This window comes from Pagrus major, chromosome 21 (assembly GCF_040436345.1).
Source record: "Pagrus major chromosome 21, Pma_NU_1.0".
NCBI classification, from domain to species: Eukaryota; Metazoa; Chordata; class Actinopteri; order Spariformes; family Sparidae; genus Pagrus; species Pagrus major.
This window is the reverse complement of record NC_133235.1, coordinates 13,638,408-13,781,596: the sequence shown is the minus strand read 5'-3', so window position 1 is coordinate 13,781,596 and position 143,189 is coordinate 13,638,408. Positions and strand designations below refer to the sequence as shown.

General features: G+C 40.6%; 8 protein-coding genes and 3 non-coding genes across 14 annotated transcripts in view; 5 read left to right on the top strand and 6 right to left on the bottom strand.

The window, feature by feature from the left end:
• The window catches only part of zeb1a (zinc finger E-box binding homeobox 1a), a 64,485-nt gene extending 7,369 nt beyond the window's left edge, over window positions 1-57,116 (top strand). The window contains exons 2-8 of one of the 2 annotated variants that reach the window (XM_073492142.1): window positions 40,664-40,843; window positions 49,825-49,983; window positions 50,169-50,371; window positions 50,903-51,029; window positions 51,834-53,623; window positions 53,948-54,125; window positions 55,730-57,116. In XM_073492142.1, coding sequence (XP_073348243.1) covers window positions 40,664-40,843; window positions 49,825-49,983; window positions 50,169-50,371; window positions 50,903-51,029; window positions 51,834-53,623; window positions 53,948-54,125; window positions 55,730-56,964 — 3,872 coding nt within the window. In that variant the 3' untranslated portion in view covers window positions 56,965-57,116. Of the gene's footprint in view, window positions 1-40,663; window positions 40,844-49,824; window positions 49,984-50,168; window positions 50,372-50,902; window positions 51,030-51,833; window positions 53,624-53,947; window positions 54,126-55,729 lie in introns of those variants that run through there. The other variant, XM_073492143.1, reaches the window with a different exon arrangement.
• A 17,172-nt stretch (window positions 57,117-74,288) lies between these two features.
• LOC141017405 (ceramide synthase 2-like) lies at window positions 74,289-82,394 on the top strand. The gene is made up of 11 exons (XM_073492109.1): window positions 74,289-74,426; window positions 75,084-75,254; window positions 76,402-76,519; window positions 78,455-78,573; window positions 78,706-78,763; window positions 78,924-78,974; window positions 79,583-79,675; window positions 79,956-80,084; window positions 80,939-81,048; window positions 81,176-81,329; window positions 81,467-82,394. The coding sequence occupies exons 2-11, from the start codon at window positions 75,088-75,090 to the stop codon at window positions 81,683-81,685; spliced, it is 1,218 nt and encodes a 405-aa protein (XP_073348210.1). The 5' UTR covers window positions 74,289-74,426; window positions 75,084-75,087; the 3' UTR covers window positions 81,686-82,394.
• trnam-cau (transfer RNA methionine (anticodon CAU)) lies at window positions 79,129-79,200 on the bottom strand. Its single transcript has one exon. It is a non-coding gene; the product is annotated as a tRNA-Met (tRNA).
• Window positions 81,933-82,005, bottom strand: trnar-ccu (transfer RNA arginine (anticodon CCU)). Its single transcript has one exon. It is a non-coding gene; the product is annotated as a tRNA-Arg (tRNA).
• Window positions 82,395-84,368: 1,974 nt separating the features above from the next.
• Window positions 84,369-87,967, top strand: LOC141017407 (ubiquitin-ribosomal protein eL40 fusion protein-like). Of its 2 annotated transcripts, none has more exons than XM_073492113.1 (6): window positions 84,369-84,455; window positions 85,271-85,519; window positions 85,832-85,943; window positions 87,188-87,274; window positions 87,356-87,458; window positions 87,790-87,967. In XM_073492113.1, the coding sequence occupies exons 3-6, from the start codon at window positions 85,841-85,843 to the stop codon at window positions 87,881-87,883; spliced, it is 387 nt and encodes a 128-aa protein (XP_073348214.1). In that variant the 5' UTR covers window positions 84,369-84,455; window positions 85,271-85,519; window positions 85,832-85,840; the 3' UTR covers window positions 87,884-87,967. The 2 variants fall into 2 exon arrangements, with proteins under 2 accessions (XP_073348214.1, XP_073348213.1); XM_073492112.1 differs by having other exon boundaries at window positions 85,814-85,943.
• trnan-guu (transfer RNA asparagine (anticodon GUU)) lies at window positions 85,160-85,233 on the top strand. Its single transcript has one exon. It is a non-coding gene; the product is annotated as a tRNA-Asn (tRNA).
• A 2,805-nt stretch (window positions 87,968-90,772) lies between the features above and the next one.
• Window positions 90,773-107,235, bottom strand: LOC141017406 (homer protein homolog 3). The gene is made up of 11 exons (XM_073492111.1): window positions 107,154-107,235; window positions 106,970-107,018; window positions 102,295-102,451; window positions 100,296-100,427; window positions 100,066-100,170; window positions 99,278-99,286; window positions 98,104-98,237; window positions 95,206-95,362; window positions 91,807-91,914; window positions 91,633-91,713; window positions 90,773-91,033 (listed from the first exon to the last, which is right to left on the bottom strand). The coding sequence occupies exons 2-11, from the start codon at window positions 106,990-106,992 to the stop codon at window positions 90,848-90,850; spliced, it is 1,092 nt and encodes a 363-aa protein (XP_073348212.1). The 5' UTR covers window positions 106,993-107,018; window positions 107,154-107,235; the 3' UTR covers window positions 90,773-90,847.
• Window positions 107,236-109,426: 2,191 nt separating this feature from the next.
• LOC141016953 (regulator of nonsense transcripts 1-like) lies at window positions 109,427-124,242 on the bottom strand. Its single transcript, XM_073491558.1, has 24 exons — window positions 123,913-124,242; window positions 123,172-123,308; window positions 122,482-122,571; window positions 121,659-121,826; window positions 121,025-121,205; window positions 120,317-120,478; window positions 119,884-119,968; window positions 119,636-119,734; window positions 118,819-118,927; window positions 118,441-118,600; window positions 118,056-118,174; window positions 117,666-117,830; window positions 117,363-117,477; window positions 117,034-117,177; window positions 116,682-116,895; window positions 116,194-116,311; window positions 115,916-116,072; window positions 114,847-114,989; window positions 114,499-114,673; window positions 114,185-114,266; window positions 113,822-113,983; window positions 113,427-113,701; window positions 113,026-113,148; window positions 109,427-111,960 (listed from the first exon to the last, which is right to left on the bottom strand). Exons 1-23 carry the CDS (start codon window positions 124,081-124,083, stop codon window positions 113,029-113,031), a joined length of 3,351 nt encoding a protein of 1,116 aa, XP_073347659.1. The 5' UTR covers window positions 124,084-124,242; the 3' UTR covers window positions 109,427-111,960; window positions 113,026-113,028.
• Window positions 124,243-126,012: 1,770 nt separating this feature from the next.
• Window positions 126,013-129,558, bottom strand: LOC141016790 (pyroglutamyl-peptidase 1-like). Its single transcript, XM_073491335.1, has 5 exons — window positions 129,459-129,558; window positions 128,899-128,951; window positions 127,963-128,079; window positions 127,615-127,847; window positions 126,013-127,000 (listed from the first exon to the last, which is right to left on the bottom strand). Exons 1-5 carry the CDS (start codon window positions 129,487-129,489, stop codon window positions 126,787-126,789), a joined length of 648 nt encoding a protein of 215 aa, XP_073347436.1. The 5' UTR covers window positions 129,490-129,558; the 3' UTR covers window positions 126,013-126,786.
• Window positions 129,559-132,587: 3,029 nt separating this feature from the next.
• On the top strand, window positions 132,588-134,491 carry LOC141016615 (transcription factor JunD-like). The gene has a single exon (XM_073491088.1). The coding sequence runs from the start codon at window positions 132,800-132,802 to the stop codon at window positions 133,736-133,738; it is 939 nt and encodes a 312-aa protein (XP_073347189.1). The 5' UTR covers window positions 132,588-132,799; the 3' UTR covers window positions 133,739-134,491.
• Window positions 134,492-136,787: 2,296 nt separating this feature from the next.
• Window positions 136,788-142,671, bottom strand: rab3aa (RAB3A, member RAS oncogene family, a). 2 transcript variants are annotated; one of them, XM_073491096.1, is made up of 5 exons: window positions 142,579-142,671; window positions 140,570-140,794; window positions 138,791-138,909; window positions 137,797-137,921; window positions 136,788-137,348 (listed from the first exon to the last, which is right to left on the bottom strand). In XM_073491096.1, exons 2-5 carry the CDS (start codon window positions 140,792-140,794, stop codon window positions 137,158-137,160), a joined length of 660 nt encoding a protein of 219 aa, XP_073347197.1. In that variant the 5' UTR covers window positions 142,579-142,671; the 3' UTR covers window positions 136,788-137,157. The 2 variants fall into 2 exon arrangements, with proteins under 2 accessions (XP_073347197.1, XP_073347198.1); XM_073491097.1 differs by lacking the exon at window positions 142,579-142,671 and adding an exon at window positions 142,359-142,439 and having other exon boundaries at window positions 137,066-137,348.
• Window positions 142,672-143,189: the final 518 nt, after the last annotated feature.

Genomic DNA, 143,189 nt, shown 5'->3' with positions numbered 1-143,189 from the left:
GAAAGTGCTACTTTCCTCCAGGCTTTGCATAACAACATAGGCCTGCTTGTTTGGATTTACATGCATTAACATGGTGCCTGAGAGGGAGAATCAGCGCGTCCTGCTGATGCTGTTGCGTTTCAATTAGATGACGCTGGCTGATAAAGGCACCTTGACAGATCAGGCGTGGAAAGATGAGTCAATACATTCTAATAAAGGCATATGCATTAGTTTCAAAGGGGTGTAAACGATATACACTCCTGCGTCTGACTTGTTCAGCGTTTAAGCTGTTGTAACAGGTTAAATTAAATAAAGGAGTGAGAGTTTGGATCATAACAAAACAGCCACAGTCACATTCTATTCAGAAATAAGCCTCAATCAAATGACAAATGACTAAAAACATCAACCATCGCAGATATGTCTGTTGTCACGCAGGTGTGATTTGCCCCAGCAACTCATGAACGCCCCCAACAAGAGAACTATTTTTAGTGGAGGTGGAAGGGAAATGATCTGATATGAAACTGAAAGCACCTAATTATGTCATTCTGGCTTCACTGCACAGACTCAGAGGAGTCTAAATAGAGTACTAATAACTGTAAGTTGTCTGCGTGGCCAGTGATGACATCTTAGATTTTATAAAGTAACCCCCTCCTCCACTCACCCTCTCAGTCCTCCACAGAGAGGTCAGAGGTCAGTGGAGCAGCCCTGGAGCTTGTGTTACCCCAGAAAGCACAAGTGAGACAAGAATGTGGAAGTATAAGTGTGTATTCAGTGTACTCTGTGCTGTATCAAGATAACACTAAAGTAGGAAAACATACCAGAATATAGATTATTTTGCATCAAATCTTTACTTCTTTTTTACATCGCAAAGTCTTAACTGCACAGATGCCACTTTTTAAAGATAACTCTCCTCTGAAAAATGAGTTTTCATGCATTTGTCAGAACATAAACTTGTTAGAACATGTTTTATGTGTTATACCATTTAACAGGTATATCATTAGTTATCAGTTTGTGCACACCTTAATTGAAAAACATCTGCAGAACAAGAATTGTAGTAAAAACTTTGGAGACAGGTGGGCCTTCAGGCAAAGTTGGGAAAAACACATTTAGTTTGCAATGTTGTGAAATACTTATACTTCTATGTCTTGACTACAGAAATTGATCTATTTACACCAGGGCTGCCCAAATTGGGGCCAAAGTTGGCCCACCAAAAGGTTCAGTTTGGCCCACCAGATGTTTTCTTAATAAATAAATACATAATACTGTTAGCATGTTAATGACTCTTTGCAGAGTCTGTCACTTAAGGGAACTTTGGATTCTTGTACCATTTTGAATCTTAACAATAAAAAACAGTGCAAGAAGTGTCGGTGTGGTTGCCCCTTAGCCCACCATTATGTTTTGTTTTGGCCCTCCAATGGAAATAGTTTGGGCACCCTTGATTAACAAATTCAAAATTCCAATAAATTCAAATATTAACACACACAGAAGAGTTCAGAGTTCATTCAGATGGCTGTTATAGTCATTCAACATAAAAGATATGCTAAGAATGAGGAGCTAAGAAGAATGGTAGAAAAGATCCATTTCATGTATCGTCTGCTGTGTTAAATTAAAAAAAAGATTACAGCAAAACCAATTCCTCCAAACTTACAATGCCGTTTAAAATCGATGTTATGAAGATGGAGTTTGCTCGCTGCCACCTACGCTCAAAACAAAGCTGAAAATGGAACCAGAACTGAAATTTACCTCCAGCGCCACTGGTGCATAAAATCTCAGAGGAACTGCCAAACTCGTTTTTAGTACTTTTCTTTAAGGTGGCCCTAACCCATTTCCACAAGTAACCTGCTTTGCTGTTGCCTTTCATCATTCTCATTAAAACCACCTGAATATTCATGTATGCAAGAGGCTCCCCGAGCAGCTAACAGCTAAAACTTTAATCTACACTGTGGTGCTAACCAAGGCTGAGCTATGAAACGGCCTGTGGTGAAGGGATCCAGTTCATTCTGCTGCTGCTGCTGCTGACCAGCATCAATCTTGCACCATCTATGTGTGTGTATAAACTTCTACAGTATAGTGTGTGTTAAAACTCCCACGAGTACATGTGTGCATTTGCATGAGTGTTAAATCAGTTTATCCATACGTTTGTGTGATTGTGTGGCTTATGCATGTGTGCATGCAGGCCAGTGTGTGTCAAAAGAAAGAGTCCTATTCAAAGTCCTGTGTGTGGGAGAGGGGGAGCACTCTTTCACACTCAGCCGGTGGGAAACTCCTCTCCCTCTCCTTTGGTGGTGGCACAATTTGCATATCCTGCCATCCTCCATTCTCTTTTTTCTCCTGCCGCCTGAGAAGCAGAACAGAGGCCGCCGGATCCTCGAGCTCAGAGGAAAGCAGCAAAAGATCAGCCCAAAGCTGCTGCCTGCCTCCAGGCACAACACCAAGGCACAGATACGGGCGCTGTACAGTAGAGACTTAAGTTGAGCCGTAGTCCTGTGCATGTTGGTCATTGAATTGGGATGTCGCTTGCCTGTGATAGGCTACTCGTTTTGATGCGATTCCATTAAAATTGGGACACATCTCAGAGGTAAACCAAAAAGGAACAGGTGCAGTAAAGCAAAGATGAAAAGAAATGTGGCACTGAGAGGAGAGAAGGAGCTGAATATTGAAGTGGATACACAAAGGAAAACAGAGAAACTGTACAAAGTTGAAGCACAATTTCACATTACAGTATGACCTCTACTTTTGTCTCTGAAATATTGTTCTCCTTCATAAAAAGCCATCTGTGTTATTTAGTCATAGAATCAAGCCAAGGTTAAACAACTGGTGGAATAATTGATTAGTTAGTCATCCGACTTGATATTGATTAACTGTTTACAATTTTTCCTGCAAAAGTCCTAAACATTTTCTGCTTTCCTTTGTCGTATGTGACAGGAAACTGAATTTTTTTGGACTTTTTTTTTGTCATTTGAGGCTTTCTGAAGTTAAGCTGGGCATTTTTCACTAGTTTATGACAATTGATAGACTTTAGATTGATTAATCTTAAGTTGCAGTCCTCAAATCAAATGTTCTTAAAACAACTACTGTTTAGGGAATTAGCAGTCCTACTTAATTTGAACACTCCTGATGTTGGGTAAAGCATCAAAAAAGATAACGGACCCAACAAATATAAAAGTCAGTCCCTAGATTTCAGAAAATTCAAGTTCAGTCACTTGTTGGACATATGTGAAAATTACTATGATTACTGAGCTTGTCAGTTTTATGAAAAGACTCAAAGCTACTGACCCTGGTGAGATTTCTGTAGTCTATACTGTTTTGACCATGACACCGTTGAATAAGGTTTTTAATCTAAAAAGCACCACATGCTTATTAAAGTTCTACAGTATATAGTAATGGAAAATGTTTCTTTAGGCATGAACTATGGCGTATCCTTTTACCGTGCTCACATGCCTTTTTACAGGAACAAGAATGTTTTCATAGGAACATTATGTATTAAAATAACTTAAAGAACCGCAGTGGGTTATTTATTCTGATTTCACATTTCATTACTTTAGCAAACCAAAGCTTTATAAAACCACAACCCTAACCAAAGAATTCTGGGAAGCATCCAATTTATTTGTGATTGAATAAAGGTATGATATAAAACCTACTGTAGGAGCAGGGGAGGCGACCTCCCAGTGGTCCCAGGAGACATAAATCATGAGCAGTGGACAGGTGGGTTAGGAGGGGCCTGGACTTACTAAAGACCCCCCAGAGACCTCAGTGGGTAGAGCAGCAGCAGGACAGGTGGGAGTGGAGTAGAGAATTAGATTAGAAGCACAGCAGAGGGGTTTAGTCTCAGAGTCTTTTGTCTCAGATCATGGTGTGCATCAATGAGGAATCACTCAGAAATGGCAACATTTGGTGAAATATTTCATTCTTTCTTGAAACAGAAAATTAAATTGGACAGTACTGAAAATATGAGACATGTTGCACTAAGTAAAGAGGCATAATCACCTCACTGTTCAAAAAATAGTTGGCTAGAATTATTTATATACCTGCCCTGGATTGAATTCAACCATGCCCCTCTGTGGGGTTGTTACAAGGGATTTGGGGAAATGTCTGTTCTTAATAACCTCTTGTTGATACAAAGAGTAAGGCTCCCTCTTGCTTCTCATGAGCCTAAAGCTTGCTGGTGTGTTTAGCATTGAGTTGGTGTGTTCATTTCTCTTGGGTTGTGTTTCCTTGTTTTTCATATCATAGCTTTTTTAAAGTTAAGTCAGGGGAAACCATTTACCATGCCATTTAAGTTTCTCTGCATTTATTTACTTTTACGTTGTTGGGTTGGAGCAGAAAACAATTCTGTGATTCAGTTTCCCAAGGAATTTAAACATGATTATTTGCAGCTCCCACATGTCAGAGGATCTCTGCATATAGAGTAACACTGATGGGTGCATCATCCTGCTTTCCCAGGTTTAATCGCCACGAATTAGAGCTGAATCAATTTGTCAATTCATCCATCAGTCAATTGACAGAATATGTATTGAAAACTGTTGATAATTGATTATTGATATTATTGTCATTTTTCAAGCAAAAATGCAAAACATTTGATAGTTTAGGGCGTCTCAAATGTGAAGATTTGCTCATTTCCTGTGCTTGTTATCATTGTAAATTAAACATCTTGGGGTTTTGGATTCTTGGTTGGACAGAACAAGTAATTATAGTAACCTCCCAAAGAATAAATTGATTAATCAAGGAGATAACTGGTAGATTAACACTGGTTCCTGGTTCAGTTCCTGACAGCACCTTACTTCTCACTTGATTTATTACCTTAATAAACAGTTCCTTCATGAGTTAATGGTCTCAAACGCTAGTTTCAAGTCTTCTTCAATACAACATGATGTTATTTTTGTAAATTATGGACCCTTTACAGTAGAATAGACGAAAGCAGGTTATGCTTTAGGATGTGGAGACCTTGTGATTGACGAGTCACTTCCACAGCGTGTCAACGTGTTCTCAATCAGATCTAATCAGGATATCCTCTCAAGGTCCACCCTCTCGTCTAAATATGGCCATTTCTGACTCCACTTGGTGTGGAGCTGTCTACTTATTATGATGCACCACTATACTGTGGTTCTGTTTACATTCATGGAACAGGTTTCTCTTTATTTATTGGGATGTTATATTTGGTCCTAGTTGGATAGCTGCTGTCTCTCTGTTTCCCCTCTTCCACCACGCAGAGCGGATGGTGAGTGAACACGTTGAAATGGAACAGAGGATTTGATTAGAAGCTGAGTTGAGATGTGGATCCTCTCTTTGAGTCTTTTCTCCATCCTGTGTCCTGTGGGCTTGATTTGCAGTGTGTGGAGCCAGAGGGATGATATATGACGCTTATAAAAGTGAACACCGGGAGGAAAGAGGGAGACGAAGTGGAGGACACCTCTTGCTTGCAAACAAAATATGGGTGTCTATTCAAAGCCCTTAATAAGCTGTCAGAGTAGATTTGGATTTGTTTGTTGATGTCAGAGAACATTAGCAGTCATCCTTTTTTTAAATCATGCAAGCAAATTCACGGTTGGGTGAAAGAGAGAGCTGGAGAGGCTGAAAGAAAGGGAGTGTTGTTATTGAATTACAGGTGATGGCTGCTAATTGGGCCCTCCAGAGGTTGTGTGTGTATGTGTGTTGTGTGTGTGTGTGTGTGTGTGTGTGTGTGTGTGTGTGTGTGTTCGCTGTAAGCGTGTGTGTCTGGCTCTAGGGATGCACAGTTGATGAAGCTGTTAGGGTAAAGTGCGGGGCCCCAGTGCGCTCTCTGAGTGCTGTGCTTTAGAGGCTGTCCTGTCCCTGCGGAGGATCGCTAATGGAGGCCACCCAGCCCTGATGAATTACACCCAGACTGGATGGATGGAAGGACGACAGAACCGGGGATGATGCTTCTGTAATTGAGGCGGCTGCTGAGCCTGAAGAGCGTTTGGTTTTTGATGAGCTGTAGGCTTGAAGCAACACGTTTGCACCGTAGCTGTGATAACAACAGCATTACCACCCCACAGTGGCTCCTGACAGGGTGTTGGCAGGTCCTGAAAGTCATACTGCACAAGGTTTTTATCTAAATACACTCCGCTATCAGTGATTCATGTGACACAACACTGAGTCTTACTATAGCCAGGCCATGAAATGGAAAAATGTGATGTTTGACGTCAGCTCTCTGGGAAACATCCTCTAAAGTGTTTGATGTTTACTGTTGTAACATTTTGTGCTTGTTTGGAATAGAAAGAAGAAAAACTAGCAGCTAACAGGAGCAGTGATAGCCAATAATGCTGAAACTATTTATAGTTGATTACAATCAAATATGAAATAAATGATTAATAACATAGTGTAAGTATTTAAGCAAAAGTACCGAATATTCACTGATTACATCTTCTAAAATGTGAAGATTAGCTCATTATCCAATTGCCAACTGGGGCTCTCAGGACATGTTGTGCCCATTTTTCACACTTTCTCTACATTTTATTGACAAAACAAATTGTTTCCACGACAAAAAAAAAAACAAATGGCTGAACGTGCCTGATCCAGCTCATCAGGTAGAACAGGGAAATACAGAGCCTATGAAAAAGTTTAATTGTTTGACAACACTGAATCAGAGCTGATTTAAGATGGCTTTCCTTACAAACTGAGCATACAGTAAACACCCCGTCCAAGTCCCAAGTATTTAGTAGCTGCATCTTTGGCAGTGTTTGGCCTTACGTTGGTGTGGATACAGTGTGGAAAATATGCAGCCCTAATAGCCAACATGGCTGAACAAAGAATACCACCTACTGAAAGCCAACTGTTTCTCTCAAGCTGTTTGATTGTTTGATGGAGAAACATTTGACAGAGACAGGAAAGATAACAGACTGGATTTCGCCCTCCATTAATACGAATCATGACTGTGCCCTTTGCTGTGAGTTGATGAAGCTCTTCTATATAAGATTGCATCTTGTATTTCCCAGGGAAATTATGTGGCACTAATGTTTTTACAGGATTGCAAGTAAATTGACGTTCAGTTATGATGTGTGATTTCTGGTGGTTATTGTGCATCTCCTTGGGAAATGATACTCGCACCAGCACTACAGGGTTTCAGGTTTCATTTCCTTGTGTGGTTTGATTGAATAGTTTATTGCTAAAGGCAGTTTTTTTTTTTAATCTTATGTAATGGTAAATTGAATATCTGGGTTTTAGAGCAACCAATTTGAAAATATATCCTTGGGCTTTAGGAAATGGCATATTGCACTCTTTTCTGACCACACAATTAGTAGATTAATTGAGAGACTAATTAAATGATGATGAAAATATTTGTTGATGGCAGCTCTAGTGTAGTATTAACTCATGAAACTTCAAGGCATTTTGGATTAAGACAATCACCAAATCTTCCAGTATTCCTGCTGTTTTCACTGCGTTATTGTACATATATCACATCCAGTGTGCCTTCCCTCTGTAATTGTTACTCTTTTTTTCTGCTGAGCACTCAGGATCTCTGCTGTCACTGAGAATGCCACTGTGCTTATCCACTTTGGTAGATTTTTGTTGATCAAAGCAGTTTTGGCAACGGTGTTGCCGCTGCAGCGCGACTGCTGAGGTGTCAGCTGTTCAGTCTACAAGAGATGTGGACAAACGACACTGCAGGCTTTCTCATCATTTTGTTTCTGTGTTTCGTGCTGCTACCGCTCGGAGGGATTTTGGCTCCCTCTGCCTTCACTGAAGGAAACCTGTGGGGCAACACACCTTCATCTTTGAAGCCATTTGCGTCACCATACTTGTCTATATTGAGAAGCCTTGTTGTTACCAGACTGAAGTTATCAACCATAAACAATAATGTGTGTGTGTGAGGTAAAGATTGTGTGGCTTGTTTACTTTAAAGGAGGTGTGTTTGTTATGGCAGGATGTGACTGAGGGGGTCTGCTGAGTGTTCTTACAGGGTTTCCTTTAGACTGGTGGTCATTGTGAGGCCTTGTTGTGATTCGACTGATTGCAACATTTCTATCTTATTTACTTAATTTTCAACAAAAAGATGATATTTTTAAAGGAAGACTTCACCCTAAAATGGAAGTTTAGTCATTATCTACTCACCCCAATTCCGATGGAAGTCAGGTTAAGTTTCAAAGTCAACAAAACCTTTCTGGAGCTTCACAGAAAAACATTATGCAGCATTGTCCTATACAACTGAACTAGATGGGGACTTGTTTTAAATTGTAAAAAAATCAACCAGAAAACCCCTTAAAATGGCACCATACAGTTTGTCTGATGTTACTGAAGCCAGTACCTACTTTCTTGGCATTAAAATTATACAATTTTAAGATTTCGATTGTTAAATTGGATGTGTTACTCCAAATTAGCTGCTGACTTTTGGAGACCACCAGCCAGTGTAATTGATAAGAAAAAAGTTCAATTTCCTGCCCTCATCAAGTATGAAACCTAAGCAGGAGTTTGGCTGAGCTGCAGTTTTCCTTTTTGGGTTATCGGTATCAGAGAATTGGCACAGGTGCAGCTCCGAGGCTGCAGCTTTCACATCTTGACTGGGTTTCATCAACACTCTTTGTTTTCGTTTTCCCCGTCTGGTCTCATGCAGCAGGCATCTTAATGTGAGCTCAGAGATACTTGGGAGTTAATCTCACCAACCTGTAGTGAGCGTGTGGAAAGGCTCATTACAGTAGTCACCAGTCGCTCTGCCTTCAGCAGTCGAACAGAAAAGACAGAAGTCAGCCAAAGATTCTGTGAGCACCAAACTTCAATATCTTCACTACTTGTTCCATATCTGGATTTATATTAATTGTTGTCAGTTAAAAACTTAATGTTGTGGGAATATCTCCTACCCCCATGATGTTGCACAGTTAATTGAACTTTTTTATCTCATTATTGCCAAAAGAAGAGTGCTAAGTTAAGGCAGTTAACTCAAAAAATGACATAAAATGCTACTACATACTACACACCTTTCTCTACTTTTTTTTCAGACAATGACCCTCATCAAAACCAGTTAGCTCACCCATCAGTTATGTTTCATTTGCCATTCAGTGTGAAAAGGAAAGGAGGCAATGGCTTGGCACACTGTAGGAGCCAGAAAAAACAGCCTCCCTTTCTTTTTACTGAATCAAGAATCAGTTTGGATAAAAAAAAAAATGGATGTGGAATCTGATCTTGGCAAATATTCCCAACCCAGATATAATTTTTGTCTTGTATGTGAATGTTTGGCTTTATGGTAGTGAATTAAATATCCTTGAGTTTGGGGCTGCTGGCTTGATAAAACCACATCGATATCCTAACTTGGTCCATGAGAAATCAACGTCCTCTGACTTTTTTAATGATGGAATGATTAATTAAGAAAATAACTGGCAGATTGGTTGATGATCATTAGTTGCAGCCCTAATTTGACTAATGTGTGTGACTGTGCTCTTGAAATAAACTTTTTAATTTGGAAATGGAAAAAGGTGCATTTAAAGCTAATTAATCCAAAATAGGATAGATAAGTGGAAATATGTTAATGGGACATGACCTAAAATGTTCTTCACTCGTTGCCTCAACTTTTACTTCTTTCTTGGAAAAGCTGTTGAAGCCAGCCTCTCGCCAGTTTCTTTTCTCTCCCACTCAATCCATGTCAAGACTAGTCCAGTTTATTTATGTACACAGTGCCCTCATCAGATTTGTGGAGCAACACAGCACTTAAACACAACAACAGAAAACAAGCATAAACAAGCAAACTCAAGGATTTGCTGCTAGTGTATGTGTTTATGTGTTTATATGTGTGGATGGATGTGTATGTGAGAGAGTGTGTGTACTATACACCCTTCCCAGCGTAGCAGGTGTGCCTGGGCTTCAGCCCCATTACAAGTCTCATAAATACCACCTGACACCGTTACAGCAGGCAGGCTTCGATATAAAACTCTCCTCCCGTGGCGTAAGCATGGAGCCCTTCAGCGCAATTATATTATGCCACTCTTCAGGGGAGGAAAGCTACACCCCTGCCCAGAACCTCTTAACAGACCAAGCTGGTCTGAGCACACACACTCTCTCTCAAGCTGTGTCTTACGTCTCAAAATTTGAGCCCCTTCCGCATTTAAAGTGCTTTCTGACAAACTTCTTAAAAGCACTTCAAGAATTTGTACGACTTTTGTTGGCTCCTTTAAAGTTATAACGTGTTATGTCCATGATCACACACACTTGTTCATTCGAGGCCAGAACACACACAGTCACTCAGACGCACACACACACACTTTCGGAGGCATTTAGCGCGCATCAAATTTAACGGTGCTTGATGGAAAAAAAACATCATGAAGGTCAAGGTGTTGTGGAGTTTAATTCATGTGATTCCTCAAACAGTTAAAGCAAATTGGGCACATTTGTGGCCAGAAGGTGTTGTAATTATAAATATTTGTGTGGCAGACACACCTGTGCAGTGTTGTTCTGTTTAGCCACTTTGCTGCCTCGCCTGGGTGACATTTCAGTCGGCCGGCGATCTGAACATGCTTGACATTTTGCTAAACTGCATTCGGAAGGTTCGGCCTGTCCCTGTGTTTTCCTTCCCCCTCCTCCCTGCATTGTGTGACTGGGTAAACAGGCACACACAGGCACGCACACATACACACACACTCAAACACATGCGTATATCCTCACAGACTGCCTATACATCTGGGGAGTTTGCTTTGTATGCCTGCAGGTTTAGGATTATGCCTTTGCCTTTATTGCCTACAATGTGCAGAGCAGCCTTGACGTTGTTTGTTTTTGATGTTTTCCCTAAACACACCTGTAAAGAAAAAGTAGGCTAGCATCTCATTAATCCTGAAAACAGGTCAGAGTCTGTACATGGAAGGTTTCTACCGCTCTGTCTTTTCTATGCCCGGTCATTTGGAGTCACACAAAGTGGGTGGAAAAAGTGTTTTAATGCACCAAATATGGTGGTTTGATCTGTTTGGTAAAAATTCAAAAGGTTTGATCTTCTCACAAAGAGTCTTAGATGATACTTAGTCTATTAACTTACATCCAAACACTCTGCTGGTAAAGATCTTAGAAAACATCATGCCTGTAGCTGTGCCTCCTCCAACCCTCCCAGAGGTTCAGTTGAACTTTTAATCCAACGGCTGAAGGCATATGGAGATTGTTTCCCAGCTCTGGTTCTGTGCCACTCAGACATGAAGCCTTCCCTCTGCCCCGCCGGCTCTCTGGTACCCGGCCACAATCTCATCTCCCAGCTTGACGCCTCCCTCGCTGACAACTGTTCAAAGCCAGCTAGCTAGCCGCCTGGCATCCAGACGGCAGCGGCATGGTCTTCATTTAGCAAGGACAGAATTGCCATGCCAGCCGAGGCTAGGTGCCAGAGAGCTGCCCGCAGAGCTCGCCATGGCCGCTGCCAACTCCTGACATACAGTAGACGGGTAGTTTTGCACCGGCGGTGCCAAAAATACGGTGGTCTGATGAAGTAATATGATGTAAGATGGTGGGATGCTGTGAAGACTGCTGCATTTGGAGATGGAGATATCGTCAGCGGGGAAGGGAGGGGGAGGCTGCAGCTCTGTCCGCTCTCCATCTGTGTTCTGATTATGAAATTAGGCTGCTGACTGGATACAGACCCATTCATGAAGGCTTAATCTGTGAGGAAATTGGGACTTCGCAGTTACACAGGTGGGTTAGTCGAGTTAATACAGTATAATAATGATGCCATTTCATTGTTGTTTTTGGATTTCAAATCTACTAAACCAATATTGAAATGTAGAGTAATATCATTGATGCTTTTCAAGTAAAAGTTGCACATTTAAAAGTTCTATTTATTTCTATCTGTATGGTAGTCAGGTCTGGTCTGGTTTCTTAATTTGGATTTCTATTGTGCAAAAAAGCCATATTTAAAGAATCACAACTGCTAGTACTTTAAAGACAGTGAGATATTAGTGAAAGCATCTTTAGCTTCTGTAATTTTATGTATTTCTGAGTAAAATGAAAATGTGGGGTATAATTATGAGATTGATTCGAGCAAATTTTCCAGACATTTGGTTTGTATTGCAAAAGGCAGGACTTGATGGATGAAGGAAATCTGGAATTTTCAAATCATTTTGGCTGAAAATAAGAAAACTACTCAGTCAGTGGTTGTGCGTTGTGTGCGCATAATTAAACTGCATCTTATCAGCCTGTCATCTGCAAAAATGTTCAGCCAACACCAATTTGCTTTTGTAAAGCCTTTATGGCAAATGCCAATGACGTGAAAATATTATAATGCATCCCTACTTAGCACTCAACCGCACATCCACATCTACCTCCTACGAGTTGTTACATCAGGAGAAATAAATAAATCAGACTGCACAGATTACCTTTGGAAATGTAATGAAAGTTTATGTCTGCTGATATCAAAACAGAAACCTCTGACAAATAAAAATACCACAAGCTGCTACGGCCCATTTACAAACAAAGCCATTTATGGTTTTATGCGATCACAGGAGTTTGAATTTTTTTTCTGCATAAATGCTGAATGGACAAATACTTTTTTGGACATATAGTTTACATTTACTGAGAGATATTGGAACAATTAATGCAACAATAAGAACTTGAAAATGTATATTTTATGTCAGGAGCCTGTTTGATGTTGTTCAAGAGAAACCTACATCAAGTGTGTATTTAAGCTGAAGTGTATTTTTTCCTCACAGCAAACATTTTGACTGATGTCACCTCACAGCTGACCTCAGTTTGCCCAGACTACTGAGGTCAGCACTGTTATCTGAGAGCATTTTTGACATGAGACCAATAGCCTGCGTGTGCTCCGGCATGTTTACCCTAAAGCTCAGAGCAGACAGACATGAGGCTTGTCTGGTGTAGCGTTAACCTAAGCGCTTAGTTTAGCATAGCCTAGCCAAGTGAAGCATGGCAGAGATACAGAAAGTGCTCACGGCGATACACACTTCCCCCACAGGCTAGCTTGTGTTGCAGAGGCAGCTATCTGTAACAGACACACAGCAAAACACACAGATGTCATGTTTAGCACATCACAATACTCAGATTTTACTGATGCTAAGCAGCTCTTTGTAGCCGGTGAAAGTCTACAGTTCTCCGACCTATTTCCCAAGGAGTTTGCAGCCAGAGAGAGAGCGTGTGTGATATGAATACTGAGCAGGTGAGAATGGGAGGAAAATGTAGGAGAGCTGGTAAAGTATTAGATCATGACCACAGCAGTGTAGCAGTACCTGCTGGGGCATAAATCAAGCTCACATAGATTATTATTGATAAGATGGAAGTGTTTTTTTCCCGTTGAAACTCACCGTGACCAATGTAAGGAAGAGAAGAGATTAATTCTGCAGGCTGGACTTAAAAGAGGAGTTCTGTGCCAAAACGAGAAAGCCGTGCAGGAAAAAACAGGCGAAGGAAAAAAAGATGGTTTGCTGAAAAGTAAAACCAACTTCCTTTTTTTGGAAAACATGTATTTGTCAGTGATTTGCAGCAACCATTAGGGATTTTTTTTAAACCCTAACCCTTTTTTGTCCATGGAGTGGAATCATTTTAGAAATGTATGCATGGTCACATCAGTCATGTCAGGGAGTTGTTATCCATTTAAACAGCGGGCTTGTTTTCTTCAGAGAGAAAGAAAAGGTGGCAGATACATCCACTGTAGTTCATTGATCGGGTGTATGATTAGCTGAATGCTTCTACATTACCTGATTGCACATAGGATATCCTGTGTGGCACCAGTGAAAGAGAAAGCAAAGCCTAATGGATATTAAATTAGTTCTCGTCCAAACTGAAAATACATCTTGAGTTGCATTTGCAGCGTGTCTGGAAAATTAGGGTGCTGATTGAAACACGAGATGAGCTGGAGGTAAGGGAGTCCTCCTCTCTGCAGTCTGAATTTGATCGGCTTTGAAGCTTCATCTCTTCACATTATATTTTATGATAATCGTTATATTAGAAATGGTTTTTAAGGCAGGGTGACTCTCAGCGAGTAGACAGAGTGTTATGTGAGATTAAAGACTTAATAGGTGAACCTGAATGACATTTCCAGTGCGATAACCTCGACAGTCTTAAAAGGAAAGGTCAGTGAAGATGGTATCAACATGTTGAGCAGAAACCAAGCAGAAGTCAAGTAACGCCATTCTTTCGCCGACTTGTTTTCACTTTTGGGTCCAACATCTCCCATCCAACATCTTTTTTTTTTTTTTTATCCAGAGGTTTCTCTCAAGGTTTGACTGAGAGGATATTAACCTTGTTGCACCTACCAAAGATCAACCCAACCCCCACTCGCAGCATAGAGTGACAGGAGAGATGGAAGACCGAGAAAGGGGGTTGAGTCTTGTGTTAAAGGTCATAAAGCAGTACTGCACCCGCAGTACATGGAGAGCACATGGCACACGCCCCGGTCCACTGAGCAGCCTCGATCCTTTCTGTCACTCTGTTTTGTAATATTGTCCAATCTAAAGCTTGATTGATGCCTTGTTGGAAAATTCCACCTCTTGCACGTGGAGGCCACAGGTCAGGATCAACTGTATAACTCCCCCGCTGGAACAAGAGAGGATTTACAGTCAAGGACACTTAAACAGGTTGGGTCGGTGCTGCCTGCTCAGTTGAACCCAGCTGTTTGGACACCACAATGTCACTCCACTGTCCACCACACCCCTGCTGGCCATGTAAATGATTTTCTAGATGAATCATTTTATTGTTTGGTCTTTATTTTAGCTGCAATGATTATTCAATGAATACATTATTGGTCAATTTTTTCTGACACCAGCTTCTTGAATGTGAATATTTTCTGGTTCCTTTCCTACTCTATGACAGTAAACTGAATATCTATGAGTTGTCGACAGAACAAGACCTTTGCAGATGCCATATTTGTCATCGTCCTGTCATGTCAGTTTCATTTTATATGTGTTTAATGTGTTTTCTGGGTTTTAGTGGTGTCTTTGGCTCTGTTTTTGTGCTCTTCCCCAGTTTTTTCCCTCCACATCTGCATGGCATCAGTTCCTTCCCTTTTCCTAGTCTTTTTCCACTCATTACCCTCATCTGTGTTTATCTGCCTCTCTCCACCTGCACCTTGTCCCCTTGTTAGCTTAGTTTGTATTTAGCTCAAGTCTTTAGTTTAGTCTTTGTCAAGTCATCTGTTGTGTTTGCCCCGCTCCTGCCGTTGCCCTGATCCTGAATAAAACTTCATCTATTGCACTTCCTTCCTGCTGTCTACTGCATGTGGGTCCACTTTCTCCGCTCCAGCGTGACAATATTGGGCTTTGGGAAATAATGAGCGTTATTTTTTCACCATTTTCTGGCATTTTATAACCCATACAACAAATTGATTAATCAAGAAAACAATCAACGAATTAATTGAAAATAATCATTAGTTGTACCCTTGTGATTTTTCAAACACAAATCCTGATTTGTCCATACTTCTTGCCTCTCATTTGTGAGGATGGTTGCTGCTTTTCTTCTTCCTATATGATAGTAAATTGAAGATCTTTATAGATTGGACTGTCGGTTTGATAAAAAATCATCTTTAAGGGCTTTGTTTGCTATTCTCTGAAATGTTATAGATATAGCTTTGTTCTATATTTGTCAGAGAAGATAAAATCGAAACCCTTCAGAATCCCACATTGACAGATCTATCTTTTGAGTTTAGACTTGAACTTTGCTTTGTGATCTCAAAGCAAACTTCAAGTCTAACCTGTTTTTTTTAACAGAGGTTTTTCTTTCATGAAGCAGCGCTCTGCAGCCAAACTGACATTTGCTCTTTTTGTACCCAAATATATTCAGTTTACCGTCATTAAAGATGAAGAAAACACCAACCTTCTGTTTTGAGGAACTAGCACCAGTGAATTTTTGGCAATGTCTCTTGAGAAATTGATGTAAACAATTAACCCATTATCAATTATTGCAAATACATTTTCTGCCGGTCGACTTTTCAATTACATTGACTAATTGTTTCAGCTCTACTGAAAACATGTAAAGGGTAACACACGTGCTGACATCTTTTCTGTATTGTGGCTGCAGGAGTGTTTGACAGTACAGATAATTGGCTCATCTGTCATGATTCAGCAGCGTCATTATCAGAATCAGAACCGCTTAAATGACTAAGTACAATAAGAGGGGAGGTAATTTGTCTGGCAGAGGTGTATTCACAGATGACACAGTGCATGGTACACAGATAACAGCACCTCATGAACAGAGCCAGGGAACAGAGAATGACATATGGTAGACAGGAGAAAATAACTGTAATTTAAACATAAAGCATGGGTGGTTGACTCTGGAAAACCAATGCACACTGTTTGCCATTGAGCAGGTCTGCCTCTCCCCTGAGTCTCTGCTCAAACTGTATGAAAGTGGAGCAAAAAGTATCACATTTATTTAATTAAAACCCTGCTGAGAGTTACACATAATATTCACCATCTAATTACTCAGTTGTGCTGGCTCAGCTTTCGTTTTCTCATCTCTTTTTATACAACCACAAGGTATTGTGTCAGATTGCTAAACGTTTTTTTTTTTAATCCAAGGAAGGTTTACTCAGCACACAATATCGGCAGCTACAGCCTACCACACATTCACACAGATGGACACGTTCAGACCTGGAAGCTGCCCAGTGTAATCTAAGTCTTTTTTCCACTCGCTGAGAACTTGAGAGAAGTTTGAAGTTTATTAGCTGCCAAACGTAAGAAGAAGCAGCTTAGCTTCTTTCTTTTTTTTTCATGAAAGGCATGACACTGCTGTCGAAAATTGTAAAATATCAAACAGCAGATACAGTTCTTAACAGGCATATCCTGTACTCTCTTTGCTGATGATTTATCACAACCAGATACGAACTCACCCTCCACTTCAGTGATGAACTACTCTCTGAATTTTCTTCTTTTGAAACAAGGAAGCAGCGAAATGCAATTACCTGCTGACAGCCAGAGATCAACCTGACAGGCTTGATGTAGGAGATTACTTTTGTGGCTGGGAATGTGAATGCAGAGTTGAGACTCGCACACAAAAATTGGGAAAACCACCGTGCTGTGATACTACTGGGTCAAATATGACTGCTGAGCATCCAAAACTCAGTGATGACCTAGATTTGCTCCCACCAATAACTGTCACTCCTGCAGAACAACAGGAGGATCCTAAGGGACCCCTAAAACAAATAACAAATCCCCAGTTCCTCTGACGCTTTATAAAAGTGTCATCCGCTGCATGTCTCCCTGTTTGTTTTTTGTTTTGTTGATCACAAGGCGCACGGTGCAGCGTCTGTGTAAGGCAGGGAAAATATCGCGTAGGCACGTTGCACAGGAATGTAGGCTGGATAATAAGCCAGTTACAGGACTTCCTGCTCCAGATGTGCTCCAGGTCTGACAGACACCAGAGACTGTGGAGCTGTGTGTGTGTTCTTATGGTGACATTTTAAGCCTTTAGTGAACACTCATATCCTGATTGATTTGGGTTAAGTTAAAAGAGAAGAATAAATCTGTATTCATGAATCAACAAAAATAGAAAAAAGGCATGACAGTGTGATACAAACAGAATCAGCTTGTTTGGAAAGTACAACAAACTAACATGGATTTCTTTCTGTATTATTAGAGATAAGGCTGCTGGCCTGAGAGTTATTGACCAAATATGTGTATTTAAAGGCCAGTCGTGATAGATAAATAGAGCTGAAATGATTGGTTGTTTAAAGAAAATTAAAGCTAACTATTTTTAGAATCAGTTGATCATTTAATATTTATTCGTTTACAATTTTTCAAGCTGAAATGGCAACGATTTGCTGGTTCCAGCATCTTAAATCTGAGACTTCTCTCTTGCTGTTTTTCTTTATCTTATGTGACAATAAAAGTCAATATCTTTTGGATTTAGAACTGCAGGTCAGTCAAAACATAACATTTAAAGATGTAATCTTGGGTTCTTGGGAATTTTATAAGCATTTTTCTGCAATTTAGAACTTTTTTGCACCGGTATTCATTGTCTTTTTCCGCCATCATCCCCAAAAAGTGGTCTAAGGCGCTGGATCTAGGCTCCAGTCTTTTCGAAGGTGTGGGTTCAAATCCTACCGCTGCCACTATTGTTTCATAGCAAGAGTTTCCCAGGGATAAATGAGGTTTCATCTTATGTTGTTGTACATTCATGAAGTCTAAACTTCAGTAATATGATAAAGAAGACATGACAGCATGTGAGCAACCAGTCACATGTTGATTTTAACCCAACAAAAGGCGTGACTTTACGGTTCTGTTGTATACAGCGTGACATTGGTTGATCTTTCATCAAAGGCCATGATTGATGATTAGGTCATTACAGCCCAGTTAGTTATTTTTACTACATTTGCTTTGTTTTGAAGCACTTTGTGGTAGTTTGGTAGTTGAATCTTGGCCCGTGTGGTCAGAGCAGTAACCAGAAACTCTTTAGGAGGCTGCAGTCTGTATATCAACACTAGCACTGTTGCCGCTCTGGCACACAGTACGAGCCAGCCAAGTGCTATCGGCAGATGTTGTTTTTGGTCGTAGTTATCGTTGTGAAAAAATAACGCTCCCTGTTTAATATTTGAAATTTAATGTGCAGCTCAAAAATAATGTAATTTGAAGTTTGAGACAGTGTGTGGGAGTTTTTCAACACATTTTGGCAGACGACTCAGCTGCTCGGGCTGGAATACAAAATCTCATGTAATGCTGCTGTGTAAATTGTGTCTGTGCTGGTGCCACCGGGGGAAGATTCCCCTGCATCTGCTGCTGTATAAACTGATTTATATTCAAATGAATGGATCCAGGAGCTGCTCCAACTCTACGCATTGTTGCATTTCAACCAAGGTAGCTGCCCTGCTTTCTTCTCTCCTCCAGTTTGTCATGTGGTGAGAGGCCATGTGCTCAGAGTTCCTCCTCCCCCCTCAGCACAGTGACCTGTCCTCCCACCTCCCCCTCCTCCTCCCATGAGGTGGCCTCTCCATGCTTAGTCCCAGTCAGTGGTAGCGACCTTTCTGACCTCTTTAGCGCTGATTGGCGAAGCATGGCTCTTGGCTTGGCTGCACTCTCTTCTCATCGGCCCCTGGTCTTACACTGAAACGTGGCTGCTCAGCGGGGGTGCCAGAGGCTGTTGGTAACCATCAGCATGGTGGTCACCAGCTGCACTTAATGTTCATCAACTCTCCGCTAAATATGTTTTAGTGTGTGTAAATTACACTTGATTTAAGTCACTTTCTGTAGTGGCCAATTGCCACTTCTCAAACACTCATTAACTTGCTTGCTATATTAAAGCTCTCTGTTATCAGGTTCCAATGCATTGAAAACTAATTGGACTGGTAAAGTGCCACTGCCTCCATTGAGCAACAAAAAGTAACTTCCATCAAAACTACCTATGACCAACATGGAGGATGTACATACACTTATATGCAAGCTTGCAACTAATAATTATTTTCATTATTGATTAATGTCAGTAATTTTTACTTTTGTTTAATTGATTAATCGTCTGTAAAATGTCAAAAAGTTTTGAAAAATGCTCATCACATCTTCCAGTTGAACAAAGTGAAGTCTTCTTTTGTTCAACCAACAGTCCAAAACTCAAAGACTCTTCATTTACGATCATAAATTACAATGAAAAGCAGCAAATCCTGGAATAAGTCTCTCTCCCAGTGTCTGTTCAGGAAATCTTAGCCTGTTAACAGTTTTACACAATTACAGTATATTCCTCTGTGTCCAGACAACACCTTTGTAGGCTGTGCAGAGTATTTGGAAAGGCTTAACCTCATTCCCTTAAAAGAAGGTCTTATGAGTGTATCAAGTAGAACAGAAAACAGAAGGTCCGACCTCATTAATCACGTGTATTGATCTGGTTGTGCCGGTATTTGCATAACATATACAATACAATCTGTTACTCGAAAAACATAATAGATCAGATTGGAATTGCTGATTCACTACAGAAAAGACCTCCATTTCCCAAATGTTTATTTACTAATACAAATGTCTGAACTGTCCAAGCATCATAAAGCAGCATGTTGCGGTGTGGTTCAGCTCCCAGGCTGTGAGGACTCTGTATTCCCCGACCTTCTCGTGCCCTTAGTGCTCCGTTGTAGCATAATTAGCCTTTGCTTCAAAAGGGTATTTTCAGTAAACATGTAAAAGGGGATCTCCTCTCGAAAGACTGCTTTCACTGAAGAACAACTTCTACACATATCATACACACTATCTGTGTGTATTTCCTTGTATCTGTCAGTTTGGTGGACATGCCTGTGAGTAAGACTGAGAGTAGCGTAGAGGTTAAAGACCCACATCTCCATTAGCATGTTACCATGAGTGTTACCACCTTAATGCATGGATCATCTATTTCGCTCATCACAAAGTACATAAAATTCATAAAATTGGATAATGAGACAATGCCAGAAGCACAGATGTCCCTCCAAAAAAGTTCAGCAAAGGTGTACAGTAAGCAGAAATGGTGGACTGCTGCCCACAAAGTGCAAAGGGACAATTATTAGTAAGGGATAGAAGTTACAACCATGATTCCAGAAAGTTAGGACGCTCTGTAAAATGTAAATAAAACAAGAAGTCAATCATTTGCTCGTCCACACTTTTTTTTTAGTTGAGGTTGCATGTGTTCTGTTATGAATTCTTTCTGGTAAACTGTCTCTAAATTTGTCCAAATCAATGTTAACTGCACAATACTAGACCGAGAGAGGGTAAACCTTCACCTACTGGCTGCAGACTGCAAAAGTGTTGTTACAGGAAGAAGCAGGGAACAGGGAAACGAGTGTTGAGCAGCTTTCTAAGGCAAATCTGTTTACTGTGGGTCATTCTGCACATGCACTGCAGTCTATTTGGGCCCATAATGAAATCAAAGAGTCACACGCAGGTGATGTATGGATAATATATAGCCTGTCAGGAGCCTAAGCATTGTGAAAGAGTATGTGCGCACACACACACTCACACACAAACACACACACAAACACATACACACAGTTATTTAGCGAGCTGACAAGATTTAATGTCCAAGTCTTGAATCTCATGTCTGCCAAAGAGGAGACTGACATAAAAATGGAATTACAAAAAAGAAAGAGAGAAGAAAGGAAAGTGCTAGTACAGCAGTTTCTCCTGGCGCATACACACACACACACACACACACACAATCACACACACACTTCCCCCGTCTCTCCCCCTCTGTCTCTCTGAGTAACAGCTGGGCTTCTTAGGTAAATTGAATCAGTCGCTCCCCGGTCGGTCGGGCTCTTGTGTGGCCCCTGGCATAGAAACCCAAGCTATCAGATTGATTTTTGCCCTCTCGCAGTTCGCCTCCTCCCTGCTCAGCCTGGTGTTCCAGAGATGGTCTGACTAGTCGACTGGATCCAGCAGAGTTGAAAGCCGCTAACTGGCTGACGCCTGCTGGACCCACAGGAGCGTCCTCTCTCTGATTTATCTCATCTTATGCATGAATTCTGTCACCAGTAGTCTGCACTGTCAGTCTCTCTATGACTGTGGCAGTGGCTGTTACACTGTATATACGTGAGTGTCCTCTGGGAGTAGAGCTTATGTAACCTCCCAAATCTTCTATCCCCACCGGTCTGCTTCAGAGACTTGTAGAAAATGGGGTCAGTCCGGCTCCTCTTAATCGCTTATTCTCGGTGAGGCAGCCTTGAGACAGCGCACACACACACACTTCCACACATGCACTTGCACACATACACATGTATCCTTTTGAGCTATTTTCTGCCGGACTTCAGGTCCTGCCCTTAAACCTGTCCTCCATCTAAGCCTTCAGACTCAGAAGGCTATTAATGAGATATTTCACAAAATCTAGCCTCTTGTTCCCCGGGCTGTTTGTCAAACCACAGGTAAGCGGGTCAGACAGGCAGGAAGACTACATCACTGTGATTAGTCTGCTCGCCTCTTACTCATAGGTGACTGATGTTAGAGCAGCAGAGAGCTCCATCAGCTCCACTGTTTGTCCTGAGTAGTATTTTTTAAGGTGTCCTGGGACTTAAATAAGTATCAGTGCAGTAATCTACCTGCCCTCTGCTGACCCAGCCTTCATGACTCTTACATCAGAGCTCTGTATCTCTATTGATGCTGAATGATGTCTGAGGCTTTTCTGTGTTGAATCGGTTTAAAAAGTGTTAGAAAATGATAAATTGGCAGTGTTGCCCTGAATTCCCGGGCCTTTTATGTTTGAGGGTGTATAATTAGTTTTTGCTGTGTGCAAATGATGTGACATCGTGAGCTGAAAGGATTAGTCAATTAATAAGAAGCTCCTAATCAACAGATTTAATAAGTGATTCATGGTGTAAGTCATTTTTTAAGCAACAATGCCAAACAGTTAGTGGTTCCAGCTTTCTGGATGTGAAGATTTGGTGCTTTTCTTTGTCATTTTTTTTAAAAAATCAAAATGACTGATAAATTACAAAAAATCGACAGATTAAATTGCTAAAGTGATTGGTTGCAGCCATGATTAACATATGTATGCATACACTAACAGGGCTCCAGTCTTCCACCATTAAGTCCCATTTTGTGGCCATCTTTCAAAACAGTGCGACTAAATTTTATAACTAGGATTACCTGTGCAACTTGCAAATATCCCCCGAATGATTTTGTTTTTTTCATCATCATCATTTATTAATAAACCTTGTTGATTTGTTATCAATTGATGGTTTTTATAATTTCTAGTTTTAGGAGGGGCTGCAGCTTCCCTTTATGGAAAATGATTTTCTCTGAAAGCACTACCTCACTTTGTGACTTTTTCCTTTACAATAAAACAGAACATTGTTATTTCGGTAAATTGTCTATTTATTACCAAAAGATTGATAAGTAATACGGTTATGATGATAAAAATACAAATGTATTGTGTTTCTTGATGATTTAAGTGGTGCTCCTAAAATGTTCAGTAATGAGCACCAGTGCTACTTGTGGAAAAAATTAGTCTGGAGCCCTGATACACATTACGTGCATGCATATACACACATTTCATAAATTGAGTATAATTCACAGTCACTGTTTCCACCACAGACATCCAACATTATCCTCCTTTACCTCATGTTTTCTAGCAGCCTGTTCTAAATAAAAGGTATCCAACCATGAAAGTAACCAATGCCCTTAATATGATGATATACAGTATAAGGGCTCCTCCAGTGAACAGCGAGCAGTGTTTTTGCTGCTGTCGGACCTCTTTTTGTTGTAACATGGTACATTAAGCAGAAAGTCATCATTTAGAAGCTGATTTCTTTAATTAATCAGTAATATAATATTAATTTTATTTAACATATCATTTTAAACTGAATATCTTGGGATTTGTGTCAGCGGTCAGACAAAACAGGCAATTTGTAGATCAAAAAGAGTTTGTTTTTTTTGCACTTCTAGACTGAAAAATGATCAAAGAATGAAAATACAGGTATAAAGGTAATTCTGAAAATGTGATGTTGCCTGCAGCTGTCCCATTAACTATAACCTTGTCAGTCTTTGTCTGCAGCTTCACTCTACGCTGAAATCACTGGGCTTTACCTCCTGTGTGTTAATTAAGTCACAGCTCAAACAATAGCTGTACACAAGATATCATCCGTGATAGATTACTGTTTAAAGCCCTTTAATCCAGATATGTAGAGCTGGTATGGATGGCCTTTTGGCAGAGAAGATTAGTGTGTGTTCGCCTGATGTGGCAGATTAATGCATGTACTGTAGTATGAAATTAAATTACAGCTTCAGTAGGTGCTCTACTCTGCAGCCGCTGTGGTGAAGGAAGGGAAACGCCCTGCCAGAGTGGTTGTATGAGTAAGGACGAGTGTGTGTGAGTGGGAGGGAGTTTATGAGTGAGTATGACAGTACAGTGTTACGTGATTGACTGCCCGCCTGCCTCATCCTTCACACACACACACATAAACACACGTACACACACACAGTGACATGCTGCAGGCTTTCAGGTACTCATTGTTTTCAAGTGAGCACTTCTGTTTCTCATTCCATGCATTTAAAAGGACTGGCAGCAGGGAGTTTCCACCAGCAGCCTGGTGCTGTTAGTGATGTGCTTCTTGTTTCCTTGATGTGAATCAGAAGTGAGCGGATGACAAACGAGAAAGGAATCGGTCCATTAGGCCAGAAAACATTTACAGACCCTCTCTCTCTGCGACTCTGTCCCTGTCATCCTTTGTCTTGTCAAGTTGGTTTGTTTAACTAGGAGCTGATGAAGAGTGGCACAAATATCTAGATTCTGGGAGTTTTTAAAATTTTCATGCTGGGACTTTTACTGGGAGTTTTGTTACTAAATCAATGTGATTTTTGTGTTAGATTTTTCTACAAATCATGATTGCAGTGTGTTTTCATGACCTCAGAATAGAGCAGGTCCTCTTCCACGTATTCCGCCGTGTTGCACCGACACGTTTCTACAGTAGCAACAATGGACAAACCAAACACTAGCGGCCACCACAGAGGAAGGCGGAGCACGTTGGCATCGCTAGATGTTGCTAAATCCTACACTCTGGACCTTTTATATGATACACAGACATCCATACAAGAATGCTGATTAAATGAAATGGTCTAAAACTGGCAACGTTTTCATTCACATCAGGAACTCATCCACCTTATTCCTATCCTCCATGATACCTTGCACGACTTCCAGTTTGTCCTGTCACTTATCTGGAACTAGCATTTTACATGGTAACAGAATAATAATCCTCTTTCTTAGAGCTATTAGTACAGCTAATCATTAATTCATGAAGATCTAGGTTACGACATTATCGAGTGAATACTACTGACTATTATTGCTTAGCCTACTTCGCCTACCCCTTTAAAGTCCTGAAATTGCATCATCATGAGTATTATGACACTTTGTCACTTTTCGGACAGTCTGAGCTCTGGAAGTATCACCCATAATCGTTTCCTGTGACCTTCCCTTGAAACTCATGGATAAAATAATACCCAAACAAGATTCATAATGCTGTGGACACATTTTGGTTCTTGATTCATGATTCAGTTTGTTTTGAAGTAGATTGGTTTGCATTTTTGTGAGTGGTTTGTGGTGGGACAAGACTCGATGAAATGTGCGATTCATCACTGCATGCAGGAAACTAACATCAAGTTACATTATGAGATGTTGGCTCATTGCTATCAGAACTGATAACTGACCTCAACAAGCAATGTGGGTATTTGCCATGAAATGGCAGGTTCACATTCAATTCTGTCGTTTTTGTCAATGTCATAACAAAATTCTGTGTTTTCACTATCAGTTGCGGGTTAGTCAGACTGGTTGTCATCTTGGGTTGTAATGCCATGACAATTACTAGCCTCATTTTACCTGATGTAGAAAGGATCTCGATGAGTTCCACACAGTTAGATGCAAAAAGGAGAGCACTGATATCGGATCAGCACTGGCTTTCAACAGATACCCTGAGTAGAGGTATCAGAATCACTAGTGGGAAAGAAAAAGTTGGATTGGTGCATCCCTAATTTTGTATTTAAAGATAGCAAGTTGTACATTACAAGTGTTTTCCAAAAAGTTGGCTATTTTTCAGCTGTCTGCAGTTAAATGTTACTGAAATAAACAGCTTTTTCTATTCATCAGACATCCAGTTTGTCTGCTGTGTTTATAATAGAGTCCCTTCATTTTTCAGTAAAATGTTGATTCTGTATTGAGTAAGAAATTCTACCCAGTCATTACCCACAGAATTAAATCATACTGTCTGGCCTTCACCTGCACTTTGAGTCATCTCAGTGCAGGAATATTAGCTAAATTAAAAAATGGAAAATGTTCCTGTGATGCCCATTCAACACTAATGTTTGGAGTGATCTGCTTATAAACCAGAGTAGATCTAAGAGTGGAGAGTGAGCTTTAGAGGGGAAGACAGGAGGAGGGAAGGTACTAAGGTAAACAGGAAGTGACCACTCACCACTTCAACCCCCCACTTCCCTATATGTCACGTCCTGTACGTGGACTGCGCTATGCTTACTGTAAGAGCACTCAGGTTACATTTGTCAGCAAGAGAGGGAGAAAACCCACCTCCTGTCGCTGTACCAGTGTGTGTGGCTGAAGAGAGAGAGATCTGACATGTTTTATTACACACAACAGGGTTCGACTATTAGCCTCTGATTTGTTGATATGTAGGTCAAAGCTGTGTTTATACTGTATGTCTGTGTATATATATATATATGTGTGTGTGGGAGTAAAATCCTAACAGTGCTGTGTTAGCGTGTGACCCAGTTGTTGTCAGAGTGAGTTAAATCCTGCTGATCCTACACTTGTCACACACACAAACCGTGGATGGTGTGTGTGTGTTTATCAGGCAGGTAGCAGTAAGTCAGTGTGGCAGGTGAACGTCAAGGATGCATCCAGTCGGGAGATCACGTTTTACCGACTTCCAGGCTCGTTTGGAGAAACTGCAAATTGCAACTCTGCTTTCTTTGAGGAAGTTCGCTCACAAAAGGCACATTTTCTTTTGTCTTGCCAAAGAGGTCAGAGGTCAGACTGCGGGTCGCATGCCAAGAAACTGGGAAAGGCAGCGACAATAACATTGGACTTTTCAGTTGAAAACCTTAGGTTGCTGTAGCTCTAATGGTACTTTTTGGACATTTTAATGATCAGAAATATTCTCATAATTCAAGAGTTTGACTTGAAGATGAGATGTAACCATTCTGTGTGTTTGTTAACCAGTTTATTTAGTGGTTGTCTAGTTTTAGTAGGTAGTAGGGGTGTCCAGAGGCTTTACGTGCACCCTCTGCATGCCACACTACGCTCAAAAAAACACTACAGAAACACTTCAAAGACGACACAGCTAGCTTTCCAGTAGCCTGCAGCTACACCTCCAGACACTTATTCTCTGTGCACAAAGACAAGAAACTGGCACAAAGGTGACCCCAACAGCGTCAGAGATGTTTCAGAGATCCCCTATTGATTTCTTTGAGAAGAGGGTTTACTGCTGGGGAATAGTAGCAGACCTGAACTGAACTCGAATGTCTTGATCTTGAAGAAGGCCTGAGGGCTGAAACGTCATCTAATTAAAGAAAACTGCATACGGAGCCAGAGTGTGCAACATTTCACTACTTTCTAGTCTGCTATCAGCGATCAGCACCTCATTAAACACACTTTCTATGACTGACCTGAACTGAAAACATTGCCAGAGATTGTTTTTTGATTTGCTTTGGAAGAGGGTTTACTCAGGACAGATTTTAGAAACCAAATTTGTAACAAATACAACTTATATCTTTTGTTGTTTATTGTGGAATCACTGATGCGTGGTAACTTTATTTTCGGTGAATATCATTTGAACTTACCTAACTCTAACCTGCAAAATCCCCCCAGGATAAAGTCTAGATGTTGTGAAAATATTCCCCTTTCCTTTTAAAGAAGAATTGAAAATGTAAATGACAGTTGTCAGGTCATAAAAACCACCTGTAAAAATCTGGATGTGATAGTCTAACAATGGCACAGCTGTCAGTGACAAATTATATAAAAATCTGATCGAATCGTTACTTTAAAATGGCATAGTGGATTTGGAGAATCATGAAACCCCTAGTAGATAGAAGTTTATGTAGATAGCAAGTTTCCATCTTGTGGTTAAATTTTCTTCCCTTCTTTTTACATACAAATCAGATTGTGCCTTTACATATAGGTTTAAAAAGGTTGTTGGGACTCAACTATTTTCTCTGTGCCGCTCTTATATTAGCACAGGACAGGAAGTAGTGCAGTATGCATCGAATCTGCTTTCTAACGTATTGTACCAATTTTCTCTCGGGAATAAAGTATTTCTGATTCTGATTATTCTGCCCATTGAGCCTATGGTATTAAACAAAAAACAGATTTTGTTCAGATATTTAAAATCTGAAAACTTAGATTTTTGTTTTGCGAAATCTGCAGATTCTCAGCATTGAACAAACTTTTCTGTTGCCACATCTGTGCGGTGGATTTCATGAGCACGGCTGTACGTATATGAGAAGTACGAGTGCTCTGGTAATGTGTTTCAGTAAAGGATGTAAACTGGTTTCAGTTTGACTCGCGCTTATGTTAAAAAGAAACTGAAAGCTTCAGGTGAACAGAAACAAGAGAAAAGAGTCCTCCAGTTTTTCAGTATTTTCCATAACTCACATTTATACTTGGAAATTGACTCCGTCCAGTATTCTATTTTTGTAATGTACTCCTACATAGTTGACATTAAAGAGGCAGATTTTTTCCACCTGCCCTACTGTTGTGTAGTTATCAGAGTGAAGCAGTGCTGTCTTATTAAGAATAAATAAGAAAATAATGTTGCACTTCCTTCATCATGTAGCACCGAAGGCCTTTTCTCATGGTTAAGTGGCTGATTATGATTCATTGAACTTTGTTCTTCCTTATTTAAAAATCTACTTCATCTGAGGCTGAATATATTTCAATCAAAGCCGCATCATCAGTGGTTTTAATGAAGTTCCCCATTCTGGCTGCTCTGTGAAGCTTTTTATTAAAAGGACAAAAGACAAATTTATTTAACCAGCTTTCTTTAAACTGAGCAATCACTTACTGCTGTTTATACGACAGTTTCTTTCTTTGGTTTTGAGTCACGTCTTTCCACAGACCTGACACCAGAATTTAACGTAAAATGAGCCCTAATTAGAGTTCACTCTTCAAGTTGAAACCGAGCTTTGAGCAGGCTTAATGAAACAGGAGGGTTTTTATATAAAGACCTGGCCTCAAGCAGCTTTCATCCATACCTCCTCGCCCATTAGTGTTTATATGACTCACTGATGAACTCCAGTTGGTTAGACAGATGATGATGTAGCGCAGAGGTGCAGGCAAATCAGTGGTTTTTCCAGGCAGCTATAACAGAACTGAGATCAGAGCTGAGAGTGTTATGTAATACCCCTGTGTGCTGCCACCCCCTGTAGGGCATGACTCATTACACACACGCACACACAAATACAGCATGTCATGTACGTTATTAATATGATGCACATTATCACTCTCAAAATGTACTGATCGCAAACAAAATACATCAGTAGCTGTCAAACATGTTTGTGATGCAGACGTGTTTGACTGAAGAGTGAATCTAAATAGATAGACTACCTGCTGTGGATCATTATTCAGCAAATCACCCAAATCCTTCTCAGCTCTGACTCCTCCTGTGTAATGAACACAACAGTATAAAAGCACAGAATGCATTATAGAAAAACAGTACCAAATACGCTGTGTACTGTGGCAGTTAAATATGGAAGCAGAATATGGCTAATAAACATTGAATTATATTAGATAATCTGATAATCGTCTGAATTAGAATGAATCAATTAGTTGTCAGTTGTTGTTGTTAAATTAATTGGCAACTATTTTGATGATCATTTAATTGTTTTGATTATTTTTTTAAGAAAAAAAAAGCCACAATCCTCTGATTGCAGCTTCTTAAAGGTGAATACTCCATGACAGTAAACTGAATATCTTTGGGTCGTGGACAAAACAAGACATCTCGAGCTTTGGGAAACACTGACGACTTTTTGCACAATTTTTGGACATTTTATAAATGGAATGGAAGCAATATTCACTTCCATAGCTTCACACTTCAATCACACGTTTATTAATCCCTCACTCTTTTAACACACCAGACTTAAGTGGTGATGTCACTGGTTTCTCAGGTGAAGTTTCGTCCTCTGAGTCACAGCCTAGTCAGCGGTGCTTGCAGTAAATGGAGCTTTGGGGAAATTACATCAGCCTCTGTGTTGTACCACCTGTCACCTGCAAGTCACCCAATAACGTCTGGGAAGTTTGACAATGATGTAAGAGTCACTTTAAGCCTTTTAAGAGCAGTTTGTTTGCCCAAAAATAGATTCTTGTCCAAAGGTGATATTGACTTTTTGGAAACATTAAAATGCACACTGAGAAAATGATTCCTGGCACCAAAATCACATTATGAATACTATTAGCGTTGTGAATCACTTAAAAAGGGGAACTTGTAATGTCTGAACTTATCCGTCTACATCTTTCTGCCTCTTGTATGTTTAATGTAGACATGAAATTTTTATTTTGTTTGAGTGGTTAAGAGTTTTCAAATTTTACATGCATTTTAAACTAAGTCCCTCAGTTTGATGGCAGAAAGTGGTGCAGTCAAGAGATAACACTCGAGTGCCAGCTCATTCAGGGAGTATGAGTCTCCAAATATCGGATACGATACCGGACACCCAGTGTTTCCTCTTAAATTACTGTCCAGGAGTTTTATCCTCAAGTAATGTGACTAATTTGTTTAGAGGCTAATGGACTACATGATCAGCTGAAATTTGTGTGTAACTTTGATTACAATTCTTTGTAGCATCAGTTTTACTGATACTGTATCATATCATCGCTGTATGTAACAGTTTTAGCTGATAATGAAGTTTGGTGTCAATTATTTCAAAGTAGAGATCTAGTTATCTAGTCTAGTCTTAATACTCATCAAAACTTGTTGTCGACTGTTCTGATTTCTCCTCAACCAGGAGTCTATTAGGATTGACAACTTAATTAAAATGAAACCTTAGACCTCCGTTATGACATGTATGAATTTCAGGCAGCTTTTGGTTTCCTTCCCAGAGTGAAACAAATCTTTAAATATTAATCAGTCACACTTGGTGCTCATGTCAGTGTGCTAAAAGGTCTGGCATACCTTGTAAGAGAGGATCCTGGATCTCAAAGGGACTAAACTAGATTTCATGATGATTCTCTCACACAGAGAGACTTGACAGGTAGTGAGTCTCTCTGTTAACTCTTTTGGTAACCTGCCAAGGCTAGTGACAGTAAATAATAGATGAAATGCACAGAACACTTCCTGTTTTTCACCTGTTTGTTTTGTATGATCAGAGAACACTTGAATGCTTGAAATTATTGTTTTTGTTTGGCTTTAGTTTTTTCTTTTATGTGACATCACTTCTGTTTCAACCAGACTAGTTTGTCCACAGCAGTACAACGGGCCAATTAGGAACTTATTTGATAGAGAGCATGTTGCTTTTTTGTTTTTATTGCCAGTAAAAATGTACTTTAATCAGGAATCGTCCATGCCTTTCAGATAAGTGGCATTGTGATAAAAGCAGGATTGCCACAGGAACAAAAGAAATCACCATGGCTGAAAGGTTGTTCCATTTCATAGGGGGTGATTTCAATCACTACCTCTTGTAACTCTGTTCTGAGGGGCAAGTCAGCACTGAAAACGAGGGGCAGTGGTAAAAACTGGAAATTAGATTAAGCCAAAATCTCAGTGAAGTTATTATAGTCCTGGTGCAGAGTGGTGAGGTCCTTCAGATTTCCTGTAGTTCCTACTGTTGTGTGCTGAGGGCCCGACCATGCAGAGAGAGAGACAGAGAGGTCTGATGGGGTCTGATTGAGCACCTGGGCCGAGCAGGAAGCAGCTGGAGAGTCCTGATTACTCTGTGGACACACACACACGCACACACACAATTCCTCAAACACGTCAGGCTTCAGTGACTTACCAGTGTGAATTGTAACGATTCATTGTACAGTTATTAATCACACACATGCACACTGAGGTTTTCTTTCTCTCTGTCTCTGTAACAATCACACACACATATATATGAGCATACACGTGGCAGATGCTTTGTCTCTCTGGGAGGAGAAGGGGGGAGTCCCTGGCCTCTGGATTACATTGCTGGCTGTAACTGGAGGGGCTTTCCTGTCTGTGTGTGTGTGTGTGTGTGTGGAGCCGGTGCATTTATAGCTCTGCAGTGTGTGCTGGTCCGGTCGGCTGTATTAAAGTAAGGTGGGCATGGAAACCCGGTGTGGCGTGCCAGGGAATAAGTGACCACACCCCTCCTCCTCCTCCTGCCTGTGTGGATGACGCAGCCTCAGTCTTACCTCATGATGTTGACTTTTAACAGACACCTCAGGAATATGACTCAGTGCTTCATCGTTAACAACTTCCAGTCGTTCAGCGAGGCCTGTTTTTATACTGATGTAGCCATTTTTTAACCTGGAACACACTCAAAGGCTGTGACATGTGCTGTAGCATTTTAAAAGTGATAAATTATTGTGCATACAGTATAATTAACACAAACAAACTAACATAGCAGAGAAGTTTGTTAGCCTCTTAAACAGTCAAATCTGCTGGAAAAGATCACCTCTTACAGCAGGAAGTAATATAATTTATGGGAATAGCTGTGTTCTTTATGGAATCTTAGCATAACATTAGTAATTAATCTGATGACCAGGGTTTATAGTATTACACAATTGACCCTGAATGTAGCTCGGTCAACTTTCCCATTAACTGTTAAACATTGATGTGCTATGTGCTCGGCTTCTCTCATTTTCCTACTGACTGGAATGCGCGTCTTTTTTGCCATGTTCATAAAACTTAACATCATGAATATATCCGTCCATCGTGTGTTGTAATCCTTGCTGTCGACTTCTTGATCTATTAAACACTGCTGCAGCTGGCTCAATGGGGCCGGTGTCGCTGTGTTTCTTATTGTCCAGCTTGTCAGACCTAGCAACAGTAACTAAGGGGGGCGGGATCTATGGTCAGTCAATTATTCCTATTCTAATCAGTTACAACGAGCCTCAAAGGAATTAAACAAGGATGGACAAACTTTTTGTTATAAATTCACAAAATATTGTTTACTTTCATATATGACAAAGAAAAGTGTCAAATCATGCCATCCGAGAAGCTTGAAGGAGCAAATTTCCTCTTTAAAAGATAATTACTACAGAGATTAATTAAAATAACATTTATTTGGAATCTTTGTCATAGTTATATGCAGTAACATAAATAATATATAATACCGCCCACAACACAAGACAGTTATCTAATATGAGGGACAAGAAAATGTGCGACTGTCCCTTTAAGTGGGCTGACTCTGTCTGCAGCTGCTCACCGTGTTAAAGTCTGGTCACATCTAGTAGCAGACAGACAGCTTTGGTGATGTACACGCTTGTGTTTGGTGTGACACACACACACACACACAGTGGGGTAATTGTCTGTTAGGGGCTTGGCAGAGGTCCCACGCTGCACAGCTGCACTGGGTCAATACACACACATACAAACACACACACACACACACACACACACACACACACACACACACACACACACTTAGTGAACTAGCTGTGGTCTTGTCATGCTGTCTGATGTGTTGCTCACATGTTTTTCTTCAGTTAGGACTTGTCAATGGAGTTGACTCATTTTCATTCATGTACAGTATAATGAGTGTTTACTCAGCTGTAAGAGGTGATCATCAAGTCCTTAATTAGTGATTGATGGTTGTGGGTGATTCACTGTCACAGTTAGCTTGTACTGTTCAACTTAAAATTATGCAAAGCCAAGTGATTGTTGTTTTGAGCCGAACATGTGAGGTCTCATGTGTCGATCATTTGATCCACTTCTTTGGTCCAAACTGAAGTATCTCAAGAACTTTTTGAAAGGATTGCTATGAAATTTGGTGCAACATATTCATGTTCCCCTCAAGGTAAATTTTACTTCATTTATCGTTAGGTCAAAAATTTAATTTGTCCAATACTTGGTTAGTGAACGAATACTGAAGAACTGTTGCCATTCAGCCTCAGCTGCAGCTTGTGTTTGGTTCTAATCCACAAATGTATGCTTACAAGCTAAGCTAAGATGGTGAACATAATAAACATACCTGCTACACAATAGCATGTTAGCATCGACTGTAAGCTTGTTAGCATACTGATGTTACCATTAAGCTCAATACAGCCTCACAGTTCTGCTAGCATGTAATTAAAGCCAAGATAATCCTGTTCTACTGTATCTACAGACCGATAGTATATTTCCAGCTCTTCCACCCATTCCCCCTCTTCCTACTGCACAGCAGCTGACCTTTGACCTACATACCAAGCCATGTGGTCCAGCCATGGTTGTGTTGTGGTCTGTCAGACACACATGATTTCCCCTCCAGCGTCACGTGTCCTGATGTGGGTCTGGCTCACTGATGCTGACACTGAGGGAATCAGACGCTTTGCTGCTCGCGCACGAGCCTGCTACCACTGTTTCCTGACTGTTTTCCCAAGAGGAAATGTTTGTAGGCATTTTTTATTATCTCCTTTTTTACTATACTTTACAGCTGTATACAGTGCAGGGTAAAGGCAGAGGTGGCATTACGTGGGATGTTTATTTGCAGTAGTGATTTTTTAGAAGTAGCTCTCCTCTCTTTTTATTGTCCACCATGTTTATCGAGGTGACTGTTGTTTATCTCTGGTGCTGCTTCCCTGTTAAGGTCTTATTGCAAATATTTTTTTTCTTTTTAATTTCAGTATGATTACATGAAGGTCAGATCAAATTATAGTCAGATGAGGCAGACAGGATATTATGAATTCCATCCTCTGACTTGTTGCTCTCACTCTCTTAACGTTTCCCTTGTTTTAATTGAGGGGAAATTTCAGCCTGCGAGCAAAGAGCTGTTTGCAGTGCACGTTGCAGTGAATATACAGTTTTATTATTTGGTGGTGCATGTTTCTTGTTACTGGATGACTGGCTAAATGTAAAGTGTGAAAGAGCCTTTTCATGTTTGTATCCAGATGTGTTTAAAAATGATGTTAGTTTTGTCTGAAAATGTGTTTGAACAAGGTGAGAAAGGAAAAAAGGCACTACTACATCTACTGCTGAGAAACTAAAGACACGCCTAGTGATAGTTTTTATTCTTCATAGCATTTGGAATTACGGATGTTCATGATGTATCGAAGTTAAGACTTTCACTAATTAAAAACTACATCAACTGACAATAGGAGATGGGCACATATACAGTACATACATACATACATATCGAAATAAATATAAAATACTTGTATAAAAAATAGTAAATAAAAACTACAGTAGACTCCTACAGTAACGTAACCTTCTCTGATTTTGCATTGAACATAGATCATGTCAGTGGTGGTTAAGAGTTGTCTAAAGCAAAAAAATATTTGATTTGTAATTAATAATTGATAATAACACTATCAATTAAAGATATTGCTTAAAATTTGCAAAAAATTAAGGGAATCCATGGTGATTAAGAAGGTCTGCAAAACTAGCCTGCTCTCCAAGTATTTTTATTACTCCTTTGACTGTTTTATTGCCTTTTTTGTAAGCTACTTCACTTTAGTGAAGTGCAGCATCCATAAAGTTTGTTGTTTTATCAATGACATGAAATGCAGAGCCAAGTCTCCCAGCCGACAGCTGGGAAACAAACATGATTCACTTAAGAAACACAAGAAGGCAAAGCAAAAAGTAATACTTCATGACACGCTTAAGACTTGAAGTGGCACAAACCCAGACAAATCAGCAATCAGACAAAATTATTTAAATAAACATTAGTTCATAGTGAAAATGAAGGGGCCTGTGATGAAACAGATTGTTAATCAGAGAGTTGGATGACAGGAAAGGAGGAATGCTATTGTCTAGACCTCCCTCTTCCTTTCTTAGCTGGCCTCTCCTCGGTGCAGAGCTCCAGATGGAGGATTAACAGTTCACTTGACGCATTGTTGTGATGATGTGGACAGGTCTCTCTTTCTCTCTGGCTTTCTCTCTGTCGAACACACACACACACACACACACACACACACACACACACACAAGTTGTTTGAGGACTTTCGTCTCTCCTCGTCTGCTCAGGGCTGCCCCCTGTCTGCTGTTATGGCAACTGCACTCTGGCCAAGAGAGCAGAGAAAGCATGATGTTGGCAGCAATTATGAATTCCTGGATTGTTTGTTGCCAGGGTGGCTGCTGTCATCCTGTTTGCGTATCATTAATCGTTAGGATGCCTGCAGAGCATGTGTTGGACTTGAGATGAAAATGATCCTGAGAAACTGAACAAGAACAGGGCAGGCTTGCTTCTCCAAATTGTACTAAGAGGTAACATCTGACTTCAGTACCCAGAAATCCTGAAATCTAATGACATTAAACCACACAAAGCATGCTCATGTCTGCTAACCTGATCAGCCTGTAATCGAATCCAAAGGAAAAAGAGTGGAATTAGATCTAATGTTGCTGCATCCAGTAATAGTTTAATGTTGTTTAGCACAGTTTGTGTTTAATTTGGAGTTTTGTTTTGTGACTCTACATTTTTGAAAGCAACAATTTTTAAAACAACCAAGAAAATTAACCATCACTGCATTAGCTTTAGTGGTTTTTTTTTTTTTAATGAGAATATCGGACTTAGGAGACTCATTATAATGTTGTAGATGCCGAGCACATCAGTTTCATAGCATATTTATCATCTTTCTCCTTACCACCCTTTGGGATTTTGTACAAGTCCGTCAAGTATGGAAGAACAGAGAAAACTATCACAATCAAACCCTCCAAATGCAGTTCTTAAACGTTTAACCTCTCTGACCTGAGTTTTTACCCACCAGTAATCAGCCTTGTGCTATTAAGCTACCATCAGATACTGTACAACACTTTGATCGAAATCTTCAAATTCAGTGAAGGAATAAATACAGAATGTAATGGTATGATTCCTGAGCTTTTTCTCTGTACCTTTTCCTGTATTTTTTATTTTCTGGAGCTCAGCTGGTTCTGTCTTCCTCCAGCGAGCACTGTTGAGAATAACTCACCAGAACAGACTCGGGCAATTTATTTGAAAGTATAGACCTTTCTATTATTGGAATTGCCACCAGCCTGTCTTGTTAATAATGTGTTTTTGTCTGAATGAAGAGAGACACAGTTTGTTGATTTTTAGGATTTGGCCGCCTGCAGTAGAGTTGTGTTTGGACTGACTGTCTGCAGCGTAGTTATTAACTACTCCACTGATCTGCATCTGGCCAAACCACAGAGGTTCACTCAAGTTACTGTTTAGGTTTTCGGACACATTGTACTCGGGTAGGCAAAAATTGATGCTCAGCTTACCATCAAATTCAGGTCATGCAAACTGGAAGAAGTCTGCCTCAGGGTCAGATTAAGTAGCAGTAAATAGTGACTCTGACCATTTATTTCCATCAATATTTCGTCTCCTGATAACATTTCTGTCTTTATTTACCTTGGATGGTCTTCTATGATTGAAATGACGGTCCAGGCCAAAATGGTAGCCATTACACACCCTAGATTACATCCATATGAATAGGGGCTGTAATATCTGCGGCAAGATGTTTTCAGTGAGGTCAGTCCCTGAATGATAACATGTGGAACTGATCATTTGCAAGACAAATTGTGGTGCAGAGGGAAGCTGCAGTTGCAGTTTAGTGTTTTTTTAATGTTTTTATACTAGTTGGCTGTAGAGCTGAAAGAATTTGTTCCACAGAAAATGAATCAGCAGCTATTTTAATCTCAAATTTATAGTTTAAGAGGAAAAAAGACATATTTCCCCCCTAGCTATTCCAAGTAAGTAAATATTATTTTTGGAGCAGTTTACGCAGAGACAACTGGATCGCTTTCCGTTTTCCTCAAATTTGCAGCTACCAACAACACAAGACAAAACATGAGTTTATTCATTCATTCTTTGGTCTGTAATGGAGACATGAAAGCAGGTTGCCAGCCTGATTAGATCAGCATTCAGCCTTTAATTTCATTTTTGTGCACAGTAGTAGACAAAATAGCGTGGTGAAACCAAGGGTTATAGGGAACCAATCCAAACACAGAAGGTTTCATTATTCTGTAGTCATTGTAAACACATCCTCAATTGGTCTATTGCCAGTGGCTCCTAAAACGAAATATATTACTGTTCCCAAAACAACATAATTGTTGCAGTGCATCAGACCCTCGTTGTACACTCAAAGTTTGGTTAGGTTTTGAAAAGCGTCATGTATATGATGCACTTCACTGAGTTACTAAATTGAAATAACTTACAATTGAGTCTGCGTTTCAGATTAGACATGAACAGTAGTCTGCTGGGTGAAAGTCCTTTGCTTGTGAAACCCGACTATCCATCTCCCTTCCTATCCTTTCTACTACTTTCACTGACTTCCTCCTTTGTTGGTGTAATAATTAATACTACCACTAGAGGTCGTTGCAGAGCAGGAAATGTAAATATGGGTTGTTATAAGCTCCTTTCATCTTTGGGAGACTGTTTACTTTATCCCTTTTTTCTGAAATTTGTTAGAAGATCAATGAAGAAAGTAATTGGTAGATTAATTGATCATGAAAATAATCATTAAATGCAGGTGACTGTGATCGACTTGAGTTCTGTCACAGACTCATGGTGGGGACACTCCTGCTTTCACTGGCAGTATCACGATGTAGAGGATAACAAATACATATTTCTTTACTTAGCTGGGAGGCTGGCTCTGTCTGCTCCAGCCTCTCACATCGATCCAGTCGTGCATCGATCTCACCCCCTCACACACACACACACACACACACACACACACACACACACGTTTGCATTCCCAGCTCCACTTGTCTGTCTGGAGCAGTGACAGAATCGTCTCCGGATAGCACCGGCTCCAGCATCCTGGAGGGATGACGTACAGTTGGAGTCTGTGCGGTTGTGTAAAAAGTGTGTGTACTCGGGATGTGTTGTAGGTGTTGTGGTAACTAGTCTGCATGTATGTGCATGCATGCAGGGGGTGTGTGAGTGGTTAATGGCATTACTTGAAACAGCTCCCCATTTCATGCAGAGTTGCAGAACTACACACACACACACACAGAGAACTTGTACTGTGGTTTGAGACCTGTTTGTGTGTGTGTTTGTATGTGTGTGTGTGCACCTGTCACCTGTGAACAAACAACCCAAGCTTTCCTCCTCATTAGGCGTCTTCAGCACCTCCGCCAAGACGTACAGCTTCCCCGCTGAGGCGACACACACCACACTTGCGCACACTTCTGTTCCCTCACACTCAGTCACAAGTGCACACATGCTGACAGCGAAAAAGCAATTAAATACCTAAAACATAGCGCTCATCATCACCTCCATCCCTGTATACCCACATGTACCCCTCATGTACAGCTTTAGTGCTTAACACACACACATAAACACATATATATATAACACTAAATTCATTTAGACCAGTCCAGTCGGTCCATTTTTCACCCTGAGCTCCCATTAAGAAGCTGTACCCCACAGACAAACTCACTGAGTGCAGCACAGTGTAAAATAGATTTGCTTTCTGAGGCTGATAAACTAGTGATTATTTTTCCCCATGGCTGCAGTTTGCCCTTTTTTATGTCTTCTCGTACAACATAAAGAGAAAGAAGTTGTGTACCTCGAGTCAGAGATTGATGGATGTGATGAGGAGTATGTTTTGTGGTTTGGAGCAAATGATGGCAGAGGATCTGGATTACTGGTTTACTTTGTTCAGGCTCGTTGAATTGGTTGTGGTTTGGCTAGTTGATCCTGTTTTAAGAGATCTAAGAGTTACCAAGGATGAAATTTAAGTTCTCCTTCTCAACAATTGTTGGCCATTACATGTATTTAACTCTCTTTTGTGGAAAGAGCTATGGACTAGAACCAGGAACTGTGGCTTGTGTCCATTTGTTGGTTGGTTTGTCAGCAGGATTTCACAACAAAGACATTTGACATTTCTCAACAGATTTCTGCAAAACTTGGATTGAGGGTGGGTCTCAGCCCAGAATATACCCCATTGATTTTTGGTGAGGATCTGGAGAAACGGACAGATCCAAGAGTTTTTTCTCACTTTCTTTGACATTTCAAAATAGGATGTTTTTTGATATTTGTTAATTTCTTAGGGAAAAATGCATGGATCTTGATGAAATTTAGGTGGTTGATATCTGACTGAGTACAATTTAATGCAAATCCGCCCCAAAATCCTGACATACCTGACAAATGTATGTCTATTTTAGGACTGCAATTTTCTTTTCTTGTTACATTAATCTACTTTTAATATGACAAGGCGTGAGATCCAAAGTCTGTATCTCATTTAAACTGATGCAGCAGATAACGTGTACAGGTTGGCCTGCTTGGCCGATGTGGGCTAATTGAGGCTGCGCTGAGCTGCTTTTCATGGATGCACCTTTCTCTTACGGGTTAGCAGGGTCACGTTTACACTTGAACACAGGTGTGGGGGTCTCGACTTGAGGAAATCACCATAAAGTAATTATGGCTGCCATAACTGACACGTCTGACACTAAATCTGCAGTAAAGGATTGAACGTTTGCATGGCCTATGTTGTGTTTTTGCAAAAAATAGAGTTCTCATCTTATCATCCATTTTCTTTAGCATATCTTTAACTGCATTTTAGAGTGGCTTCATTTTTAATAGTAAGAACACACTTTGCCATCGAGAGCTGCAAGAATTAATCCAATAATCAATTGATTAATCGATTTGATTCATTTTTAAAAGAAAACAAGTGAAATTTCTTTGATTCTAGCTTCTTAAACAAGAACATTTTCTGGCTTCTAGTAGTCACATCATCTTGAGTTTTGGGAAACACTGATTGACATGTTTCACAATTTTCTGACATTTTGTAGACCAACAACTGATTAAAATAAAAAAATCGACAGATTATTCAATGATGAAAATAATCATGCAATTAATCGTGTTTGCACACACAAACTATCAACATTACTTGATTCTGCTCTGTTGTGCCATTCACCTTGTGTATTCTTGTAGAACTCAGTAATTTAGAGCACAGATCAAGGGGCTGGGTTTGGGTGTCTATGCCAGAAATGTATGAAGGAGTAACATAAAAGTGGGCAGCCAGACTGGACTCCTTCCTGTAGAGGCACATTGCTATGCTTTTTCCCCATGCAGCTCAGATGCTGATCACGCCAATGTCATGTTTGGCAGCCAGTGCCATAATTGCAGTTAATTGCCTTCATTCTGCTTCCTAGTTGCAAATCAGACACTGATTACGGCAGCAGGGTGCTGGCTCTGGCACTGCGAATCAGAATGAGTGCTATGATCTGTAGCTTTTAAAATCTACACTAAGTGTTACATGTTAGATCATCCTCCATCTCTGCTTCTTTTCTCTGCAGTGACAAACTTCAACAATGGCTTGGAGGCCAGTTCAGACTCGGATGACGAGGACAAGCTACACATTGTGGAGGAGGACAGCCTGCAGGAGCCTGAGGCCGCCAGCGCAGAGGGGACTAAGCCGAAGGACAGCCATGATGCCGCCACAACAGTATTACCCCACAATGGCTCCGTGAATGGAGGTGAGATGCCAACACTGAAACATACAGATGATTTGTGTATCAGTATATAATTTTTTATATTTTTGTAAAAGTCCTTGGCTTTAGATTTTATCTCTTATTATATGACATTAATCCTGGGATGGTTTGCTGAGCATGTTTGCCCTTTTCTCAACAGTTCCCCTCTTTTAGATCCACACAATAACACTATTCTCTGCTGGGAGCTTCCCAGTCCACCCACAGGCTTACACAAGCTGTCTCCACACAGCTCTGCAGGGAAATGAGTTAAACTTTTACCCAGGTGCACCTTGGTAGTAGTTGTTCAAGAGGGTTACTTTACTTGCACAGATGTTCTCAGCCTGTCTGCACGGTAAAATCAATAATACTGAACTAAAGCCTGTTTCTGTGACATACAGCCATACGGCTGGCATGTGTAATTCATCTCTATCACTGCTGTAAATAAAGCTTAAAAGGCACATTAATAATGGAGTGAGTCAGCTCAGTGTTTGGCAGCGCTGTCATCTTTATATGGACATGCGTTGGCTCTTCTGTTTCAGTAGATACATAAGAACAGGTGGTGAAATCATTCACGCAACTGTTGTCAAGTGGAACCAAATCAGGACAGAAGCAGACACTGTGGTGCTTGTTCCTTAGCTAACATACATATACAATGTAGTTTAAGTTCATAATGACAGAGCAAGATATTGTCAGGATACAAAACACATAAACGAAGCCAGAGGGGGTGCCTTGAAAAGCTGGAAGCACGAGTCAGCTGAAGATCAGTGTGGTGTGATATTTTCAAATCAACAGAGAAGTAAAGACCGATCACAAGGCAGAGAATCTGAGCAAATGAGAACATCCACAAGAAGGAAAGTGCGAGGTGTGCAGATAGAGACACAGAAGGAGGGGAAGTGAGCATGTCTGAGAGATAGATATGATTCACTGACACCTAAAATTGTGTATAATCAAGCCAGGCATGCACGTTTTTGTGTATATTATCAACTCTTGCATACTTAGTAGTAAACCTAGGTTAATCTCATGCATTCCCTAACAAGCTAACACACCTATAGTACTGCCCTAGGTCAAAACTTTACAGGCAGTGTATACTATCCTTGACTATACAGCACCATACACACCAATCATATGATAAGCTCCTTGTTTATGACTGTTTTTAACTTCGCTGTTGCTGCTGCTGAATGTGTGTTCGTTAACACAACCCTCACATGGTGCAACTTTTACACCCATGACAGACAATAATGAGCGAAAGAGATTCACAAACAGAGCAGAGGTATGTACTGTTATCTGGGTCAACTGTCTGTTTGAAAGACCCACTTTTTATTGTTTGGTTTGACAGCAGTATACGAGGCAACCTTTTACTGCTCTGCTTTACACTGCAAGCAGCACGATGCAAATACTGGAGATGCTTGGATAAGACTACAGCTCAGATGAAAGTGAGGACTAGTGAAGTGAAAATTAGAGTGAAACTTATCCAGTCAAGCATAGAACTGAAACTTGTATGATGTATAGAAAGCAATTGTTATGTTTTGTCAACTGGCTGATCCAGCACATCAATATTGAGGTTATCTTGTGTTAAGCTTTCCTATTTTGTAAAACCTGCAAGGTTTTTCTTTTTGGAAACAGGACACTTGTGTTGTGGGAGTTCTTATTGTGCCAGATCAAAGTTGACAGTTTTTAGTGAAACATGTTTTTGGTTGTCAATCCAAAACAGTAGTCCTTGATCACACTGTGAGACCATCAGCCAACTAAGAGGTTTCATGACTCAAGACAGCCAGAATCAAAATTTAGACGATTTAGTTCTCATAAGCTAACTTCTGCTATGAACCACAATTACAAACCAAACAATCAGAAACGGTATACAGTATGAAACGATGCAGAATACACTGACTGACGAAGCTGCAGTGCAAATCTGTTAACATTCACTTGGTATTCAACCTGACACAGATTGCAACCAAGATTTTATTAGATAATTTTCACTGTCGGGCATGCACTGAACCTGCATTATCACATCTGTTTCCACACAGCAGCATATTCTTTACTGTTGATGCTTTGTCTGTGTACATCTACCTGCTCTCTTTGATCAGATTAGTTCAGTCCTCTCTCAGCCTTGGGGAACACCTGCCTGCTCACACAGCCAGATGTTCTGCTCTTTCTCATCTCTTCTCTGACTTTCTGTACAACATCCTCAAGGCTAATCTGCCCACAGCTCACACACATACTCACACAAGCATTGTCTTCTCCTTATGAACTGGAACTCTGAAATTGATAAATGAATTTTAAAAAAAAATCATTAAAGACAGTTATTATAAGACTTAATAATCAGTTGTGTTGTCTTGGTGTGTGTTTGTCCCAATGTTCCCTCTTCATTTACAGATTTTGATGTTCTTTGCTGCATAAATTAACATACAGACAAGGAAAAACAAACCTACTAACACCTTTTTTAAATATGCATCTAATATCTCTACTGCAACATCTTTTGAGTAGGGCTGCAACGAACAGTTATGTTAAAGATAGATAAAACTACTGATTATTTTCTTAGTTAATGAATTGAATCATTTTTTAGTCATAGTCAGGTCTCAGTGGCAGCATGCTAAACAGGGTACTCTAAATATCCCTCTCCCCAGTAATGCTTTACTGCTCTTCCTGGGGCTTACCAGGCCAGATGAGATATGTTATATCCAGTATGTTCGGATTCCCAGACCCCCTCAGCTACTACTATGAGCTCCTTGTGGATATCTGAGCTCGTCACCCTGTCTCCAGGGCTGAGCCCAGCCACCATTGGGAGGAAACTCATTGTATCTGCAGGTGGGTGGGTGAGCAATCATCCCTTTTCCAGCAAAAAATAGACAGTGTTTTGTCTGACCAACAGTCTTAAACCCAAATATATTCCATTTACTGTCACATAAGTCAAAGAAAGGCAGCAACATTTTGCGTATGAGAAGCTTGAACAAAAGATATTTGACATAAGTTGTTTTAAAAATGACTCAAACAATTAATCGTTGTCTATTTTTGTTCATCAATCAACTTATATCAGCTCTACTTTTCACATGATTCCACCTGTAGTAAATAAGGACTGGAATGTTGACCGGGGTATTAGTGAAATAATGTTATAATGAGTTTCCTCATTAGCACTGCTGGGATTGTGTTCGACTGTGGGGAGTTGAGTCAGCTAAATCGCCTCTTGTTTGTCTGTGCTGACAGGTTTTATTTACACATCCACATGAACATGGACACAGAGCAGGTTTAGTCATGCAGGATGCATCACATCTACTGTGTTAAACACAGTTGGACCTTAAGTCACTTGTCAATCAATTTCTTGCTGTCCTTCCTCTTATTCTGCCCATTAATAGTTTCAGAAGTTTCACCAGCTGCATACAGAAATAGACTTACTTGAGGTTTTATGTTTTCATTTTGTTTTTAAATTGGCTTTCGTTTCGCTTGCAGACAGCTTGAGAAAGCTCTTTAAAGCTCTTAAACTTAAACCTCCGGATAACCCCATAGTAAGAAAGTTGGCAGGATCAGCTCAACCCGTACAAGCTCACTTTCAAAAACATGACACACCTCAGCATACAAACAGCAAAAGTACCATAAGATTTAATAAGCAAAGGCAGAACCAAGTCTGCATTCAACAGCAGAGATTGATTGGCTTGTGTTTACGCCGCTTCAATGCCCTTTTAATCCTCGATTCCCCACGAACAGCTCAGCCTACACAAGCATCTGCCTTCATCTCAACAGCAGTCAGTTACAGCCAAGCAGGAAATACTAAAACCATGGAGACGGCGAGAATGTGACACTCAGAGATATTGCTCTCAAGGCTTGTTTCATTGTTTCTGAATAAAGCCTTACATGGTGTGAGCAGTGCTGCTCTCTCTCTTTCACTTTGTTTCTCTCGCTCTCTCAGCTCGCTGCTTTCTCCTCTGTGTACTTGCTATTTTTCTTCAGTCACTGATCCTTTTTCATCTCTTTATATTATTCGACCCAGCTTGCCTTCTTTACTTTTTTGTTTTCTCACATTTTCCTCTCCTCTCTTCTCCTCATTTCTTCTTCTGCTTAAAATCCAACTACAGCGATTGTGTAAAAGCCTCTCCTCGGTGTTAGGTGGTGCTCCGACTCTGGATATTATTAGCTGTTAATTATCCACAGAGGGTTTGCTGAGCTTGTTGTTGTTCAGTAAACCTTTGACTTCTTGAACAAACTAACTTCTCTAACTTTTTAGGCCTCATCCTCCCAGTTGTTGTTGCAGGTAGGCACTTGAATGTATTATTGGCAGACTGTACTGTAGCTGTTAAGTTACAAGAAATTACAGTACAGAGATGTGGGAGATATCATTTGTTTCTATATGTAGTAACATAATATGTATTTTCCTTATAGACCTCTGTTTTAATTAGTGAGCATACTCATCCATCACGTCCCAGAGTGCTGATCAGTAGTAGATTACTTCATTTCCTATTAATTTATGTAGGAAAACTGTCTTTGAAGCTGACCTCTATAGAGGCTGAAACCAGAGCAGTGCTGGTGGAACAAGGGCAAGTGCAGCTGCAGCAACTTGCTCAGGAGTATGTCAGCAGGTCCTTCAAGGTAGAAGGAGTTCTACTGGGTATGAAAAAGTGGTATAAATCCTTTTGTGGCTCCAGAGGAAGCTATATGTTATCTGATAATTTGCCTCCAATGTCACTTAGTGGCTAAGTTGCATTGTGGGTAATGTGGGCACTGGGTTTTGAAAAGCATTACTCTTCTGTAACACTGTTGGACTCATTATGGACAGTTTAAATACAAAAGATCAAAATCGATACAGCAGATCCAGAGATATCATCTTTTTTATTCCACACATTCTTCTTCCTTTTCAAAACCTGGTACCTACATTACCCACAATGCAACTGAGTCGCCCACTGATTTATGTCACTGGAAGCAATTTATCAGATTACATGCAACTTCTTCTGGTGCCACAAAAGACTTTTTACCATTTTTTTGTCACATATGCAGTCGTACTCCTCGAGACCTGTAAACACACTTTAATATGTAAAATTGGTGGAGTTTAAACAACGATCTTAAACCTGTATTAACTAAGCTTGTGGGCTTTAGATAAGAAAGCAGTTCTTTTTGAATTAAATCTTGACTTTTGACCGTTTGCCTTGCTTGTAGAACTTTTGGTGTAAAACTGTGAGGCTGGAGTAGAGAATGCAGAGTTGAGCAGAAAGAAATTGTTCAGTTATTGCCTGAATGCTGTGTTTTTCAACCTTTGACCTTTACCCAGGTTAATCAGGTGCTTCTCGTGGTAAAAATGTAGGATAGCAAGATAACTGCGAATAATGATGACATTTTTTGTACAGAACAAACCGACAGGGCACATTTCTGGGAAAGTGCTGATTTTATAAAGATGTAGTCTGGACAGGAAAATTCAGTGAATCTCGTCAGTTCTTTTGGAGAACTTAACAGACGCTTTTACAGAAGTGCGAAGTGCACCATATTGTATTTGACTTGCGTCATTTGTTCATGGCATTATCTGTTGTTCTTCACCTGCACCTGCAGTAGAAACCGGCCTGTTCACTCCTTTAGGAAAACATTAACAAACCAGGAAGGAGTAACGTGTTCAGTGTGTGCAGAGGAGCCCCGGCGGTGCTGGAGGGAAGTCATGGAAAAGTCGTGATATGTTGCAGAGCTATAGAGCCACGTCGGGAACCCTTCAAAGGCTTTGCGTGATATTTTTGGATTGTCTGACTTTCGCTCCTTTCTTTCCTCACCGTCTGAGGTGAGAGGAGAGAGCTGGGAGAGCAGCTGGTGTTGAATTGGTCCTCTGGTGAGAGATTAGTGTCTGCTACTCCCCCTGCAGTCTGGGCCGCACTGCAGCTCCAATCCATCCTGCCTTATAAATTCACCACGGACTCACAGTGACAGGTTCTGGCAAGGTATACAAGTGCAGTGCTTTGTACGTGTGTGTGTGTAGTGGGAATAACTCTGAGTGCATGTGTGTGTGTGTGTGTGTGTGTGTGCGTGCACCCCATGATTTCCTGTTTTCATTCCAATCTGATATTCCACATGTGTGTGTTGCAGGGTCCTGGGCATCATTACTGCATGGCTTTTTGTGAGGCATTAAGAGTAATTGTAGAGTGTGGTGGGAAAATATGCAGAGAGGTGTATCAGCGAGGGGGGAGGAGGGTGAGAAGGAGGAGTGATGAGGGCAAAGGAGCAAAAAAGTTTTTTTTAGAAAAGGGAGGTGAGGGGCAGAATCAAAAAAAGGCAAGCAAGGAATTTAAAGAAAAGATGACAGAAGTTAGAAGAGAAATCGGAGAGATGAGAGAGTGTGAGGAGTTTGATAAATTGCAAAGGAGTAAGGAAAACGTAGAATGAAAGGGTGAAAAAAGTGATGGAGGGAAGGTAAAGTAGCAAGAGGTGAGAAGACAAAAGGAGTACAGGGAGGCCAGGTTAGGGGAACAAGTTAGACCAAACCTCAAACTTTGAAAAAGCTGCTTTTGTGTAAAAACAACCAACATCCATACTTGTGTTTTCAGATTGTTTTTATAGATCTCCATCCACATTTAATGCCCGAACAAAAAGAAAAACAGGAACAGAAAAACAGCTAAATCTATTCTTCTTCAGCCAAATTCGTATTTAAACAACAAAATTGTATCACAACTAAGATCTGAAAATCAATTGGCAACTATTTTAAGTCATTTTTCAAGCAAAGATGCCAAACCATGTCCCAGTTCCAGCTTTTTGCTGCTTTTCTTTGGCTTATCAGTTTGTAAACTGAATATTTGTGGGTTTTGTACTGTTGGTGTCAAAAATTCTGGCTCAATGTAGAGGCCAATACAGAGAGAAAGATGTTGGTTAGCTAGCTTACATTATGATGTGTCTGTGCAGGAGGCGTTTCAGTTGTGTTTTTCAGTCTCATGCGCTTCGTGGAATGATTAAAATAGAAGCACGGTTTGTGTCTGTTTTCTTCCGTTTTATATATTTGACAACAGTGATTGGTTGATGTACTCAGTACTGTGCTTAAACACATCATGTATAGATACAGATGGAGCACTGTAGACAAATTTGCGTGGATGTACTGTGGGAAAGACTGGAGAGAGAAAGAGAAAGGAAGAAAAAGGGAAAAGGTGAAGAGAGAGAGTGAAGAAGGCAATTAAGACACGTAAGGTGAGGGAGAGAAAGGAAGAGGTAATGAGGGAAAGAGGGGATGAGCAGAGAGCGAAAGAAGCATGGAAGGTAGACGAGTGTCTCTGAGGAGGAAAGAGAGATTTGGAAAGCTTTTGGATGAGGTCATGGGAAGCTAAGATCTGTGTGTTTAAAATGAGGCTTAACAGGGCTCGGCCTGGTCCCGCCTCTTCTTTAGGCACACACACACACACACACACACACACACAGCTGCACCTGTCCCTGACAAGGCTCAGCAGGAAGAGGCGTGGCCTTTGGCACCAGTCCTGGCTGCATTTATAAAATGCTTGATCTCCATGGCAACGCTGCTCACAGTTTCACCTCACTGCTCAGTCCTATCAGTGTTTTTTTTTTTTACGCACAGAAAGTGAGGTAACGTCTCCGTCTCTGTCATAAAGATGATTATAAAACACCAGATCTTAAAAAAGGGAACAGACGTCAAGACGGCTGCTCGTCCACCACAAGTGAAGAAATTCTGCTCAAGCCAATGAGGAACAGATACCCTGTCACTTACTTATTGCTATTGACACAGCAATCAATAAGATGTAATGAAGATTAGATTCTACCCAGATGCATTTTGGGAAATGTAGGATCAGGTGTTTTTTTAGAGATGCCTCTGCTGCCAACTTTATGAAAATGCATTACTAAATTGGTGTAACCTTTTAATACTGGCATTAACCCTTTTTTCCTTTAAACCTGAAAAATTTTAAGTCTCGATATCGAGTTAACTGTAATCCTGTAGGCTTTAATGGATGTAGGCCTGTCAAGATAATTAAGTTATCGTCTTCTCGTTCATATCTTATAATATCAACTGATCGATATATGTACATCACCTCGATATTGCCAGTTTACATGTGTGTTTGTTTACATAATAATGCCACAAACATGTTAACTCCCAGCTGCTGTATCAGATAAGCTGTATGTAGCTGTATTCACATTAGAATGATTAAATTCCTGAAATGCTATTAGGGAAAGAAAACATTACAATATCAGCAGAGCTCATTGCCGGTTCCTGTTATAAGAAAGCTTTCTGCACAGTACAGCTATTACATGAGCAATAGCTTTGGTGTTTTTCTTCTAACTTTAACCTGCTTAGTAATTCTGGACATTTTCTTGCTTGGTTTTGAAAATGTTAGCCCCTGGTTTTGTACAGAAATTGGTTTAAAGAGTAATGGAGGATGAATCTTTGGACTGGTTTTAGTTGAATGTTTCTTTTACCTTTCTCGTTTTGAATTTGGGAAATTTAAGTGTTGATTCGTGCCCTTCAGATGAGTTTTGGCCTCTTTTAAGTGTTAAGAGTTTGAAATGTTTCTCTAGCTGTCAAAAACCCCTGAACTCAAATTGACTTGACCTCAGTCATATCTGCCTACAGCCCACTGTTGATGATATGAAACTGAGCTCTGTCCTTTCAAATAACAGAGGAGGGGATGGCATTTTTTTTTTTGAATTATGGGGAGCCACCAGGATTATTAAAGACATAACCTATTAATAGTTTTTCAGAGCCATTTGGTTTGTTGTGTAAATATTCAATATCAAATATTTTGGAAAATTGTGCTCTTCATGCGTTGATTTTCTTAATATACACTGCAGACGTTGCAGAAACTAATGCTGAATTATGCTCCTCTTGGGTCAAGAGAGGAAAGTGCTCATCGACAGGTATTAAGCCCTCTGCTGCCCTCTAGCTGCTGATACAGTCAGCAGAATCCAGTAAAGAGAATAAATCTGTGCTTTCTTTTTCAAGGATTGACTGAACCTCCTGCCACGTATACATCCACTCCTCACCTGCAACAATGATCCTAAACGTTGTCCATGTTTATGTGTGTTTTTAGTGAAAGAAGAGTGTGTGTCAGAAGAGGAGGAAGAGGAGGAGGAAGTGAAGGATACGCTAGTGGAGGAGATTCTCCAGCAGGGAGACACAGCCATCATCTATCCTGAAGCTCCTGAGGATGAGCAAAGTCCAGCAGAGACAGGAGGCGCTGACGAAAACGGTAACATTTACACACAAACACACAGCGGCTTACTTATTTCAGTGCACACTGTTATTTCAAGTTAAAGCTTCACTAGAAAAGATTTTAATGTGATTAAACAACTGGAAGATAAAAAAAAACTGATGAAGGATGGCAGAATTGAATCATCACCCTACATGCTTCTCCCCCTGTTGTCTCCATCACAGGCACACCAGATTCCTTCTCCCAGCTGCACACTTGCCCCTATTGCTCCCGGGGATACAAGCGAAACGCTTCGCTGAAGGAGCACATCAAGTATCGGCACGAGACCAGCGAGGACAACTACAGTTGCTCGCACTGCAGCTACACCTTCACCTACCGCTCGCAGCTTGAGAGGCACATGAGCCACCACAGGGGCTCCAGGGACCAGGTAACACCACAGTGCAGGAGAAATTAGTTTTTAGACTTTTTAGATTGAATCATTTCTTGATAAAACAGTAACCATGAACTGTTGGGGGACTTGTGGATCTCTTGAAGAGCCCCAAAATTTTTTATACATATTTATATTTAGCTTTTTTTTATAAAGGTCTTAAATTATAAATTGCATTGGATTTGAATTCAGATTACTACAGACTAGTGTCTGTACTCTTGTGTCAGCTTTGCTTGCCTTAATGCACTGGGACTTATTACTCTTAAAAAAAATCAACATAGAGCTTTGCAATCTGCAAATCTAGCCATTAACAAAATCCTCTGTATCTGTAATCAATTTTTCTTTTAAACCTTTGACCAACAGGAAAACTGAAGAAAATGTAAACGTTAACTTAACTTAACTCTACTTCACTCCCATGCATACTAAACAGCTCATTCTAAGAATAGAAATATAAATGCTTTAAGTTATTTCTATCATCTGCACGTCTCATGCTGTAGATCCTCATTATTTTATGATTTTCATCCACCTCAGCGTCACGTTTCCCAGTCGACAGGAGGATTAGGAGGAACAGGTGGAACCCGCAAGTTCAAGTGTACCGAATGTTCCAAGGCCTTCAAGTACAAGCACCACCTGAAGGAGCACCTGCGCATTCACAGCGGTGAGCTGTCACCGTGGCAACCATCACTCTCAGTCACTCACACAAAAACAGAAAGCTCCTGACTAATTATTGTGTTTGTAGTTGATAGTCATTATTAGATCTACACCCTTAACACCAGTTCATTATAGCTGTTAGCTTTGGTCTGAGAATTTTAATTAATTTTGTCTTTGTCGTGTCTTTTTGGTTCTTTTTGACTCTGTTACATCAGTTTCTCAAAATCTTTTTGGCTCTTTTGGGTTCATTTCTTCAGAAATCACTTGATCATAAAAACAAAAGAGGAAAATGTTGAAAATTACTCTGTAAAGATATAAAATATTGGACTATAAAAACAGCACAAAGAAATAAATCACTGGCAACTAAATTGTACAGAAACTACGCACACCAGTGAATCGTTTCGTTCATTACACTATAAACCAACGTTCTTCAATGAGAAACATAATAATTATAAACACAAGCATCAGTACAAGATCTATACGTTAATTAAATGCAGTCTAAAAGTGGTGACATTTTGATTTCAATCAGGAATTGATATCAAAGGTTAAAGTAAACAAGAGTAAACAAGATTGTAAATTTGACCATAAATTGAATCCCAGCTTTTACTCTACTGGTACTTTGTAGCACTGAGTATATAAAAAAAGTACCAAACACATTACAGCCATAACCAGCTTCTGAGGGTTGATACCCAGCTCTTCTGACAGCTTAAATATACAAAGAAAAAAAATGGCAGACATGAAAATATTTGAAAAGAGCTTCTAGAGCTTCTTTTTTAACAGGTTTTGTCATTTCTCTGTGTGCCCCTCTTAGGTGAGAAACCATACGAATGCTCAAACTGCAAGAAGCGATTCTCCCACTCAGGTTCCTACAGCTCCCACATCAGCAGTAAGAAGTGTGTGGGTGCAGCACCCCCTAACGGCGTCCCTCGAATCAAATCCCCCCCACCCACCACGCAGACCTCACCGGTCGTAATTGCTCCGGCCCGTGGGATTCTTAAAGAGAAAACTGAAAGCAAACCCCTCCAGGAGCAGCTCCCCGTCACCCAGATCAAATCTGAACCTGTGGAATACGAGTGCAAGACGATGGCAGCGGCACCAGCAACTTCAGCCGGTACCAACGGAGTGGTGAACGGAGGGACGACGCAGCCAGCTGTGGTTCCTGCTGCAACCCTGCCTCAGGGTGTCGCTATGGTTGTACCAACAGTCGGACTCATGTCGCCCATTAGTATCAATCTGAATGACTTGCAAAATGTGCTCAAAGTGGCGATGGATGGAAACGTGCTCAGGCAGGTGTTGGGTACAGCTAACGGGGTGGTGGCGCAGGGGAAGCAGGGAATCGTAGTCCAGCAGCCCCAGCAGCAGATCATCAGCCTGCCGGCCTTTGTGGATCATGATGGCACCACAAAGATCATCATCAACTACAGCATCAGCCCTGCAGCCGCCACCACTGCCACTACCCAGCCTGCATCGCTTGTTGCCAAAAACAATTCCCCTCCCACTGTCCCCACTGCTGCAGCCCCCACCCCCTCCAAAACAGACAAACCCCCAACCCCAGAGGTGGCAGACCTCTCCATCGTAAAGACAGAGCCAGAATCAGTGCCCATCATGGAGACAGAGGCGGTCACACAGACAGAAATTAAAACTGTTAAGACAGACAGACACACAGCTCAGATGCCAAAAGTCAGCAGCACTAGTACATGTTTACTATGCGACGACTGTCCCGACAACCTGGAGGCGCTACACCTCCTCCAGCACCGCAAAGCAGCCAACGGGGAGGCTGTCGACTCTGCAGCTTTGGACCCCTCGTTCGCCGCTCTGCTGAGTGAGGCGGGTGTGACGCTGGAGGAGCCGCCTGTGGAGGACCTCGTCTCACTCCTCAAGACCTACTTCGCCTCCAATGCCAACCCCAGCGAGGAGGAGCTGTCCAAGATCTCTGAGTCCGTCAGTATTCCCGTGGATGTGATCAGAAAATGGTTCACCAAAATGAACTCTGGGAAAAACGTGGGCCGCAATAAAACTAAAGCGGTTTCTAAAAAGACTGAGACCACAGATCCCAGCTCAGAGGACACCTCAAATCAGAACGGAGAGACAGAGGAAGACAGTGGCCACGAAACCTCCAACAAAGCCTCATCAGAATCTGGCAGCACTTCTCCCTCAGACTCTTCACCACTAAGCCTCAACACCGGGGACCTCGTCATCATCAAAAGAGAGCCGGAAGACCCTGAGGACCCAGACTCCCAGGCAGAGCCGCTCGACCTCTCCCTTCCTAAACAAATCGCAGCAGCATTGGAAACTACAACAACCACAACCCCCACAAAGCAGCAGGAACAGCCCCTGAACCTGACCTGCCTGAGGAAGGAGCAGCTGGGGGGTCGAACCATCTACGTCACCACACCTCAGACGGGAAGAGCGGTCAACATCGTGACTGCCGCACAGCTACCCACGTTAGTGGCCATTGCTGGTCAGGGCACGGTGGGCTGTCTCAGCACCATCAACACCGCGGCGAAACGCACCATTCTCATCCCCCAGCTCACCTACACCTACGCCACCACGGCCGGCAACGCCACTGGAGCAAAGACTGTTGTACTCAACGGCCATAAGGTTGGTAGTGGTAAACATTATGTCTACCAGACAGTATTTCCATTGTGGGCTTTTAGACAATTTAATTTGATTTCCTATTATTAAGCTCTTATCTGTTCTACAAGCCACTTTGTCAGGTAACCAGCCTTTTGTTTAGAAGTCTTTCAGTATTGTTGTAAAGATTAATCATTATCAAAAGTCAGTGAAAAATGCCGTGAAGACCAAGGTAACATCTTTAATATTGTAATATTATAATTATTTGTTTGATCTAGAGTCTTGAACCCAAAGATCCACCTGACATGACATTAAATGATTTGACCACTCTTTGTTTTCTTTCATTTACAGCAGAAGAAGCCGGACAGCAGCTCTGAAAGTGTTTCCACAGTGGAGGAGCAGAATGATTCAGATGCAGCCTCACTGATAAAGAAGCGACGGCTGGAAAATGGCGTGTACCCCTGTGATCTCTGCTCCAAAGTCTTCCAGAAGGGCAGCTCCCTGCTCAGGCACAAATATGAACACACAGGTATGCCTTAAAATTCAAAGTTGGTTTAATCAGAGGAACACATTTTCTTATTTGTGTACATGGTGGTCTAAACTGGCACGTCAAAACTTTATGTGCTGAATTAACACTAATGGATTAATTCGTTTGTTTCATTGCACTACTTAAACTTTGCAACTGTTTTAAAAGATTATTGGAATACGTTTATTTTATTCAGCATTCAGTGTCCGAGTTGCCCAAAGGTACTTGTAGTTTTCAAGGCTGTGATGTTAAAAATGACCTCATCTCTCATTAAATGTGTTGTATTAGCACGTTGTAGTGTGATGGTAACTTTTATGGGACAGCTGGCCTGTAAATGTACCAGCTCAGAAAGAGTTGACATCGGTATTTATTGAGATTAGACTCTGGAGAAGTGGAAATTTTCCATGAAGCTCCAACTTGTGTCACACTGGAATGTGGTTTTATTAAAATCTGTTGGCAGTTCACTGCACTAATGTGCACAGATGTGTGGTGAATGAGCCACGACATGATTCATCTTCACACAAGCCATAGACACAAGTTCAGTGGCATTTATTCTCACACACAAAAGTAATATATAGGTTTATTACAAATCATTTATGGAGCATTTATAAAAGACTTAACAGCTGTATCTGTGTAGATGAGACAGGAAGTACTTTTCCAGCTGATGAGATTTCAAACTTTTAAAAACTCAATTGTTAAATCTGAACAACTCTGCAAACCTTTTATAACTGAATAAAGATGAAGAATCATACTTTAGGGGTGTAATCAGCATCATTTCAACATGAAATCTTAAATATGAAAATATGGGTTTATTACAGGCTTATAAACATTTACCCATCTTGGCTTGAAAACCCTTAAAACTGTTGACCCCTGTCACCTGTTGCATATGTCTACCAGACATGAACGGTTCTACCAGCCAAACCAAGAGTGATTTAAAAAAAAATTTAGCAGGGATAGGGGACTCTGATTTATTTACTGATTTATTACCTCAGTAAACAGTTTCCTGATGAGTTTATGGTCTCACTCTCTAGTTTCAAGTCTTCTCCAATACAGCATGATGTTCATTTAGTCCCATATAGAGTAAAACAGAGGGTCACTCAAAAACAGTAATCCTCATAGCGGTGGGTGATATCATGGTGGGTTTACACCTGAGTAAATGCATTTCAAAATGAAAAAGATCACAATTTCCTAAAACTCCAGATGGTGTCAAATCGTTTCTCAAGGCTAGAATTCCAGATTTTAGTTAATTCACATAACACAGCAATCAGCGAAACATATCCCCACAATTAAGAAGCTGTAACTATGTCATTTTTGATTTTTTTTTTTTAAATATAGATTATAACAGTAATTATCAAAATAGTTGCCACTTCAGTTATCTCACAGAAACCAATTGTTTCAGCTCTTAAAGTTTTCAGATAATTCATAGGGGGGACAGTATGAAAAACACATTTTTGTGCAGCAGAAATATTTTTCTGCCAACATGTCCTGTTGTCCATGTCCCCTGGTTGGAAACCACTGCACTTAAGAGATAAGCCATAAATCACTGAAAAAGTGAGATTACTCTGCAGTATAAGTCCCTGTCTGACTCTTTGTTCTATCATCTGCAGGAAAACGGCCCCATGAGTGCAACATCTGCAAGAAGGCCTTCAAACACAAACACCACCTGATCGAACACTCAAGGCTGCACTCCGGTGAGAAACCCTACCAGTGTGATAAATGCGGGAAGCGTTTCTCTCACTCTGGCTCGTACTCCCAGCACATGAACCACCGCTACTCCTACTGCAAGAAGGACGGGACAAATCCTGGACCCGGCTCAGGTTCAGGGCCACGCAGGGCTCAGTCGGAGCTCAGCAGCCCCGGCGCCGGACCGCAGTCGGACAGTCGGACTACAACGCCGCCCTCCCAACTGGACTCAGACGAGAGGGAGAGCGAGGACGAGGAGGATGATGAGGCCATTTGTATGGATGACATCCGGGTTGTGCAGGTGGACGACGGAGAGTGCGAGATATACGAGGGAAACTTTGATGACACCGACGATGAGGACGGAGAGGAGATGGTTGAGGAAGAGATGACACAAGAGGAAGAGGCGGAAAAAGAGAAGGAGGACGGGGAGTTTGCTTGTGATGTGATGGAGATCGAGCTGGGGGACGATCACATGGTGGACGAAGAGATGGAGGAAACAGCTGAGGAAAAGGAGGAAGAAGCAAGTGCAGATACAGAGGAAATGGCGAACTGTGAAGCAGATATGGACAAAAGCATCAGGGAGGGGTCAGAAAGCGCCGAACCCACAGAGGAAGACAGCGCCGAACCCACAGGGGAGAAGAGCGCCGAACCCACAGAGAAAGATAGCGCCGCACCCACAGAGGAGGGCAGCGCCGCACCCACAGAGGAGGACAGCGCCAAACCTACAGAGGAGGACAGCGCCGAACCCACAGAGGAAGACAGCGCCGAACCCACAGAGGAAGACAGCGCCGAACCCACAGAGGAAGACAGCGCTGAACCCACAGCGGAAGATAGCGCCGAACCCACAGAGGAAGACAGCGCTGAACCCACAGCGGAAGATAGCGCCGAACCCACAGAGGAGGACAGTGCCGAACCCACAGAGGAGGACAGTGCTGAACCCACAGCGGAAGATAGCGCCGAACCCACAGAGGAGGACAGCACCGAACCCACAGCGGAAGACAGCGCCGAACCCACAGAGGAGGACAGCGCCGAACCCACAGAGGAGGACAGCGCCAAACCCACAGCGGAAGACAGCGCCAAACCCACAGAGGACAGTGCCGAACCCACAGAGGAGGACAGCGCCGAACCCACAGAGGAAGTGATGACAAACACCAAATAAAAAAAGGAAAATCGCTCCCAGACAGTTCTAATGTGTCACTCATCAAAGTCGAGTTGGTTAAGACAAAACCGCAGAAAAGTCGAGAAAGTCACGGCGGTTGCCTGATCTTAACGGTCCACTACTGTGTACAAAAACCCAGGTGTGCCTGAACTTGAAAAAAGAAAAAAGAAAAACAAAACAGTGACTTTTTTTTCTTGTGGAAATGAAATATCAGTGTTAAAAATTGTTTATAGAAGTACAGATTTTAAAGCAGAACTCACCCTTCAACTTGTTAGACTTGTTACTGAGACATCCCAGGTTGTTTTATTGTTTCTTTTCATTTGGTCAGTGTTACTAATTTTGTTCTTGTTTAAAAACATTTTAACCTGTAAAGACAAGAAAGATTTCTATACCTTTTTATTGCCAATGAAGTTTCCTAAATCAGTATTTTATTGAGTTCTACGAACAAAAACCTCTGCACTACAGTATTCCTGGTTTACCTACGGATACATGCCTCATGCATTGTATGCCCTTCAGTGTTATATACGTACACTAGCTAGCGAGATGTTGTCTGTGTTAGTGTTAGTCTTTGCTAGCTAGCATTACTTTTGTTTTCAGTTTGACTGTTAGCCTTAAGGAAAACAAAGTATTCTTGGGGAGGGTTGTGGGCGGGATGGGGGAGTCCGGGATGAGAACGTGGCTTCTGAACGCCATAACCAAATTTGTCCTATCAGGGAAGGTGGAGTCACAACCTCAAAGCCAGCATCAGGCGCCCGTGTTTCGCAACCAGGCGTGGAGCCTCCGGGTGACGATTCAAAAGCAGACTCCATCCGGCCAGGCTCAGCTGTGGTTCCACAACACAGGCGCCCATTCTTACCAAGCTTTTCCTTATTTTGGTCGACTTTAGTTCTGAGTCAGTGTTTCAGTGTTATTAGCTTGTATATGAAGTCAAACTGTACGTGAAGGAGCAGGGCTGTTTCCTGCTCCACCCCGATGCCTCCAGCCTTATGCAAGACCTGTGTGCTGTTAAAAGTGCCATTGAACAGTGTTATCATTTCTTCTTCACACATGTAGCCAGTATTATGTCCTTCTGTTTCTTACACGAGACCCATATTGACTAATGTTTGTCGACCTGCTCAGAACAGCAGATATGTCACAAATAACTGAAAGATTGAAACTTCCTGTGAAATTAATTTGGAGTATTTTAGAGGCCTTTAAAAGTATTTGTACCACACATAGAAGGTGGAAAACACAGTATTACTACTAACACTTTTTTTTTATTGTTGATTAATCTGACAACTATTTTTTTTATGAATTGTTTAGTGATGGAAAATAGTGAAAAGGCCTGTTATTATCTCGCCTTCACGTCTGTTTTTACTGAAACAGCAATCTGAAACTCAAGTATATTTGGTTTACAATCATATAAAGTAGAGAAAAGCAGCAAATCATCACATAGGACAGGCTGGAAAAAAAGATTTTGGCATTTTTACTTGAAAATGCAGCTCTTCACAGTCTGTCTTTAAAGGAAAAGTTCACCCAAATTGAAGATTCTGTCATATTTTACTTATCCCCATTCCAATGGAGGGCAAGTGAAGTTTCATAGTCCACAAAACATTTCTGGAGCTTAACAGCAAAACAGCATTGCAGCATTCTCTTAAACAACTGAAGTAGCTGCAGATAAAAAAATCAAAAACAAAAAAAATAAATAAAATGGCTCCATACAGCTTGTCCAGCATAATGCAAGTCTCCAAAAGCCTCAAGATCCCAATAATGTTTGAAAAGACTTAATTTAGTCCTTTTTCCAGCTGAAATCTTCCCTGTAGCAGCTGAACTGAAAGTGTTGGCATGCAGCCCGCCTGAAGTGGGTGCACAAGCTTGACTGTGTGTCGAGGGTGAAAATAACATCTATCCAATCAATTTGGGATCTCGAGGCTTCTGGAGACTTGGTATGGAGTCATTTTATGTTTGTTGGTTTGGTTTTTCAGTTGTTTTGTTACGTTTTAAAACAAGTCCCCATCTACTTCAGTTGTTTAGAAGAACGCTGCAACGCTGTTTTGCTGTGAAGCTCCAGAAATGTTTGTGGACTACAAAACTTTACCTGACTTTCCATCAGCTTGGGTGTGAGGAGATAATTACTGAATTTTCATTTTTGGCTGAACTGTTTCTTTAAGATCTGAGAAATGTGTGAAAATCATGGAAGAATACAGTCTACACTGAGCTAACCTGTGGATATAAAATGCCTTGTAAACTTGAGATGATCAGTTTCCCGCTGATGTTAAAAGTTTAAAATTGTGAGTTCAAATGTTGTTGACTTTATGTCACAAGTTGAAGTATTAAAAGTGTTTACATAAGTGCTTAGAAACAGAGAATGTTCTGCCGAGACGGATTTAAATATTCCGAACATCAACCTTGTATGCAAAATATTTAAAAAATTAACATTGATTTCATTAAAAATGCATACAGAAGGATTTTACAGTAAAATTATACATTTTGTCTGACTTGTGCACTTGTTTTCAACGAGTAAAAGAAAAAAGAAAAATTGTGGCAAGCTGTCCCGCACTTCAGGTAACAAACGTTAGTGAATGTGGTCTCTGTTGAAGTGTTTTCAGTTGGTTTTACCGAACAGTGTTTATAGTATTAGTCTGTTTTTTTTTTTGGTTTTATTTGTGTCCTCTGTATGTTTGTTTGTTTGTTTTTTCAACAATGGCAGTATTAGAACCCTTTTCACAGATTAAACAAAACTGTACCTGTTTAGTTTTTAGAAGACTTTTTTATATTTATGTGTCTTATTTTTATATTTTCTTTTATGGTTATTTATTACACATTGTAGTGTACATTACTGTAGTTTGAATTGATACAATAATATATTTTAGTATGAAAAATAATCTCAAGACAAACAAAAAAAAACCCAAAATGTGGTTCTGGGAGCTGAAGTTTGTTTTAACAAAAAAAACATAAAAGACAAAACATGTATTCTGTAAACATGACTTCTGTTTTAAGCTAAAAAAGAAAAAAAGACAGGAATGAAGTGAGAAATAGAAACTGTTACATGTGCATCCGCTCTTTGCGTCGTTATGAAGCTACTGAATTCTAAACCTCTGTGATTTTAAAAAGCATGAGTCGTCGCCGTTTTAATGAAGGATCTTGTTATGAAGCCGTTACTCCTCCCTTTTTTATTTCGAAGCCAAATTTAGATCGTCCCCACACCCCGTTCTGTTCTGTGCCAACTTGTTCCATTGTACTGTCAAAGGCTGCATATCGTTTGTTCTGTCCTCACCCTTTGTAAATCCACTGTCTTTTTGTATTGTTTTTATTTTAGTTTTGCTCCATTTTTATGACTCCCCATCACAATAAAATATAAGACTGCATCTCCGAGTTACTTGTTTTACTTCTCAGCTTCCTGCTTTCTCAGTCTTCTGGGATAAAAAGTCTTTTGCATTTTGATTTAGCAGTTTGACCGTTAATCACACGTCTGTCAAGTCAAATACATTTTATTCATTTTCACAGATTTCCTCAGAGGGATTTACAGTGTGTGCATCGTACAACACTTTCTTTGGTTAGACTCTTGATTCAGAATAACAAACTCCACAAACACAACCATTTAACAGGAAAGAAGAAAGACACCTCAGAGGGAGAAGCCAGGGATCTCTCTTCCAGGACGGACACACATGCTGTGGGTGTTGCAAAGCAGCAATAACATAATGACACAGAATGACCTGAGATGTGGTCGGGTAGGACAGGTTACTGTGCTCTCTAGAAACTCTTACTAACTCGTTTCGGTTGGAACGGTTCACTTGATGGTTTGAACGCAAAACCTTAAACTAAAATCCTGGAAAATAAAAGATAAATAAGGATCTTACATTGCCCCACAACTTGAATAGTGTATTAACAGAACCTTTATCTTGCCTCGAGAAACCATTGAGGAGGAAACGTCGTTTACAGCAGGGTCGAGATGTAAAACAAGTCTTGCAAACAAAACAGCTAATAACAGTAAAAACTATGTATGATAGTTAAAAGTTATAATGCAGGATAATAAACATTTATTTCCTCTATTAGTGCATAGCATCAGACAAACAGAATTTACAGTATAGTAAAGAACAATCAGTTGAAACAAGACCTGAAATAAGGCTGTAGTAGGGACAGAGCCCAAGTTTAATGCACTGTAAGAAAATGACACTTTTCCTAATTCAGTTTTGAATGGACTGTGATGCAACAGCCTACTGTGTGAGTGAGTACCATGATTATGTGACTTCAGAGTTAAAAGATGAAATATATAAAGCAAGCATCTGTATTAAAGATTAAAAAAAACAATTCTGCTGCCTTATTACAGCCAAATATGACCAGGCGACCTCTGGTAAAGATGGCAGTGGTGGTTCTGTAGAGACCTTAAAACGTCAAATTATCAAAAACTGAAGAGGAGTCATGTCATGTCACACTGTGATTTGGGTTTTTTTTTTTTCATCTGAAGCAAAACTAAGATTTATCAGCAGGTGGCAGTAGAAGACCAGCCAACACACCTTTACAATACCTGAAAGAACTGGAGTCTGCAGACATAATGTATTAAGAGAGCAGAAATCAGCACTAATGGAGCTCAGGCTCCTCCAGGTGAGATGTGGGCTGACGGGCGGCCATTTTTTAAGAGTGGACCGGAACGTTCCACGGTTGCCATGGTTCGTATCCAGGCCAGTCAGGACCAAAACATCAGCAGCACTTCTAACCATCAGAAACATTTTCAGAAAATTTCTGCTTCAACTCGACGTTTTCTCGACGAAACAAACATCTACTGAGGATTTTTTTAATCTCAACTCTCCCTCAAGGCCCACTGTCACTGACAAGAGGACTTTTGTCAAGAAGAAAGTGAGATTTATAAACGTTTCACTCCCATGTTGTTTAGCGTGTGTTTTACCATAAAGCCTTCAAAATTCACTGATTTAAGATAAGATTTCTTGCTAATATTGGCAATAATTTCAATTAGTGTCAATTAATCTAATGGGACTGAGTTTGACACAATCATTTCTTTTAAAAAAAAAAAAAAAACTTTATTTCGTGCTTTATTGTAATAATTTGTTTCATGTTGTCCTGACCAACGCAGACAGTCATCAGCAGAGAGCTGTGAAACCACTGCACAAAGACACTTCTCCTCCAGAAAAGGTGAATGTACCTACAGTGCTGATAAAACTCACTGTTTCCATTTATTCATTAAGGCTCAGTCATGGTGCAGCAGGAGGTCTGCAGGTTTGTCAGTCAGCAAGACAATTTAAAATTGGCATATTGTTGAATGGAGTCTGGTGCAAATTTCACTTTCTAAAAGGTATCTGAAGGAGTCATGTAAGATTTAGCTTTCAGACTCTTAGCAGGACAAACTGGGATTAGATATCAGTGGTTGGAAATAGCAAAGTACACTGACTCAAGTACAGTACTTAATAATTCAAGTCATGTTATATTTTCACAACTTCGTCATGATCTGTTTCATCGGCAGCAATCAGCTGATTGTAGTGGGGAGTGTTGGGTGGGTGGGGGTGTCAAAGCCACAAATGAACTTCAATATAATAGACCTATAGTAGATACAGTACAATAATAAATCATGTCTGTAACATAGGCTACAATTACAATTATAGGCTACTTTTTGCGCTCTGGCTTGTTCCAGTTGCCTAAATTGGACTGCACCTGTTCCTGCAATTCTCTCTTGAGCCCACCTGATGGTGCTATAGCAGCTTTATAATGTGCAAGAATAAATACACACACAATTATGATGAATAATAATGATATTACTTATTAAATATATTAATTTTGCTCAAATTTTACAAATAAAATTCCAGCTGTTTGAGGATTAAATGTTTTTATTACGTAACTTACATCTAAAGTAGGCTCTGTGACTAATAAAAACACACAGGGGATTATAAAGTAAAACCATTTAGATTCACACAGATAATATTCTTACATATACAAGCCTAGGGATGCCTTATTATCACTTTATAAGGGCATCTTATGTGCCATTGTCGTTGTCATTGTCGGGACTCCACCATTTTGTTTGGATCAGGCTCCCCCAGGTGAGATGTGGGCTGACGGCGGCCATTTTCTAAGAGTGGACCGGAACGATCCACGGTTGTCATGGTTCGTCTCCATGTCAGGACCAAAACATCAGCAGCACTTCTAACCATCAGAAACATTTTCAGAAAATTTCCACTTTAAATCGATGATTTCTCAATGAAACAAACATCTACTGAAGATTTTTTTTAATCTGAACTCTCGCTCAAGGCCCACTGTCACTGACAAGAGGACTTTTGTCAAGAAGAAAGTGAGATTTATAAACGCTTCACTCCCATGTTGTTTAGCATGTGTTTTACCATAAAGCCTTCAAAATTCACTGATTTAAGATAAGATTTCTTGCTAATATTGGCAATAATTTCAGTTGGTGTCGATTAATCTAATGGGACTGAGTTTGACACAAACATTTCTTCAAAAAAAAAAAAACTTTATTTCAGTCTGCAGGTCTGTCAGTCAGCAAGAGAATTTAAAATTGGCATATTGTTGAATGGAGTCTGGTGCAAATTTCACTTTCTAAAAGGTATCTGAAGGAGTGTAAGATTTAGCTTTCAGACTCTTAGCAGCACAAACTGGGATTAGATATCAGTGGTTGGAAATAGCTATGAATACACTGACTCAAGTACAGTACTTAATAATTCAAGTCATGTTATATTTTCACAACTTCAGCTATGTTGAGACAAAAGCTGGTATTCACACAGCAACTGGTGTGAATTTTTAACATTTAATCTGGCTCCATCTCTGACAATATTATATTACAATCTTATACAATCTGATCCTTCATAGGCTCATTTATTGTGAATATAAAAATAAATTCTGATTGTTTATTTTATAAGGGAGAAGCCAGGTCATTAAGAACACTGAGCTGATTGCAAATATTTATTTCAGATGTCATTCTAATTAGTTTTAACAAGCTGATTTTGACTGAATTTCCTGTGTTTGACAATAACATACAGTCACAGTTAGTAAACTGTATACTGTGCACTTCAACTTTATATGTGCTGACTCATGGGTGTGTTCATGGGCTTGATGTTGTGTTCTCAGATGGATCAACATAAGGTCCGGAAAGCTATCCTCATCGAAGCCAGGCCCATCAGCCGAAAGGTCGTCTGCTTCAGGGTCCCAGCACCAGCCTCCCGCAGCGGCTCCCCAAAAAGGTCAGGTCGTTCCTCCTGTAGCTCTGCTTCTGGTGCTCCCGCTCGCCCTACCTTTGGCTCCTCTACTAGCCCCTCCTCTCGCCCTACCTTGGGCTCTTCCTTTAGCTCCTCCTCTCGCCCTACGTTGGGCTCTTCTTCTAGCCCCTCCTCTCGCCCTACCTTGGGCTCTTCTTCTAGCCCCTCCTCTCGCCCTACCTTGGGCTCTTCTTCTAGCTCCTCCTCTCGCCTTACCTTGGGCTCTTCTTTTGGCTCCTCCTCTCACCCTACCTTGGGCTCCTCTACTGGCTCCTCCTCTCGCCCTACATTGGGCTCTTCTTCTAGCCCCTCCTCTCACCCTACCTTGGGCTCTTCTACTGGCTCTTTCTCTCGCCTTACCTTGGGCTCCTCTACTAGCTCCTCCTCTCGCCCTACCTTTGGCTCCTCTACTAGCCCCTCCTCTCGCCCTACCTTGGGCTCTTCTTCTAGCCCCTCCTCTCGCCCTACCTTGGGCTCTTCTTCTAGCTCCTCCTCTCGCCCTACGTTGGGCTCTTCTTCTAGCCCCTCCTCTCGCCCTACCTTGGGCTCTTCTTCTAGCTCCTCCTCTCGCCCTACCTTGGGCTCTTCTTCTAGCCCCTCCTCTCGCCCTACCTTGGGCTCCTCTACTAGCTCCTCCTCTCGCCCTACCTTGGGCTCCTCTACTAGCTCCTCCTCTCGCCCTACGTTGGGCTCCTCTACTAGCCCCTCCTCTCGCCCTACCTTGGGCTCTTCTTCTAGCCCCTCCTCTCGCCCTACCTTGGGCTCCTCTACTAGCTCCTCCTCTCGCCCTACCTTGGGCTCCTCTACTAGCTCCTCCTCTCGCCCTACGTTGGGCTCCTCTACTAGCCCCTCCTCTCGCCCTACCTTGGGCTCTTCTTCTAGCCCCTCCTCTCGCCCTACCTTGGGCTCTTCTTCTAGCCCCTCCTCTCGCCCTACCTTGGGCTCCTCTACTAGCTCCTCCTCTCGCCCTACCTTGGGCTCCTCTACTAGCTCCTCCTCTCGCCCTACGTTGGGCTCCTCTACTAGCCCCTCCTCTCGCCCTACGTTGGGCTCCTCTACTAGCCCCTCCTCTCGCCCTACCTTGGGCTCTTCTTCTAGCCCCTCCTCTCGCCCTACCTTGGGCTCCTCTACTAGCTCCTCCTCTCGCCCTACCTTGGGCTCCTCTACTAGCTCCTCCTCTCGCCCTACGTTGGGCTCCTCTACTAGCCCCTCCTCTCGCCCTACGTTGGGCTCCTCTACTAGCCCCTCCTCTCGCCCTACCTTGTGCTCTTCTTCTAGCCCCTCCTCTCGCCCTACCTTGGGCTCTTCTTCTAGCCCCTCCTCTCGCCCTACCTTGGGCTCTTCTACTAGCTCCTCCTCTCGCCCTACCTTGGGCTCTTCTTCTAGTCGCTCCTCTCACCCTACCTTTGGCTCCTCTACTAGCTCCTCCTCTCGCCCTACCTTGGGCTCCTCTACTAGCCCCTCCTCTTGCCCTACCTTGGGCTCTTCTACTAGCCCCTCCTCTCACCCTACCTTGTGCTCTTCTTCTAGTCCCTCCTCTTGCCCTACCTTGGGCTCCTCTACTAGCTCCTCCTCTCACCCTACCTTGGGCTCTTCTTCTAGCCCCTCCTCTTGCCCTACCTTGGGCCCTTCTTCTAGCTCTTCCCCTTGCTCATTTTCTCCCCTGCATGGCACTTCACGATGGCAGCAGACGACGTACAGATCCACATCACCTTTACCTAAGAGACCGCGTCAGCCTCAGCATCCGTGGAGCGGCCCTAAGCCGAAGTTGGTGAAGTACCAGCAGCTTTTGCTGACTTACAACAAAGCAGCAGAAGCTGAAGTTAAGGCTCCAGGCCCTTCCTCTGCCTTTACCCCCCAGATGGCAACTCAGGCACCCTGTAAGCCTCAGCAGCTGTGGAGCGGCCCTGAGCCAGAGTGGGCGAAGAATGTGAGGCTCGCCATGGAGGAGAGGGATAAAAATTTTAACAGGTGGTTTAAGAGGCGTGCAGAACCTGATGGTGAGCCTGTTGGTGAGCCTCCAGGTAAGCGCTTCTGTCCCTCGAATTAAATTTCAATTCGTTTTTTTCTCATTGGATTGAACTAAAATCAATGAGAATTTTATTTGATTGAGTTGAATTTGTTCGAATTGGCTGAACCGACTTTTTAAAATGTATTTGTCAAGGTTCGAAGGGAAGGTACACCCCATTACGGGGTGTGACGATACAAGGAAAGCAATTTATTTGAATTTATTTGAGTTGCCTTGTATTTAATTCCGTCGAATCTAATTTATTTGAATCGATAGCGTCAAAGTAAGAAGGGAAGGAGGAACAAGGAAAGCGTTTTCTTTGAATGTATTTGAGTTGCCTTGTATTTACTTCCCCTAATACAGGGGTGTGAGGAAGCAGGGAAAGCACTTGCTTTGCATTTATTTGAGTTGCCTTGTTTTCACTTTCTTTGAATGAAATTTATTTGAATCAATTGAATTGAATGGATTTGAATTGCGTCGCATTTCATCGCGTTGCGTCACGCCACGTTGCGTCATGTTGCGTTGCGTCACGTTGTAAGAATTTTTGTAAGAATTGTGTCCTTGAAGAAGAAGACAAATAAGAAATGAGAAGAAACAAGAGAAGTAGAGAAGAGACAGGACAGGAAGTAACGATCAAAGGAAAGAAAAGTGGAGGAAAAGAGAACAAACTGGAAGAAATACAAGAAGAGATGCTAAGGAACAGATGTAAAATTAACAATTCAAAGAAATGGAATAAACAAGAGAACATGTGATTGGGGATGAGACTCGGTCATGAAGAGAAGAGCGTGATGATATGAACATGATGATATGTGAAGAGACAAGAAAAGAAGAAAGACGAGGGAGCGTGAATCTTCTCATGCAAAAGGTAATTATTACATGTTAATATCAGATTTCATGCAGTATTTAATTATGACTCTGTACCTGATATGTAAACAACCATCATTGTCTTTCATCTGTCTTTTAGGAAGGAAAGGAAAGGAAATGAAAGGACAGGGAGGGAGGGAGGGCAATATCAAGTGTGAGCCCCCATACAAAAGGTAAATCAATGTTAAAGTCAATTTCTGTAATGATATTATTATTTTATCAATTGTGTCAAAAACAAATGATCCGCTGATCCTGTTGCTGATATTTTGTACTTTAATTCCCCCTGTCTCTTATTTGTCTTTAAGAGAGAGGAGAGGGGGTGGAGGAGGAGAGGAAAGAAGGTGGAGGAGGAGTGGAGAGGAGGAGGAGGAGGAGAGGAGGGGAGGTGGAGGAGGAGTGGAGAGGAGGAGGAGGAGAGGAGAGGAGAGGAGGTAGAGGAGGAGTGGAGAGGTGGTGGAGTGGAGAGGATGTGGGAGGGCAATATGTAGTTTGAACTCTTATGTGGAAAATGTAAGTATCACTTTATTTCTTAATTTCACACTTGATGTAGTGATTAACAAATAACGTATTAACTTGATTTTTTAAACTACAACTCCTTTTGTCATCTATTTGTCTTTTAGCGAGAGGAGGTGAGGAGGAGAGGAGAGGAGAGGAGGTGGGAGGGCCAATGCAAGTATGAACTCTCATTTAAAAGATAAATCACTTTTAAAATCATCTTTGTAATGATGTTATCACAAGAATGTCATAAATAAATGATCTGCTGATTTGGTTTCTGAAATGTTTCACTGCAACTCCACTTGTCTTTATTTGTCTTTTTGAGAGAGGAGGTGGGGGAGGAGAGGAGAGGAGAGGAGAGGAGAGGAGGGAAACAGCAAATATAAACTCTCTTATTGAAAAGGTAAATATAAACTTCTTCAATGTTATTATCAGAATAATACACGTGTCATTTATAATCATCTCTTTTGACTTCAACTCCCCTTATTCTCCAGTTGTCTTTCAGAGGGAGGAGAGGACAGGAGGTGGAGGAGGAGAATGAGAGGAGGTGGAGGAGGAGAATGAGAGGAGACTCCTCTCCTTCTCCACCTCCTCTCCTTCTCTGGGAGGACGAAAGCAATAATAATACAGGTGTCATCTTTAATCACCTGTTTTGACCTTAACTAAACTTAAACGAAAGGAGACGAGATGAAATGAGAGGAGAGGAGATGAGAGGAGACGAGATGAGACGAGGTGGAGGAGGAGAGGAGAGGAGGTGGGAGGGCAATATGTAGTTTGAACTCTTAAATGGAAAATGTAAGTATCACTTTATTTCTTAATTTCACACTTCATGTAGTGATAACAAATCATTTATTAACTTGATTCTTTTTTAACTACAGTTCCTTTTGTCATCTATTTGTCTTTTAGCAAGATGAATTGAGGAGGGGTGGAGGAGGAGAGGAGAGGAGGTGGAGGAGGAGTGGAGTGGAGGTGGGAGGGCCAATGCAAGTATGAACTCTCATTTAAAAAGGTAAATATAAACTTCTTCAACGTTATTATCAGAATAATACACGTGTCATTTATAATCATCTCTTTTGACTTTAACTCCCCTTATTCTCCAGCTGTCTTTCAGAGGGAGGAGAGGACAGGAGGTGGAGAAGGAGGAAAGGAGAGGAGGTGGAGAAGGAGAGGAGAAGAGGTGGGAGGACGAAAGCAAGTGTGAACTCTATCATTTAAAAGGTAAATATCAACTTCTTCAATGTTATTATCAGAATAATACAGGTGTCATCTATAATCATCTGTTTTGACCTTACCTAAACCTAAACGAAAGGAGATGAGATGAGAGGAGATGAGATGAGATGAGACGAGGTGGAGGAGGAGAGGAGAGGAGGTGGGAGGGCAATATGTAGTTTGAACTCTTATATGGAAAATGTAAGTATTTCACACTTCATGTAGTGATAACAAATCATTTATTAACTTGATTGTTTTTTAACTACAGCTCCTTTTGTCATCTATTTGTCTTTTAGCAAGATGAGTTGAGGAGGAGAGGAGGTGGAGGAGGAGTGGAGAGGAGGTGGGAGGATGAAAGCAAGTGTGAACTCTATCATTTAAAAGGTAAATATCAACTTCTTCAATGTTATTATTAGAATAATACAGGTGTCATCTATAATCACACTGACTTATTGAAGATGAATTCATTAAGTCAGGAACTCAACAATCATCTATGTGTAATAACTTGAGAGAAATCTGTCCTGAAGTGTTTTTCTTTCTGCACAGCTGAACCAAACTTCAGAATCTCCCAGAAGTGAAACTCATCTCACCACAATGACTTTTGATACAATCAAACAGTAAACATGTGTTTCAAATAAAAAGTCAAAACGAGAGGAAAAACGTCAGTTTGGTTTCTAAGGTTTAGGTCTTACCTCATGTTTTTTAATGGCTTTTGTATGTTGGGAAATCAAAAGGGTGTGTGTTTTAACTGTGTTGTACTAATGTTTGGAAATTCTGCCACCCTAAAAAAAAAAGAAAAATAGAAAAGAAAAAGAAAGATAAGCTTTTCATCCATGAGTAGATGCCCACTTCCTTTGTAGTCTGACAGAAAGAAAATAGTCTACATTTAACTCTTTTCAACAAGGTCTGTGGATTATCTTGACTAACTGGGTCATGATTTCTGGAAAGAGACAGTTCTGTTAACTTAATTTTTCTAAGCTTTGAACACCACAAGACAAGTGCCATCAAGTTCCAATATATTCAAGAGAAGGCAGACATATCTATGGCTGATATCTCCAAAACTCTGCAACTTACACCAAAACAATGAAGACAGATAAATCTCTCTACAAGTTAGAGGAAACTATGACTTTTTAATTTTGGAGTGAAATGTCACTTTAAACTCTGGCACAGAAAAGCCAAAGATGTATTCGTGGAGTGATGTGTAGTGCAGGTGTTTTTTCACTAGAGGGCAGTGTACAAGAAAAAACAAGCCACAGACTGGATGATCACACACACATGTTGTTGTTTTCACATTTGTTCATTGTTTATTTTCAATATTTTTAGATTAGATTTTAGATCACATGTGAAAATGTGTAAAAATGGGGAATTCACATGTGAAGATTTCATTTGCCATGTTTTCACATGTGGATATTCTAATCCAGACATGAGAAAAGCCAATCACAATATTTTTAGGCCATATCACGATGTATGACATATACCTTGATATTTTGAAATTTTCTTAAAAGCCCTTCATGAAACATTAGCACTGGGCGACAAAGTCCAACAGTCCACTGATCACAGTGATCTGTCAGTGCTCAAATGTGCTTCTACACTATGAGGAAACACATATTAAGCTGAAAGGACACATTCATTCAATCCTTTACTTAGTTGTTAGTCAGTTAAGTGATCAACTACTATACTGACGGTTGTTCTGATATTATCTTACATTATCTTACATTAGCTAATACAGAGTATTTTACTGTTTAAAAAGAAAGATCAACACATATTCAAGGCCAGAGGGAGCTCAATGTCAGCCTGTCAGCTGGTCCAACACTTTGCTCCAGACTGAAACTTTTTAAAATTCTGGATGGACTGACAGAGGAGGAATCCTAATGACTTTGGTGACTTGACTTCCAGCAGAACCAGCAGGTTCAAGTCTTCTCTTATCCTGTGAAATCTCGGTGGATTGTCATAAAACTTTGCACAGACATTCATGTGAAGACAATGAATTCCTGTTGCTCCATCGTGGGGTTGACGTCTTTTAATGTCTTAACAATTATTGGCGAGATGCTCATTAAATTTTGTTGATTCTTGTTTCCCTTCAGGATGAACTGTAATAACTTTTGTGACTTTTCATCTAGCACCATCATCTGGTCAGAATTGTAACTCTTCCGTTGCTTTGATTATTATCAAATACCTGCAGGATAATGACATTCCCATCAGCCTCAGCCGTACATTGTGTATAGTCCTAATTAGCAAAAGTTACCACGCTAACACGCTAAGCTTAGATGGTGAACATGGTCACCAATCTCGGAAGGTACTCCTCTGATAAATTGCCTCCAGTGAAGTTGCATTGTGGGTAATGTAGGCACCAGGAACAACACGTGGCATAAAAATAAACTCTTACATGTTCTTCTTTATATCTTGTATATGTTCTGCGGTATCATTTTGATCATTTGCTTTAAACTGTCCTTGATGAGTTCAACAGTCTTATAGAAGTGACTTTTTTTTTTTTTTAAACCTGGCGCCTACATTACCCAATTTAGCCACTGAGTGACATCACTGGAGCCAGTTTCCTCTGGAGCCACAAAAGGCTGTATATAACTTTTTTCATACATGCAGTGCTACTCCCCAAGACCTGTAAACACACTTTAATGTGTAAAATTGGTTGAGTTACCCTTTAACAACCTAAGAGCATTACAATTTGGCTGGACTGCTAAGAGCTTTCAACACTTTGTGCACTTAATGCTACATGAAGCACAGAAACCTTAATTATAATGTTAATGTTTTTTTCCACTGGCAGGAAGAAGGGCAAGTTATTTGTGGTGATAAAGCACAAACAGTGCACAGCCAGACTTTGGTAACTAGACTATAACAGCTCTCTACAGTCTATCAGACTCCAACAGATGGTTGGAAGCACAGTGTAACACCCCCATCTCATTAGTCCGACAATTAACAGGACAGATTTTGCTTCAGTGGATTCTGACAATTCCCTTCCTTGATAAAACAACAAAGGCACTCAGTTCCCATCACCCTCTCACATACTGTATACACACACATGCACACACACATACCCACACGTGCACGTGCACACAGATATGGAAATAAGGCTGGATCAAAGGAAAACATGCCCCCGGGCTTCACGTGCATGGCAGAAATTGTTCTGTGCTACCATGTGTGACACTTCCAACGTGGAGGGCGTAAAAGTAATCCTACTCCAAATCTTAGTAGTTGTATATCGCTAATCAAATTTTACAAGACATGAAAAAGACTTTTGCACCATACTTTTGAATAAAAAAGTCTGTTTCTGTGATGGCTGGTGTGGGCGGCTCAGCTGATTTGATAAGCTCTCTCATATTTCATGTGCTGAAACAAGACCTCTGTGTCTCTGCCTCAGTTCACGAACATACAGACGTGGCAGGTGCACACAGTATGCAAATACCCTTCTGAATGTGCACAGGCTAATTTTCTGGTAATGTGACTCCATCACACACAGAAACACACTGGTACACACAACCCCCCACACACAAACACAACACACACAAATACAAACAGAAGTTTAAAAAAAAGCCCACACACACATGCAAATCATGTTTGTCTGGTGTAAAACGTACACAAACTCTCTCTACCAGCACACACACACTTCATCACACAGTTTACGTATATACAACTGAATAATACACCGACGCTCAAGACATAACACAGCTGTGATCCTGACTGATGTGCATGACAAAAAGAAGAGTCCATCTGCATAATAGTAGTGATGTTATCAGCAGACGGCCTGCTTATCTCCCCCTGTCACAATACCATCATCTGAGTGTTGGCTGAGGAGGAGGATGGTGTGAGGACCACAGTGTGTCTGTGATGACATGACTTGAGAATAAGTGTGTACCTCACTGTGTGTGTGTGTGTGTGTGTGTGTGTGTGTGTGTGTGTGTGTGTGTGTGTGTGTGTGTGTTTAAAGGGGGTGTGTGCCACTAGAGTTTGTATTAAGCAGTCAGACACAGGAGTGTTTACCTTCAAACTATGAAGTCCTGGAAGTGTCCGGGATAGTTGCTCTGGGTGTCATGAGCTTTTGTAGACAGTGGTAACCAAGGAGAAGTCTGTCATGAGTACAACCTACAATGGAGTAAAATAAATGTAATAAGATATACTATTTAGAGAATAAGCACATAGATAGCAAATAGCCTTCAACCTCTAGTAGAAGATGAGGAAATGTAATGAGATATAGGAGTTTCCGTAATGGTTTAGCTTCAACCCCAGGCTGTGCCACTGTATATTCTTTTAAATGTAATTACATAAGAGGCCCACACGGGCTTTGTTTAGTCAACCATTTATGTCAAGTATTGCTGCACATCATGTCAACTTAAAGGCACACTATGTAGTTTTGGGGGGAAAATCAATCCGAATAGAAAGATCTTCATTGACTTATTTCTTATGCTTAAACATACAAAATAAACTTCATGACTGAATAAACAAACTGACCTTAAATGACAACACAATTTCACACTGTTTAACTTTGTTTATATTTGGTGGACCCTGCCACCTTTCTAGCTTCAAACAGTGTTCTTTGGGACCTTATTTTCCTCTGAGAACAGCTTGTTTATTCAGTTATGGAAAAAAGAAAGATTTCTAGTTTGTATTATTACTTCATTATTATTGTAAATATTGCAATTCTGAGTTTGACTTTCTTCCCCAAAACTACACATTTAAGTTTAAAGATGTACATTGACTGAAAGGCTCACTGTTGCCAGAAGTAGGCTAGCTTTTACGGGTTAATGCTACATGCTTGACAGGGGTCATGAAATCAGTGTCTGTTGGCCAACACAGAAGTTTGCTAAGCTTAGCTAGCATTAGCCACATGCTACAGCCCAAACAAGACCAAGCGAGGCTGCAGCAGCAAAACTCCACAGTGGCTTTGAACTTTTCATTTGTAAAAGGAGGAATATGTTACTTCCTCTTTCAAAAGTGACACCTGAAGATGAGAACAAGCTGTAACGCTAACTGTTTTGGTTTTACATCAGCTAGCCAACTTAAGAGACCTGATGGTATACAGTGAAACAAAATATGTTAACTTGATATATTCATGTTTAGAGTTAGTTAGTTACAGGGCTAATATAACGCCAGCTTCAGCCCAGACTGTTTCAGCTGTTGTAATTACACACTGTAAACTGTACAGAAGAGTCCTATAGCCCAGTGTCTCCTTTGTTAACCCTGCTGAGTTAATGGGTTATGAAGAGGAGACGCCCCAGGTGTTTCATTAGCCGCTCACCGTCAAGTTACATCAAACTGCTAGCAAAAGACAGGAAGAACCGGAAGCTTTCAGAATAAAGGTACGTCTATTAGCAATTATTGTAGATTATTGTGCATTATTGTGGAACAACGTCTGTTAAAGTTGATCAAAGCGAATTTGTTTTGAAAAGCTGGTAGATATACTGCTGATTTGGCTGGTTAAATATCTATTTCATGAATTAAAACACCATTATTTTGACATTAGTAGCCTCAGCTTGTCGTCATCCGGTCTAACTTGACAGGTGAGCCGTGACGACTGAACGGCTCTTCTCCTCTGCGCGAGGCTTTGGGATACAGCGGCACCGAGGCGCATCGCCCGCCGGAGTCAGGCTGACACACACAGCTACAGTTTAAGGTGGATTTTATTCTTCTGACCTCAGGATTGACCAGTTTCATCATTTCCACAGAGCTGCTGCCAGGTGAGTGTCCGTCCGGCAGCACGTTTCTTTCAACAGTTTAACTACAACTTGGTGTGTTTCACCGTGGAGATGGATACACTTCACTGCTGTTTGTTTTAAGGCTGGTTTTCGACAGATAGAGACAGATATATAATATGTGCGTCTTCCTGTATGGACTTGTACAGTTTATTTGTGGTACTCTATAGTTACGGTGTTTATCTATAATCTATCTTTTTGTTTCGGAGCTTTCTGAACTACATTTATGAATGTTTTTAAACACAGACTGGGTAATGTTCCTAAATGGTGTGATGTTAAACTTAATGTATTGCTTATACTTACTTTGTAATAGTGGGCCTATTCCTGTTTTGATGGTATTTTTGTGGTTGAGGAAGAGACAGATACCAGAAGTATTACACCATATTGCTCATAATAGCTTTCAGGATGTTTATCATACACAAGCACAGTATTCCTCTTTTTATTTCTCCATCATGTGACACGCCACCCTTCCTACCCCTGCTAGTAAACAATACACATAATCATAATAAGTGATTCAGAGGTCCCACTCTACTCAATGCTTACTTGACTGGTACAGTACAAGAACAACAATTTAACTATATGGAAACCTCTGTTATAAATAATCATCTTCACCATGTTTAGATTTTTTCTTCACATCCACAGCAGAATGGACCTGCTGCCTGACGTATGGAGGCAGGACTACTGGCTTCCTCCAGGTGTGACCTGGAGAGACATGGAACAGCTGGCAGACTCTGACCGACCCCTACCCCAAGACCTTCTCATAGCTCTGCCCCTCGCACTGGGATTTGTGGCCCTGCGCTGTGCGTTTGAGAGGTAAAACACACCTGCTCTCTTTGTTCCTGTCCATGTGTTTGGGTGGGATTGTAGGTCATACAGGTGGGGCCTATGTTGTCTGTGTGGCTTTGACAAAAAACACTTATCACGCCTGATCTGAATTAATAACCTACGTTCCTAGTTTAACAAACAATGAGCTGACGTTTTTATCACAATAGAGAAAATTAATGTCACTGGATTTTTTAATGAAAGTCATCGTAAATTCTACCTTTTTTTGATGTGAAGATTTTCAGTTCGAAACTCTATTTCCAAAGTCCAATCAAACACATAGAGGTGAGCTTGAAAACATCCCTAAAAGAGAAACTGTAGGTAGAAAAGACAGAATGGATGTTGCAGGGAGCTTGTTATGAGTGCAAACAAGCCTCATAGGCACTTTTTGTCTCTCACTCTCTCTCTCTCTCTCTCTCTCTCTCTCTCTCTCTCTCTCTCACACACACACAAACACAAACACACACACACAGATACACTCAGGGTTTTTCATTGGTTGATTATGTCTCCAGTGAGTTCACTGTTGTAACATCCAGGTGTGAACAGTTAGTGAAATCAAATGGCTCCTTAGTTAAAATTATGTCATATTATTCTTCTACACTCTGCTATGTTTTTCTGATGTCATCTGTTATCTCATCTTTTTTATAATAGCTATATATTTATATAAACAGTACATATTATGTTTATGTTATTTTTTATGTTCTGCTTGATTATATTTATTATCTATATATACTATTGGTTTTTCAATCACACAACATTTTTGCACCCTGTTTTGAGCAAGTTAATGTATATTTTTCTTGATATTTTATGTATCCTGTTTCTACTTTGCTGTAAAGCTAAATTTCCCTCCTGTGAATCAACAAAATGTTATCTTATCCCACATACAAATGTGTTAAGCTTAGTGGTAAGCCTACATGTCCACACACACACTGCTCAGTTATCTGTTGTAACAGCTACATTGTATATACAATATAGCCTCTACTTATCCCATTTCTTAAGTGTTTGCTTTTGACTGACTGTTTAAAGGCATATTATGTACATTACGTATGGCCAAACAACCCCAGGCTGGCACCCTGACTGTCTCACAGGAGGTGTTATGATATCATTTGTCAGAGTCTTTTGTCTTCCTTCTCCTCAGGTTTTTTGCCCCACCCATGGGCAGATGTTTGGGGGTGCAGAACAGAGTGCATGTGCATGCTGCCCCCTCCCCGAAGCTGGAGTCTTTTTACACCCAGCAGAGCAGACAGCCGACGCAGGTTGGTCTGAAAAGTGTGCGCAGTTCAGCTCGATTTGTTGCATATTTTGGTTTGATCTGGAGGAAGTTGTCTGAGCAAACTGAAAGAGGATCAAGATGAGAGGTTTCAACTTTCACAAATGATCATTTGAAGCACTGATGTCCTCTTGTTAGTTTGGTAATGATGATCTGAGTAAGCAGCACAAAGGAACATGAGGGTTGTGATGGTAACACATCCTTGTTCCTGGAAAACTCAGCCTGGGGGAAAACACACCATATTTACAGACGTTACACACTCATTACTCTCTCTCAGCTTTTGGATCAAATGCTGCAAGAAGATTATTAATATTTGCTTCCTCTGTCTATGTATAAATAGAAAGAGAAATAAAGAAAGAAAGAATATGATGTAGAATAAAGAATATAATTGATCCCCACATGCCTGTTTGTATAAGACCTGCAGATGATCATCAACACCCGTAGGGCAGAGTTACTATAGTGTCGTAGTGTTTTCACCTTGTGAGTCTGTGTGTGGTTGTGTGTGTCATCTTGGTAAAACGTGGCTCTGGAGTGGGAGCTAATTCAGAAGCAGCTTGAGTATTTTGCCAGGTGTTTATATGCCTGTCTGTCTGCGCTAAAATTTTGTCAACGCAAGATACAGTCACAAAGCTATACAGAAGTGTAGTTGAGATAAAAAATAAAAACAGAGTTCAAAGATGGGTGTCATCGGACCCATGACTGCTTAGTACTCATGTAGTAATTGAGCAACTGAACTGAGAAACTGAGTGGTCACGGATCAGAACATCAACATGTTGAGGGGTGTGCGGCTGGTGTGATCCCATCGCAAGATGGTCGCTAGTTTTGTTTTTGCTTTGCATTTGCATTTCTGTTTTGAATTCAGTGTAGTTTCAGTTAGTTTCCAGAGTGGGTTTGTTCAGTTTAGTTTTAATGTTTAAATATGTTATGTTGTAGTTTATTTGTTATTAGTCGCCATGCCCAGTGTGTAGGATTTTAGGGCAGAAATGTAATCTAATATTCATAACTATGTTTTATTTTTTAGGTATTACAATAAAAACACAATGCTCAGTGAAGGCAGTTGACATTTCACTAAAGACATTTTCTGTGTATGTTTTTTTTTTCATTTAGTAAAACAAGATTATTTAACCCTTAGTTAGTGAACAAAAGGTCGTTCCCTCCTATTACCTAATTTCTGTTTATTAGATTGTCCTTGCCATATGCATGCAGTGTCAACATAAATGGGGGTAGTTTCTTTCAACTGTGCCAACGAGAGGTTGTAGTCTTTTTTAGCTGCTTACATTGTTATAATATCTGTCACAAATTTACAAACTTGGCATAACAAACACTCTAGCCACTTTTTTTTCGCTCCAAAAGTCTGCGTGGAAACAAGTATTACATAACAACACTATTGTTTTACCTGTCCCTTACAGTAACCATAATGTAAAAACCCTTATATCAAAACAATAGGTAAAATATTCAAATGGTAAAAGTTCATAAAAAGATAATATGGTTTGCTTTGAACTCCCAAAACCCAGCCCACAGAACAGTGTAGTGGTCCACTCTGAGGAATGTCATGAGGAAGTGTCCTCCTCATAAATTTTCTCGTTAACTCTAGGCCATTTGTTTGGCCGTTTGTTATCACAAGAAAAAATACTTTGTTATCTCAAGATATTATGATATGATGATAAAAATAATTTCACCTTGAGCTTTAGTGAACCTTGCAGTAGGGCCGAAGATTACTTCACTTATTCAGCTTCCACTTTTTTGCTACAACAATAGTTTGGGAGTAACTTAACACCACTGTCCATTTAGTGGAAAGATTAACATTCACTGCCTCTTATCTCTTTCTCCCTTCTGTCATTTCCTCCTTTCGGCCTGTTACATTACAGTATAATAATTATGCTCCATTTTATCAATTTCTCTCCATCCTTTATTGTTTCAGAGTGAAATAGTTAGTTTGATGTCGCTGTGTGGCAAAACCCAGAGGCAGATCGAGACCTGGTTCAGGCTTCGCAGGAACCAAGATCGGCCCTGTCAAACCAAGAAGTTTGCTGAGGCTGCGTAAGTACTTTCTCTCTCCTCTGCCCATTCATTGTTCAGTTTTCACATGACTCCCCTCAAGAACACTTCCTTCACAACCCACTGCAAAAACTCAATGTTCAAAATGTCTGATCTCAGTTGTTTTTCTTCCAGGTGGAGGTTCTTTTTCTACTTCACAGCCTTCATTGCAGGATTGGCCTGCTTGTTTGATGTGAGTTTCCAGAAAGTTTTATAGAACTAACATAGTAAAAAGAAAAACACTACTATTGTTGCTAAAACATATTTCTGTCAGTAAAAATAATCCAATAATTACTGTAGTTAAGTATGTTGTGCATTTCTACAGCTTTAGACTTAACATATGATCTTTACAGAGACCTTGGTTCTGGGACCGCAGCGAATGTTGGAGGAAATACCCAGTTCAGGTGTGTGTGTGTGTCTTCTTTCACTTTTACATTTGTATGTGGATTCTGTTACATGTGTTCAGTTTCAGTCTGGCTGAAATCTGAGTTGGAAGGAAAAAGATTGGAACTCCAAAGACATTAATTTTCTTTATAAAGATCAACCATGATGTAGTTATAGCAGAGGATGGTTTCGATCCATCGACCTCTGGGTTATGGGCCCAGCACGCTTCCGCTGCGCCACTCTGCTAGATTGTCTGTGAGGCCGCTGATGTTTTGTTTTCATCCTCTATTGGCGGAGATGGTAGTCTGTGTGAAATACAATATCAGGGAATCTGATGCTCTTCATTGCAGCCTACACTGCAGACTAATTGTTTGGTCCATCAAACATCATAGAAAAGTGAAAAGTCCTCTTGCAGTCTTACAAAGCCCAAGGTCTCCATATGTCTTGTTTTGTCTAACCCAAAACCTAAAGTCAATTAATTCCTGATCGTTAAAATCATGACATTTTTCCAGCTGTTCCTCTGTTGTGAACCGGTGTTAACTGATCTGGCTCCATTTCAGTGCCAACCAAATGTCCAGGTGTTTATGAATCACTTTTCTTAACCTTTGAATAATGTTTGCATCCACAGCCCATGGAGAGAGCTCATTACTGGTACTACATGCTAGAGTTGGGTTTTTACGGCTCTCTGCTCCTCCGGATCTCTGTGGACGTCAAGAGGAAGGTGAGGAGCTCGACATTCATTCATTTGTAAAAGAATAATAAACACAACAGATTCAATCCTGAGTTTCTAAACGACTGCACCCTTTAGATAAGGACATAGAGGTTATTAGCCTGCTTCAGCTGGTCATATTTCATGCTTGATGGCCTGCACTTCTGCTTTAATGAGAAACTTCACTTAACACATGGTTAATAAGTGACTATTGTAGCAGGAATTTAAATTCTTCTGTTGACGCATGGTCATTTTGCTTCACTGAGCACTCTGCTTCTGTTTGCTTTGCCAGGATTTTAAAGAACAGGTGATTCACCATTTGGCCACCATCTTCCTGCTCAGTTTCTCCTACTGCGCTAACTACATTCGCATCGGCACCTTGGTGATGCTGCTTCATGACTCCTCTGACATCCTGCTCGAGGTAATCTCACATACTCTAGGATAAATTAGTCCAGTATTATGTCCACAGTGGAATTTTTAATTTCCTTCACAGCACTTAAAGTACTGGCTGTCTTGAAAGATTACACAGCACATTTTGTGTTTCTAACTGTCATTGAAAAAAATCTGTGAGGCTTTTCCTTTAAGTCATTAATGCGTTGGAATTATTTTATCAAGTTTGTAGGCTATGCTTCTTTCATGTTATCTTGATGGGACTCAAAAGGACAACTTGTACATTAAGAGGCCATTGTCTCTGGGGGCCACACAAGCACAGGAGACTTGACAAATATAATTAATCTCTTCAGGGCACGTCCCCATAGATTGACCTCCAGATTGGCCTCTTTTCTGCCACTGTGTAGGCCTAACAAAGTGAGGCGAACTAACCGTAGAAATGTTGTAAAGTTCAGTCAGATGTTCATTCTGTGCTTGAGGCTGTTCTTAGAAAATCTATGGTGAGATCTCTGTCTGTAATCCTGTGACTGAGTCCGGATAGCTGAATGTGCTTTAGTAGCCCGAGGGGACTTTTGATCACCTGTATAATACAAAGGACTGTACATGAGAAACAAAGAGTATTTTTAAAAGTTGTGCTGGTTCCGTGCGCTCAGTAAGACATGTGAGTGGAAATCACAACAGCAAAGACAACAATGATAATTTACAAATGATGCTGATAACATTTTATAAGCACATTGTTAGGACCATGTTTATTTTCCCCTGTTGAAGACATGTTTTCCGTTATCTGTTATCCTGATCCCGTCAACTCTTCTCTCATAATCATAACGTTTAATTCAGTGTGATGAGTTTGCTTTTGATCAATTCATTTGATTGGCGTCTTTGCAGTCTGCCAAGATGTTCAACTACGGCGCTGGCTGGAGGAGAACGTGTGACACACTGTTCGTTGTGTTTGCTGTAGTCTTCCTCGTGACTCGACTGGTGATTTTCCCCAGCAAGTAAGGCTCACCCTTGAGATGTTTTTCCTTTGGTGCAGATAAAATGTTTAACTACTTAATGCAGCACGGGTAACTCTTGTCAGGAACACCCTTTTCAACATCGCTCCAATTATTTGATAATTTACAGGATCATCCATACCACTCTGGTGCTGTCCATGGAGGTGTTTGAACCTTTTGCCGGCTACTACTTCTTCAACGTGCTGCTGATGGTGCTGCAGGCCCTTCATATCTTCTGGGCTGGTTTAATCTTGCGCATGGTTTATAAGTTCCTGAAAGGCAAGGTGAGAATCAATAGCACAGCTGAAACTAACCACAGGGCATCTAATGTCCTTGCATAGTAGCTTTCATGTTCTTAGTTTTAATATCCAAGATTAGATTATACCTATACTTTACACCCTGTATCTGCTTCTGTCTGCAGATGGAAAAGGATGAACGCAGCGAAGAAGAGAGTGAGGTTGAAGAGGAAGAAGACGAGAAAGGAGGAGAGGACGGTGTGGATCAAGGAGGAGATTATTGTTGGGAGAAAAGTAAAGACACCCTGAACTCCAAACTCTCTATGCTGACCAATAGTTGTGTCCTCAATAACTTGACCAATCACAGGGCGTCTGTAGCCGACAGAATGCGGAAAGCTCAATAACGTCTTGATGATTACGTACATTACATATAGTCTCGAAACTGAGTGATACTGGATGGATGTGATGGATGTTCATTTACCTCTTCCCCGCCACTGTGCTTCACTTCTTCTTGAGAGTGGGATTAGAGAAGTAAAGCATTAGAGTTGAGCCGTTAGTCTTTGTAAAAAACGTATTTAGCAGAGGATAGTTTCGATCTATCGACCTCTGGGTTATGGGCCCAGCACGCTTCCGCTGCGCCACTCTGCTAATCACCCCAGATGGGACTCGAACCCACAATCCCTGGCTTAGGAGGCCAGTGCCTTATCCATTAGGCCACTGGGGCTTCTGAATCTGGCAGAAAGCCATTTTCTCCGACTCATTGTCCAGCGGTGGTCATGACAATGATGCTATTATAAAAATCTATGGACAGCGATGGTTGTGTGAAGTAAAATCAGGGAATCAGGAAAGTGTTCAGTGCCTGCCTGATGTTTGTTTTTGTTGTAGCCCACACTGCAGACTGTTTACAATGTTTGTCATTCAGCAAGCTCACAAAGCACATGTATGAAAACAATAAAGAGATTATGACTAAAATATTAACTAGGTGGATAATGTAAGACCCAGTAGAGACAGTGAGAGTAGAGAAGTGTTTTTTAAAATTTTGTTAAATAATGAAATTGTTTCACAACATGCAGTAAATATTTAAATGCAGAAAATAAAGACATCATTTTACTTTTCTGTTTGTCTCTTGTGATGATTTAAGACATTGTAATCGTCTTAATCCTCATATGTTGTTCATTGCTTTAGAACGAAACCTGTTAGGGCTTTAACTTTAACAACTTTGCTGTTTATAAAATGAAACTGTGCAGGTTTAGCATGTTTGTTTGTTTGTTTTTTTGGGCATTTAGATTAATTGTGTCTACATCATGCACAACCACAGACTGAAATCAAGCTCTATAACAGGCCTATTCAACTTCTTTTGTCAAAGGCCCAGATCGTAAAAAAGTGAAGTGCTGAGGGGCCAGACTTTTACATCCATTAAAGCTTAAGGAAATGTTTTAAAACAATGCACAATTGTAAAAAAAAAAAAATACAGAAAAGGTTGGTAGGTTGTCAGCTTGATTTGGCTTGATTTTGTTGGCTCTAAGCTTTTCACCCTGGAGGAGGTGGCGGAGGACAGGATGTTGGCAAAACTGCTGGTAATCATGGACAATGCCTCTCACCCCCTCCACAAAACTCTGGACAAGCTTAAGAGCAGCTTCAGCCACAGACTCATTCGACCCCGCTGCCTAAAGGAACGGCACAGGAAATCGTTCCTTCCTGGTGCCATCAGACTTTATAACACAAAATCATAACACTAAAATAATGCGCTTTAAATTGTTATAACTGTAAATACTGCACCTTATCCTCTCACACCTCTTACCTTTTATGCCTCAGTATTTTATTTTATTTTATTTTATTCTATTTTACTTTACTACCTCTTATTTTATTGTATAGCTACTTAAGCATTTTATTGTATATAGTATTTTATTGTTTCTACATTTGCCCTTGTATTTTGATTATACTTGTATTTAAATGTACCCGCTGCTATGATAACCCCCGGGGATTAATAAAGCTATCTATCTATCTATCTAGTATTTTTTTTTGCTAAGCAACAGACATAACTAATGAATGGGCTAATTAGCCTCATAACAAGCTGATTAAAGGTCCAGAATGAGGTTATTAGAGGGCCACATTTGGCTCCCAGGCCTCTAGTTGAATAGGTCTGCTCTATAGCTTCTTCTGTACTGCAGCACCACCTGGTGGCTTTGTTCAGAATGACACCAATAGACTTGGTGCTACCTGAAATGTTTGTTTTACCATCTGTTAAAATAGATATGTAACATGTCATATATACTACAATTATGTAATCAACATTAAGAGGTTTTTTTCATTTGAACATTTTATTAGTATAGTTTACAAAGAATCCAGGCAAACCGAACAGTAGCAACTACAAAACAAGTATAAGCAAACATAAGGACATCAAACAAGGAGAATACAAATAAATATATGTACAAAACATAACACAAGATGACAATAAGTAGACAGAGAGATGGGTACATATACAGATCAATGTAGACATCATTTAACAGAGGTTTAAAATGACTCATAAATGTATTACAATTACAATTAATTTATTAACTTAAGTGATTTAAGTAGTGAGTTTAGTTCCAAAAGGAAAAGTGAAAATTTGGGATGTGATCGAGAGAAAATAATTGAAAGAATTTTGCATAAACAATGATGAAGCTGATCACAAATTCAACAGTGCCATCATCTGGCTCATTAAAATAACACATTTAAGGTTAAGAGAGTAGACAAAATTAGCAGGCTCAGAAAAAATGAGACTCTAGGTCTCTCCAGAATTTTTGGGATATTACAGTCCAAAAAAAAAAAGGTGAGATTGTTTCTATACTTTGTTTACAAAAGATACAAGACATACCAACATCTGTACTTACCAACATCTGCAAGACAGCTAACAGGGTATGTTTGCTGCAGGTTTGTGATATGTACTTCCTTAGACTTGTTTGAAATACAGTATCTGAAAGTGAAAGCCAAGCTCTTCTCCGGTGTGCTACACCTGTACTGTTTGTTTGATTACACTGACCTTCACGACATGAATTAAGGTGGAGCTGCACCTGTCAATCAAACACGTGATCACTTTTGCGCACGGCTCCAACCAGTTAACCTGCGGGCCCCTGGACATGAGGCCAGTGGCGTCATCTGGGGCTTTTTAATGTGCTGGCGTTTTAGTCGAAAGTGAGTTTGATTTTACGCTGTTTTTATTTAGCTATATTTGTTGTGAAACAACCAAAGTAAGATTCAGTCTTTATTCACCTAGCTTTTAACATGCTAGCTAAGATAAGCTACATGTCCCGAACACCTTTCCACCTTTGCTAATGATAGTGTTAGCTAACGTCTTGAACTAGCTTGAGGAACCGAAACATGTCGTCAACCCCCTTAATTTGTTAATTGTAGTTTTACGTCTGCAACATTTTCATTTATTGGTTCAAAAAGTATTAAGTTAACTGGCGCTAATCGATACTGTGCTGAATACTGAGCACATCAGCGTGTCGCAGTGAACTACATTAATGGGCCGCACTAAGCTGTTAGACAGCAAGTTCACCGTTTAGCTTCAGGTCACCTGTAAGAGATACTTAACGGCAGGTTAAGCGTTAGCGTTACCTCCATGTTACCTCTCTTCTTGTACTTTTTCGTTTGCTTTTACCTTAAATTACATTTTAATCCTGTTAAAATTCGCTTATGATTAGCCACCTAGCGGTTAAAAAGATAAATGCATGCGCGTAAGTTAAGTTTCGTTTTAGCGTAGCAACCACAAGGGGGCGCTATGCACCTGTGATAACAGTGTTTCCCCGGCAGTGTCCGGCTGTACTGTATGAAACATATATATATATTATATATTGTATTTTATATTTGTTGATGTGTATTTTTCATGTATGGTTGTCTCTGTGGCGCAATCGGTTAGCGCGTTCGGCTGTTAACCGAAAGGTTGGTGGTTCGAGCCCACCCAGGGACGACAAACATTTATGTTTTTTGTCTCCATTTTCTTACAGTGTTGTCGTTACTACAGTTGTTGTGTTTACGAGAGCAGCCGTCTGACCGTGTCTGATATAAACACATCAGATCGTTCCCGCTAATAAATCTGCAACATGCCAGCACCTGCGATCGGCTGTTACTGTGCAGATGTGTTGGCTGAGCAGATACAAAAAACTGGATGAGCTTGTTCCCCTTCTTGAAGGCAGGACTGGGCTCAACACGTCCCTCTTTTGCCTCCTGCCTCACTGCTGGTGAATGATCTCGATGTAAGTGCAGGTTTTATAACTTACAAAACGATCGTTTTTATTCCTTAAAGTTGGTTTAACTTACAGAGGATGACGTGTTTGGGCTGTATTAGACTGGTTTATTTCACCTTTCACACTGTGTGTACATGTAGTCTTTGCTGAAAATAGTGACATATAAAAAAGTACAGGCAACTGGATGGGTAATTACAAATATGAGGAAGTAACTTGTTTATAAAAAGTACAGGAGCAGTCCTAGCAGCATGTTTCAAGAGTTTTCCTCATTTGGGTTTTAGTGTGATTTCTATGTGTTTGTAGTGTCTGGCTTCTTTTTAGTGAACAAGTATGCAGATTTTTGTGAAAACACTGACGGGTAAAACCATCACCCTCGAGGTGGAGCCCAGTGACACTATCGAGAATGTCAAAGCCAAAATCCAAGACAAAGAAGGTACTATTTTACTTTACTGTGATAATTTATGCTATAGATCATTAACAAGGTGATGATGTGTGTTGTTTAATACGTCATTTGATTGATCTCTCATCTCTTCCTATATTCTCACTTTTTCTTTTCTCTGTCCATACATGTTTTCATTAAATAGATGACAGAGTAATGTTGCAATTTCAACATTTAAATGAATAACAGTGGTGGACAAAGTACTCAGATTTTTTTTACTTGAGTAAAAGTAGCAATACCACAATGTAAGAATACAGTCTAAGTCATGCATTTACATAATCTTATGTAATTAAAAGTAATAAGTATTAGCATCAAAAATACTTAAAAGTACCAAAAGTGAAAGTACAGAATGATCCATTTCAAAATATATATTCTATTATTGTATTATAATTATTTATACATTAATGGGTTAGTCACTTTTATGTTGCAGCTTCAAAGGTGGAGCTAATTCTATTGTGTATACGTCTGGGTAATGCATTGTAATGTATTAGTTAATCTATATTTTGTATTCATAATCTAAGTCTGCAAAGTGACGAGTAAGTAAAGTTATCAAATAAATGTAGTGGAATATTAGTACGTAGCAGGAAATGGACATTCATGCAGTACAAGTACCTCAAAATTATACTTACGTATAGTACTTGAGTACATATACTAAGTTAAGTTCCACCACTGTGAATAAACAATATGTAAACAACCCAAAGATGGTGCAGTATTTAAATATATTTTCATATTAAATTTGAACACAACCTGGTACTTTGTGTTGCCTGAGAGGAAACCATTTAACATCAGTTTTGTACAACAACTATCTCTACATATCTCATAACTCATAAACATTAATTTAAAAATACTTTACCTCTGATTGTATGTAATATAATGTATATTCATACACTGTGTCATATTTCTAAGTCCCATCAGCCTGTAATCTGCCTCTTTCTTTATTATAATACTCATCAACTCATACTCACATGGTCTTTTTACCTTATCACACCAAATAAAAATGTGATTAAGACTGTTATTATATCAATTTCATGTAAGAGCAGTTGCATAAGATATACATGTAAATGAAGGCAGGGTTAGTTGATCTCAGCAGTATTTAACTCGATGTCGATGTCACCCACTTCAAAGTCAAACAGGTATGGGTGACGCTCCATCAACTGCAGGGACACAATTTTAATGGCAGCTGTAAAAGATTTTCCACGTCTTGCACCAGCTCACAGTTGTGACTGTTTTGTTTCAAGGTATTCCACCTGATCAGCAGCGTCTCATCTTTGCTGGAAAACAGCTCGAGGATGGACGCACCCTGTCCGACTATAACATCCAGAAGGGTAGGTAAAACTCCCAACCTGCTGAACGATCACTAATGTTTCAAAGTGGAGCCGCTGTTGATTATTTCTGTCCTCCCTCAGAGTCCACCCTCCACCTCGTGCTGCGTCTGAGAGGCGGCATCATCGAGCCCTCTATGAGACTGCTGGCCCAGAAGTTCAACTGCGAGAAGATGATCTGCCGCAAGTATGTATACAAACACAGTACACTGTCGCACAGAGCAGTCACTTCCAGACATCTGGCTGTTGATTTGGATTGCAGATTTATGTAGAATTGTTTTAAGCAGATTAGATATATTTAAGCAGGCGAATATCAAAAAAGTAACATTCTGATGCTTTAAATGCTTAAAGGCATGTAAACGCACATCGTATCGGATCAATTTATTCAGCAGCCATGTTGGAATCTCTAATCAGAATGATTTCCGTCGTCTTTGAAGAAATATTGTCCATGTAACCATCGCTATGGACACTTCCTCTGACCAGAATCATGGGATGACAGTTTGCTCCTCTCATGTCAGGTGCTACGCTCGTTTACACCCTCGTGCTGTAAACTGCCGCAAGAGGAAGTGCGGACACAACAGTAACATCAGACCCAAGAAGAAGCTGAAGTAGACAACTGGAATCAATAATCAGTATTGTCAATAAGACATTTTGACAACCATGGTTGATCAATAAACAGACGGTTTCTCACTTGCAGTCTCCTGAGAATATATTTTTCTGGTTTTTGGACATGTTCTGTAGATACAGTAGCTACATGTGACCAAAACATTTCCAGCCAAACTGTAGTCGAGTTTAAACATGATTATTGTCTTTCACATTATAAAACCAGAATCGTAGATGGTAGAGGATGGTGTCCATGGGCTGTATTGATTTTAAAGATGATTTAGAATTATTAATCAATACTTTTTGTCCCTTGATGTGATGACAGGGTCACTGTCAGCTGTGTCAGAGAAGTTAATGGGATCACGTTGGATCTTATTTGTGAATGTGTATAGTGTAAAATTCTGTAGGCCTCATTTACAAAAACAACTGAAGGAAGATGTGCTCTCAAACAGTTAAAAAACAGACAATTCAAACTTTGACGTCTTATTTTTCAAAACATCTACGACTTTTTTTAAAAATGTAATTTTTTCCTTGTCTTTTTTTGGAGGAAAGCTGAGAGCAACGAGCATTAAAAATCTGCAACAGATGAACAGTATGACCTTCCACCATTAAATTCTTTTTTTAAGTGTATATCCTTTAAGGTTTTCCAGTAACTTTTTACAATAAAGGGGGGTGTATAGTAATAAAGATGCTCATGAACATGTTAGGAGACAATCCAGCAAGTTTTGAAACAAAAAAATGGGTCAGAGACAAAGCAGGCTTTCTTTTGCAGGAATGTCATGTTCGCATTTAAGCAGTTACTCACAACTGCAAGCTGCCTAATAAAACCCAGAGATGTGGACTGGAGTCACTGTGACATGGACTCAAATCAACTCAAGTACGTGTTGATGACTTGCAACTTGACAAAATAAGTAACCTGAGCCTCAACTTGACTTAATGTTTTCTGTTAAGTTTTTCTAGTGGAATATTTTTGGATTGAGAAGAAACTAAGCCATAAATAAGCTTATAAAACATGTTTGTTTTTGGATTGTTTACATTTATTTCACTGAATATCAACAAGTGTAAGACAAATTCATTTCCGTGTCATACCTTTTAAACAGTGTGGTCAATAATATTATTAGACAGGTACCTTGTATGTACACTGTAGGTAAAACTGCAGTATCTGATTTGTTGGCCACTGAGCATTCTTCACTGGAGCAACTAGGAAGAAGGGTCTTATTTAAACGTGCACAACGTAGAAAAACTTAATAAGAGAAAGATCTTAATAATGTGAAGATGCCGACCATGTTATCACCATCTTGTGGCTGCTGTGGGTGTATACATGTTTGTCTATATACTGTATGTATTTATGTTTACAGCCTATATGACAGTATACGTGTTCTACGATGGAAATTTAATTTTGGTTGCAACCCAGTGTTGTATAATGACAAATAACTCATCTTGAACCTTGAATATGAATCAGTTTCATTCACTGGCTGAATCTTAAGGATTAATACTATGGTAGAAATAACGCTCTTAAACCAGAAGGCCCACAGAGGAGATAAAATCAACACAAGAAAGAAATCCATTACAATGACTGACTGTATTCTTTGCTTTTATTTCCAAACTGTCACGACAACAGCTCAAAGTTTTAGACACAGAGCTGGCATGACTCTCGACGACCACCCTTACAACAGAGCAATAAGGCTTGAAAAAATAATACAAACATACCATTATATATTATGTGAAACAATCCAGTCTGTGATAAAAGACTCCGTGAAGGCGTATGGCATATTGTCCACAGCTAAACCTAACGTGCTGAAAAATGACCGAAGGCAGAAACTGTCGCGTAGATTTCCTTGAATGCGTCTTATCTTAAATAAGTCTGTTAAGAGATGAAGCACAGGATGACTATTCAGACTGGGCCAGTTTAACTTATCTGTAACACTAAGTGATGACTTTTAGTCCTCCTGTTTACTTAATAACTGTAGCATTATTAACTTATATCTTATTTATCCTAAATGTAATTACTGCATGTATCTTATCTGCTAAAATGTACTTTTTTTATCTTAGATTTAAAGGTTCCTTACGAGCTTAAGTGAAGAAGTAATAACAGGTGAGCTGCTGCTTATCAATGACTCTGCTCTTAACATTTGATCTTTGGTGTCAATATTCAGATCTAATGTTGAAGGTTAAGTGTGTGTCCAAACCTTATCCAAACATAAAACACTATAAGCGCACTATTTCACAGACTTTGAGTACATGGCGTTGCTTATTCCTGTGGAAAAGCACCAACTAGAACCACTCTCTCCTTCACTTCACACATTAAAGCTGCTGTATTAATATGCATGTGGAACTACACAAGTTTATCGCTGCATAAATCAAACTGTGAATTCAGTAATAATGATGTTGTATGCAGGCAAATCTCTTAAAAGTTTGTTTTTTTTCTTGTGTGATTTTTATTTGTATTCACTTTCCACTGAATGTGCTGTCCCTTTCTCTGTTTGCATGGACTCATTTTGTTCTAAAGATGATTTAAAATCAACCCTCAGTTGAAAAAAACAAACGAAAACAAGGCCTCTTATAATTCTTGACAATGCATCGCCATTTCATGTACAAAAGTCCTACTTATGAAAAACTACAAGCACCACTTCTCAATATTAAATGTCTAGCACTGTGAAGCACTTACCTTAAAATTGGTTTATTGCATTGAATGATACCCTTGAAAGCATTGTGAAGCGTTACATTAGATTGGACAAGCGAGACCATGTAAATGCTGCTGCTGCCGCTGCTGCTTAGGCCAACACCTACAGTATGTTGTTGAGGACAGCACAGCCGCTGCTGCAACACAGACATGGAGAAACCTTCCTGCAGCCGAGGTGGTTCTTGTGCTTGACGAGGGACCAGCTCCATTTTTGTTTTGTTTCGACAAAATACAACCCTGTCGTCTGTTCTGTCTCTCTCTGGTTGGATTTCCCCCCAGTTTCTTCCCTCTTATTTGTCGATGAGTTTGACCAGGCTCTGGCGGAGGTCATTAAGGTCAAAGATCTTGATGTCCAGAATTTCGATGGCCCTCTGGATCTCAGAGTCCATGCGGTCCCGATCCTCCAGAGTGTTATTCAGGTTCTGCTCTGAGTTCTGGATACGACGCTCCAACTCTGAATTGCGCATCTCCGTCTCCTGCAGAGAAGAGGAGGCAAAGGGAGACAACAAAAAAAAAGTCAACTAAGGCTCTGTTCTATAATTTTTAATATTACTGCTTGTAAAAGCAGACCACGTCACCAGGGATGTTAATGATTTACCACTAATTGATTAATTGCTGTAAAGAATTTAACCCATTTCAAATGCATTAACCGACAATCAGAGACGAGCACAAATACATCAGAAAGTATCTTGTTACAAATACTCGCTAATCAAATATATCAGAATAAAATACAAAATACGTTCTTAAGAGTGAGAAAATGTATTTCATTTAAATAACCAGTTATTTGAACTGATATTAGAACATTGTAGCCATTCAGCAGCCTGAGTATGGGTCGGATTTATTTGGGTGACAGACAGAAAATCTTTATTTTGTGTTACTGAGTTTATCATTCAAGGAACTTTATCTGTTCTTTTAACTCAAACACAGATCATGTCAGTGGTTAAGACAGTTTATATATACATTTCGTATATTATTAATGAATAATTTATAATCGATTGCTAAGGCAGTTGTCTATCAATTAAAGAAATTGTTTTATTTGCGTCCCTACACGTTACAATAATAATCTCACTCCTACCCGTAGTCTGTGGATGGCCTCGTCCCTCTCGTGTTCCATCTCGTGGTACTCTGATTTCTTGCTCTGCAAAATGTGGATTTCCTGGAAAAGAATAAAACCTGTGATGAGCATCACTGTGTTCCACCTTTGACTCCAGGTTCAATAATACAATAACAGTACAATGAAAGTACCAACCTCGTCTTTGGCCTTCAGCAGGGCCTCCAGCTCCTCCAGGGACTGGGTCAGCTCGTCCTTCAGCAGGTCACTGGGTCCGTGGCCTCCGTGGGCCTCTAGTTCAGCCACCTTACAACACACACACAGAATTAAATCATGTTCAGCATATGGGACATGGTCTCTCTCATATCCCCACAGCACTCAGTATTCTTATAAATTAAGACCTAATTGACAATTATATTAAATGTGCGCCCACATAGTAACCAAAAGTCTCTCAGGTCATCTAACCACGTGTCTGCAGGATGTTTCCAGAGGTCCACTTTAAATGAGGGGCAACAGAGCATCTGCTATCTTTGACTTTAAAGTTTGAAAAAGTTCACGTTGGCACAGAAAGATGTTACTGCCACGCCAGAAAAAGGAAGATTGGATCAGTTATGATGTAAAAGTTCATTTTTATAAGAACATGTCTTCCTGTTTTAAGAAGATATTTTCAGGTTATGTTTTCTTGTTATGACGCGAAACATTTCACTTTATAACAAGATAAATAGTATATTGTTATATAAAGGGAAGATTCTTGTCATAATGTGATACATTTGTATGATGTATTTTTTTACTTTTTTACTTTTTAGTTAATAATATCTAATATATGTAGCCTGCTGGTTACCTACAATGTGGAGATTGATGCTGAAGTTAAAAATCATTGTCAACTACGTCTGATTTGAAGCATGTTTCAACAAAACATTCAAAATGTAAATGCTGTATTTCTGTAATTCATGAAAGCTTCTTTAGGACAACATCTGTGATGTAACACACACTTAAAATGTGAAAAACATACTGATCTACAAAGACGACCACTCTAGAGGCTTGTTTCTTGGTTTTTTATAACTCTAACTACAACTTAAAACATGTTATAACTTCATCTACAACTAGGATTCATCAGCAGGCAGATGAATGACTTATGTCACCTTTATCAAGTAAACAGGAACGAAAACCATGCTGCACTGTCATTTGGGCCTCATGAATTGGAAAAAAAACCCCAAAAAAACAGAAGGACACCTCTAAAAATGCCCCCGTGTCTGACGGAGACAGGCTGGATTATTTTAAACCATGTATGGTTGAGACGAGGAGAAGTGTTAGAAAGAAGAAGAAAAAAAAGAAACGAGTGGATGCCAGCTCCCTCTGGTGATTTTTCATTTTTTCCTAACTGGGGCATTGAAAGTAGGATATTGCTGTCCTACAAACCCCTCTCCCTCTCACACCACCCCAGAGACGTGAACCATTTTCAGCCACCTGGTCCCCTTCTTCAGATAGAGGGAACGAGATCGGTCCAAAGGAGACAGAGACGGGGCTCTCACTTGTTTGAATCATTTGTTGGTGTGGATGTGAACTGTTTCTAAATACCAGACAAGTGGGGGAGAATTCAAAAGCAGTGATCGATACTGTAAAGCGGGACTATAATGGAAAGGGATCAAGGTATTAAAGCACTGAATCAGAGGTTTGTAATTGTGAGCCTGAGGCGAGGTCGTTCTCAGGGGGATCGGCCCCCAGCAAAAGTGAAAACACCTTTTATTGACGAGTGAGGAGATGGAGGGCATCTGCATCCACTGGAACCTGAGAGGTAATTTAAGTGTGAAACCCTCCTGAGGCTCAGCGTATTTAGACCAAACTCCCTTGTGGTGAGATGGGACATTCACCGTGGTATGGTTGAACCAGTTCAACCTGCAAAGGACGCCTTGATTAAAGCCTCGGAGGGAAAGCGCCTGCAGCACAAATCACGTAAGGAGGTATGAAGGGTGTTACCAGCCTGACTAAAAGTTGTACCTGCAAAACCGAGGAAATGTGTAAGAAAACGACGAGCCAATCAGAAACAGCCTGGCCTCCCTCAGCAGAGAACCTCCCATCACCTAGCTCTTGTTTGAACAAGGCTTCACTTTAGCGACGACCTTAGTTCGCAACTCCTGCACTGATAATTAGGTGCGACCTCACCCATCAGCGTCTGCCCTGCAGGTTACTACACAATGAACAAGGACTCGTCTGCACATGAAGGACTTCAGAAGCCACGAGAGAGAACAGCCACTTTTCAGAGTTTGACTTAATATCGCATGAAGGGTTTTTTGAGCCTGGTTTAACTTCTCATTAAAGGACAAGTTCACCAAAAGATGAAAATTCAGTTATAATCTACTCAGCTTCATGCCGATGAAAAGTCAAGTGAAGTTTGGTAGTTCACAAACATTTCTGGAGCTTTACAGCAAAACATTCTCCTGAACAACTGAAGTAGCTGAGGAGTTGTTTTAAAATGTAAAAAAAATAAAAACAAATGTCTCCATACAGCTCGTCCAGAAATCCAGGTCTCCGGAAGCCAGAATCCCAAACTGAATTGATAAGACGTAAATTAAACCCTTGACGAGCGGACAAGCTCACGCACCCACTTCAGCAACTGACTATTAAATAACAAAAATAAAAAGAGAGCTATTTTAATGGCCTGTTACTGAAATGTTCCAGTGAATTTTAGCTCCCTGTTATATCCCTCTTATCTCTCTTTCCAGAGAAGTCCAGAAAATGTTTTGTCGACTATGAAACTTCACCTGACTTTCCATCAGCATGAGGGTGAGTAGAAAATGACTGAGTTTTATTCTACAGGAAGAACACTGTAAAGATGTTACTGTAAAACATGATAAATGTAGCTTTGAGGTCAAATTTCCCACTAAGAGATTTATGTCACAGCTAATCCATCCATCAAACTAAGCTGCTCATCCTGGTCACTGAGTTAGAGGCAGGGCACTTCCTGGACAGGCTCGACACTATAACAAGGCTAAAAACACTCTTTTTATTATATCTACAGGACAGGTTATGTAGGATAGCAACGTAAAAATGAACCACCTGAAGAAATAATAAAAAATCTTGTTGATGGAAGTCCATCTCTTTCCACCCAAAAACATACAACGTTATCAAACACACACAAAAACCTTTAGAAAACAATTAAAAATGTAATTTACATAACTGAGATTAAAGTAAGTCACCTTCTTTCTGCCGTTCTAACAAAAAGCAGCTCTAAACCATCTGGTTTCTAAAAATGACACTCTAGATTAAGCACCCATGTAGTTATTTCAAAGTAAAGCTAATTTAATATGTGACAAGACATATTTAATCACCTTTAAATTTAGAAGTAGGAGTGTATGAGGAGGATGTGAGAGCAGCAGCACTCTCCTACATCTTCACACTGCTGGAGTACAGATATTCTGTAACCTACTAATGAAGGAGTTCAGCTTCATGTTGCTCTGAGTAATTCTACGGTTGTTGTTTTCTAGTTGTTTTGAAGATGGACAATTGAATTCATGTTTCTAAAATGGCTCGATGTTCAGTGTTCAGGCTGAGCGCCCTCCGTACCTGAGAGTCAGACTGAACACAGTCGATGCTCACCTGGTCTCTCAGCCTCTCCGTCTCCTCCTGGTACGCTGCCAGCTGTTTCTTCCACTGCTCCACATTAGCATTGGCCTCATGCAAAGCTGCCACCAGTTTGGAGTTGCTGTCCTGCAGAGTGAAGAGCTCGGCTTCCAGGTTCATCTCACAAATAGACCTGAAAGACAGAAAGGCAGTGACACAAATTAGATGTTAGAATACTGTACATACAAGCCCTGTGATAATATGCTTGGGATGCACTGATATATCGGTTGATATGTACTGACACGTTCCTGTGCCATCAGTTTATTAGATTATGTAAGTAAGTACTTAAAAATTCTTATCAATAAGTAGGTAGTTTTATAGCAGGATGAAAAGGCCTCTGAAGGAGTAAGTTTAAAAGAAATATTCTTTTTCATGTGGAAGAAGTTTATATTAAAGGTCGTTTCATAAATTTGAATGATTGTGTTTGTGCTCTTTCAAACAAAAGTGTACTGAAGGGCTTAATGACTTTAAAATGGTCTAGTTATTTTTTAGAATGAAGATTTCTTTGTTTCCCTAGCACAAAAGATGCAATATATAAAAACAAAAAAAACCTGGCAATTGGCCAAATTGTTATTTTAAACATCGTTATCGGCCCAGAATTTCACATCCGGTGCTTCACTATAATCCACTTTATAGGCTTATTCTACACATTTTGAGCTCAAATGGATGAGAAGTACTTAAAGTGGGTCTGAAAAAGAGAAATTTGAAAATGGACAAACTCCATCTGCTGATGAAGATGACACGATGGAAAGCTCCAGAACACAGACTTTTTTTCAAAGGTCAAGAATGAACTGGGGCGGCTGTGGCTCAGGAGGTAAAGCAGGTCGTCTATTACGCAGATGGTCGGTGGTTTGATCGTGGGTTTGATTCCCAGATGCCCCCAGCTACACGTTGAAGTGTCTTTGTCTCTGTTTGTATGAACGTGACACATGTTTTGAGTAGTTGGTAGACTAGAAAGCCCCTAACCCTAACTGCTTAACTGTTTTAATCAGAGTACAGTACTAAAACCCTGCAATACGCAGCAGTGTTGGCCTGGTTAACACAAGCAGCGAGCCACTACTACAGTGTTAAAAAAGGCTACACAGAGGACTGCAGCCTGCAGCATCACTCCTACTGCCCAGACTGAAGGTCATTTCACAGGTCTTATAACAAAGCAAAGATACTCTCATTAAAATGCTCCGAGAGCAAACAACAAGATCAAACTGTTCCCACAGTAATCCTCTAATCCCGGAAGGGTTGTATTCAAGTCGTCTTCATCAAAAGACTGAATGTGACATTGAAAGACTACTTTTTTTTTAAGGGAATTAAAGTAGCGACATGTCTCTTACAGTGGTGGATCATCAGATTTGTAATTTGTAAACATCAGGGAACAAATAAGTAGAAGATAATGGACGTGATCTTTGAACAAGTTGACTGGCAAGTGTATTTGGTATATAGAGTCTTCTTTCATGTACTTGAGACTGCATTTACAATATATATGTATATATAAGCCCAAATTATTATACATTCATTTCAGGTAAAACAACCCTCTATGCAGTTTATTATAGACATACTAATCATTAAATGGTATGAATTTCAATCAGTCTTGATGCAATCTTCAGAAAAGACCAGACTCTCTCTTCATCCCTGATGCTTCAGCTTTGCTCCGTCTCTCGACATCTAGAAATCTCGAGGCTGTTCCATGGCAACAGTTTACCATAGTAACCACTCAGGAGCAGCTTCCTGTCGTAATAACTGAACTGTACGATATAAAAGCACTGTGGGTGGCTCAAAGGACTGGATGAGGAGATGTGCACAAGCCAAGCCTTACTTGGTGTTATGCATTAGTCAACGGCTCAATAATGGACTCTTCAGTTCCCAGAAAGCCGAACAAATTGAATGACGTCAAACTGTAATTAACCCAAAAAAATGAGAACCATGTTAATACTCGGTGAACACGGCTGGGAAGGTTGGAGTTGAAGGTAATGGATTACCTGCTCGAGTGAAATTAACAGCAGTGATCAAACAAAATCTGTAGTAAATGTGTGAATTTAAGATGTGATGTTGGAATTACTGTCTCCAAAACCATGTTTTATTTTCCAAACCAGCATCATCATCACAATGATGGGTGGCGCTAAATAACGATAGGGGAACTTGTTTTGATCCTGTCGTAAAAATGGGTAATTTTCTGCAAAAGAAAAGGCAACAGTTGTAGCTTGTTTAGGTTCATACCATTGGCATTAGCAGGTTAGGGCTAGGTTAACTCGCCATTTTTAGCGTGTTGGTTGCTAGATCATAGGTTGTTGTTTCAAGTAGAGACGGGGATTTTGAAAAGGCTAACGCACAGATAGCAGAAATGTAGAGAATGGCACCTGAAACTCACTCACTCATAGGGCAGGCTTACACCCACAGTCTACATCTGGGGAGTCAAACTGTTATTATTCTGACTAACCTGACAAGAAATCACATAAAAGTTAGTAAAATAAAAGATAGGAGCCTGAGTACACAGGACCCTGGGAACATAGATACACTCCCTCTGTGAGCACTGGATAAAGTGAAGGGTTAACTTTGTTTTTTCATCTTGTTTCAGATCAGTCATCAAGTTTGAGCTTTGTGTGCAGGAGAGCAGAACAGAGAGGAAACTCTTGAGTCTACAATGCAAGATTTTTACAGAACTAGTAAACTCACCGCCACCAAATTGAAACCAGATTCTTAACACCGACAGAAAACAAGCATTTCACAAAGGGATTCTTATCAAAGCATTGAAGTGTTTGAACAGAAGCTGAGATTGGACTCAGAACAAGAAGAAGAAAGTTTTTCTGATATCTTCAGCTTCCACTCTGTCGATGTTGTGTTTGTGTATATTTTGTGTGTGTGTGTGCATATCTCAGTCACCCTTCAGAGAGCATCTTCTTAATGCGCTCCTTCTCAGAGGACAGGGTGATGTCGGCGCTCTGGCTGCGGAACAGCTTGTCCTCCGGCCCGTTCACACACATCACCGGTGGAGACTGGAGTTCATCCGAGAGGTCCTGAGAAACACATCAGTAAATGGACTCCACTAATAAACACACACAGACACACACACTGCATTACAACAACACACAGATTATTCAGAATTATTCATGAATTTTAATTATTGACATTTATTCTTTATTAGTTTTGAGGTTTGGAGTTGTGAATGTGTCACTTTGGGCTCTGGACAGTATTTCTCAGTATATTCTGAAATTTCACAAATTAGATAATTAATCGCTTATTGAAAATAATCAGCAGATTAATCCTTATTGAAAATAATCCTAAATTGCCATCCCATACCAAAATAGTTCAACATGAGCTCCGCCTCAATCAATCCTGCTTTTACATTTACACATGACTACCAATAATCTAATGACAAAATATATGATAGTGTAACAGTTAGTACATTTACACGTCATACATTTTCTGAAGAAACATTTCATGCAGGACTTTTGATATTTACAGAGTCTGTGGTATAAGTAGTTTTACTGAAGTAAAGGATCTGAGTACTCCCTGGTAAGCAGTTTTACTGAGATAGATAAAGTAAAGAGCTATAAGCCCATCACAGCAGGTACAAATAAATACAAAGTCCATGGACAGGCAGAAAGAAAAAGAAGGATTCGCCAACCCAGTCGCCAGAATAAATGTTGGCGATGTACATTTCTGCAAGCCACGGGTATGTTGAAACTTTCTTTATGTTGTAACTTTACTTCTTTATGTTCAACTTTCAATTTTATCTTGTGACAACGCTGTCCTCGCGGTCTGGTTAGGTTTAGGCACCCAAACCACTTGGTGAATGTTAGGAAAAGATCCTGTGTTTGCTTAAAGAACTTGCTTTATTCGGCACAAATACATGATACAACACTTTTTGTACAAATGTCAGTGTAGTGCATAGCCTATGACACGTACAAATGTGAACATATCAGTGGTTTGCAGAAGAATTAACCGCCAGCATTTTATCCTGGGGACCGGGCTGGTATCAGCATTTCTTGTGCTTTAAATTACTTCCAGAGATTTTCTTTTTTGCGTCATGCCAAAAAACACAACAACGACTCACCTGGGAGAACTACAGAGGAAATCCATCCGGTGGGTAAAACGGACAAAGAAACATGTCATCACAAAGCTCTACATACATAATGACCTTTTCAAACACATCACAACCACACGCACACTTAGCTGTGTGATCAGTTATGCAGCGCAGCACTACTTAGCAAGGATTGACTACAATTAATTGACGCAGTTGGCAATTTTCTCGAGCTTTGGCTGCTCTAGTGTGTTCATTAAATCGATGAAGACGTGGAGTGAGCGACATCACTTGGAATCTGTTCAGCCGTAGAATTAAAAGGAAATGGGCATGTTCCTCATGACCAAGCAGATGTAACTGATGGGTAATTATACTCTATTGATCAGAAAAGGTCCTGAGCTGACTACATTTTCATCATTACCTTGTTGAGGCCTCTCTGTAGCAGTAGGTATAAAATGCGGTGCACTGCTGAGCGGCACGGGATAATTTTACCATCGTCCTAGTTTCCCTCTGTTTCTCTTTCCTCCGAGACAAGTGACCCAGCTCATCTTTCTCTTGCCTTTCTTTTCTCTCTCTCTCTCTCTCTCCATCCCTCCTTTGATTTCATCACAGTGGTCCTGTCTAATAGCTGCAGAGGTGCATTCATCTCACCTTGGCCTCTGCTCGGAGTGTCTCCCCAAAAATGCCAAAAACTCATCACTGGATATTTCTGTAGATCATGACAAACTTTGCACATTTACACGTCCTGCCTGATACCTGCAGAGGTCTGCTCTACTTTCACGTTCACTTTTTTTTTTTTTCTCTGAAAGGCTAAAGCTCACCTGAGGAGCAGCGATGGTGAGCGCAGTGTTGGCCAGTTCTTTATCCTGCGACTTTTCTCGTGCCAGACGAGCTGCATCTTTCACCTCCTTAAACTTGTCTGAGAACTTTTCAAAAGAGGACAGGTGATGAACTGTTTCAGGTAATGAAACATTAATAATGCAGCACTGCTAAGCCTCTGGAAATACATTTTTTCAGAGCTTTAACCTCTGTTGACTTTGGGTTAGTTTACCTGATGCAGCTGTTGCTCTGTTGCAAAACCGAGACCATACACAGTGTTGGCCCTGCTGTCCGCCCACTGTCCAAACTTCTGGGACGTCTTGGTAAATGTCATGCTGGGTGTAACCGTGCAGTTGATGATTGCCTGCGCATGCAGAGATAACAAAGATGATTCAGGCGTAATGTGAACAAAGCAGAAAGTTCAGCTGACGATCAAAGAAACAGGCAAAACTAATAACATGAAATGATTAAGCAGTGTTATTGATTACCGTCTTATTTTTGTGCAGGAAAACAATTAAGGTGCAAAAGATAATAAATAGATGAACTATGATGAGTAAAACCACTTAATAAATTGTACTTTAAAGAGTACTCCAGTGATTTAGTGATCTATTTCACTTTCACAAAGCTGGTGGACTCACAAGAGAGACAGAAAGAAATAAATGTGTCAGATTGATATAACTATTTGAAGTCCTCATAGTGGGTCAAGCTCCAAACACACTTGATTCCCCCACAGAAAACACTGCTCCTGAAACGCCTCGTCAGTAGTCCCGCCTTTAATTCTGTGACTTCTTGACAGAACACTACGTCAACACAGGTCACACATTTGCATAATTTATGCCTAATAGCGAGTTTGGCACGTAAAAATTTATTTGGCGAAGCTGCTCTGTTGTTGTTAGTGGAACTTGCTTAGGCGTGTGCAAGCCGACCAATCAGAGCAGACTGGGTATTCAGGAGGAGGTATTAAAAAGATAGGAGCTACAACAGAGTGTTTCAGACAGAGGGGGAATACAGCCCTGCAGCTCTGGACAATATGAGAACACTGATGTGTTTTTGAACATTAAAGCATGTAAACTTATTCTAGTAGGAACCCAAAATAAACATATTTACCTGAAAATGAGCATAATATGTCTCATTTAAACTTATCATTTTATCATTATTTGAACACAGCACCAACATAAACCTTGTCAACACTGAGATACTTCATGCTTCACATGCTGGCTGGAAAACAGGAAATCATCTGTGACATTTGAGATGCATTAACTATCCAGAGATGTTCAAGCACTTTCTCCCTTGAGACATATTTGTTCTTTGGTCTGTGTTTTTTTTTTTGAAAATGAGAAGAAAAAAAAAAAAGGAAAGCTCTGCCACATCTCAAGTGCTTATTGTTCAAAGCGGATTCAGAGCAGAGGCAGTAAAGATGCACAAACACAGCACATCCACCAGGTTCATGACCTGACTAACAGGGGACTGGCCGAAGCCACCTCTCTCCCCCTGAGCGCACGAGAAAAAAACATATTAAAGCAGACCTATTTTTAAACCTTTTTACGTCATTTCCTGCCTTACAATAATGGAACTGATTTAAAATCCCAGAATTGCAGGGCAACGGCAGCTTAGGAGGAAGCTTTTTGGTCCTCTGCCTTCCAACAAACGATTACATGAATGCTACGCTCTGCATTTCTGCGCTGCTGACATGTTTGACATAACATGTTGGACGTTAGCAGCAGTAGTAAAGATTATTCCAGAGCCACACACCAGTCCTGGCAGGATTGGGCTGCCGAGCGACCGACTGCCACCCCGCACAGCCTTATGGGAGGCAGAAATGTGGGTCAGAGCAGAGGTGCTAAGAAGAGATCAGATAGACCCCCCGCCCCTCCCCAGTGATGGATGTGGCCTCTTCGTCGTAATCTAAATCCACAAGCCTGCAAGAAGGACGCTCTGGCGGCTGGGTTGTTGACACCCACTATGATTTGGTTCACTACATGTGTCTTAACCTTACAGATTTTCTGGTAGGAGGACAGTTATTGAAGAGGAAAATCAATGTGAAGCTGCTGTGGCTTTGTTAAGAATACTGAAAAACCTCTTTTGATGCCAAGGTCGACATCTTCACTGCAATCTAACAGAGCCCCCTTCAGAAACAGACAAGATTTTTAAAATTCTGGATATAAAATCTACTGAAACTGATTTTATACTGATAATATTATCACCATTATTACCAGTTTCCTCCGCCTCACCTTGGTCCCGCCCACACTGATGATGCGGTAGACGTTGCGATTGGCATCGTAGAAGAAGGACACGGTGACGGCATGTTTGCTGGCGGGTATCCAGTTCCTCTTGGTGTTTGGGTCGATCTGGAAAACATGGGCCCGGGCGCTGAAGATCGGCTGCTCCCTGAAAGAGAGGGAAACACAAGGATGACGATGGGATCTGGTCTAAATGCAAACCGTTCCACAGTCTATTAATAATGGTTTCAAAGTAACTGATTGTATTAAAACAAGACAAAAAGCTTTTTGCATGGAGTAAAATGTGTTTTTAAAAAAGACTTCCATTAAAATCCCATTGTCATGCAACTTCCCCCGTGTTTAAAAAGAAAATCCCTCATTGTTTTCATAATGGTACATCTCCATCTGTCTCTCTGCCATCTAGGGACAGATGTTGGAATCATCCTTTGGCTTTCTCCCACACTTTTCCTGCGTCATTCACCAGCCATACAGGGCTGTGAGTTAGCTGGCAAATGATGCTGACTGAAAACCCTCTGAACCCTCTCCCAAGTCGCTCACCCTCCACCCTCCGCTCTGCTCTGCTCCTGCCAGTATTTGCAGAGATGTATCCTGGATACGAGGTAAATATATCAAAGCAACAAAGTCTGTAGTGTTGGGAGGTGGTTCAGCCACTGTCATGCGGTATGAATACTAAGACTGTCTTTCTCACTGTTTAACTCCCAAGTCCAGTCAGTACATTTACAGCATGGTGTATTATTGACAGAGAATAAAGTAGTTATGTGTCAAACTAAACATAAAAGTCACTAAAGTTAACGTTGACTTTTGGTGTAAAGGTCCAGTGTGTAGGATCTAACAGTGAGGTTGAAGACTGCAACCAACTGACCACCCCTCGTCTCATCCTTCCCTACAGTTGTTGCTAATAACGAAAAAGCATGAAAGGCCCTCCCTAGGATCAGTGTTTGGTTTGTCCATTCTGGGCTGCTGTAGAGACATGGTGGTGCAGCATGGCGGACTCTGCAACCCAAGGACGGTATATCAAACCCGGACACAGCATTGGAGGCGGAGCCCCGTTTAGTTAGTTAGCCGATCAACCTGGTGGAAGTCTCTAGTGCGCACACTAATGTAAAACCAAGCTAACCAAGAGTTTAAAGCCATGCTAGCGACCCTGGAAGGCTGTTCTTTGGTTGAGCTTTGTAGTAAATGCTAACATCAGCATGCTAACCTGCTCACAATGACAATGCTCACATGATAGGTGTCATGTTTACCATATTCACCATTTCTTACTTTGGCCTGTTAGCATGCTAACATTTGCTAACTAGCACTAAACTCAAAGTACAACTAAAGCAGATGGGACTGTAGTTTTGCCCTGCAGCCACTCCGCTAACGTAACTAACAACACAAATAAACCTACTACAGAAGAAATCATTGACAGGGTCACACATCAATGCCAAACAACCTGATCTCACCGTCCATCCCATCATACAATATATGGCACGCAGGGACTGAGGCGTTCACTGTGAACCCCTTTTCCTATGAAATGTCTTTAAATCAAAGCAGAGAGATTAAACCAGATCCTGATGTTTTTCGGTGCAGACAATATCAACACTGTAGACCGCCAATAATAAAAGACACAAAGAGATGCTGCTGTTCATCACTTTCTCCCTCTCATCAAAACGTTGCCTAAAAGAAGCGTCAAAGTGGTAAAAACCAGGACACTTCTGTTTCTATGCAGCATTGTATATTGCAGTGGCTGTTCCCAGTAGAAATGTAGTATTTTGGCCAGTCATCGCACATTTATATCTGACCCCATTAGTGACACACAAATCCAGTAATGGTCTCTCTGTGTGCTTCTCACCGTATGAGACGATGATGAAAAAGAAACACTACATGGCTTCAAAGACTGACTGTAAAGATGTTGATATGAATGGTGGCATTTGGACGGCTGACCCACTCCAGTCTGATTATAACCAACGCTATAATTCTCCTTCTCATCACACACTAATCCTCCCTGTTGTCGGTGGATCCGCCGCTGCAAATACTGATACACTGATCCGAGGTCTGACTGGGACAAGACACCGGGATGAGAGCAGTCTGGGTGAGATTTATGCTCTAGTTTCAACTGTCATAGAAGAAGAATCGGATATATAGAGCTTTGGTTAAGGAGTTGTTGCTCCCAATAAAGCTCATTGTTTATGTAGACAGTGCTATCCACCATCTGGTGCCAGTGAAGAAGAGGGCAAGCGGACAAACAATTAATTCTTTATGCCAAAACACTGAACTTAAAGCCACTCCTTCGCACTCACGTAAAGTTGCATTAAAACAAAAATGATCTTATCTGATGGAGCAAAAGTCAAGATATCCTGACTTTTACCTCCTAGTATGAGCCAAGCTTCAAATAAACAGAATCCTACAACTCCCATAATGCAGTTTAACAGCATCTTTTGTTGGACCCTGCCTTTTAATACTTCATGCCCCTCAAGTGGCTTTTTTCTGGAACGTTATTGTCACAGAGTAATAGCCACGCAAATATACAACAATTTACTGCACAAAGCAACAGATCGTCACAAGGTCGCCATTTTCCTCTGACAACACTCTCAGAGTGGGACGCTCAAACATCGTACTGCTGGGTAAACATGGGGAATCAAATTATTATAATTTGACAGCTTCCTGATTGATCAACAACTGAAAAGATAATGGATAGTTAAAATCTGGAGGGACACTGAGCCGTATTTCAAGATAAAACAACATATTTTATATCCCGTTAGCTACCTGTAGACAACAGCTAACATTAGCATTCAGCCACCTTCTAACTGACAGCAAAGCACCAGCTGTTTTGGTTAAGGAGTTGTTGCTCCCAATAAAGCAACAACTACGATGGGAAAGGCGTAAATTATTCTTAAATTTCAACACATGTCTAGGACACATTAATCTCAGCCCGGGAGGGAAACACACTCGATGTAATCAAACAGTAATGTTAGCTAGAAAGCTAGCGTTAGCTAACGGGTTATCAAATATGTTATTTTGCCTTAAAATATGGCTCCAGATTTTCACTATCCACCATCTTTTCAACTGCTGATCAATCAGGTAGTGGTGAAATAACAACTTGTCAGATTTCCTACATTTTCATTTAGACATTTCGACTCGCAACCTGGAACACAGCAGCACAACATAACCCCAGCGTTGCCACCCTGCATGTGACATTAGAGGAAATTGGCCGCCGTTTGACTGTGAATATGATCTATGAGACTTTGTTTTTGACATTTTGACATTTTAAAAAATAAGTGTTAAAGAATTAGCGTTTATATTTTATTCCATTTCCATTGTTTAAGATCTCCTGGGACATTTTGCTGTATGTTGGCCATTCAGATAATATGAATCAATTTGCTTCAGATGCTGGTGGGTTTACACGCCGCAATGTATGAATGACCCAACTTAAAACTATTTATTCACACAAATAGGGCTCTGACTTACAATTAATTACATCATCAATTATTCTGTTGATTACTGCCTTGATTAACTGTTTGGTGTAGGGTTGTAGCAGTGTACCGTTATGGTATATGGTATATGGTATACCATGTCACGGTCTTAAATGTGTGTTTATGGAGGCCCATTTTACATCCAATGAGGTCAACGACTATGACGCTGAACAACATACAAGATGCACAATAAGGCGTCACTCCCTTCACTGATCACCTACAACCTTCTTATAGACGTCACAGAATCAAGCCTACATGATTTGAGGACTGTTGGTGGCATGCGTGTGTGTGTATCTATCAACACTTTTCTGTGTGTGAAAATTGTTGTTGAGACACACTCTGGTGGTGTAAAACCATGTGTGTGTGTGTGTGTGTGTGTGTGTGTGTGTGTGTGTGTGTGTGTGTGTGTGTGTGTGTGTGTGTGTGTATGTGTGCTCAAGTTTCTCTGTGTATGCTTGTTAGCTGGTCAACACTCTCACTTCTCAAGGATGTTCAGCTGCTCGACCTTCATCCTCAGCAGATGGATGTGGCCTGCAGGGCTTAATGGGGGTGTCTGAGCATAACAAAGCCTGGATGGAGGTCAGAGGCTGCACCTCAGGATGAATAACCCCACTAATTCCTCCCACAATCTAACAGCATCCACAAGCTGCTTTGCTGTCTCCCTTTGGCGAAATATCTAACACACAAACATTGGAAAAGACTGATTTCTGAATCGATGATATAAATAATCAATCTAGAAGACAGCAGTTTCAACAATATCTGATTTCCTGTCGCTATTACGCACACATTTTACAAATCCGGCCAAAGATTGTTGCCTTAATTGTGAAGAAATGAGCAGTTTCATACACGAATGCCTGCTATGATCCTCCTGGGTCCTTTCTTTGCCACAACCACAATAAAAGCAGCCAAAGCAGAGTCACTGCTGAGAATTATGGATCAAATAATCTGAAGACTCTGAGGGGAAAACATTACAGAAGATGATCGGCTTAATTTAACAGATTCATCATATCTTAAAATGACCCTTCTAGCTCCAGATGTGCCAGCATTACAGCTGTTTAAAATGATGGGTTGACTTTCATCAAGTTAAGGCTGACTTTACCTTGTTCCTGCATTAAAACTGAATTGATTGAATGTGTTAGTTTGTGTGTAGTGGCTGTCATGTAGGAACAACAGCCAGTAAATGTCCACACTGAGGGTGAAAAGGATCTTACCTTTCTCTGTGGTGAGGATACATCTTACAAGGTGACTGAGGCTTCTTTTCTACAGACAAAGAGAGTTGAAGCAGTGCGTCCATTAACCTCACAAGTGTTTGGTCCATAAAAAAACAAACTCTGTGCTCTCAATTCTCACTTTGAGCCTAATGAAGTCAATGCAACACAATCCAGCCACACTTACCCCATGTCGGTGTAAATCCCTCGGTGAGTCAGACAGTAATTCCTCGCTGGAGCTGCTGTTGCTGTCCTGCTCTCCTCTTTCTTTCAGTCTCAGCTACCAGATGCTTTATTCTCCAGGGGGGGAGCTTTTTCACTGCAAGGCACCGCACACAGCCCTGCTGCAGCCTGCACACTGTCCGTCCCGTCCCGTCCTGCCCCGGCTCGGCCACCGGAGTTTACCGATCACCTCTGCGGACCCCGGAGAGTCACAACCCGCAGGAGGCAGAGCTGCTGACCTCGGTGACAGATGTGACCGCGGTCCCGTGTGTGTCCATCTCCGACCAGAGAAGCAGCAAGCCTGCACGTCCTGCTGCTGGTGGTGCTGGTTCTGGTGGTGGTGGTGGTGGTGTCAGGGCTCTCTGCTCCTCATCCAGCCCGCGGCTCGCGTTCAACAGCCGGACAGTAGAGTACCACCTGCTGGCTCTACAGGCTCCGAGCAACACCCGCTACAGCTGCATGGGGAGGCGGTGAGGCGGGGAAACTGTGTCAACCTGCCTGCAGCCAATCAGGCTGCATGTGTGCATCACCGCAAACTGGATCTCACAGGTCTGCCAGTTTTCAGGATTAATGAAATATTGTCCCGGAGGAGAAGTCATGGCCTAAAAACACTTCTTCACAGTCATACTACAGCCCATTTAGGACTGCAGCTCCTGTGCACCTTTATCAGACTCTGTTAATGGTGCTGTAAAGTACTCACAAGTCACAATTGAGTCAAAGTAAAGATATAAAATGTTGAAATATTACTTTGGTAAAAGTTAGAGTCATTCAAATGCAGAAGGCGACTGCCATCCCCCTTGTTAGCAAAATTACCTAAACATATCCCCCTTGTTGGTGAAATTACTAAAATGCATCCCCCTCCTTCATAAAATAAACAAAATGCATCCCCCTTCTTAGCAAAATAAACAAAATGCATCCTCCTCCTTTGTAAAATAAACAAACGCATCCTCCTTCTTAGCAAAATAACCAAAATGCATCCCCCTCCTTCATAAAATAACCTAAATGCATCCCCCTTCTTAGCAAAATAAACAAAATGCATCCCCCTCCTTCATAAAATAACCAAAATGCATCCCACTTCCTAGCAAAATAAACAAAATGCATCCTCCTCCTTTGTAAAATAACCAAAATGCATCCCCCTTGTTAGCAAAATTACCTAAACATATCCCCCGTGTTGGTGAAATTACCAAAATGCATCCCCCTCCTTGGCAAAATAAACTTGCAGTCTTATCTGCAGTATCTGGTCTTTATGAAGAGAAAAGACAAGGAATCTGTGTCTGTTTAATAATTATATTTTTGGCCAATTTATCCAATCTTTAAAAAAAAAAGTATGACGGTGAATTGAATTTGTATTACAATTATTGATTTTCAGTCAAATAAATGTAATTTTTAAAAAAAAAACTTTATAAAAGCTTATTCAATTCTTAATAATCCAAAAATGTTCCCTCCCCGTCACTTTTAAACAGTGAAATACCAGCAGACTAAAAAAAGACTAAAAAGCTTAACTGAACACAGAAAAGTCATTTGAGTCATCAGGACAAGTCAAGTCTCAAGTCTGAATCAGTTCACGAGTCATGGTTAAACAAAAGAGGTGCAAAATGAACAAATCGCCAGCTGCCCATACAAATAATACGTGACTTCAACTGTATCTGATAGTAAATGTATTTCTGTATCAAAGGACATTTTTTGGTAATAAATTTACAGGTACATTTTTCATATATTGACATGTATATATATATATACACTGTATACTATATACTACATTTATCAGCCTGGTTGATTGTCATTTGATCTGATATTCAGCGTTTTTCTGATTTTCAGAATTACCAAATAAATTAATTTGAAAATGCAATGCTTTGGTGCTGCTGAAGTATCCAGTCTGTAAAGTGTACTAGATACTAAAGTTATCAAATAATTGTGTTTGTTTATCACATTTGTATAGCATAGGTTAAATGAGTAGTCCAAGTTGAAATAGTTATCAAGAATATGTAGGTATGTTTATGAAAGGTCACACATACTCTATCCAAATAAAGTGTTACCAATAAATGTAGAGGAATAAAAGTATATTTCCTTCCAAAATGTGATCGAGTAGCGGCATAGCGAAGCATAAGTGGATTCTCAAGTACCTCAAAATTGTACTTAAGTACAGTACTTGAGTAAATATACTTAAAGTTATATTCCATCACTGTAAAACCATCTACAAAATAAGTGGAAAAAAGAAATAAAACAGTGAAGTCGAGCTGAAGGAGCAAAAAGAATCAAACTTTAATTTTCCAAGATTATCAACAGGAGAATCTTTGTGAGCATAATTTAATGACATCAATCAGTGTGGGCAGAAAAACAAAACGGTGCAGCCGTGTGGCCAAAACAAAGCTTCTTCATTTTCAGTTGTTTCAAACAGCAATAAGCCAAACAAAGATTATCATAGCAAAAAAAGGACTGAGGGACACATCCAACTCAAAAAGTTACCCTCTAGTCGTAAGACATGCAAAAACTACAGTAGATGTGTTGGTAATGAATGGGTGGGCATTTATCGGTAATGTTATTTTCTTTTAAAAAATTCATAAGTGACCAGTTTTAGTGTTAGACTTTAAATATGTCAATGAACAGGTGCATCTAGATTGTTACACAGAAAGGATGAAACATAAATTAACACAGCAAACAGATAATCTGCAGATAATTCATAAAGAAACTGGGTATAAATATTCATTTGAAGTCTTAGTACAGTGAGATGTACCACCTGCACAGCAGAAGTTAGCCATTTAGTGTGAATATGAATACAGAAACTGCTTTTTGTAGACACATTTTTTAGTAAAAAATTCAAATGGCTTGCGGCTGCTTCTTTTCCCCGGCACTCTGGACACTTTTTTAGCAAGTGCTCTGTGCCAGTGACAGGATATTAAACTTCTTCAACCCAGCTTCAGGTCAGAGGTAAGGTGACTACAGTAGTGATATTTTGACGAAGACCAGATTTGTCTGTGTCATACATTTTGATAACATGAAAGTGAAAGAATAGTTGGTACATAGTTGGCTGCATGGTAACTAGTGTCCATCTAAATCAAGTAACTTCACTGAAACTAAGACACAGAGTTCACTAACGTTTACAAAAGTTATAGAACAAACTAACTGTTCTGTCTTCAACATGATGCACTACTAAATGTGACAGTTTCACTCTTTTCTATTAGGTTCAAGGACAACAAAGGGCAAATAAACAAGGGGAAGAAAAATGTTCTACCTACATACACGATACACTTGGGTCATCATGTGTTAATAATTCAAAGATGTCTTTGTGCCAAATTTTATAGTGCACAACAACTCGTCTTTCTCTTTCCAAAATAAAAATCTTTCTCTACCGTCTAACACGGTGAAATCTACGATCAAGTTTCTCTTCAACACATGTGATCTAACACGGAGACTAAGCTTTCATCATCCTTTGCAAGAAGTAATGGTGTCAGGTACTCCACAGGCAAGAAAACTCAAGCTCGTGATTTCTTCCTTCACTTTACCGTGACGATCAGGTGCTTAAATTGTACATAAATACTCTTATTGTATGCATGTTTCTTGACTTTTTGGAGAAGGGTCTTTGGGAATTACTGCCCTCTTCATTTGGCTTATTTGATGCATTTAGCTATATATGCTCAAGATGATCCTTATCTGCTAGCTTTAGTGGCTTCAGCAGAAAAAGAACGACGGCTTCGTTCAGTCATAAGCTGGTTATGGTGTTCACTTTCACTACTAAGAAGATACACTTAGAAGAATAAAAACAAAATTGTCTCCCTGTATTCAGATCTTTGGAGCCCACCTCCTCCGATCTGGAGACAAAGGTGTTTTTCTTTCACGTTTATATATCTAAGAGCTAATTCCGCCACTTGTTTCTATGCAGACCACCTTGAGAAAGACGTGCCTTGAAAGACGGCCAACATTGTTAGCTTACATCACTGAAAACCTCAATGAAAACAGCCTTTTTTATAGAAAACTTTCTAACTCAAAGCTGAGAAAGAAAAGTGAATGATCCTTGGCTATGTAATCCTCACATTTCATTTGACACCACAAGCACTTTTGAGTTCACTTGAATAGCCGAACAGTGTTTTCACACTCTTCTCTCCCAGATGCTTAGATGTGATCAAATGCAGAGCCTCAGTTCAAACTTTGAGTTTAAAAAAGTTGCCATATCAACTGCTTCAAGAGTTGTGTCCCCTTTTGTTTTCCCTCTCTCTCTCTCTCTCTCTCTCTCTCTCTCTCTCTCTCCAAGTCACAGAAGACATCCTGTTGAGTTAGCTTGGAGGACATTAGTGTGAGACACCTCTTTCTCCATCTTTCTCAGCTTTTGGAGCAAGATTCCCAACCATACCGCCTGGAGATCCCACGAGGATGCAGGGGCACACGTGGGACAAGATGACACAGTCGCCCCTTCTCCAGAATCGTTCGGACCTTCCACCCTCCTTTGACCTGTCGAAGGTCTCGCCTCTCCAACTGCGCTGCTCCGACAACGACAGCTTTTCTCCTTCGCGTGTGAGCAGCAGTGCCTTCTCTCCTCCACCAGCCTCCCGCTCTCGTCGTCTCTTGCTCGCTTCCTGTCCAGCTCTACTCCCATTTTTTGCTCTCACTCTTGTGATTGGTTGGTTTCTCACGGTCTCTCTCCTGTTACTTTCACACAGTGGTGCTTCGGTTGTAGCAGTGGAAAACGGGTATCCATGTTTGTTCTTTTTTGTTATTACCCAGATTAAAATACCGATGAACTAAGCTTCACACAGGCCTAGCTCCTTTCCAGCAACCTGTCGAACAAACACAAAAAAATATATGCACGCATTATTACTTGTTTGGGGAAATAATCATTCGTCTTTTAAACATATTACAAAATGAACTTTTCATTTAAAGGAATAGTTCAATGCTGCAGACTTGTTCCCTTTTCTTTTGAAGAGTTTGATGAGAAGATCGATACCACTCTCAGGTCTGTGTAGTAAATACGAAGCTGCAACCAGATGCCAGTTATCTTAGCTCAGCACACAGACTGAAAACTTTGGAAAACACCTGGCAGGGTCACAAAATCTACATACCAGCACTTTCAAAGCTCACTAATTAACACCTTTTATCATATTTGTTTAATCCAGACAATTTCTTGGTCAGGAACTTCCTACAGTCTTGTCACCAAAATGAAGGAAACTGAAGGAAGTCACTGCTCTCAGCCAAAAAGTAGCATTTTTTGTACGGATTAAACAGACCTTTGGTGGTGCTCACAGGCAGATTATGTTACCATTGGACAAAGCCCTGGCCTCTGTTTCCAGTCTTTATGCTAAGCTAAATGGATAGAATATTTATTGATTACAAGGGTTAATAGCATTGTTACCCCTCCTTTTCACACTGAACAAATACAACTCCCACTAACATCTGGCTTTTGTCTTCAATTCGAATGTGTAAAATCAGCATTTACTCTCACGTCAAATCCAATCAGCTGTGATGAAAACCGGACACATTTCCACCTCTTTTATGGTGCAATGCTATGAAACACATTGATATTAAGGACGTTGGCGCCTAATTTTTTTTCCATCTGTCTCTTTTCAAGCAGTGTTTGAACACTGTTCGGTCAGCCATGAGTTTGAGAAGATGAGACTTTGAGAGACTAAAAAATATTAAAAACGTGACCAGAAGAAGGGAGTAAATCAACTATTTTTAGCGGCTTTACCCATGTTGAAAACACCTGCATGAATGTATGTGGCATCACTGTTCTCATCTAGTTAACTCTGTGCAAAGAAGTGAATGCACTTGTTTCCCAACATATTAAACTATTCCTTTAATTTCAGTGAGTCATCTTAGCTTTAAACCACAGTGGAATTACTTACGGTCTAGTACTGGGACAGTCCAGTCACACCACCATGTTGGTAGGCCCGCTCCCCCTGGTAGGTGGAGTCCTGGGACAAAGCCACATCAATCTGGGACTTGAACTCATCTCCTAGGTAACTGTCCTATAATAGGACAAACAAAAAGTTGAAGAGGCTGGTCAACAGTTATTCCTTCATTTATTTCCAAGCAGAAAAGCATTAAGTGGTTTTTATTAATAATGAAGTCTTTACTTGAAGAGGAAACCTGGACAAACACTTGGAATAAATGTGCTAACTGCCCTGGAACTGGCTAATAACTGCCATGAATAAACAGCTTGCTTCATAAAGTGCAACAACTTAGCACTTCATAAAATCTCCTAGATACTAAACTGATAATTAAGATTTCTTCACAGTGAACAAACCTGTGAGAGTTCAGGCTGGGAGAGCCCAGGCTGGCTCATCTGTGACGGCTGGCTCATGTTGATGTAGCCCTGCGTCAGAGGCCCCTGGGAGAAGGGCTGGGAGCCCAGGTCCTGGCTGGCCTGGCTGCCACCCATGTGGCCTCCATGCTGCCCGCGGTCTGCTCCTCCATTCCCTCCGCTGTGGTTTCCCATGTTGCCACGGTTTCTTTGACGGCCACCTCGACTCCCGCCGCCTCCTCCGCTGCCTGCCTTGCCTTTCATACCTCCACCACGACCTGGAGGAGAAATATGTCACAATTCAGATGATGTATTTCATTGTCGCTTTATATGAACATCAAGCAGGCATTCAATACCTCCTCACTTAGCAGGACACTACAGTTTCATGTCTCACTTACCTGATGTGGGTCCATTGACCTGTCCCATGTAACCAGGTGGAGGTATGGGGGGCATGACGAGGTTGAAGGGGATGGGAAGGTTCATGGACGTCATGGGATTGGGGCCTGTTCCAATCATACCAATCTGGTCGTGGGTCTGGAAATACATATTGGATGTACGTCCTGTTGTGGAAAGAAATACAGATTCATTTCTATTTCATTCTAAATGGTATGGCAGAGTGCAGAGCTGGTTTTGTCACACAACAGTACACATAGCTCTTGTTTCTGTAATTGAAATACATAACTAATAGAGTGCATTTCCTTTGTAATAGGTTTATTTATAAGGACATTTGAAAAATCAAAACAAGTGTTTTTTGTTCTCACCGTTGCTGCTGCGGTCATAAGCAGATCCAGGAATGAGAGCCTCCCTGGCATCATACATGGCTGTGCTCATGAATCGACCCCCCTGCAGAACAAAAGGACAAGTAATACACCTCATTATCTCTACAGCATGTACAATGATTTATTACCCTGTTTTCTTTAAACTACTTGTCTGAGGTGCATGGGTAAGTTTTGAATACTTCACATGCCACACCAGAAAATAACACATTCATGACCCAGTTAGAAAACCCTGATTTCAGCATTCTATAACGTCTGTGTACGTACTACACACAGACACACACATATACTAAACTCACAGGGTTGATGGTGTTGACGAGCTTGCGGGGCTTGCTGAACTGCATGAGGCTCTCCCTCAGGTTGTTAAGGGGCCCTTCGACCAGGACCTTCTGCTCCTTGTAGTAGTTCAACAGGTGGTTCCACAGAGGCTGCTTGGACAGGGCCTTGGGGTTTCCCACAATGATCACACCATACCTACATGACATAAGCAGACGATGATGCACTGATTGAAGTTTAACGCTAAAGATGTGTAAAAGTAACAGTGATAACATCATCGTACTAAAAATGCGAAATGTCTCGAGTACATAGATGGTCCCCAGGGGCTTATGCAAAGCGCCCAGGTGCTGTTTTCCTATATGTATTCTTACCTGGCCCTAGTGAGCGCCACATTGAGACGTCTGGGATCGTTGAGGAAGCCGATGCCCTGGTGCTCATTGGCCCTCACACAGGACAAGATGATGAAGTCCTTCTCTCTGCCTTGAAAAGCATCCACACTGGCGATCTCCACCTCCTACAGAGAGAATGAAGAGAAATTAGCTGAAAAAAATTGACTACATGGTGATGCATTTCTTAATTGTAGGAAATGATTTGCTTTTGCTTTCTTCACAAATGTGGTTTTGTTAAATGTAAATTGCTCATTTTTAGAGTCACTTCAGCCTCTTCTTAGTCTAAAGTTAACATTGTTGATGTCCAGATCAATGTTGGGGGGTCACTGATTCAAATACTACTGAGTTGATTAGCTTAAATTATTGATATGATATAAATAATCATTTATCTGTGAGAAAACGACATTGAGGTGATGCGATTTGCTAGAGAGAAGACGCATCATGCTGTTGGCATTGTTGGCTCCACAAAAACACATTGTACGGCGGTGCTACACAGTTGAAGTTCTTTACCTGACAAAGGGTTGCAGAGAGCACACAAACTCAACAACCTTTACTTCAACCCGTTCTCAAGTTACTCACAGAATTAACATAAATTAGCAACAGCTGATGACCTGCTGCAGGCGACTTTTATCAATTTAATCAGTGAATGTGACAGTCAGCGCCAGCTAGAATTGAGAAGCTGTGGCCGGAATGTTTTTTCACACTGCTCATCGTTAATGAGAAACAGTGTTGGAGAGACGAAGTTTAACAAATCTGTTTATTTTGTAAACCTTGGTCAGAATTCAGACTTGCATCGCTGCACGCAAAAATTCTTCACATGGAGCCAAACGCTCACACTGTAGAGACCGGTTATCACTCAGTAAAGAAAGGATCGGAGTTTGATCTGCTTTATCTTAGCCGATACATGAAATATGTCCCCGATACCGATCCTTTGCATCAGCTCAAGAAACCTTTACTCAACGTTGTACTAGATTTCAATTTAAATAGTTCTATGGTACATTCTTCTGATTAAGTGCATGATACAACATTTAACAGCATTTTGGATCTATACCTGGTAGAGTTTTGTATGAAGGGAGCCACTGAACTGCATGTACTGGACCAGGTAGGACCTCTGTCCCTCGTAAGGTGTGATGATGCCAATCTGATCGGGTTTTGCTCCAGCCTTCAACAACCTTGTGGTTATTTTCTCCACATTGGCTGCCTCAGTCCTGCATAGACAAGTAGAGTGATTACATGATAAGAACAATTTATATTATTTGACATGAAAAAGAAGCTAATCATGCTTTGGTGAAATATAAGGTCAACATAATGTTTGAAGAGAGCTGAAACCTGTTGAGATAGGATGTCCCAGAGCTAGCAATTTCCTCTTGGCCTTGGGTAACATAAAAGAACATCGGCTTGTCAGGCTGTGGCCACTGGAAGTCGAAGCCTTTCTTCACACGGTCCCCTGCAGAAGAGGCAAACAAACAGATATGACTCAGTGCTAGAGTAGCTGATGCACAGTGAAAGACACTGAGGAATCGGCCTGAAAGGATCATATGCTTTGAAAAACACCACTTGGATACAAACAGGAAACAGTACAACAAAGCACTGAACCATATGCAAGCAACGTGGCAAAATATCTGAGGAAAGCTTGTCTAACATGTTCTCCCAAATTCTCTAGATCTTTTTGGACTATTTCCACAGTAAAGTTCTGTTTTTAAATTCTAATGTGTGAAGCTTAGAGTTTAGAGGGAAGTTTCAAAATATTTTAAGTTGCCAAAAAGAGAAAGCCAAGTAATTGAAAATCAGTTTTAAAAAGTTTCTTTTCATCTTACCGGCAGTGACTCCATTCTGCAAAGAGCCCTCATAGAAGATGTTGGAGGGGAAGGCGCTGAGAGCGGGATGCATCCGGTACTGGACCTGCAGACGGATTGGCCGAATCCCCAAAACTACCAGACGCTCAAACAGGGACTGGGACAGACCTGCTTTGGCTGCCTTCTTACACATCACCACAGGGCCCAGCTGGCAGTGATCACCCACCAGAATCAACTACAGAAAAAACAACAGATGATAGGAGAAGAGAAATTAGAAGAGGAATAAACGATTGTGGACACTGTACACCCCACAGCTGGGGGATGACAGCAGTTTAAACCGTTCCACTTCCCCTTCCACTCATGAAGCTCCTACCTGTTTGGCCCCCAGGACAACAGGCACCATGCACTCTGGTTCGGTGGCTTGCGTGCTCTCATCAATCAGGATGGATCGGAACTGCATCTTAGCCAGACGAGGATCCCCCGCCCCAACACAGGTGCAGCAGATTACATCAGCATTCTGGGAAAAAGTGAAGAACCATTAGCATTACACATCCTTTTTTCTGTGGGCCTGGATGGTTTAGAATAAATACTAAATGAGAAAATATCCATTAAATCGAAGTTGGTTTACAACTTTGTGCAGAGTATGGTCACAAACAGGACCATATTTAGTTGCACTTGCTTCAGTAGGACCAGTCTTCTTACCATAAGCAGCTCCCTCTCAGCAGTGCGTCTCAGAGCTCTGTAGCGCTTCTCGTCCGAGGAGGACAGCTCTCCTGTCTCGTCCTTCAGCTGTTGGAGCTTCTGAAGTTCTGGCATACTGCAGGTAGGAATCATTTCAATACAGTGTGAGTTCAATAGTGTTCTTATCAACAAATTAGCTACTTACTTGCTGTCCTACTGATGTTAATAATCTTTAGTCGGCCCAACTGAGACCTTCTTGTTTTTTAAAGACTTGTTTAGACTGGTGTGTATACAAGGATAAACGTATAGCAGCTTGTGTATTACCTGTCCATGTTTCGAGTCTGGTTGTGCAGAGCCAGGAAGGACACAGGTGAATCAATGGCCTCCCTGCTCTTGGCACACAGGCGCACCACCTTGAGCCCTGTCTGGTGGATCTTCTCGGTCAGCTGGTCGACAGCAATGTTACTTGGAGCACATACGAGCACTGGCCTGAGGGGACATGCATTACAATTACATCTTAGAATTAATAAAATACCAATCAATTAAAAAAAAACTATTGTAAATGACAGATGTTCAGTCAAAAATAGATTAAATGAGAGTAAATAATCAGATTAAAACCAAGTAGTTATGGTAATTATTATCATAACACCACCTTGTACATACAAAATACAGACAAAGTAATATAAGGAGTACAAATATTTGTTTGTGTCTTACCCATTGCCCTGTCTAGCCAGGTGGTAGACGATGGTGGCAGAGGTGACAGTCTTGCCTGTGCCTGGAGGACCCTGGATCAGACTGAGGGGACGCTGCAGCACCGTCTTCACAGCATACACCTGTATCACAGTGAACCACATTCATATGAGCACTGTGGGCCCAAGACCTAAAAGGCTTCATATAGGCACTATCTAAAAGAATGTTACTCCTCCTGGACTTCACTGGGGTTGAGTGTGAAAGTGATTTTTTTTGTTTTTGTTTTTATAGATGAGTGAACTGTGAATGATCTCCATCATGTTGTTTGTGTGATTTATAATGTAGGTTAGGTAGTATTGAATTGAAAAGTCTCTCTAGACATTACAGTTGTTTTTTCTCTCCAACTCACCTGTGAGTGGTTAAGGTCAGGCAGGCCTTGAGCAGTGAAGCGTTTGGGCAGCTGGCACTTGATGACCACATCTTCGACCTCATGTCCCAGCAGTTTGTGGTAGATGTAACCCGACACTGAAGTCTCATCCACAGCAAATGTCTTCAGGGCACTTTGCATCCTGGATGAGGACAACAGAAATATTGAAGAAGGTTTTAAACTGGATCTAAAAAGGACCCATTATTCAGTGGAAAACCTTTGCCAAAATGATTTCAGTGATGAGGACCTTTACTGACAACATTTATGTAATAATTTACTTTTTCAAGGAACTGTTTTAACACCAATGTTGTTCACATATTACAGCATGAGACAAGAGTGTGTAGCGTTTCTTGTGGTTACCTGTCAAAGGAAGTAGACTTCCACACAAAGTCGACTTGAAAGTTGTGTGGGATCTCCACTGGAGCCCCAGCACTGCTCCTTAGTTCTATGGCAATCTCATCACCGTAGTCTGGTACAGTAAGTCAAGGAAGAGGAAGAACGCCTTACTCGCTACCTAAATGCATGCTGACATTGTAAGCTTCATGAAAAGTTAAAACCCGAGCACTTGGTTTTGTTAAATCAAAACACAGCTGAACATCAGTGCATTCGAAAGGTGGAGAGAGCCTTGGATTCTGCAACATTCTCAATGTAGGTGCAGAGCTGCCATTATATTTGTTGTACAACCTATGTAGTGCCTGTGTAATGAAAATTGGCAGCATAAGAAGAATTTACCACAGAATATTTAAAGACGTTTTTGTTTTTACACCATGTTTTTACTGCTAGCTCACACAGTGTTGCACAATTTCACCTGACTCAGTTTGTGATATTTTTCAAATTGAAATTTAGAAATGTTGGGTAGACACACCAATGACCGTCATTATATGCAGCCTCAAATTGCTGGTGTACTGTATCAGTTAACTAGCAGGTGGTAAACTGAATACGCAAAACCTAAATATAGAATTTGTTTTCAAAAACCACCAGGGTGTGAAGAGACAAACACAAGTTTGCAGATGTTATTGTAGTTTCCTACAGCTGCCACTAGATGTTACTAAAGACTAATTTTAAGAATAGAACAGACCAGGGTGCCTGTGACAAACTCATGGAGAGGACAAAAAGTGATAGATGGGTATTACAGATAGTGTGTGGTCTCCATGTGTTATTACAGTCATAAGGATACTATCAGGGACTTTAATGACATGTCCAATGCCTTTCCATGGAGGTGCCAGGTCTCCTTTGTATCTCAAGCAAATTTCATCTCCCTGCATCAGTCGCATATCTAGAAGACAGCAGAGGAGACACAATTCAGACAATACATTTAAAAATATTACATAATAATACACCTTTGTAAGTGACAGCAGAATGACAGTGTAATGTCAATATTTATAAGCATAATGATAGTAATAATGATATGATGATATGAAATACCTGAGTCTGTCTTGGGAAGAGTAAAATAAGCAATCCTCTTTTTATTCAGGCCCAAGTCCCATCTGACCGTAATATTGTCTTGAGTCTGTTAGGAGGAAAGATTGATAAATATATTTAACATTTAATGGCAGGAGGAACAGCTTTAAATCAAACTTGTCTTAATGAAGACAGACAAGAGTGGACAAACCTAAATAGTGACTGAAACAATGTAATTCAACATGCCTCCAAGCAGTACAACAAATAACATGCACGACTGTAGCAGCTTCATTTACTTTATCTCCACAATTACAGAAAAAAACAAAAACAAATTCAACTTAATCAGTTTATGATTAAATCATTATTGGATTAGACATGAAATCATTCAATGACAATTTCGACTGCTTTGTTTGTTAAAACATAGATGAGATGCATTGTAGCACTTTTTTGTTTTTACCTGGGACTCTTTGAGTTTCTTATCATAGTCAGCCTCCAGCTTCACAAGAGGACCAAAGATGTTCTGGTACTGGTAAGCATCCTCATAGCGGAGAAGCACATGTTGGGGCTCCTCATCCACACCGGGCTTCTCCAGGTCCTCTAAAGTCGCAGTCGGATTTTCCTGCCAGGAAGAAACACGTACAAAAGATGGCACAGGATGAGAGAAAGTTCAAAATATGGACAGAAAAGCAAGAGTGCTGTTAGAGTCAATCAATATATTAAAATCTCCTAAATTCCAACTTCAAATGTTTCAGACAAGAGACATTGACACATCACATTATAAAAAGCCCACAGGTGTTAATAATATAATGAATGATGGCTGAAATCCATTTAGTTGCTTTGGTTTCAGAGTCCTGGTATTGTGCATGCTGGTTCATGCTGTCATGACTCCCTCGAACACTTAAATAGTACAGAGTCATCATTAATGTTCTTAGTAACACCTGCGGTTTCACACTATGACAAGTTAGCACACAGCACATAGAAAAGAACTCCTGATACATGTGACCTTGTGTACAAGCTCAGTAAACATGCAGCAAAGTTATTTGCATCACCCCTGTATGAATGTACGTGGTTCAATATAGAGATAAGCCCTACCCCTGTTCAATACTAGTTATGTGGGTTTAGATATTAACATAGTACAATGGCGGGTGTGTGCAGGGACAGCTACCTTCCAGAGTTCCTCCAGCTTGTTGATCTGCTGGGCGGTGATCTGACGAGCTCTGAGCTGCTCCTGCTCTGAAGGGATTTTCACCAGCCAGGACAGAAAGCAGCGGTCCTGGATGAGCGGCTGCCACTGTGAGCTGTCCCAGTTGATGTCCTTCAGGCTGCTCTGGCTGGCACATGGCTGCCTGCGTTACAACCAAAACACATAACTGTGAACTTCTGGTTGTACCAACAGAGAAACACATGATGCTTGTGGAACTGTTGTGTTTTTTTTTTAATTATTATTATTTATTTAATGTACTTAATTTTTGCAGTTTGTTTTGTTTTTTGCATTGTTCGTCACATCTCTTCCATCTCCATTCCTTCCTTCTCTATTACAGGTGTTAAATATGAATATAAATTACCTGCGTAGGCTCTTAGATGAATTGCATGTGTGAATGTGGAGAAGGGGTGCTAGGAATGGAAGATACAAGATAGTGCATTTGTGATTTGTACCGATATGTCTTTACTGGCAGGTTATAACACTGTTCTGTGGAATGATCACGGCTATCTTTAAATGACAATCAATACAATAATAGCTCATAACCCATCAGCAGGAAGGTCAGACTGCATGGTCAGCTACATAAAAGGAGCCTTACCTGCACAGTAACACCACTACTGAGTCAGCTTTGGCAGGGATGAAGCCCAGGAGGAAGACATTGCGACAGCCACAGTTGTAGCACTCGAGTACCGTTTCCCCCAGAGGCCCATCTTTATGAAGGGTCACCTCCTTGGACTTTGCTCTCACCAGGTGGTTTACAATGTGGCTACAAGAGAAGAGAATGACAATGAATGCACAGAAGGAGTAAAGGTAAAAAAGACGACTATCCTGCAGAAGCTGAGGTCATATTTTACACTATCGATTCGTCCTTATGTCTAGGATCAACATGTCTAGACATTTTTGTTTTTATTCAGACTCAAATGTAACATGACCGGAAAAGAAGACACAATTTTAAACACAGAGTTCAGTTACTGCATTAATTTAACCACACACACGAGGAGACCAGGTGATAATAGACAACCTTTCTCTGATTTTCAGAAATAAATAATATCTCACCAATGTTTTCTAGTTTATTACAAGGCTGATTCAACGGCATCAATTTTTATTATCCATAAAAGGGACATTTGGCTCCTTTAAATCAATATTTCAAATACCACTTTGCTTCGGTTCACTGAATAACTGATTATTACCCTAAGTGGCCCTTGAAAGCCAGTAAATATAACTGTTTTAAATTATGTTTGCAACCTTACACTAACTGTCCATATATGTCTGTGGTGTCTGACCAAAACAATGACTTATTATTATAATCGCTTGGTACTGTACACCCGCTACAATGATATTGGATTTCTCTCTCCAGTTCATTTAGTTGAGTACACCAACAGGGAGGGTCAATAAAAAGCTGATAAGTTACTGTATCTTACCTGCCGGATGTGTTTCCACGGCCATTACAAAACCACTTCTTGCTGGTGTTGCAGTAGACCACACACGCTGGATCATGAATCCCACAATAACTAAAAGAGAAACAAAGCCTTACCATTGAGAGCATGGTTCTACATCTAGTCTTTATCACAGAACAAAACTACAAGAATTAAGAATTTTTAATTACCTGTAAAAATTGATTATTTTACTGTATTGATTAACCCATATTTTTAATACCTCCAGCTCAATATTGCAACAATATCGTAGGGGTGACTATTGGTCCTTTCACAAAATATTAACACAATAAGATTTTGATACTGTATATAATCATTAGCAATGTGGACATAATGACTACAATTGTTAAGGTAAATATTAGAACAAGTAGACCAGACTGGTAAGTTTCTAAAATTGCATCACAGTAATGAACCCTTTAAAACCAGGAAAAGACAACACAAAATAATGACATCCAAAATCTAGGATGGTACATAGTCTCATATCATAATAACAATATTATATATATATATTTCCCAGCTCTAAGTTGTTCCATAGCCCACAAAAATAGTAACGAATTGAAGTCCTCATTCATTGTCCAACAAACTTCGCTTTCACCGCCAATCTACAGCAAAAGTATTTAAAAAATTGGGATTTGATTACTGATCTCCTGCTAAAAGGTATGAAAGGTATGTGTTTACCTGCAGGCGTGTATTGGCAGATCTTTGGTGTAGTAGGTGTCCTCCTCATCCTCCTCAAAGTTCAACTCTGCCAGCAGCTGACTGGCTTTCACCACAGGGTCGTCTCCATTCTGTAGCACGCCGTCAGGACCATTCACCTGAGGAGACAGGTGTGTAAGTTCATAACTATGTACTGAAACTGAATGAAAACACTGTGTGGGATAAATTAACATTAGAGGACCACAGAAAGTGAACCAATTGTGGAGGAACTGGAAATTCCTATGCAGTCGTGCTTGCTGACTGTCACATCAGCAAATGGTTTGTTGACAGCAATATGACACCTACTGTGTCCAACTTGTTGTATCTACTGACCTCTGTGATTGTTATCAGTGCATACTCCAAAAGTATTTAATACACTAAAATGCTAGCAAGTATAAATTTGGGCATTTACGGGTTAATCTGCCACAGTGACAAATCCCTGACACTCCTGGTTTGTATGACAATAAAGTCCTGCATTGACATGCCAGCTGTGTCAGCATGCTAACTGTGCTGTCAGCTAGCTAGCTGACTGTAGAAAGCTGGTTAGCTAGCATGCTAGCCAATTAGCGGGATAAAAGCATGGTAACCGATGCAAGGCGTCATCGTGCTAACCGGAGGTAGCCAGTTGATGTTGGTAGCTAACGTCAGCTAGCTTATTCACATTTTGTCAACACAGTAGAAGACATATTTTGACACCGAGCTGCCACGAACAGCCACACGCACCTGGTTGTCTAGCTGACTCTGGGTCTGGCCTTGGGTCTGGGTCTGGCTCGGCAGGGTAAAATCGGTGAAGTCGTACTCGGAGCCCTGGGTGTCCGCTCCCAGCAGCTCGGTTTCCTCGGTATCGAGGAACGTTAGAGTCTGCGAGCTCGGCCCGTACGCCTCGACACTCATGTTTCTGTCTTCTTAGTCCCGATGTTTACCCGCTCCGACGAATATCCCACAAACTGTTGCTATCCCAGAACAAATCGGAGAAGGGAGGCAGAGTATTGATGAGAAAATGACAAACACCGCTGGTGAGAGAGAGATAGAAAGAGCCTCGTCTATGGCTGCGTCCCGCTCCGCTTCTCCCCCCCGCTCGTCTTCTCTCCTCCCTCACTCTCCTACAGGAAGTCACCTGCAGGCAGCGAGGGAAGGAAAGGAGACAAGGAGACATCTGTGAACAGAATTTACTATGATGGCCACAAATCTCAGAGGTTTATTATGCAACAAGGTCAAATATTGAAGGATCACTCAAATGCCCCCTTTATTATATATATATACACACACACATATGTATATTTATTTAGTTTTATTAGTTTATTTGACAAGCGACAAGTGATAAACAGGGTCTGGTGTCATGGGATCAGTGTAATAAACTAGTTGGGCGGAGGAGCTTGACCATGCTGAATTTTAGTATTATTGGTGTTGCTCTTTAATTTTATTTATTTAATTATTTTGTTTATGTTTGCATTTATTTGTCTAATTGAACAAAATATGTGTTGCCATTTAATACATGTTTTTCTGATCTTTTAAATGATATAGTCACTAATCACTCTAAAAAAATGTCAAACAATTTAAAAAACATAAAGTTATACTATAAATCTTAGTCTGCATTTAAGGCTGGCCATCACCTGTTGTTCCTGCCCAGATGGCACACTAAAAAAAGTAAAATGACATATACTGTATTTTTAGTGCAAAGCATAATAATTATTACAAGATTATCCAGTACATATAACCATGCCACTGTGTGGTAACACATACAACATAAGTAAGTTAAACATAACAAAACAAAACAATAAAAGGAGTAGCAGAGACAGTGTTAATTTTCTCTTTAATACTGAGAAATCAGTATGAATATGCACCTTGAGAGGGCTGTATCACAGCATTTAACTACTTCCTCACAGGCTAGTTAAAAGGGTTTTGGGCCACCTTCAAAAAAAAGTGTAGCATGTTTTCTTATTATATCTGCTATACATTATACACCCATCCAACTCTGCACCCCCTGAACCATTCTGAATCTTGTGTTTTATTTGAATCATTTATTTTAAAAATCAGGCAAACCTTTAGATTCAACTTATGACAAAATGTACTAGTTGTAGATCATTTCTGATTATTTAGCTACTTTAATTCAGTCAGTAACATTGAGGATCATTTTTATTTTAAGGTGGCTGCTAAAGACGTCAAAGGCCCTGGCATGGCAGACTCCCTCTGTAGATATAAAAGGCTCGTTCTAAGGTTACAAAAGCGCAATAGTCTTATTTCACGTGAAACGCTAATGGAAACACAATCATGAATATTATAGTCCATTTCTGCTTAAAGATCCTCCTGAATCCTTCACACCGGACCTTTGAATGTCCTATTTTCTGTCTACATTGGAACGTCGTTCTCATTTCTCATCTGCTCTGAACTCCATGCAGGTTAGGACAGCTCCGAGGCTCGCATAAATCCTGCTGATTACCAACAGAGGTGATAAAATGGTGTCACTCCTCTGCCAAATAGAGGTAATAAATATGCATCAGTGTGAGAGTTTTGAAACAGTCATGACCTATTTCCTACTTTACGATTTAAGACAAGTATAGTCCTTGATATTGAGTCAACCAGACTTTCTTAAATGTTCTGGCAACATCCTGATCCTCACTGTCAGGTCTGAACTAGTTCAGCAGGTTTGTTGAACCATGATGTACTACGCCCAGTGTAACTCACCCTGTATCAGGACTACCAAAGAACTATTACTATTAAAGAGTTGTGGTTCTCTGTGTAACACGCAATGTCAAATAACCCTGCATGCATATTTCAGATATGAACTCTGGAAAGGTAAAAGAGAGGAAATAAAAAATAAGCCTGTGTGAAGTGTTTTAATTATTCACAGCTTTAAGCTCCATACATAGGACAGACACAATGACATAATCACATTATTTAATACTGATTGCATGTGCAATAAGTTCCCTGAGATAAACAAATCATTTTAAGTGCGAATGTTAAAATTTCTTCAGGTTGCCATCATTTAAAAGTCATCACGTTTCTCTCAAACACAAGGGAATGACATCATAACTCCAAGACAACAATACAATCATAACTAGAGGACAGCCTTACAGGTGGCAGGGGAAGGATGTGGCTTAGAAAGTGAGTAAAATGCAAGCTGGTGTAACAGTGTCACTGTACATAACTTGTAGTTTCAGCTCCTATTGTTGGTGCTACTGATTCTGTGTTCATATAGTTGCATAAATCAGTGTTGGATCAGAGGCAGGAGTGTAGAGACATGACTAATACTCACAGCAGATGCCCACTACTCCTGGACACACATTCAAACCCACACATGCAAAGGCCCAGACCAGGTCTACAATAAACAGATGCTGTAGTCAGGTTGATTTTTCAACTCAAACTGGTAAAACCTTCAATATTTTTAATATACAACACATGGCAATGATATTATCCTGCTCTTGACAGCAAATTATAAATTCATGCCATTAATTTCTGGAACTAATCAGGTTTTTAATCTTTTTTGAATCAGTTTTCAATTTACTTTCATCTTTAGTCACAGTGATGAAACTCTGAAGTCCAACCTGTGGTCCATTTTTGTGATTTAACGAGTCTGCTCTGGTTGTGCGTCAGTCATTAGCGGTCATGCTGGTGTTGATTTGTGTGATTGCAGTGCTCGTTGTCTTTGTGATCCAGCTCCAGCAGTTTCAGCATCTCCTGCACGGCGGCCTGAAGAGCTCTGCCCAGGTCCTGGCTGCTGTAGGGTTTTCCAAGTGGAGGCACGTGGATGAAGGCAGCGCGACCATGTCCCAGGTGCAGAGAGGTGTAGTAGGTGTAGTCACACAGATACCTGCCAGGGAGACAAAAGATGGATGTTAGGTTGTGAAAGTTTGTGGTATCACATTCATATTTTATGCACACCTGTGATTAGACAGTAGACTACAGACTGTCTTTATTCTCATTTCAACCATATACAGCTACACAGAGAAACGACACAACGTTCCTCCAGGACCGCGGTGCTCCATAGAACAACATGGAGCCACACGAGACTACACAGAACCAACTAAGACTCAGCAGACTAACAAAAGACAAAACATGAAGTGCACATTTTGCAACACAGTACATAAAAATCAGTGAGTGTATTAGTAACAGCTGTGCTTTTCTTATCATGAAGTCAAAATGTCTGCTGTGAATACACAGTTTTCACGGCACGACATTTTGAGCACAGGTGTGACCAATAAAGTTAATGACGGCTCCATTCTGTTGTGTCTCAGATCTCAGTACAGCATATCAGTAGGTGAGCATGCACAGCACCAGAGCCCTGGAACTAGCTCATCTAAATGGAATGCAGCCATCATTAATGTTATTAATTCCACCTGTGTTTTTCCTGCTCTGATAATTCAAAATGTCTGCCGTGAAAAGGGTTTATTGTCCTACACGTGTACATAACACAACATCAGGTACCTTCCAGCATCCTTAGACACAGACAGAGTGACCCCGAGGCCAGAGTCGTTGACCCTTTTGCAGACTGTCTCCATGTCCAGGACCGAGTGTATGCAGTCGGGGCCGTTCTCCGTGCAACAATGAGAATCTGGGCAGAATCTGCAGTTGTCCAGGCGTATGTAACCCTTGTTGTGGCCGCACTGCTCCAGAGTGACGGTGGTGGCTAACCCAGAGACTCCAACATGGACCACTAACTGCTCGCAGGACCACACAAGTGGCAGAGGTTAGTTTGAATGAATCTTACATTTTAATCACAATATAATGAAAATATGTGTTTTTGTGCACAGTACTGTGTATTTCCCTGAATACCTGTGGCTGGTGCTCTTTCCACATAGATGGCAGAAGGCTCTGGACAGCCTGGTATTCAACAGGCACCTCACACACATGAAGGTCTACTTCTTCACCCAGTCCCAATCGCTCCAGTTCCTGTGAACATGGAAAACACAAACATATATGTATACACCTTAATTGCAGTCTTAAAAGCAGAGACATGCACAGGTCCAGTTTTAGATTTTGGGCTATTTAGCTTCCATATTATGTCTTCTTTTAGACTAGTGGAAAGAAAAACACATTTAGGTGTTTATTTTAGTTCATATTTCTGTTCTGGAAATAAATGCAAATGAACACATATTTATTAGATATCTTCATTTTCATGTAAATAAAGAACTAGTTTAAGTGGTGATATCTGTTAGTTTAAATTTTTACCCTCTTAACCATTTTTTGTTTAAAAATGTATGGAATTATAAAATACATATCTTTAAAGGGCGTTCTCTCAAATTAGTTTTTTTTCTCATACACTGGGCCAGAAATCTCCTTTTCTGTATTACCTATCTACCTCTTTCTATATTCCCACATTTTTTAAAAAGGGGTTTTGTTCATATATCATTCATAGCCTGATTTATTTAGTATTTTCTGATTTATAGAGTGGTAAAATTGCCATTCAAAAATCCCTCGGTAAACAATTTTGAACCTGGCTTCATCCAATGTTTAGAAATGTATGCAAATTAACATATTTAATTTATTAATGCATCATTTGCCTAATTGATCAACACTTCGGACAGCTTGTAACACAAACAATAATTGTCTTAATGTAAGTCATCCAATTATTTTTTCTCTTTAAATCCTCTTAAAATGCAACCTATGGAATGCACATCCTATTTAAATACCATATTTAGGTAACAGCAAAACACAAGTCTTTAGCTGGCACCTTTGTTCAACGTGTGACACCCTGAGATCACTGATTACCTGCACTGCCACCCAGCTGGAGTTCACTGCATGCTCACCAAAAGGCTCAAAACCTGCAGAGAAAAGAAAGTTAAACAGGATTCTTCACTGCAGCAATGTGACACTGTGCACAAAATAAATAAAAGGTCATCAAGGATGCTTATCTGTCATGGAGAGAATAGATAATTAAAAAAAAGGAGTCTTCATTCAAGGTCTAAAGGTTGCATCAAGTTAAACATTAATTGTAGTCGTAACACATGATGCTCAGTATAGAAAGAAGTCCTCCTCACAGCTGAGCAGGAGTTTTGTGTAACAAAACATTTTACATTCAGTTTCAATCAGTCTCCTCCTGATGCACATCATTGTTTCCTTCTCTCCTGGCAGCAGCATTACTCTCTGCAGAAAGCACTGTCATTACATATTATAATAAAAACATAATCATTAAATAATTGTAACCAGATCAGCTGTGCAGCTGGGATACAAGAAGAAAAATCTATGAGCTGTAACAACACTGTACAGACACTAAACAATCAATTAATACACACTTGTCTCCCTCCAGGTGACTGATTAAAACCTCTCACCTGTTACTAGCACTTTCTTCTTATTGGCCATTATCCTTGGTTGTTATGACAGGAAATGTCATAGATGTATAATAAGGGGACCAAATATCCCCTAAAAGGATCCCTGGCTTGTGAACGCTTGCTGTTGTCTTCTTCTGGCTCAGAGCTGACAGGAAATGACACATCAAGGCTGAATGGATCATACTGCCATCTGCTGTATCGGCGTGCATCCTGCAATAATGCATGTGAATCAGTGAAGAATAAAAACAGACAACAGACAAATCAAAAACAGAAAACCCATGTGTTTGTATTTTTTTCACCTTGCACCACAAGACAGTTCTGGAAAGTGGACAGAAGGGAATTAAAACTTATCCTTTTAATACAAGTGTTTTAATCTCTTAAAGTGTAATTCAAGCCACGTGTGTGTTTGCGTGTGTGTGTGCTGAAAATGAAAACCAAGCATCTGCACTGCATTCACAGATTAAACGTTAGGTTCAGGTGAATAAAGAACAGCCTTCCCTCCATCAGTAAGAACTGTTGAGACGGTCTATCAGTGAACAACCCCGACCAGCTGCTCCGGTAAAGCTACTCAGTGGTTTCACTGGGCAGCTCCCAGGTGTCAATGTATGCACTGTAACAGCGGGAGTGTGACACAGGGCGTTGCTGAACATGAACGCCCAGTTGTTTTCTCCCAGGAGACTTAAAGGAGTCAAAGGAGACTTCTCTGGCTGAGGGAGGAGGAATTGAAGGCTTACACAACCTCTGACACACTCAGTTACCTGAGTTCAGAGGACAAGTTTGTTGTCTAATCTAATATCGCCCTACAGGAACAGCTCTCCCTCTCTTTTTTTTTCGTTGCCGGTGCACTCTGCGGTCCACACCCTTGGGTTGTGAAATGACTCACACATTCTGGACACTGCACCCTATGTGGCTCCAAGCTGGCACAGTGAAGATAATATGCTCTCCATAGGGTGGAGATTGTTTTTTTCTTTCTCTCATTCATGGCAGAGCCTCTACAGCTCCAGAATCAACATCGATTTCTGCCTCTGAATCACTTCACGCACACGCACACGCACACACACACACACACACACACACACTATAACACCTCCTCCGACCGCCTACACGACCTGCACTGCAGTCGTTTACAGCCTCGTCTTCTCCTCTCAACCCATTCACCTTTCTCTCTCTCTCTCTTTATTTTGCCTGCGTCACTGGCTATGTCAGTGTTGCCATGGAAACTAATGATGCCCTCTCTGCTCTGTGGTGCTGATGCAGCCAGTCTGCTGACGTCCTCACTGTAGACGGGCAGAATAACAATTTTCTACAGTAGTTGCCATCACATGGCCACACTCAGTAAACAGTATACTGTACTGTATATATACTCTTTGTCTTCTTTTCTATTCTACTCTGTTACGTTCAATAAGATTAAACAGGGTTCTACTTTATTCTTTCCTGCTCTATCATACTTTATGACATTCTACTGCTATATATGTTACCTATAAGGTAATATATGATTATTACTGTACATACATACGTCCTTGGATATATTGAGATATAGGTTTATAACATATTTGAACTACCCATAGTAAAAATTGTATATGCACAGATGTGAAAAATATATATATGTTGAATTAGTACATGTTAACAATATATATGCAATTCATATATGTAAAGAAAGTAAAGTTTATAACATAGTAAAATGTGCACAAATGTATATATATTAAAATAATACATATAATGGACTTTTCATATGTATATGTACATAATATTCTACGCATATGTGTATAGTTTGTATATTACGCATGTATACAAATACATATATGTTCTATGTATAAATAAATATATATGTGACATATATGCCAAAATAGGTCATTTACATACAAAAACTTACATATTAGTATGAGCTGGATGTAAATGACATATTTTATTAATGGTTTGTTCATATATGGGAATTCCACACGTGTACATAGATTACATTTGTGTTCGAGATATCAATAACGTTCTGCTCTATTCTATTATTTTCTGTTCTATTCCGTAATGATCTATTCTATAATGCTCTATTTTATTCTATTAGACATTTAAATAGAGGGTATACACTTCCTATATGGACGTTCTTGGATTGTAGCACATTTACCGCTCATAAACTACTGCATGAATAAAAGGATGTCATGCTTTCATTGTGTTTCAATGTATAAATAAGTCTAACCATGATATTTTATTGTGACTTTGTATGTAAGTTATTCTATGGAACACTGTGTCTTTCATCTGGACCCTCAGTCTGTAATAAAGTTGGAATTGAATTGAAATACCTGAAATTTCACAGCTTTTTTCTCTATTGCACCTATTTGAGAACAAATTGTACATAAGAAGAGACTGAGGCTGACTGAAGATCCACAGTGAAAACATGTTTGTGGTCACCAGTGGACATGTCAGTATGTGTCCACATGCTGCTTTCAGTGACAGAAAACAAATGGTTTCCTCATTCTACTGTCACTGTTTCCTTCCTTTTTCTAGTTCACGCTCAATTCCCCGAAAACACTTTCAGCACACCTCATGTACAGTCTCTCTCTCTAATGGCCTCCTGTCAGGGTTGAACTTGACCACTGATCCTTAAACAGCTGGAACAAGAGGTGTTGGCAGTTCTGATAAACCATTTTAATCTATTTCGTCCAGCTCCCCCTACTCTATTCTACTCTATTAAAGTGTCCAAGAGAGTCTCATAGCATAGAATAGCTACAACTTGTATGTCAGTACTTCAGTAGAATGAAGTCTTGGATTAAAGCTGACTGTTCAAGTGTTTTCAAAGAGCCTGAGGCTGAGCTGGAGACATATTTTCTGCTCCTCTGTTCTTCTCTCCTAGGCCTTCGCCTCTGAGGCCTACACCTTCCCCGCCCAGTCTCTGCTCTCTTTTGGCGACCCTGAGCTTTTTTATGCTATGACATCAAACCACAATGCATTGCACTGTTTGTAGTTTACTTAAAGTCTCCATGGCAATAAAGACCGGCTCTGCCCCTTATTCAAATTAAACCGGAAACCAACGTCATTTTGGGCCAATCTCCGCGCTCTGGAGTGACATAATGGAATTTTTAGGGCTAGAAAGCGAGCGAGGTCTGGCGCTGCGCATAGCAGTCGTGCCATCGGGAAAAGACAATATCATCCGCGCGCTGAGGAGACACATCAGAGCCCCTCAGGCACAGCAGCTCAAGTGGTCGACTGATAGAGTGACTGATACATAAGAGGGGGATCAGGAAACAGGATAACATAGAAATAAGGATCAGCTGATTTCCTCATGTTTGGATGTGAGCGCTCAACGATCGTTAATGCGTAACGCTCAACACTCCCTCATGTGAGGGTGTAGAATGGAAACAACCCTCTACCCAGGCACCGTGGTGAATACTCCGAGGGTCCCCAGCTTCTATTCCCAGAGCACGATGATGAAGAAGGAGATTAATCTGAACTTGGACGACCAGAACTCCGAGCTCAAACCGAATCCGCTCCGAGACACAGACGGACTCCTCAACTCCCCAGACTTGGGACTCCTGAAGCTCACCTCTCCGGACCTGGAGCGCCTTATCATCCAGTCAAACGGTCTGGTCACCACCGCGAACCCGACCTCCCAGTTCCTCTACCCGAAGTCGGCCAGTGACGAGCAGGAGTTCGCGGAGGGTTTCGTGAAGGCGCTCGAGGATCTCCACAAGCAGAACCAGCTGAGCGAGGCGGGCTGCGTCTCCGTGGACAGACTGGAGCTGCTCGGGTCGTCCAACGCGGTCGGGTCCGCCGGGCTCCAGACATCAGACCTCCCTGTATACACTACTTTGAACGGGTATGCGGCCAGTCCGCTCGGAGCCACCACCATCAACTACTCCACGGACACCATCCCCTTCCCGCCGCCTCCGTCTCATCTGGCCAGCGCGGCGCAGCAGCAGGCGGCCGCTGCGGCGGCTCTGTCACGACTCCAGTCCGCCGGGCTGGTGAAGGACGAGCCGCAGACGGTACCAGACATGCAGAGCTTCGGGGACAGCCCCCCTCTGTCTCCCATCAATATGGACAACCAGGAGCGCATCAAGGCGGAGAGGAAAAAGCTGCGGAACAGGATAGCCGCCTCCAAATGCCGCAAAAGAAAACTGGAGAGGATATCTCGGCTGGAGGACAAGGTCAAGAGCCTGAAAACACAGAACACCGAGCTGGCGTCCACAGCCAGCGTCCTCAGGGAGCAAGTGGCCCAGCTGAAGCAGAAGGTGATGAACCACGTCAGCAGCGGATGCCAGCTTTTGCCAAACCAGGTCCAGGCTTACTAACTCCCAGTCATGGTGCTCTTTATGGACGTTTTTACAGCTCTAAATGTTCTCTGAGGATAAAAGGGACATTTGCCTTTTGTAACCTAAAGTCCTTATCAGAGACTTGATATGAGGCCATTGTAAATGCACCCTCCAGATAAAGCCTGTAACTGAGACACAAAACAGACATCTGTCTCGCACTGTGTAGATTAACAGGCCTTGATGAGAGCTGGACAATGACAGGTTAACCAGCAGCAGGTGAGGTCAGCCTGCAGCCTCCTCTGATTCATCAGACTCTGGCAGTGTCGTGCAGCCAACAGACTTTGTTTTGTTTTTGGGAAAGCCATGTAGCAAAGTGCTATCCAGTGGACTGGTGAAGGATAGTATTTATCTGTGTGTGTAAGCTGGACAATCTCAACAAGAGTGCAACCAAACACCAGGGTGTCACCAAGTGCTGTCATCCAGTGTATAATATAATGCCTTACTTGTTTACAAGCACTTAATGACAAATATATATTTTATTTACTGAAACATTTCTTATTTTACATATGGTCTTACTTATTATTGTTCTCCTTTTGTTGCCAAAATGAACACTGCATGTGTTGTCGCTTTTGTGTACAGTAACCATTGTATTTCTCATCGTGGTGGCTGCTGTGTAGTTCTTCAGTCGCCTCTTCCATGAATGTATGTGTACGTGCTGAGAAACCTTATGTATCATGTGTAATGGACTTTAAAGTCTCGACCTGACATTTATTAAATTCACTACATTACTAACTGCCAGTGTGCTTTGTTTCTTACTCGGCTCTGCCTGCTTTATTATAATTAGAATGAACGTTCGTAAGAATACATAAATCCATACCTTTACATTTATTTCCTCTTACAGTTCACACTGTGGGTGTTGTATTAAGTGCAGTAGAGGAGCTGAAACAAACCATAGATGGTCAAACAACTCTGAGGGCAGAAAACAAGACATTATTGTAGTATTATGCCCTCTGCTGGACACAAGAAAACCAAACCATTTCTCAAACATCACATGTTCACTTCTTGTAAATCGCTGACCTGTGGAATGATTGTTGAGGAGACAAGAAGCTACAGCTTTTAGATTTTGTTTATTGATTCCTCATTATTAGCAAATCTGGCATTACAGAATTACAGCACAATTCACACAACTAATATCCAACGGGGAGAAAAGTCCTATTTACAGGGGTTATTTCTGACAGGGAGGGAGTAAGAGGAGGAGGACAGTTGAACAGGGCCGATACGTGTTCCTACAAGTCAACGGCAAAGTTTACAGCTGTAGCAAAACACAATAAATAAAGTAACAAAAATCAACAAACAATTCAAAAGTGAACAATGCAGTAAGAATCACTATTTTAATGAAGTGTTCAGAGTATTCGGTTTACTTCCCAAACATTTATTTCCCTTTTTGAAGCTACGACACGAGTAGGAAAACACTACCAGACTGATTTTTCGAACAAATGTCGACAACAACAAGCGCTCTTTTTGGCTCTAAATGCATTGTCGAAATGTCTTTGGAAAGAACGATTATTAAGATGGCCTTTATACAAACTGTACATTCACGCAACTGCGTACAGCACATGTGTTACAAACCCCTCAGCAGGGTTGTATGTTGCTCATATTTGGGTGTGGAGGGAAAGAACTGCTATTGCTCTGCGAGAACAGTCTGCTTTTACACTACAGAGTCTTAAGAGTTACACAACTGATATCAAAAGACAAACAAAGTTCCCAGCAAAGCTGCGCCGACATGATAAGAGATTCTCACACTGGAATGTTTAACTTTCCTCTCGAGGAAGCATCTTAAGCTTTATATTCACTGTAAACACAAAAAAGTTTTCATTTAAAAGCTGGGACGGTTGAAGCAGTTGAATACTATTGAACATCTCTATTAAAAATGAAGAGTGCAGATTACAATGCATAATCTAGGAAGAACATTATCTCAAAAATAAATTAAGTTATAAATAATACAAAATAAATAAGATTTTGAAATAACTTATGTGTTGAATTTTTTTCACATGCCTCAGCTCATCTGTGGGCGCATGACATACAGACAGTTTGTACTGTATACACGACGAGCAGACAATTCCCGCCTCAGAGAGAAATAAAACTCACAACTCGACATTTAACATGCTTAAAAACATCATGTTCCACCCAGAAAGTAAAGAAGAAAACATCATCTACCATGACATACGAGACTATCTGAAGGTTGATGGAGATGTGTGGTGTGCCAGTGCTCACACTGAATCACATGCCTTTCCAGTGAGTGCACGTTGCACATTATACGCAGTGAATGAAAGTTAATACAATGAGAAGGGGCCACATGTGAAACCTATAGGCCCATTTGGTACCTTCAGGTATTGAAACCGTAGGACGGATCGGTTTTCATTTCAGACAACAGCTCATACACATAACCATCCAGTCAACCAGAAAACATCAACAACATGCACCTCTCACGAAAGCACAGGTAGGAATCCAAAATCCTGAATCATTATTACTGTATAATATGTTCATTATATATTTATATATGCATTTAAAAATGCATACCTATTGACTTTTAAACATTTATACACTCGTCTCATGTGGTGAAAGACATCTCTTATTCTTTCATTGTAAGGTAGGTCTTAAAAATAGTAACAAAGAAGTAAAAAAGAAACAAGGCTAGGAACCTAAATTTGAGCAACCTCGCAGCTCCTTACACTGGACCAACTAGGCTGCTTTTAAAAAATCTGCAAAGGGGCCAAAAATTCATGATAAGAATGATAACTGGACAAGCAACATGATATGCATGATATGCATGACTTTCACTACTCTCCATTCCTAAAATTTTTAGAAAAAACTGACTTTCAAATGACTGATTGGACGTCAAACCTGGAATGTAAGTAAAAACGTTTTTTTTTTAAAAGAAAAAACTAAAAAGGGAAAACAGCAACTCTATCGACAGCAAAAAACATATTTTCAATGGGATTTGTAGCCATTTAGGTTTTAGGCATTCATGCTGATTGGGAGCAAAGTAGATAAAACCCAATCACAAATAAGTCGGTAAGGAATGATGGAGTCTTGACTGGTCTTTTATAATTCTGTTACGATACAGCATAGTGTGTTTGTTTGTGCATGTATGTACAAATAAGAATTAAAGACAACTTGGGATTGTTCCTCTATCAATCGTTCTTCACCCCTCTGATTAAATTAGCACTATCACATAATCTCTGTATGACTGAAATTAACAAGATATTTCTGAAAACACCAAATCTTTTGGTAGAGCCGGCTCTGGTGTGGTGAGGCGGGTAGAGAATCTAAGCAGCCAGGTTGTGTGTCTCTGTACGGCAGTGATTGTGTGTATGAGAAAGACAGTGAGAGACAAATTGAAAAAACTCAAAAAGGTGTGTTGACAGCAGAAACTGTGTGTATGTGTGTGGTCATGTTTAGCAAGCACAATCCTGACTGGACCTCTGAGGCTGCTCGGTGAGCTGTGGCCCCTGTTTTGCTCCGGTCATAGTCGGGTCATTGTTGTCCAGACTCTCTGACATCCTCTCGCAGATGATGTCCACCAGTCGCTCGAAGGTTTGCTTCACATTGATGTTATCTTTAGCGCTCGCTTCAAAGTACTCGAAACCTGCCAGGAGGAGCGACAGAGGCAGAGAGAGGCTGCGGTTACACTTAATATTCCAATGTGAAGCTTATCCAGTTAATCCACTTATCTCATCATGTCAGGACACATCGAGGCTGCGATCACACAGGCAGCTCAAACCTCAATTCTTCCCTCCAATGAAATGTATTCAGAAAGTCTTACACAACTAACTAATTTAGATCCTATACTGAGATCTCTTTCATAGGTGGTTTAAAATTAAGCCTAGTTAGAGTCAAATTTCAAATGATACTATGCCTTGATTACTCAGATCACTCCCTAAAAAAATTACCATTACCAATGTTTAGATGCATAATTTACACATCATGATCCAATTTCATTTTCATTCATGTTCCCAGGATTTGAAAATAAGCACCAATAGTCAATAAACAACACACATATGGCATCTAGTTGTGACTCTGTCCAGTTGACTTACCCAGCTGTTCTGACAGCTGCCGGCCCCTCTCTGCCCCCACCACTCGTTCATCCTCCATATCGCACTTGTTCCCCACCATGAGGACCTGGGCATTGTCCCACGAGTATGTCTTGATCTGGGTTGACCTGTTAGCAGGTAGAAAACAGGGTGTTCAGCTAGATATCGCCAGCATCTTTGATGTCTTAGATGCTAAAGCAGAGGAAAGAGGCACAGTACTCCAGACTAGACTTTATCTGATCTTGCCAACGAAGAAAGAAAAATGTGTCTTCTTTACAACCATCATTATATTGGTTTCTACGGCTGCCCAAAATGCTTCAAATGCACTGAAGAACAGGCTAAAGACAAAGATATAGAGATCAAGACACTGAACTCCTCTATGGTGCTTTAGTAGTCTTAAAACCTGCACACATTAAAACCAGAGGGAGCAAATGCTGTCCCATGAGCAAGGGGCTGTGACAGGGGCGAGCTCCACCCTCCACACCCGCAACTGCTTAATGTCATCTTTTGTTTTAACAGATTTCATAAAATTGGTGGCCAAAAAAGTATTGTTCAGGAATCAGTAGCGAAATCAAGGTAGCAGTATCTTATCGGTGTCAGATTTTTTTTAGCTAGCCCTACCAATGTCTCCCCACCTGTCCTCGACTCTCATTACACTGACAATATTAACAAAGTGCATAGGTAAATAATGACCGCAAGTTTGATAGCTTGTGAAATTTTTGCAGGTAATTCTTACTGAAACTTCGAAGTGACACGATGTAAACATCTCTTCTGCTGAGAACCGATTCAAGTTTGACCTACATTACTTCTAGTTCTTGTGCAAACATGCAGTTTGACAAACTAAAAGGAAGATTTTAACAGATATTATTAGTGAGGATTAGGTATTGCAAACAAGCCCTAAATGACTGGATTAAACCGAGGACGTGTTTGAAAACATGTCTGGTTCTCTTGACTACACCTTCGTACAAACAGACATGCACACTAAGGCGTTTCTCACCAGTCTTGAACAGCGTTGAAGGACTCTTCGTTGGTGATGTCATACATGAGGATGAAGCCCATGGCCCCCCTGTAGTAAGCTGTGGTGATCGTCCTGTAGCGCTCCTGGCCAGCAGTGTCCTGCACAAATACACACAAATAACATTGTTTTTAACTTGACATACTCAAAAGAAACACACCTGCACATCAATGCTCTCTTGTGACAAAGTTGACATCAATTCATGGTCGGTCTTCCTTTAGTTGTGGTCTAAACATTGTTATGTCATTATAGGATTAAATAAACAGTGGGGACGAGACAGCAGTGTGTGAGTATTTCTTTGTCTTTTTGTGCAGATCATTGTCATCCACCACCTGCAAAGAATTTCTGACTGTGGTTTAACATTCAGCTAAACTCCCATGAGCATTAGGTATTCCTCTGGTGTCGCCTGTAATAAGTGATTGGTCCCAGGGTCAGGCTTCATGGGTCATGTTAAGTACACTTCAAGGGTATCGCCATTACACAGCTGATGAAGTGATTCTGGGGACTGGAGAGGCCGGTTCAACAGCTGGTGATCATTAGAGATACACGATAATAGACAGCGCTTCAGTCACATGTGATTCTGCAGGTAATGTGGACATTTGCCTTCATTCTCATAAACCAAATCTATTTTTTACAGGCTTGTGAAATTACATGTACTAGAGTGCTAAAACAATTTGTTGATTATTTGGTTGGTGGACTGATGGAATATGAGTATGCAACTTTTTTCACAATTAATTTATTGTTTGAGGTGCTTTCAAGCAAAAATCTCAAGAGTTATCTAGTTGCAGCTTTTCCAATGTGAGACATTGCTGCTTTTCATTCACTGTAAACTGAATATTTCTGAGTTTTGGATGGTTGGTCAGACAAAACAAGATATATGAAGCTGTCACCTTTAATACGAGAATGTATGTTTTCTGATATTTTATAGGCTACAATTATTTGAGGAAATAATCAGAAGATTACGTGAAAATGAAAATAGGTCTGAACCTTGAATACTGCATCAGGAATGTCACTGTTATTATGACTAATATAGATATTTCAATGTATAGATTCTGAATATTTCAGACCGTTTCAATACTCATTTTCTGTAGTATTGACACACTGGTTCCTGCTGAGCTTTCTTGCTTTTTTGAAAGAAGTGTGATAATTAATGTTCCCTATTTTCCCCCATGGTATTGAACATCTATAATTTTCAAGCTCTTGTACTGAAGTTAGAATTCCTGTATCGTGACACCACAAGTTGTAAACTGCATTTGAATTTCAGTATATTGTTCATGCAGATGAGCAGAGACAGTTGTAATGCGGTGCAAACGTTTCTCCTGTACTATAGTTCTACAATTAAAGAAACTATTAAAACTATACAACTGTTTTTCTAATCATAGTGCAGGCCTATTTTATGCTGCATGTGCACTGCATCACTGCATTATGAAGGGAAATATAAATACTGGACTCTGTATCAGCAGATACAAAGAAAACACTGATTACAAGATCTGTAGTAGTTATGTAATATAAAATAAATATGTGTGAGGTCATAGAGCTCTGCACCTGTTACATCCTTACTTCTTCTGTGGTGCCTGTCTCTAGATAGCACAGTTCAGGACAGCGGTGTTGAATGCAGAAAAAAAAGCAATAAACAAAGCAATGGGAGTTCGCAATTCATTCACTTGAGGAGATCATTGAGAGTGATTTTTCTCAGCCTGCTCTGAGCCGTGGCTGACAGCCGTAGCACTTTTGCAAGCACGCACGTGTTCACTTCCTCACCCAGATCTGGAGCTTTATCCTCTTGTCGTTCCTGTAGATGGTCTTCACCTTGAAGTCAATGCCCACTGTGCTGACAAAGGCTGGTGTGAAAGAGTCGTCTGCGTAGCGGAAAAGGAAGGAAGTCTTTCCTACGCTGCTGTTGCCGATGATGAGGATTTTAAACATGTAATCAAAGTTCTGGTCTGAGGACTCCTTCTGTCCATATGTGGCATTTGCAGACGCCATCTATGAAAGGATTGAGATCAAATATAAATCAGTCACAAGGAATTAGTATGAGGAAATAGCATGTTCTTATATGCAGAGGCTGGACCAAATAATAGAAACATCTTACAATTAACCCAATACACCACAAACATATTCAGCATTGAATCTTGTCTGATAGTGTAGACAAAAACTAAACATTACATTTTTTGTCAACAGGTTTGTATAATTTTGTGTTATTCATACTGGGTTTGTTTCATCTAGTCTATAGATGGTTAAAAGTTCAATTAATTTACAAGAAACACAAAAGCCTTTGAGGCAGGAAACTGACATCAATATAGGCAAGATCAAACCTCTGATATCTGCTAGAGACATCCTCTGAGGCTACTTTTAGACTGACACAACAGATTCCTTTCAAAGAGTTATACAGCAATTTAAAAATTGCTGACAAGAGATCTTAACCATGTGGAGAAAACAATCAAAATGTAAGTCATTATAAGAACAATTCAAGAATTCTAGCAAAGATTAAAAGGTGTAAAACAAGCCCGGGGAAAGAACAGTACATGACACACTACTGAGCAGAGTTTCACTTATGCACTAATGTAACAAATGTGAGCATTTTCACATCTTTTTTTAAGACAGAGAGCATGCGTGAAGACGCCTAGGAAGCTTTCAAATGAGTCAGATAACAACTGTACTAGACTGACTGTTATAAACTCGCATGTGGCACCCATGAAACACAACCACAAACCACTAATGGGTACATCTGTGTTGGTTACCGTGAGACTACTGCACATTAAACTGGGATATGAACCAACATCATTCTTCAGACTAAACCCACCTGAAATCATGTACCAGTGTAAAACAGCCTCCTGTATGCCATCTAACACGTGATGGGTTTAATTAATGTCAGTGTGGCCTGTTATACGAGGTCAGGTTATACTCCATATGGTTCCCAAACAGGCAATAAAATGATGCAGCCGTTTTGCCAAGAGACTGAGTCAATACAAGCAGCCAATAGCTACACACAGCCTTGAGTGTTACTATGTCAATAATAATGGTTCGGACAAGGAATGCACACCTCCGCCCCACACAAGATAAGAGGACGGAAGTAGCAGGGCTTAGCAGGCTAAGCATCAGCTAAACTGACTATCCTTTCCCGTCCAGGAGGGCAGGGAACATCCGCGGAGCTACGCTAGCCAGCCAATTATGAATGACCATATGGCTGGCCACAATTTGCCTCGTAGTAAATTAGAGAAACACGGATAAACTGTCAACGCCTGCGGGGCCCCCCGGCTCCTTCTCAACACAACATGCTCCCAATTTAAATGGCCTGAACCACATCATCTATCCACAGCGGAGCTTATCTGGCGTTAGCCTGCTAGTGAATATGTAGCTGCCTGAGTTTGACAGTCTGGTTCAGGTTAGCTGGAGAAAAACCTAGGAAACACAGCACAGGGCGTCTTGTTACAATATACTTACCACCTGAAACATAGATCACACGATTATTAAAGGGATAAAAGAAATACAGATTAAAAAATGTAAGTTATAGCCTTTGGAAAAGCAAAAATTAGGCTAGCATCGCTACCTTTAATGCTAACACAGCAGACCGTTACCAGTATTTAAAAGTGGCAGCAGGAGCTAGCTAAGCATCCCAGCTATGTCAAATGAAGGTTACTCTTCCTTATTTACGACTAAATTCTGAACCCAAATCCAGAATGTGACAAGCGACAAATGATCCATACGCTAGCTGTTGCAGCTGTTAAGCTTAACACGGCCTCACAATCCCGAATAAGCGCAAGGTTTACCGTGAAATGTGTGTTTTATCCTCAGCTTCGCAGCAGCAGCGCCTAGCCCAGTCCCCAGCTTTGCACCTGCGGTAGCTCGTGCGCCTCTTGATTGACAGCCCCGGCGTAAGCGGGTCCAAACAGAGAGTAAGGATGATTGGCAGGAGGATCGACCAATCAGAGAGGAGGGTCCATTCATTCGCAAAAGAGCCACGCCCCCATACATTCTACATGCATGTGTAGAGGTTTTAATTCAGTATTATTAGTGTATATTATGATAATCAGTATTATTAGTGTCCATTATAATTATCAGTATTATTAGTGTACATTATGATTATCAGTATTATTAGTGTACATTATAATTACCAGTATTATTAGTGTACATTATGATTATCAGTATTATTAGTGTACATTATAATTCTCAGTATTATTAGCAAAAAATAAATAGTAAATGACGTAGTCGTAAGTAAATATTGTAATTGTAGTGGCCATTTGTCCATAAAAAACAAATTAAACTTTAAACCAAACAAAATCAAAAGGCCACTGATGCACCATGGGGATGTGGTTTAACGCAGGCAAAAGAAGATGAATGTCCAAACTGAATCCTTGCGTTTTGTGATGATTTATTTCAA

What these genes read in the sequence shown, in the direction of transcription:
- LOC141017405 (XM_073492109.1), top strand. Translation starts at nt 75,088, where the DNA reads ATGGACCTGCTGCCTGACGTATGGAGGCAGGACTACTGGCTTCCTCCA. An exon ending in CTGCGCTGTGCGTTTGAGAG is followed by an intron (nt 75,255 to 76,401) that starts GTAAAACACACC and finishes CCTTCTCCTCAG; the next exon opens with GTTTTTTGCCCCACCCATGG. An exon ending in GATTGGCCTGCTTGTTTGAT is followed by an intron (nt 78,764 to 78,923) that starts GTGAGTTTCCAG and finishes TGATCTTTACAG; the next exon opens with AGACCTTGGTTCTGGGACCG.
- LOC141017407 (XM_073492113.1), top strand. Translation starts at nt 85,841, where the DNA reads ATGCAGATTTTTGTGAAAACACTGACGGGTAAAACCATCACCCTCGAG. An exon ending in CAAAATCCAAGACAAAGAAG is followed by an intron (nt 85,944 to 87,187) that starts GTACTATTTTAC and finishes TTTTGTTTCAAG; the next exon opens with GTATTCCACCTGATCAGCAG. An exon ending in GAGAAGATGATCTGCCGCAA is followed by an intron (nt 87,459 to 87,789) that starts GTATGTATACAA and finishes CTCTCATGTCAG; the next exon opens with GTGCTACGCTCGTTTACACC.
- LOC141017406 (XM_073492111.1), bottom strand. Translation starts at nt 106,992, where the DNA reads ATGTATCCTCACCACAGAGAAAG. An exon ending in TATCCTCACCACAGAGAAAG is followed by an intron (nt 102,452 to 106,969) that starts GTAAGATCCTTT and finishes CCTCTCTTTCAG; the next exon opens with GGAGCAGCCGATCTTCAGCG. An exon ending in TCAGTGTGGGCGGGACCAAG is followed by an intron (nt 100,428 to 102,294) that starts GTGAGGCGGAGG and finishes CTGCATGCGCAG; the next exon opens with GCAATCATCAACTGCACGGT.
- LOC141016953 (XM_073491558.1), bottom strand. Translation starts at nt 124,083, where the DNA reads ATGAGTGTCGAGGCGTACGGGCCGAGCTCGCAGACTCTAACGTTCCTC. An exon ending in GTAGTGGTGTTACTGTGCAG is followed by an intron (nt 121,206 to 121,658) that starts GTAAGGCTCCTT and finishes GTTGTAACGCAG; the next exon opens with GCAGCCATGTGCCAGCCAGA. An exon ending in AGAAACTCAAAGAGTCCCAG is followed by an intron (nt 119,969 to 120,316) that starts GTAAAAACAAAA and finishes TCCTCCTAACAG; the next exon opens with ACTCAAGACAATATTACGGT.
- LOC141016790 (XM_073491335.1), bottom strand. Translation starts at nt 129,489, where the DNA reads ATGGCCAATAAGAAGAAAGTGCTAGTAACAG. An exon ending in GAAGAAAGTGCTAGTAACAG is followed by an intron (nt 128,952 to 129,458) that starts GTGAGAGGTTTT and finishes TTTTCTCTGCAG; the next exon opens with GTTTTGAGCCTTTTGGTGAG. An exon ending in GGAAAGAGCACCAGCCACAG is followed by an intron (nt 127,848 to 127,962) that starts GTATTCAGGGAA and finishes TCCTGCGAGCAG; the next exon opens with TTAGTGGTCCATGTTGGAGT.
- LOC141016615 (XM_073491088.1), top strand. Translation starts at nt 132,800, where the DNA reads ATGGAAACAACCCTCTACCCAGGCACCGTGGTGAATACTCCGAGGGTC.
- rab3aa (XM_073491096.1), bottom strand. Translation starts at nt 140,794, where the DNA reads ATGGCGTCTGCAAATGCCACATATGGACAGAAGGAGTCCTCAGACCAG. An exon ending in GGATAAAGCTCCAGATCTGG is followed by an intron (nt 138,910 to 140,569) that starts GTGAGGAAGTGA and finishes GTATTTGTGCAG; the next exon opens with GACACTGCTGGCCAGGAGCG. An exon ending in GCAGCTGTCAGAACAGCTGG is followed by an intron (nt 137,349 to 137,796) that starts GTAAGTCAACTG and finishes TCCTCCTGGCAG; the next exon opens with GTTTCGAGTACTTTGAAGCG.